The 144,179-nt window shown below is 32.9% G+C and overlaps 9 protein-coding genes and 1 pseudogene across 9 annotated transcripts in view; 8 read left to right on the top strand and 2 right to left on the bottom strand.

Moving 5' to 3' along the window:
* LOC134280587 (mitotic checkpoint serine/threonine-protein kinase BUB1-like) overlaps positions 1-2,214 on the top strand; it is an 8,814-nt gene extending 6,600 nt beyond the window's left edge. Inside the window, exons 2-6 of the mRNA XM_062763036.1 lie at positions 146-235; positions 463-614; positions 888-1,077; positions 1,246-1,352; positions 1,843-2,214. Coding sequence (XP_062619020.1) covers positions 146-235; positions 463-614; positions 888-1,077; positions 1,246-1,352; positions 1,843-2,032 — 729 coding nt within the window. The 3' untranslated portion in view covers positions 2,033-2,214. The remainder of the gene's footprint in view (positions 1-145; positions 236-462; positions 615-887; positions 1,078-1,245; positions 1,353-1,842) is intronic.
* Positions 2,215-20,012: 17,798 nt separating this feature from the next.
* Positions 20,013-23,874, top strand: LOC134280586 (uncharacterized). Its single transcript, XM_062763035.1, has 4 exons — positions 20,013-20,425; positions 21,499-21,541; positions 22,966-23,022; positions 23,322-23,874. Exons 1-4 carry the CDS (start codon positions 20,051-20,053, stop codon positions 23,708-23,710), a joined length of 864 nt encoding a protein of 287 aa, XP_062619019.1. The 5' UTR covers positions 20,013-20,050; the 3' UTR covers positions 23,711-23,874.
* Positions 23,875-27,713: 3,839 nt separating this feature from the next.
* On the top strand, positions 27,714-31,167 carry LOC134280594 (uncharacterized). The gene is made up of 4 exons (XM_062763042.1): positions 27,714-28,410; positions 29,128-29,203; positions 29,399-29,470; positions 30,688-31,167. The coding sequence occupies exons 1-4, from the start codon at positions 27,838-27,840 to the stop codon at positions 31,104-31,106; spliced, it is 1,140 nt and encodes a 379-aa protein (XP_062619026.1). The 5' UTR covers positions 27,714-27,837; the 3' UTR covers positions 31,107-31,167.
* Positions 31,168-38,884: 7,717 nt separating this feature from the next.
* On the top strand, positions 38,885-42,966 carry LOC134280585 (uncharacterized). Its single transcript, XM_062763034.1, has 4 exons — positions 38,885-39,374; positions 39,681-39,717; positions 40,121-40,186; positions 41,984-42,966. The coding sequence occupies exons 1-4, from the start codon at positions 38,916-38,918 to the stop codon at positions 42,367-42,369; spliced, it is 948 nt and encodes a 315-aa protein (XP_062619018.1). The 5' UTR covers positions 38,885-38,915; the 3' UTR covers positions 42,370-42,966.
* Positions 42,967-67,243: 24,277 nt separating this feature from the next.
* On the top strand, positions 67,244-78,925 carry LOC134280584 (uncharacterized). Its single transcript, XM_062763033.1, has 4 exons — positions 67,244-67,549; positions 71,340-71,431; positions 72,241-72,290; positions 78,020-78,925. The coding sequence occupies exons 1-4, from the start codon at positions 67,476-67,478 to the stop codon at positions 78,179-78,181; spliced, it is 378 nt and encodes a 125-aa protein (XP_062619017.1). The 5' UTR covers positions 67,244-67,475; the 3' UTR covers positions 78,182-78,925.
* A 17,241-nt stretch (positions 78,926-96,166) lies between these two features.
* On the bottom strand, positions 96,167-108,673 carry LOC134280595 (histone-lysine N-trimethyltransferase SMYD5-like). Its single transcript, XM_062763043.1, has 12 exons — positions 108,548-108,673; positions 105,625-105,873; positions 104,944-105,065; positions 104,041-104,110; positions 103,331-103,435; positions 103,023-103,085; positions 102,736-102,806; positions 102,236-102,342; positions 101,722-101,778; positions 101,466-101,560; positions 99,344-99,414; positions 96,167-96,357 (listed from the first exon to the last, which is right to left on the bottom strand). Exons 1-12 carry the CDS (start codon positions 108,605-108,607, stop codon positions 96,252-96,254), a joined length of 1,176 nt encoding a protein of 391 aa, XP_062619027.1. The 5' UTR covers positions 108,608-108,673; the 3' UTR covers positions 96,167-96,251.
* A 49-nt stretch (positions 108,674-108,722) lies between these two features.
* LOC134280596 (E3 ubiquitin-protein ligase TM129-like) lies at positions 108,723-113,173 on the top strand. The gene is made up of 4 exons (XM_062763044.1): positions 108,723-108,936; positions 109,484-109,955; positions 111,251-111,410; positions 112,867-113,173. The coding sequence occupies exons 1-4, from the start codon at positions 108,723-108,725 to the stop codon at positions 113,116-113,118; spliced, it is 1,098 nt and encodes a 365-aa protein (XP_062619028.1). The 3' UTR covers positions 113,119-113,173.
* Positions 113,174-138,897: 25,724 nt separating this feature from the next.
* LOC134280591 (uncharacterized) lies at positions 138,898-140,563 on the top strand. The gene is made up of 3 exons (XM_062763039.1): positions 138,898-139,382; positions 139,618-139,757; positions 140,257-140,563. Exons 1-3 carry the CDS (start codon positions 138,921-138,923, stop codon positions 140,561-140,563), a joined length of 909 nt encoding a protein of 302 aa, XP_062619023.1. The 5' UTR covers positions 138,898-138,920.
* A 542-nt stretch (positions 140,564-141,105) lies between these two features.
* On the top strand, positions 141,106-142,630 carry LOC134280593 (uncharacterized; annotated as a pseudogene).
* LOC134280590 (uncharacterized) overlaps positions 142,631-144,179 on the bottom strand; it is a 3,038-nt gene continuing 1,489 nt past the window's right edge. Inside the window, exon 4 of the mRNA XM_062763038.1 lies at positions 142,631-144,091. Within this exon, the coding sequence (XP_062619022.1) occupies positions 143,257-144,091 (835 nt within the window). The 3' untranslated portion in view covers positions 142,631-143,256. The remainder of the gene's footprint in view (positions 144,092-144,179) is intronic.

Raw genomic sequence — 144,179 nt, 5'->3', positions numbered from 1 at the left:
AGCCATTGTTTCCCATTATCAAATATCTATCATATATTAAGCAAGCATAAATTGTTTAAGACATGAATAAAGTAAAGCAAATGTTTATAACCCTAAGACCACCATAATCGATTATTGTGAAGTATTATGTTGGTTTATGTTACAGCGTCCTGCAGTGATGTTCATAGATAAGGGTTACTTCTACACAGACGCCAGCTGTCTGGTCACAGAATACTGTAAACACGGCTCATTATTGGTAAGTTTTACCTGTATCTATGGTATTGTCTGCGTAAATCAGTTTATACCCAGTAGATGGAGCAGTTATAAAAATAACATTACTCTAGGTTTGAATATTACAATTTAAAAAAAGTTACACTCAAACACATTGGCACATAAATTGATATAACCGAGACTCAGGAACATGATCCTCTTAAAGTTTATATTGACTGTTTTGCGACTCTAAAATTCCTTGAATTGTTCCAGGATGTTGTGAATAAGTTTGGGGAGACTAATAAGTCCCAGGAGTTCCTGACCATGTACCTGACTATAGAACTGATGCACATGGTGGAACAGCTCCACGCCTGTCGTATCATCCACGGAGATCTGAAGCCCGACAACCTGCTAGTGAAAGGATTGTGAGTATTTGCAGATTGTAAATTTGAAAAACGTGCAATGCACATTATTTCACCAAATAAAAAAGAAATGGAACTTTCCTGTAAAATTGCTGAAAAGAAAATCACAAAAAGCTGAGCTATTAGTAGACAAGATACAATGAAACAGGTCAGTTAAAATAAAATTAACCTTAAACTGCTATGCAATGTTTGCAGCTGACATTGAGGGGGAGGGGGGGTAACAATTGAGCATTTCACGATATCTACATGTAGCTGACTATCCTGCCTTATTTGTAGCACCCCACTGCCTGATAGCAGTGATCCAGAAGTGGTGTTCCGGGGGAACAAGCGCCCCCTTCTTCTGATTGACTTTGGACAGAGTATTGACATGTCACAATACCCAGCGGGGACCACATTCATGGCCAAAGTCAAAACCTCCAGCTTCATGTGTATAGAAATGCAGACCAACCGACCCTGGACTTATCAGGTATTTGTCTGTTTAACTGGAAGCTTTATAAAATAATAGATATGGCAAAAAAGCATCAGTACCTTATTTATGCACTCTGATTGTCCATAATCTATTTAAACAACAGAATTGAGCATTGTCATGTAAGCTTTACACTTGAACTCAATTCTTTTATAATTTTTTTGACAGACTGATCTGTTTGGCTTGGCGGGGACCATTCACGTCTTACTGTTTGGTCAGTACATGAAAGTTTACCAGGAGAAGGAAGAATGGAAAATTACACAGTCTGTCAACAGGTAAACAGAGATCTCACTGGTCAAGTGGTGAATATCAAAAAATCTGAACAAGGATTTGAACAGCGATTTCACAAGTCATGATATATACGTGAAAATGATTCATGCAGTAAAATTCTGTTTTAGTGAAGTTATATCTTAAGTTTGTTTTAAATTTATTTTGAACAGCTTTAGAGGGGATTTAGTAATGTGCTTGTGTATATGTGTGTTAGTTTGTCCTGTGTGAAAGGGACGTGACATCATTTACATCGGGATTGATGTCAGAGGCTGCCCTGATTTATTGATATGCTCTTTGCAATGGGATGCTCTGCTTTGTAGTGTCCTTATGAAAAGTTGATAATTCAAAATCAGTCAGAACGTTGGGTTGATTGACAATTCTGTATCGATTGGCATCCCTTTTGGGAATGCATTTTCTTTCTGCTTAATTAAATTGATAGAAACAATCATTCAATGATAGTTTTATGATTATAATGTAAAGGTTTATAATTTACAGGAAATTTAACCAGCAGCTGTGGAGGAAGATTTTCTACACTCTGTTGAATATTCCCAGCTGTGAGAAAATCCCTGACCTTTCTGCACTGAGGAGAGAATGTGAGGAGTATTTTGTCAGTGCACTATTACCTACTTACAATAAACAGATCAACAAAGTCATCTGTAAGTTAGACAGTCTGACCAGTAAATAAGGAACCAGCAAACAGCAGTCATCACTCAGCCACTGAAAGGGGGACGGGAGAAAAGAGGACTTCTGTTGACAGTGTTACACCTATTGATTGTGTACAAGTAATGGATATCTTATTAGGTTGTTTCTTTTTGAAGACAAAATTTTGGTAACTGAAAACAAGCTACATGTACAATGATATTTACACGTCATAAAGATAATAAGTACATTTAATATTAACGATTTACTTGAAGAAGTTGAAGTTGAAAATTATTACTGACTTTTTACAAATGAATGTTTGAAGTATGATTCTTTTATCAGCTCTCAAGTTGATTGATTGCTTCTGGGCAAATAAACTGAAAAGGAGTTTAATAAAATCACTATTAATCTCAAGTCTTGGCTAAACCAGACGTGTATTTCCATTTCCTTTGTACGAAACAAGCATCTACCCTAGCATTTCTCAGTAGTTTTGATATTTTCATTTACATCTAATAACCTGTCTGCTAGTGCTTTGCTTTGAGTCAGCTAGGATGTGTAACTAGTAGTGCACTGAAGTTGTATTATATTAAGCTTTGTATAATTGTCCTATACCCTGTGTCCAGTCAGTTTAGTGTTCTTTATTAATTAGCATGGTGTAAGGCCTATTCCAAGAAAGGTTATGCTCTAAATCATTTTTTATTCGCAAGAACTTTATTTTCGCGTAATTACGTGAGACGGAATGCTCGCGAAAATTTCATTCTCGCGTATTATAGAATTCCTTAAGATTATATAGAGCAATGACAACAATTCTTGAAAATTTTGTCTCGCTAAGCAGGGGCGTAGTATCCGGGGGGGGCCTGGCCCCCCCACTTTTTTTCCCAACCTTACTTACACTATAGGAAATGTTAATTGAAAGCCTGGTTGGCCCCACCACCTTTAGAAATGTACCGAAAATGTAGTATAAGAGTAGTTGACACTGAGAAAAAGTTTACCCACCTACCCCGACCACCTTTAGAAATGTACTGAAAATGTAGTATAATAGTAGTTGACACTGAGAAAAAGTTTACCAACCCCCCCACACACAAACACACACACACAAAATAGGATTTTCGACTTTGGGCAACTTTCACCTTTTTTTTTTTTTTTTTTTTTTTTTTTTTTGCTTGTCAACTTTTTCAGGTAAGTAAAAAAAAAAAATTTCTCTGCCTGGCCCCCCCACTTTCAAAAACGATGCTACGCCACTGCTAAGAAAGAATCAATAACTATCTCGCGAATAAGGTGTCGCGAAAATTAAGTGATCTGCAGTATATAAAGAGGGGGAAAAGTGTGTCACAAGCAAATGTAATTATAATCAGCAACAATTATTTAATGTTATATCCCTCTCCCAGACTTTATTTGTGCTGAAAAAAAAAATATATGTGATGGACATATATTGATGTACATGCAGAAATAAAGTTGTATGATAAGGCCATATTAAATTAATCTTTAGATTCTCATCCCCGCCCGCCCCTCTCAAAATGTCCCGCCCCGATGTTTTTTATTTTGATTTTTGGGTATTTTCTTGTATTTTTATTCAGTAAGAATTTGGGTCAAAGTTTAAGAGTTATCTCCCGTCTGTATTAAAATTCGTGTGTCGCTATTTATAGCAATGGAGAAAAATCGGCAATAAAAGCAGTTTAAGGTAGTCCGATCCTCAGGTTTATAAAATTAGCAGTTAAGTAATCAAAAATACTCATAAAAGTATCTATAAATCCATAAAAGTTAGGTACATTTATCCACAGTATTTCTTTTAAGTTAAAGATTAAAGTTAATCATATTATATAGGGGAAAATGTCAAATCTCCAATATTTTTGCAGAAAAAGCGAATTGGAATATCAGCCATGCATTTTCCAATTGCAAATTGATTAACAAATATATTTTAGGTTAAAAAACTATAGGTATCCAGGCATTCAGAAAAATTGTCCTGATTTTTATGCTTATTTGGTATTTTTTGTCTTATATTTCTATCATGTATTCCATAATACATAGTGTAAAAGGCTTTTGCTATCATTGCAAGACACCAAAAACTCTTCTTATTTCATTTCATGCTAATAAGCATTGATATCTAAGGCTGGATTCAAGAAAATCTTATTTCTCTAAAACTGTATTATTATTTTTTCCCTTTTATAGGGTACAAATGTCAACTTTTATAAGACCTTTTCTAAGACTTCCAAAAACCTTGAATCTTATAAAGATAAATAAAATGAAATTGGTTGAAAAATTTTCATTTTCAAGCTTCATTTTGATGCATTTCGAATTAAATATTAATTTTTGGAGTTATCCCTCCTGGCTGAGGATCGGATATCCTTAAATTTGTAAGGAAAAGATAATTTGTCAGTATAGAGAAGGCAGAGAAGAAAAAATAGCATAAACACATATAGATACCATCACTGGCAGGAGCAAGTATGTAGAGAGATTGTAACTAAGTAAAAATAGACGAGGAAAGTCAAGTTATATATAACGATCTCTAGCTGTGTGACTTAGCTTTGAAATAAAAAAAAATCTACAACATCGTAGACAGACTTAAGAGAAGGGCTAGATTTTTCAGTAGAATAATTATTAGAACATTTATATAGAATTTGCAAAGTAAGAAGTCACGCATACACAATTTATTGGTATCCCCACCTCATTTTGTTCAGGGTGTGCCGTATAATGTGTACTTGTTAATTTGTTAATAAACAATAAATATTTAACTTTTAAAGAAAAAAATTTCTTTAAATATTTAAAAGAATATGAAAAGAATTAAATCTATTCATATTTGCATTAAGGTAATGAAAAAAATGTGTACGGGGCGTCCATTGTTTTGTTGATACTTAGGCCTATTTATAAATTAACAATTATAAAATATAAAAAATAAAATCCGCCCACCCGCCCCAATTTTTTTGCAAATTAGGATGAGAATCTAAAGATTAATTTTACCTGGCCTAACAATATTAGGTTTATTATACAGTTTTCTTCAATGTATTCAAAATATATATATTTAGTTATTTACATGTAGTTCATTCTTTTAAATTAACTTTTGGAGTAGGTAAAAATATGGTAAAGATGTTGTTCTACCATTCATTTGCTGCAATTTAGATACAGGCCATTAACATTTTAGAATACATAATTTCTCATTCAAAGTATGAAAGATATATGATATCTTTGCATGTAGTTCTAAATATATGTACATTTATGTTTATACTTATTTTTGTGAAGATAAATTTTTAAAGATGTAACAAGCATTTTAGACTTTTTTCTGCCAAAGAATGTGGGAAGTAAAACAGTGAATTGAAAATGTGTACAGTAAATTACCGGTAGTACAGTATGATTCTTTGTGCATTTTGTCCAATGGGTACTTGTATTTGTTGTACCTTAGCACTATTAGTAAACTATTCAAAAGTTGTGGCCAAGGTTAAAGTTTGTTTAAATTTTGCGAAAATTTGGTCAAACCACAAGGTCAAGAACTCAATATGTTGGTACATGTACTTGAGAAAGATTTTCTTCCAAGGAATACTCAAGTGAAATATGATAGCAACAGTTCCAACAAAATTCGAAGTTAGGGACAATATTAAAACTTTTGTAGGCAAACAGACAAACTGACGGACGGAAGGACATGCAGAAACTATAAACCCTCAAGACTTTGATTGGTGGGGGGGGGATGAAAAAGAAACACCACATCTGAATATGAAATTGAAAAGAAAGATCAGTTTTCTTTTTGTCCTAACCCAATATATGTTAATTTTGCTATTTTTACTTTTTTGTAAACACGGACACCGCAATGCGGAGCATCCCATCATAAAGAGCTTATCTATAAATAGGAAGATATCCTGTAATCAACCATTTGTTTTTCTTATTATCCATATCTATCATAGGTAATCATTATCCCCTCACAACGGAGTTTGAGGGGATGTAGTGACACACGACGTGTGTGTGTGTGTGTGTGTATTCTGTACGAAACGGAAGAAAGGTAATTTGCATGAGATCGATGTCGAATACTGCCTTGATTTAAATGAACTGTCTCTCTCCTCTTTTTTTCTATCAGTGATCATCTAAATCCGAATATCACTGTTTTCCCTGAACCGTTGACAATTTGAAATTTTTTTTTGCTTTTAGTCCAGACAAGGCCAAAAGGGTTTTATTTCAATAAGATTAAGCAATGTGAGCAATTCTCAATGACAAGTTGAATGCAGTTTAATTATTTTCAAAGATGTCGAAATTTTCAAAGTAGTGATTTTGAAATGATAATATGGCCATATTTGAAAAAGATCTTGTCTGATTGAAGATTTGTTTTCAGTTATTAATGAAAATTGGGCTATATTGTAGAAGTTTCTGAAGTACTAAAATAAACAAGTTTAATATACAAGAAGTAAATTACAAGTTCTTTTCGTACATGATGTATATGTGAATCAATCACATTTAGCCATGTTTGAAGAAATAAAAAAAATTCGGAAAACACCAAAATTTTATACGATGGTGTGGAATTTTAAAAAAAGATATTATTATTTCCCCACAATTTAAATTTTTTCATGCAAATTCTGGGAGGGAGAATTGATATAATCATTTTTTTTTTAAATGGGCTCTGAATTTTTTTAAAAAAGATCTCTGAAATTCAACTTCAACAGGTAAGTAAAACGCTCTGACTACCTAGGGGATTTCACAGTCTTTTTATATAGGTCATGTCTGTATGTCCTGCATTCACAATCCTAATTTTTAGGCTATAAAAAGATATGGTAACTTTTTTAATTTCACAAAATGGGTTGATTCTGTAGATATTTAAAATCTGAAGAAATGAGATCCGTAACAAAAACATTAAGAAGGCCGTTGTTCATTTTTGGCAGTGGTTGCTTTTTAGGCTATTTATAGCATCTGTGTCTTGTATAGGGAAATTTTTTTTAAAAAAATCCTACATGTTCCCATAAATATTTTATTTATAGTCTCCTACATGCATGGACGCATATACATATGTACCGGTATATATATAGGTCACAAAGTTATATATTAAATATTAGAAAACATGTAATACATGTAAGAAGCAATAAAATGGTTTATTCCAAAACTTCGGCTTAATCGTGTACATTTATGGTCAAGTTGGATATTTCATTGATATACATGTGTGGTGCACACTATTACAATCTGTGCATCATTAAAAATATATTCTTATGCAGTAAGATTTATCATAAATTATAATGTAAGGAGAATATATATACCCGGTATACATTATTTGTATAATATGCCATTATAAATTTATAATAATCTGTATTTTGTAAATAGCAACCAATTAGATGACCTCAAATGATGTCTAATATAAACATACCAGCATTGTTTTCCTGTCAAACCCGAAGCGAGGGCCAAAGTTAATTAGAAAGTGTTCACTCATTCTTCTGTATTTTATTTATTGTATTTTTTTTTATCAGTACGATCAATTCATAAGTCCCTTTTTGTCTCGCCTGCGACGAATGTCGCGAAGCGAGACATAGCGACCATAGATTCCCTTTTGTCTCGCCTGCGACGAATGTCGCGAAGCGAGACATAGCGACCATAGATTCCGTCGTCGTCGTCGTCGTCGTCGGCGTCCAACTTTTGGTTAACCCAAATGTCAAAGTTTTATAAACTGCAATAACTTTCTCAAATTTTATTCAGTCTTCTTGAAATTTGGACACAATATTCAGTATGGATAAAAATTTATATCCCAAGTATGATTTTGAAAAAAAAAATTCAAATTTTTCCGTATTTTTTCCTTAAGTTGGACTTAGTTTTTTCATGATAATTTATGGTGAAGACCTATATTCCAGCAACTATAAGTTATAGGGATATGATAATTAGTCAGTGGATACATCATGGGTAACCACAAACGTCAGTACCAGAATTAGGTCATCTTGACCTACATTTTTCTGCATGAGTGACTTTGGTTAAATTTTTGGTGGAGGTCCATATCTCAGCATCTATAACTTATAATGGCATGATGATTTGTCATTGTACAGGTTATAAGTAACCAACAACATCAGTACCAGAATTAGGTCATTTTGACCTACATTTTTCTGCATGAATGACTTTGGTTAAATTGATAATGGAGGTTCATATTTCAGCAACTATAACTTATAGTGGCATGATAGTTAGTCAGTGGATACATCATGGGTAACCACAAACGCCTGTACCAGAATTAGGTCATCTTGACCTACATTTTTCCGCATGAGTGACTTTGCATAAATTTATGGTGGAGGTCCATATCTCAGCAACTATAACTTATAGTGGCATGATAATTTGTCAGTGGATACATCATGGGTAACCACAAACGCCTGTACCAGAATTAGGTCATCTTGACCTACATTTTTCCGCATGAGTGACTTTGCATAAATTTATGGTGGAGGTCCATATCTCAGCAACTATAACTTATAGTGGCATGATAATTTGTCAGTCTACACATCATGGGTAACCAACAATATCAGTACCATAATTAGGTAATCTTCACCTACATTTTCTGCATGAATGACTTGATACATATACAGTGGATTTGATTTCAAAATGCAAGTTCAAATTATTGCGACTCATAACACGTTGCAATATTCGCAATAATAAAAACATCACAATAATTTGTGAATTTACAGGGTATATGTATATATATATAAATGCCAATATAATCGCCAAGGGATTAGATATTAAGTCAGCTGTTCCATTTCTTTATTATTGTATTTTTGAGTTATTCCTTCTGAAATGTCAATAAATGCTTCAGTTTATCAGACAATCATTTCTTACTAACCACAGCGACAGCAGGCGAGACACAGGGTTGCGGGCAACCCTTACGTACTTTTTAATGATTGTGAATTAATTATGGAAAATTAATGTGTCGTCTCTTAAAAACCCCAGATTTTTATTCTTTGACAGTCTGTTAATTACCTAGATAAATTTAATTAGAATTTTCTTTGAAAAGGCGTTTATTTTAATAACAAACCACAAATGCATTTTACATTGTATTCTAAACTAACTTCGAGGTCAATTATATGCATATCACATTTAGAGTGATGTTTATATTATCATGGGATTCTTTTTTTTAGGTACTCTCATAAGAAGGATTAGCTGCAGTACTGTAGCTCTCCGAAAAAAATCTATTGACAGACCGGAGAGCTACAGTGCCACCGAAAAAACTGTATATTTATTGCGCACAAAAAGTTGCGCTTGGTTCTGGATTAATACTTCCAAATTCTTACCTAAATTGTAAAAAAAAAAAAGCTAGATTTCTAAAAATTCCTTATTCGTCTATCAAGTACTCTCGTATAGTAATCTCAGCGAGATGGACGTCAGACCATAATTTTTAGTCCCTACGACATCTCGCTGAGATTACTCTCGTAGTTGACATTTGCACGAAGCGCGTTGAACCGAATTATTTTGCAAAACAAAATGGCAGCACAAATAGACGAAAGGATGTATTCACTTTGACAAAAGAATTGACCTATAGGAGAGAACAATTTACCGGAAAAAGTGACACTTAAAAATTAATCTATTTGTTGTTTTCTATCGTATATATGTCTAAATTTTTCAAATTTGTATTTTATACCTAAAATTTATTATTTACAACTTTACAATAAACCTACAAAGTTGGCTGAAACACCATTTTGTCCGTTAAAGCGTTAATTTTTGCATGAATTTTGGCCTTGAAGTCCTTCAGGGCAGGCCTGCCCCTAAATAAAATTGTGATATTTTGATAGGTTTGGATGTAAGGAATAATTTGAGATAGGAATTTTTTAGGGGCACCCCTGCCCTAGGGTCGAAATTCACAAAAAACCTACAAAAAATAAGACCTGATTTTGATAATCTGCTAGAATGTTTTATTATAATCACGGATAAAATAGCCTAGACATAAAGAATAGAATTTCAGAGGCAGTAAACATTACCATTATGCACATTACCATCATGAGAAGTTAAGACAAATATTAGTTATTATATTTTGAGATAACACTCGGGAAATCAATGAAAGGGTTCCTCCTACCTCTACTCGCTGAAAAAAAAAAGATTTAGGAAAAACATTGTTATATGTATTCAGCCTAATGCCATTAATCAGAACGGAAATCGACAAGGTTTTTGTAGAGAACAAGTTTATCTTTTAAAAAAGATAGGTGAGCTAGCGCAGTAGCAATTTTTTTAAAACACAGAAAGGAGGATCCGTGATCAAGTGATTTATTTTGCTGAATTCTTTAATTTTTATCGAGGCTGGAGAGTGATAAAGTTATAATTGTTTTGTGAAGTGTATTTTATAGACACATTGGTACATGTAAAGATCGAAACGAGGGTGTGGGGGGGGGGGTGTTGACCTATTGGAGTTTTTGCGCAACGGAACATTTATGACCTTTACTGGAGAGGGGGAAGACTCTATATATGGAGAAGATGCCGATTGAGGCATTGTATAAGCTGGTTTAAGAATAGAATTTCTTTGCAATACAGGGGAGTTAAAAGGAATATAGAAAATAACTCAAAGTGTATATGTTATATAAAGAAATCCAGAGAGTTCCGAATGTTAGAATTTTTTAAAATGAATAATGGATTTATTCGTTATTTTTAGCTGTAATTTGTAAGATTAGCTGAATTACCCAATCAGAAATTATAGCCTATCTTTGGTTGTGCTTAGACGTAAAAATAACCTCCATTGTCTTTATTTAGAACAATCAGATAATGACTCAAGCTTTTCCGTCAGGAAAAAAACCGGAAAAATTGAGCTACAACATGATACAACAAAATTGTTATCGTACGGTCTATTCTATAGTAGTTTTCAGTTTTCCCAGAATGCACGACCGTGAAGCCGAGCATGCGTATTCAAGGAATTTGGACTAACGTAGTTGCTAGCGCTCGAGAGCGCTAGCAAAAAACCAAGCCCGGTCCTATAGGTCAAATCCCTATTTATAATGAAGTGATCCTTTTCCTTGAACTCAATTACAGGGCCAGGAGAGCTATTGACAACAATTATAAGGAATTTTTTGTTGTGGAAACAGTTGAAGAATATGCTAGGAACACACGGTTATTGATTTTTTGAGATGACAGTTTATTTACAGTTTTTTTCGATGGGTGGCACTGTAGCTCTCCGGTCAATCTATCAATATATTTTTTCGGAGAGCTACAGTTCTGCAGCTATAATAATACTTAACCCCCTCCCCACATACAAACCACAATTTTTCACCTGCTAAATTTAAGGTCGGTACAGTTAACAATTTTTAATTATGTTCAGTGATAAATTATGTATTATAATACCAGCTCTATCTTAGCCTAAAAGTAGAATGCATATGATCAACAGTGCTTAGTGCACGGGCGTCTTCTACCGAAAAAAGATGTTAATTAATCAAAATTAGTAACACCTAACCACAACAGTCTTGGGAGAGAGGTGGTCCTCTTGGATGAATTATTTATTGAGTGTTAAATAATGTCAATGTTATTGAAACGAATAATGATTTTTATACCTTTTAATTTTAATATTAACATTTCTACAAATTACCAATTCGCGCATGTATCTGGTTAACTAGTAGTAACTGATGCCTCTATATGAAAGGTTTTTAGCAAAGGTTTCTCAAATGCAAATAAAATCCATGGTCAAGAGAGTACACCCAAAGAGAGGATTCGTCTTAATGAATGTACTTGTGAAATAAGAATACACAAATGATAGCCATGCATTCAAAAGATATGGCCAAGGTTGAAGAAGATGGGGGGGGGGGGTGGGGGGGGATAAGGCGGGCAGAATGCCTATAGTGCGACAGATAAGAAGTGAAAAATTTTATCTCAATTATATCCAAATTTTATTTCATATTTCACCTAATATTAAAGTATACTTAATGCAAAATCTCTATAATATACAAAAATCTCACAAAGACTGAAAATATTTGCCTATGAAAAAGCATACACAGACTTAAAAGAACAAAAACGATCATTTTTTCATACTTTAACAAAATTTTTCAATATGAGTGGGTCTTCGCTCCATTTTTTTTGAAAGATAATCCTAAAAGTTTGCGATAAAATAAATATTTTTTGGTTTACAAAAAATGGAGCGAAGACCCACTATACCTTAAAAGTACAATTTTATGACAAAACATTCGCATTTTTTAGAGAAATACTTCAAGTCCATTAAGTCAAGGGTCATATCACAAACATGATTTAAATGCCCCTATAATCATCATGTGCCATGTAGCATAGTAATGGTTAGCACGTTAAGGCCGTGTCACACTGTCACGATTTATGCTACGATTACCCACGAATTAAGAAAAGTTGAAAATCGCCGTTCATCGCCAGGTTTGTTTTGCTATTTTTCTACAGCGTGTGGAATATTTTGCTGCTAGAGTGGTGTGTCTGCGATGTCTGTGCGACAAAGTACGAGGTTTCTACGATTTAAGTACGAACTGATGCGACAGCGTTACGAACTGGTTACGATATTTCTACGATTATGAAGGATTAAACGCGGTTACATACGATACTCGTACGAAGAACTACGATATGCCACGTTACATACACGATAATTCCACGACTAATGGCGACTTCTTACGAATATACATGTAATGGAATGCATATATAGAGTAAAGGAAGATTTGTCTGATATCATTCATCATCATAGTTATGTTATTTGATAATGGTAAAAACTACAGTGTGGAACTTTTGATTATGTTCAATCTCTTCATGTGATCATTGTACACGGTGTTTATAGTTTCTGTTACACATGTATATTAAATTTATTTCACTTTTCTAAGCTTCTTTCCTTTTATTTTAGGCAGTATTTTGATTTCGACAGTGTTAACATCAGGCACCGTCTGCCTACGTCGTATTAACTCGTAGTTCAATCGCACAGTGTTCGTACAGCACTTGCCATCAATCGTCCTTTTGCGTATCATATTCGCGGGAAAGTCGTACTATGTTCTTATCAATTCGAAGAACGCTCGCAGTATCTCGTAGGACACTCGCAGTAACTCGAATGACACTCGCACAAACTCGAAGGACACTCGAAATAACTCGTAGGCTCTCGTAGTGTCGCGAGTACTACGAAGTTCCGCGAATGTCGCACGAACTTCGAAGATTTACTACGAATATGAGTACGAGTGCAGTGCGGATGCTGTGCGATTGTCTACGAATAATTAAAAATCGTACTGTGTCCACGATTGTTTTGAACATGCTCAAAACAATCGCCAGGTTTGGCGATTTGCTGCGATCCAACACGACTAAGGAAGATATCCTACGAGTACTTCTGCGATAAATCCCGATTTGCTGCGATTTTTGAATTCGCAATGAATCGTAGCTATAAATCGTGACAGTGTGACACGGGCTTTAGTCTCAAAGCAGTATGATACTTCGGTATTTTATTACAGGGGTTCGAATCCCACGTACGAGGGGTGTTAGAAAAGTTCGCGGACAAGTTCTATTGTGAGCGTGCTATTTCGACGAAACCAGTCAAACTTTCCAGATAAAATATTTACCTTTTTTCCAATAAATATACGAGACTTTGGTGCTCTCCATTGATTATTGAAAAATATACAACTCTTTTATTTTGATAAAACTTGCTTCACGGAGCATGCTACATTTTGGCACGTTTACATCAATTAAAAATTGCACAATTGTAGCGCAAAGAGATTTATGATATTTTACCTTCCGCTACAGTATTCATGAAACGTCATTGGGAGAAATTTTGAACTAAATTGGAGGGTATATGACTGTTTTATAGCCGTTTAAAAATGATCAACGCGTAAAAACTCAGCCAAAAATCGGAAAGTCATTGAGCGTCATGGAGCACTGCACTACTTAAAAATTATGTATGCAGACTGGAAAATGTCTAAAAAGAGATTAAAATGTTCAAGATGCTGCCGGGAATTTCCTACACCTACAACGGACAAGTTTTCAAATGGTTGTAGCTTCATAAGAATGGAAGGATTAACATTTTGAATCATAACCTCCATCGATACTTCAATACCCCCGTACATGTATCGCATGGACGTTGCGTTGCGCCTATATCATGGTTTTGCATTGTTTCCATGCCTGATCGATCAACTGCATGGACTTTTTTAAGATCTCAGTAATATCCGAATCAGTAAATAAGACAATATAGAAGAAAAGTAACATGTCTTGATATAGATGTTCAATTTTAAAGTCGAAAAAGATAAGAAAAATCTGAAGAAATGAAAGATTTATAGAACTGCGACAAAGCTTAACGGGTTGAAATCTGGTTGTCACGTCGCCTAACGTCAAGTGATTGCTCCGTGAATCCCATGACCTCAGAGTAAAAATCGTTGTAAATATTCAAGATTTTATTATATGGACCTGATTTTTTACATACCAGTAAACAAAATGTAGGAATTTATTCAGACATAGGTCATACTTCATAGTACACAATAGATTTTCCGTAATTCAATGTGTCCGCGAACTTTTCTAACGACCCTCGTATACCATCTAATATTTTTATAGATGAAAATTTTAAGAGATTTATTTTCCCTCAGAAAATGTTTTTTTTTCTCATAATTTCATAATTTCCATAAGGCCTAGAAAAAAAATTTGTTTGTTTCCGCTTTCAGGCTGAAAAAATATAGGGTAGATAGGTAGGCAATTTTTTTTTTTTTTGAAAAAAATTTTTTTGCTTCTTTAATCAAAACGTGTATAGAAGTAACATTAATGACAAAAGAAATGGTGTTTTCAAGCATTACTTTGACTTAACTTATAAAAGAAAGGTGACCCAAACCTTCTTTCTGTCTTGAAAAGCTTGCAAAGTTGGAGGCTATAATTCCCTGGTTGAAATCTTGCACATCATGGGACCAAAGCATTAAAAAAATATTTAGGGTCGGCACTATAAATTAGGGTCGGTCGGGAAAGCGGAAACAAACATATTTTTTTTCTAGGCCTAATGAGAAGTAAATTTAAATACTCAAATTACATATCAAATGTGATTTCTTAATATCTGACGCTATCTAGGCATTCTGCCCGCCATGTTCCCCCATCTTCTTTGATAAATGTGAGCCAAACTCAAATGTCAAGGTCAAATTGAAGGAATCTAGGAAAGGCCTTATCATGAGATAAACGTATGAAATTTTAAAGCCCTCGCTCCAACTGCTCAAAAATTACGGCCAAGGTTAAAGTTTTCAAAAGAACGTCAAAATCCAAAGTCAAAATTATTGGTATTGGCCAAGTTTAGACTTTTTAAAAGTAGGTCAAACTAAAAAAAACCCCCGGTCAATCCCAGTTAAAAAAAAAGCAGGTTTAAATCCATGGCATAAGACTTATCACAAATTAATATGGATGATGCTTCTAGGGATGGACACTTTTAACTTTTCAGAAAATGAGGCTAATGTTAAAGTTTGGTAAACTCTTGAAAAAGTTTATCAAACCCCAAGGCCAAGAGATCAAATGTAATGGTAGTATGGTACCCAAAGAAAGGCCTTGTCACAATGAATGCATATTTGAATTATGAATTGCTTCAGATGTCATAAACAATACTACATTTTTGCAATGACCAGGTTAAAGTTTTTGACAGGTTTATTCCCAATATATATAAGTCCTACCTGGATCAAACGATTACATAGATGATGCATCTAGGGATGGACATAAAAATTTGCTTCAGATGCTGGAAAAATCTACATGTACATTTTCCAGTTGAGTGACCAGTTTACGGTCTTTGGAGCAGGTCCATTTTCAAGTAACTATAAGCCCTATCCAGACCAAACTTGCATGGATGATGTATCTGGGGATGGACACTATTAGGTTACGCTTCGGATGCTGATCTGACCTACATTTTCAGATGAGTAACCAGTGTAATGTTTTTGGAGTAGCTATTTAATTTTATGGCCTGTTATGATTTAGCTTGCATGGATGATGCATCTAAGGATGGACAATCAAGACTTGCTTCGGATGCTGGATTTGAGCTACATTATGATTTTGTTGTATTTATTAAGAAAATATGATGTGAGATTTGCATTACTTAAACTGATAACATTCGTCGAAGTGAACTTCATAATCTTTGATTACCTATGTTTAAAAGTAGGTCAAACTAAAAAAATCAAGGTCAAAAGGTAAAAAAAAGTAGTGTAGAATCTAAATTGTTCAATTTACCCCCCCCCCCCCCCCCTCCGATTTGAACAAATTAGAATCTAGGGTAGCGCAAGGCCACGATAGATATTACAAAGGGAAAATCTGGTCAAGAATAGTATGGCCAAAATTACTCAGGAGAGCGATATGTGGCCCAAGGGCCTGTTGCTTTTAATTTTATGTGCAAAATCTTGACGAGAGCCCATTGCAAAGGTGTCTTAGAAACCACTGCTTTGCAAGGTACATTATACCGATACCCACTGTGATACGTAGTCAAAACAGAAAGATATTTTTAAAAAATCACAAAAATCCATCAGGAATGCGAAAAACTTTTCTATAAATGAGAGTATTAAGTTGGGGAATCCATTTTTTTTTCACAAAAAATTAATGTGTTATTTTCTCAACTTTTTTTTATCATTTCCTATTCCTAAAAATTTATTTTTTGAGAAGATAACGACAGAGATTTCATAGGAATACCCCTTGTCTAAAAATAAACAAGATTTTTAAAATACAAAGTATACGATTTTTCCTGACATTTTGTGCATCAGAATTCTGATTCAACTGAATCTGAAATAAATTTTTGAAACAATAAGATACTACTTTATTTAAATTAAGAATCAGAATAGTAAAATTCTTGTTATTTAAGTTTATAAACTTTATATAAAAGATGTTTTGAACATATTTTACTGAATGAATGAAAAGTATTAGAAAAAGTTCTTACATTTGGATCTTATTGGAAAGGGGCGTTTTAAAAAAAAAAAAAAAAAAAAAAAAAATCGCATAAAGTTATAAAATAATATTACTGGATACATGCTTACTTTTTTGGGTCATTTGTGGCAATTTTGAAAAAACTCCATGCATGCATGCACATTATACCATGCCTATTATGATTTAAAGAAAAACATTTTTTTAATACTGTATTCTTCTCGATATCTTATAGTAAAAAACGTAAAATATGATTTATTAAATGTTTATAATGAGTTGCATATTTATATGATTGATCGAATGCTTCTCTATAATAATAATAAACATTACAATGTATTTGTCTATATAAATGTTTTTTCTTCTTATACATAGAACTTGGTTTACGACTTTGAAATAAGATAATATACTAGTATATATCTGTCACATAATCACTAATGCATACAAACAAACACACACACACACACACACACTCACACACAAACAAGCCTTATCTACAGATAGGCCGTTTTTTCAACGTATTATCTCACAGTAGAGTATACAATACTAATTCTGTCTTTACCCGCTTCTTTTGGGACATCTTAACTGAGGGACACGTACCCCCTTCCCAAATAATGACAATGTAACCTCACAAATCATCCTTAAGGTGTGACCAAAACTGTCTCAGACTTCGCTAGAACGACTGAAGTATATGACGTTAGTAAAACGCTAGGCAGAGTCTTGTGTTTCTATTTGTGGTCTATTCGTTTATTTTAACTGACAAAATTTAATGAACCAATTAGCATAATAATAGAGAATGTTTTACTTCATCAGAAGCAACATGTGTGATTCATTTAATTTAAATTAACCAGCACAAAAGTCACGCATATACGCACATCCGCCGAATTTGCTCCCTAAATAAAGTCGATTTCATGAGTTACTTATGCATGGGAACTAAAAAAACAGATAATTATGTTCTCTCATTAAATCACAACTTTTTAAAAAAAAATTAAACTTAAGGTTTTGTGACTGTTTTATTTTCACGAGTTGTAATATTAATGAATAAGTACTACATGTAGGAATATATTTATTTTAATTGACGATGGGTGAATCAAGCGGATGGATTTCATTAAATATATAGATTATATATCTTAATTATTTAACACAAAAATGTTTATTCTTTTGCTCGGGAAGCTTATAAATTCCTTTTAAAGACAGAAGATGCACACACACACACACACACACACACACACACACACACACATATAAGAAATTGTAAATTCTACCTTCTTGCAGCAACCCGTAATAATCTCTACAAAAATTTTTTTTTATATATATTTTTTTTTTAATTTTTAAAGTGCCCATTTTTTTTTTTTTTTGTTTTTTTTCAATTTTTATGACAAGAGTTTGTTTGTAACAAATGGTCTATATAATTAATTTCCAAAATATTAAGAAATTTAGTAAATGAACTAACTCCTGTTTTGCAGCCACCTCTCTCTATATAATCTTTACAAATATTTTTATAGATCTATACTTTGAATCTATTTTTTTGTTGAAACTTTGAAGGAAAAATTTTAAAAAAGTATACGCGGTTAAACTTTTTCATTTTACTCATTGAAACATGACTCAGGTTGGTTATTTTCAATTTTTTGACAAAAGTTTGTTATATATACAAAAATAAAGATTTTATTCCTTGAATGGTCTGTAAAAATAAATGTGAGAATAATTCCCTTAAAAATTTTCGCATAAGTAAAAAATTAGATTCCTTAATCAATTCCGTCTTTTTGAAAATTTCAAGTTTGGTTAAATTTTGTCAAAAATGGAAAAGTTGTATACAAAATACACTGTTTTCATGACGTTACGGCGCAGGAGAGCAGTTCAGTTAGATTATGATGTTTTAATAACACTTTATATATAGATTTCACTGTGTTTGCGTTAATCAAGTCAGCTAATCCACACTACTAAAGCTAATTCCTAGTAATCCGTTATCGTTTTTATCCGTCTTTTTTCAGAAAAAAATGTATATATGATAAAACAATTAAAAAGTACATCATTGAAGGACAGTACATAACATAAAATATCACAATTTGTTCCACATATCTAAAATTTGCTATGTGTATTTATAATATATGTACTAAAAAGTATTGAAACTTTCAGAACGCAGTGATGATTATTTTTCAAACTAGACAATTTGTCCACGATTTAACGGGACAACCCTCGTACGTCCAAGTTGAGGGGAACTGGAGGTGACTTTAACTGTTTTATATCAAAACACAGAGTTTATTAAATAATTATTAATATTTCTGATCTTAAAATGAATTTAAAATTTTCCCTTTATATCTCAAAGACTTACTTAGCTGCAGAACTGTAGCATTATGGTTTTATATATTACGATTTGACCAACTTACTTTGTCTCATTGTTTCCCGACCTCAACTCCAGGGTTCATGATATCAACAAAAATAAATATCTAAATTTTAGGAGCTAGAAATTGTTATGCGTTTTGTCTTCTCTGACAAAGAAGGACTGCATCCATACATTAAAGCTAAGTACATTTTTTATTTCATTTCTTGATTGCAAAAATTTAAAACTCCAGACTTGAATTGAAACATAACAACCAATTTTATTCAATTCTTTTTTTTTTCCACTAAAAGACTATATCTGAAAAAAAAAACATTTTTGATAAAATTGCATATGAGAAAATATTCTTTTGTTAAACGGCGAGCTCATTAATTAATTTTAAAAATATGGCATCAGTTTTAGTTTTTCTTTGGGAAAGCCGAATTAGGCTTTAATTAATTTAAGTAAGATCAACGAATATGTACAATACTGTGATAATTTTTAAAAAATCTGCGTAAAAAAACTGAAGTGTTGGTTCTTACTTATAGGTCAGACAATTTCATCATTACTGTGAAAGATATTATTACATTACTTTAGTTGGAAATTAACAAATAATCACATAATATTATAAATGACATCCTTTTGACTTCTAAGCTGTAACCGATGAATTTGCAATTGATTGATTGATGACTGAGAAAGCATTTTAAATACAATTAAGTATACCATTCTTGGCCACCCATACTTGAGAATGTTGTAAAATCCTAAAAGTATAATCCCCCTTATTTTATATATTTGCGTCACACTTGCAATGAATTTGTGCTTTGACGGATGATAATCATGAAAACGTGTTTTCTGCAAGTTATCTCGCTTGTTCCAATCACCTGGAATCGTCAGCCTATCTGTCAGATTCTTTCGCAATGTCTAAAAATAGCTCGGGTAGTCTTCAATATAAATGTTTGCCTGTCGTAAGGTCGGTGTATATCGTCTTTGAAAATGCCTGAGAGAATAGGTGATATAGAGCTGGTGGAGACGGTTCACCCTATGAACGGAACCCCAATCTGTGACTCAGAAGACACTGCCAAAATGTACTACCAGAAATATACACCGAGCATGATTTCAACAGCAGCTCATCTGGACAAAGACTCATTAAACTATAGAACGATGAGATGTGTATCACCGGACACTCAACTGACCATTGTAGAGGACAAATGCATAAAACGGGAGAAGCCAGGCCGCTGTTCTCTGTGGATGCCGTGGTTGAAGTTTTCGTCTTTTTTGTATTTGATTCTGCTTATTTTGCTCATTTTGTGGGCGTTACATCAGCATAAGGTGTACCAGGAGAGGGGGGCAGGTACCATACCATACCAGGTGAGTCAGTCCGGGGACAGGTCCGAAAACCCGGGGGGGGGGGGGGGGGGGTCTGTCGTCATTGACCTACATCCATAACCTTTTTTAATAATCATATTGATTGTACAAGTCGATGACATTCCATCAATATCCTCTATTGACTTTTAAAAAAAATTTATGAAATATTTGATTCAATGTAGCAATAAGCTTTGTTTAATCTCTATATTTTTTTTTTATAAAGCTACAAATTAATATTTAACCTTTTTATTTTTCAACATGGAACCAGCAAATCCAATTTAATTAGAATATTAACATTCTAAATATTTTATCTGTTTTTAAAATACCATATACATATACCTATAAAATCCACTATAAAACATAGAAAATACATTTATTTATAAATACAACTTGTGCTCAAAGGCAGTATATTAGTACAGTTTCTTACAAGGCTTCCCTCATTTCTTCTTGTGTCACTGCTTCCCTATTAGTCATAGAAAATGTACGTGTAACTTTCTATACTATGTTAGAAATTTGTCGATTGTTTGAAAATTTTGGCGAGTAGAAAATTTTACCCTCTTTCATTGTAATATTTACCATTATTAAAATTAATTATGTTTAAAAAAGAAGTAAACAAATAAATAACAAATAAAAATGAAATCTTTGAAGGTTATGAGTTGATTCGTCGATTACGTAATCTATTCCACATAGTTTAAAGTAGCGTATCCTAAAGTTAATAAAAATAAATCCTTACTCAATGACTAGTTGTTTCACTGCATCCTTAGTGCATTCAAATATTTCTATGAATTTATAATGTGTTCTGTTTCTTGGAATCATTGGATTCTTGATACATCTACATACTTTTAACAACATACTCAGTAATATGCACAGTTCAACCAATATATGCTAGTGTAAAATTCAGGCCCGTAGGAAGCAATTTCAGTTTGGGGAGCACAACCAATCAAAATTTTTCAGCTGAGGGCACTGTCAACTACCAAAATTTCCTTGTCAAGCTATAATAAAAAGATTATCGGACTACCCGGTGCCCACGGTTCCTACGGCCATGAAATTAATATATACGTCTCCTCTCATTTTAGGTTCCTTCCCTTGCATCTGCATTGACTGGTGATAGAGAGACTGGTGAGAACATTTATCTTATATCTAGTCCTTATATATAGTGTCAAAATGTGATCTTAGATCGACTTCTTACATTTAGTGTCAAAATGTGATCTTAGATCGACTCGTTATTATTTAGTGTCAAAATGTGATATCTTATATTAGCTCCTTATTTTTAGTGCCAAAATGTGAAGTCTTAAACTCGACTCCTTTTACATTTAGTGTCAAAATAAATGTAATATCTTATATCGACTCCTTTTACATTTAGTGTCAAAATAAATGTAATATCTTATATGATCGACTCCTTTTACATTTAGTGTCAAAATAAATGTAATATCTTATATGATCGACTCCTTATACATTTAGTATCAAAATAAAATTAATAAATGTGATATCTATATCGACTGCTTACAATTAGTGTCAAAATGTGATATCGTATATCGACTCCTTATATTCCGTATAAATTAATACATCGTGATATCTTATATCGACACTTTAATTATGTGGATTCCTTTTATTACTTGTCAATACGTGATATCTTGTATGGACTCCTAAATACATGATATCTTATGTGGACTTCTTGTAAGTTGTATCTCGTATTAGCACGTGATATATAATGGGGACTCGTTGTCTGCTGTATTGCCACGTGATATCTAATGCGGACTCGTTGTATGCGGTATAAGCACGTGATATCTAATGCAGACTCGTTGTATGCGGTATTAGCACGTGATATCTAATGCGGACTCGTTGTATGCTGCATGTATTAGCACGTGATATCTAATGCGGACTCGTTGTATGCTGTATTGTCACGTGATATCTAATGCGGACTCGTTGTATGCTGTATTGCCACGTGATATCTAATGCGGACTCGTTGTATGCTGTACTACCTCGTGATATCTTTGATCAACTCTTTAATACCATGTCTATACCGATGTCTTATGTAAGACTGTCATTACGTGATATCTAATGCGGACTTCTTGTATGCTACAATCAATAAGTTGATTAAAGAATCAACTTCTTAATTCCGTGTCAATATGTGATATCTCAGATCTACTCCTTTATATTCAGTGTCAGAAGGTAAGCGCAATTGATATCTGAGATCCCGAACATGACAAGGAGCACACGGCGGGTGTGACCGGTCGGCAGGTGATGTCCACTCTTTCGTGGCACCTGATTCCACCTCTGATCCAATTTTGCATTGTTTAATGGACTTTTGAGCTTGAATACTGTTTGCCGTCTTCATACATTTCTTCTAATCATGCCTACACGTGAAAGATTTTGATAACTGAGATCGACTCGTTAGATTTTGTGTCAATACATGAGAACAATTTGGATATTTCAAATCGAACCCAGATATCCACAATATCACATATTTATCATGTTTATATTCATATATACACAAAAAAATTGTCATTTTCCTACATGCATTTTATTTTTAAACTTTTTAGGTACATCAGAAAGATCCAAAGCTTTACTTCATCAGAGTCAGAACATACCGACCCGAGGTAAGTACAGGGTACGGGTGTTCGTAAATCGCCTCATATGATAGAATTTTTATTATATGTTGAGAAAATTCATAAAGAAATCATTTTGATATTGATTCACAAAAGCAAAACCAATGATAAAGTTTAACCAAAACTATAAAAAGAAACAACATTGCCTAGGAGGAGCAAGAACCTCGAACATTGGCGAGATTTTCTCTCGGTCATGGTGACAAGTGTTCAATGTGACATTTTACATTTAAGAGAATCATGCTTGCCTTATCAAATAAGTAACACATTAAAAACCGTTTGTTTAATTTCAGAGCCAGAGATAATGATATGGGAGGAGCTTTCTTCTTCATACATAACCGGAACTGACATAAAGTACAGTAATACTAGTAGACGATATTACGTCAGTTCCGGCGGATATTACGAAGTACAGTGTCGTTTACAGTTTGACACATATTATGATAGTGTACCAGATAATGATACCACGATATACTTTTCCATGATCAGAAGCACGGGGCCTGGTAGCAGTGTAAATCTGATGTCTGAAAAGGCAACATTGAGACCCCGTACTCACCGGGGGATTCAGCTAGGACCCACCGTGTTCTATCTGGAGGCCGGAGATTCGGTATATATTTCTGTGTTGGGACACAAATATGTGTACCATACAAAAGACAGCTATTTCGCGATGAGGAGAATTGAATGAAAAATTCCAGAACTTTTGAATTTAATTTTGAATATGCATGATTTGTGAGGTGCGTATTGCATTTAAATCCATGTAATACTAGTGTATAGTCGTTCAGTGAGTACTAGTTATTTGACATAAAAAATTTCTGATTGCTGCATATTTGTACCGTACTTTATGTATGTCAGTTAGTCATAGATTAGATGATTTTTAAAATTAGTAGTTTTGTATACTGTCACATAGTGTAATAAATAATGTAAAATGACTTGTGGATGCTATTAGATAGTAGATTGCATGTATACTTGTGCTATTTATTATGATGTATATTGTTTAGTAGTATCTTGTACATAGACACACAGAAGGTTGATGTATCATTAACTAATTATTTATTATTTTATATATAGTTAATGCTCAGGGATGAATCGTGTTATGCTCAAAGCAAAACGATTATTAAGAGCGTACATGTAAATTTTCAGTCATGAAATCATATATGATCAATTCACAACATATGTGTAAATAAAACTGTTTTACAAACTTTTACTTCGACATTACTTGTTCTTGCTTATTTTTTAATTGCTCGCCGGAATCAAAGGTTCAAAATTACTGAGTTTTTCATTATTTGTCTGTCGGCTGTGTCGTTGTTTTATAAACTATTATATGGACCAATTGTAATAAAAATTTTCACAATGTATCCTTTTTTGAACACAGACAAAAAAATTTAAGGTTTGAGTCTCCTTTTAAGGGGATTGATAAAGGTAAGGCAAAAGGATCATTTAAAATATTTCCTCAAGAACAGTAAGGTAAAAAAAAAGGAACTTCTGACATAACACTAGTATACTGTTGAAACCAATCAATAAGTCAGTCATCACACCAAGGTAGGATAAGACCATCGCTTGAAACACAAATTCACATTTAGCTTATAATTTAAAAAATCTTTATATATCTACTCACGAATAACATGGTCTGCATTTGTGCAAACAACATGGTTTGATGCCCGGGAAGTGCATATTCAAGATGTGTTCGAATCATGAAACCCATGAAAAATCTCCATTAACAGCATCCCAATATGTTGTGAATTGTTAAATTATGCCCCCTGGACTAAGGCTTAACTTTTATACGAGAGAAATATCAAAACTCGTCATCTGGAAAAACGGGTGAGCGTTATGAACAATGGGCCTCTTAATTTTTGGGGGTGATATGCGGATTGGGTGTTTACGGTATTGTATTACCGTGCATTTATTTAATAACAGTTTATATTATTTTAATCATATATTCCAAGCCCTCTGATTGGCTTTAACTTGGTCACATGATTAAGTATATAACAGCATATAGACTTGAATTACTATTTATAGAATCTGAAATGCATATCGACTTAATGTTTCTTAAAATGGAGGTAATTTTCTGTAAAACAAAAAAATTAATAGTAGTGATTTCACAATTATAGCTAATACAGTATATGACTTGATGTTTCTGAAAAAAAAAAGCTTCAACTCTTATTTAAATGTGTAATGTTCTGTAACTGATAATACGTAACACTGGCCTGCATTAGGATCTACTTAATATTAGAACATATTGAATATCTTTGTCAAAATTGATGCAAAACATAATCAAAAAGATGTATATTTGTAGAATTTTCAATAAGTAAATCCTCTAAATTATTTTTAAGAATGTAAAGGAAACATTTATTTTAAAAAGCTAAATTTATTTTGATTTCTATTCTTTAAGTGTTTAAGAGACAAAACTTGTGGTTTGTTCCAATTTCTCAAATTGTTTTTTTTATCAACCTCTGTAAAAAATAATATAACAAATGTAGCCCTTTAATTCGGTCAATCCATAGATAATTATATCGACTTTACAGAAAAGCATGTTGACCTCGCACTTCGTGCTCGGTCAATATGCTTTTCTGTGAAGTCGATATATCTATGGCTCGACCTCATCAAAGGGCTATATTTATATAGTATATTTTATATATTTATAATACATTTATTTTTTAAAGTTAAATCAAGCTGCGATTCAGGTCAATGTTTTAAAATATTACTCTTTTAAATGTCTAGTAGTACATATTTAAATGTATATGCATACGTATTGCGTACTGTAATAATTGGGGTTTTCCCACGCTGGAGTTTTGAATTTATTTATACTTACTCGAAACTGATGTATAAAGTATCGTGCACTGTTTTGACAGTTTTTGCTTATGTTTTAAACAACATATTTTTTCAAAATTGGGTAAATCTTAAAATTTATCTTATCATTTTAAAGAAAAAGATTACAAAAATTCAATAAAATAGTGAAAATCAAAGTTATATACAGGCATGATAAAATCTCTTTTATGAATGAGGGAGCATAAAATTAATGTTGTTTAAATTAAGATTGTCATGTAAGGTTTGTATACGTTGTAGTTTGTTCAAAAAAACCTTTAACACACCGTGCGTTTAGAATTTTCAAGTTGGTAGAAAATAAAGTTTAAAAAAGAAAACAGATTTTCCCTGTTAATTTTGATAATAAATAAAATATGTGGAAATATGGAACAGTATTCGAGCTCAAAAGTCCATTAAACATTATAAAATAGGAGCAGAGCAAACACGGACCTCCAAAACATCAGAGGTGGGATCAGGTGCAATGGAGGAATGAGCATCCCATGCTGACCGATCACACCCGCCGTGTGCTCCTTGTCATGATCGGGAAATAACGCGAAAATCTGTTGACAATTCAGTGTGTAAAAAAATGGCCTAACAATTCGTATGAAAAAGTCAGCATTTGACTTGACGATAAATTGTATTTGCTGACAAGGTCATTGTATCGATCACAGAACTTACGAAATGATAACTTTAAACGAGACTGGAGATATTCTTGTTTCATCAACTTGTTTGTCATTAGCTTACCTCGTTTTATAAAATTGTTCATACGTAGAACATGCTCTTCCGTATCGAATCAACTGAGAGATATAAACACCGTATGCGGGTGACAAAGGCATATTGCTGCATGAAGTAAGGGAAGTTGACGATTGAAAAGTTAAATTCATCACGTTTATTATAATTTCTTGTTGTTAGATAACCACTAACGTCTTTTTTTTGTAAAATATCCAAATATGAAACAGTTGTGTCAGACTCTGTGGTAAAAAAAAAATGTTGGACATAAAGTTGAAAGATATGACTGTTTAGTTTGTTATTCTGTCAATTTTATTTGGCATTTACTACGAAACAGTTAAGCTGTAAACTTAACCATACATCAAGCAATATTTTTCCATGCACAAAATTAATTTTAGTACAAAAGTATATGATATATAGGCTCTTCTAGGAAACGAACAGGAATATATTATATGCATAGTTGATGGTACGAGGATTGATACAATTGAAACTGAAGTACAATGTCATGACACAGAAATAAGCTGTATGTATAGTTCTGCAGTATAACGGCTCACAAACCTTGTATACTTTGAATTTAAATTTTGGACCCACTGGCTTCTTGTGGAAACAATTTAAAATACTAAATATTAAAACTTTCGGCTAGTTTGAAGCTTTGTATCAATTAAACTTGTTTTTATTTTAAATTTGTGATCAAAATTAAATGTAAATTTGTTAAATAAATATGGATTAAATAGTTAACTTGAAATATTTGTTTTCCATTCACAGAGAAAAAGTTTCAATTAGTGCATATCTGTAATGTTTCAATTAAAAAAAAACATTCATTAAAAAAAATCTAAATTCAGATTAAATACAAGGATTTTTAAAAGTTTAATCTATATATTGCATCTTTTTGTTGTTTCCAGAGTATAGAAGAATATTCGTTTTTTAATGAGGCATTTCCCTTTAGAATAGCTCTTGAAAAAGACTTTCTATCTTATTCTAATTTCATATCTTTATATTTTGTTTCCTCAAATTGCATTCGCGCAGCCAATTTATTTTGTAATTTAGTACTGAACATCCTGTATATATATTCGCTAAATAGACATTGGTTTACGATTTCTATTATCATGATTAAAGCTCTGTACACAGTCCAAATCTATTTAGGTCAACAATTTCCGACATGCGCACTTCGTAGCTATTAATGTTGATAGAAATCGGATTTCCCCTTACAGAACGGGAATTCCATGTCGTTTTTAGGCACCAGCTCGGACTCTTCCCAGGCATTTTGATGTAAACCTGATCATGCCGACAGTTTGTGAGGAGTCGGGGGCCTCAGGCTCGTCCGTTCATTCTACATTGGATCTAAAGAAGAAACTTTTATCACAAGACACCACGTACGAAAAATGCACGTGCCATGTGTTTACCCCCAGTGGAAGACAGTTTGGGAGGACGATATCTTTAGATCCCCAACTTCTGAATCGATGTGCCGAGTGTCACAAGGAGAAAGGTAGACCAAAACTTCTTCATTATAACTATGAGAAAATCACCGAGGAGAATGAAGACTGTGGGATCAGCAAGTCGGGGGATCGGCTGGGGACAGTGGTACTAGAGGATAGGGTGGGGGGAACTAAACTATTCGACGATACGGACGGGGATGTGAAAGAGAAACTAATTAACGCTAACAGTGAACAAAGTGAAAATGACACAAATAATAAACTAGAGATAGAGGACGGGGACCCAGAAAAGGGGCTAGAACCTCCCAGAAGAAAGCCCTGGACTAGGAGAAAATTAGCCCTTAAGATTTCATTATTATTGATTGTAATTGTGTTAGCCATAACCGGGGTGGTTCTGGGAGTTACGAACATGAAATCCAGGGTAAGTTATCTGTTTTTATAGCTGTCATAACAACTCCACTATCGTCATATATTATTTAAGCATTTGTACTTCTGTTGAAGTAACGACTGATAATTTCAAAGTGAAATCGATAGACTTGCAAAGTATTTTAATGCTCTGAGGTAACATTAGGCCCTAATTATTGTCTAATTGAAAAGAATATTATGATTAAATGATATGATTTACGAGGAGTAAGTGGTGTAAACACACCTCCCTCACGGGTTAATAATCAGACCAAGTCGGTTAATGGCCCATTCTGTATTTCGCAATCCATGCACCTGTAAACATTCTAGGCTCTGCTGAATGCATAGGACTATATTTTTTTTTTCTATCATTACAAACATCACGTATGAAAATTATTATTAAGTACATGAATTAAAACCTTTCCTAGTGTTGGTGTAAACAGATAAGGAATTTTTCGGGTATCATAATGGGTATAACCTTAAATCTTTGACAGTTTGTTTGACGCACCATTTAAATGCCTCGTCCAGTGAAGTTAATTTGCTTTAAAAATTTTAATCTGAGGGAGAGATATAGAGATGCTAAAAATATGAATGAAAAATAAATTATAATACTCTAAAAAGTGCAATCCTTTGGCAATATACGATCCTTGAATGTCATTATGCATGTTACATCAGATGTTTGCTGGGCGTTTGTGAAGATGATGAAACATTTACCTGTCTTTTTTTTTCTTTCCAGGACAAGCTACCTCCAGTTGAAATGAGATTAAAACAGCCTCCCACTCCGTCCCCCGTCACTCCGTCCCCCGTCACAGGTAAATCATTACTAGGAAAGGACTTAAGGTGTTACCCTTATATATACTCTCCCCCCACCCGTTGGTGGCTCATTTATAAAATCCATTGCTACTTTTCTGTCGACTTTGTGAAATTCGGTTAGGGATGCTTTTTTTGATATTTTCAGCTTTCTTCATACGGAATATATAGATTATAAAACTCTCCTTTTCTTTCAGGAGTCCATAAAGATCCTCCTATGAACAACTGCTCCTTACGGATGGAGCTAGATAAAGATAGTATGGAGACTGGTAAGAGAATTTTATAAGTTTTTATTGTTGAGGATTTCATTCTTCGTACATGTAGATACGTATATCTGAATTTGTATACTAGTAGAATAAATATTTTAAATCGTTCGCATTCACCATATCTTTAGGTGGTTGGAGTAAACTTGAAGTTAGAACACACGCCTGTCTTGTGTATATACTTGTTTTTAGCACACTTTGATCCCTATGGAAGTGTTTTTCAATGATTCTTGCCCTTTCGTGTTTCCAGCTATCATATAATTGGAGGATTATAAATCACTTAAACATATTGTTGTTTTCTGAGTAGGTAGAGATGCCTCGATTATAACTTCCTCAATGAGAGGCGGCATGCTGTGAATAATCTAGTTACGTGAAGCTTCACATTTATTGAAACGCCCTTCTGTTCTGGTGTATCTCTAAATCAATTCTAAACTTCATCAAAACTTCCTTAAACCAGCTGGAATTAAGTAATATATATATCTTAGTATTCCATAGTATGAAGAAATGGGAGTTTTCGACCTTATATAGGCTATGTACATGTATAGTCAATTCTCATTAGATCGCGGGTTTCATTGTATCGCGGCATATTAAAAAAGTCAGATACATAGCTTATATGCTTTTTGTTGAAAAAACTGTCAGTCTGTCATCTGAATAAAAATTTTTGTGATGATTAAAAAGTATGGAAAATGCGTCTGAAAAAAATTATTCAAATAAAACTTAATTCTACAGAAATCGATCTTCGTTTTTATTATTTTTAGCCCACTGAGTTTATAATCTAGTTAAATCCATATAAAGTTCATGTTTTGAAAGTCATTAGTTTGTATAATTGTTCATTTTCTTATGTAAAATTACATGGTAAAATAAAAAATAAGAATTGAAGTCCATGTCAACCACAAGTTTCAATGTTTTCCCATACCGCGATACTATGAGACTCTCCAATTTAGTAAATGAGACTATATATATCTTTATTTGGAAAATAATTTGATACTAAAAAGTTAGGCCATAGTTTGCTTTATTAATATCATTTGATGAAAGTTAAATTTAAAAAATCAAATTACACTTTTTTATGCAAAAGATTTAAGTACCGCGATATAATGAGACACCTGTATACATACATTTGTAACTAATTTGATAATTTTTTCAGTAGTTTGTGGTTCAAATAATTTGTACTGATTTTATAAACACGACTTAATCCGTAAACCATTTTATTTTTTGTTTACTAGGAACTCCGGACACTTTTCAGTCACACACGCTTCCATGGAGACCGCTGCTGTCGCACTCCGCCAGCAACGCCATATTTTATTCACCGGAAGCTAAGACGTTTAACGTCACAAAATCCGGGCACTTTACAATTCATGCTGATGTTCACATAGACACTCATTTATGGATCAGCAGTGACGATCTTCGGAAGACTTTTTCCTCCATTTTGTGTATCCAGTTTCCTACAAGAACACCAGCAAAGAAATGCAACACGTCTAAATATGTAGCTCGTACGGTGCGTGCACAGTCTGTTCATACAGACATTTATTTACAGAAAGGGGAGACATTTTACGTGACTATTGAAGTGTTATCGTTAAATATGATATACCACCTTCAAAGAGACAGAAATAACATTATAGAAATTACATTTAAAAATTGCTAGTCATGTCTATAGTTGTATATTACTGTATATATTTGAGTTTTATTTATATTTTTTGTTATTTTTTAATATTGAAATAAAAAAATATGTATATAAATTGAATTCCATTTTTTATAATGTTTTTAATACATCATTTTCATCCCAAAACTTGATATATTTGTGTTTTCACTTCATGCGCGGATCAAGTGGGGGATTGGGGTCCCGGGTCCGAACCCCCTGGAATTGGCAGAGTAATTAAATGTATATACTAAACCAAGTAAAAGTGACCTTGGACCCCCCCCCCCCCCCTAAAACGGAGATTCCTTTTATTTATCAATTTAAAGTGTTAATACGTTTTTCAAAGTCTTTAATTAGCAATTTGTCAACACGATTAGTCACTCTTCACTGTACAACAGGCGTTGACAGAGGTGTAAGTGAAGCTTGCGTAGCGTCCTCTGGTGAGAGAATGGATCAGTTGTGGGATCCCAATCCTAATGTATTTTCATAATATTTTAATATCAGTTTGCATGGTTACTGAATATCATACAGTTTCAAAGAACAGTGTTAGATAAGATTTATTAATACCAATTTGGGGCCCATCAGGGCATACAAGTAAAGAGAAAAACATACAAGAATTTATTCAAAAAGGGCTTAGTGATATAAATAATTCATCAAAAGGTCAAATTTACAAAATTTTTAAGAGTGATTTTGGACGTGAAAAATGTCTTAAGTATTTTACCTAGTAAACTTCAAAAAATACTAATAGAATTTAGAACTTCAAACCACCACCTCCCAGTTGAAACTGGTAGATGGTCAAATATTCCATTAGATGAAAGAGTTTGTAAATTTTGTAATACAGGGCAAATAGGAGATGAATTTCATTTCATTTTAGAATGTAAAACATTGAATAGCATCAGAAAGAATCTTTTACATCCCAGATTTTGTAAAACGCCAAATACGCTTAAGGGACCAGGCAAAATTTATCACAATGATGGGACCAGTAGAAAACAAAATTCTCATTTAAAAAAAGTACGTGTCCCATGACATTAGTATTCAAAAAAACATCTGTCCCATGGCTAGAGACGTATAAAAAAGTTTCGGTCCCATGGCTACATCTTGGTGTTAGTGTGATAATTGGAAAAAAAAAAAACTAAGGAGTCTTTCAGACTATGATCACATATTTTAAACATCGAAAAAAAAAATTTTTTTTTTGTTCAATTCATCTGTCGTAATATATTTTCCATTAAAAGATTTATGCTGCAATTTGTATCCTTCACTTCAGTTTCAAAGATATGATTTTTTCTCGATTTTTTTAAAAATAAGATGAATATTTCTCTTGGGTTAAGTACTGCAAGTCATTGAAAAAAAAATTGTGACCCATGTGTACTTAATGCAAGAAATGTTTTTATCCCATGGTTTTATTTGATAAAAAAACTCATTGCCCCATGCCCGTTTGTACCGGTGTCCTTTCTGACATAATTTATTTTGTTCAAATAAAATCTGCAACATGACGACTTTAAGTCGTCATGTTGCAGATTTTATTTGAAAAATAAATTATGTCAGAAAGGACAGTTATAACTAAATGACTACTGACAATAGAAATTATGAGTTTAAAGATTTTTATTTTTCTTATTTCATTAAGTTGTTTTCCACTTCTTTTAGTTTCTGTAATTATTTAATTGTTTTAATTTTCAAACAACCGATCAATTGGAATTAATTCAATGTTTTATAAACAGACGATGTATATCAAAGAAAGACTTTTTAAACATAATGTACATGCATTATTTATTTGTTGACTTCGTTTAAAGAAGACATAAATTGCGTAAAATGTTTAGATCAATAATAATCAACAGTTAAGGATGTAAAAGGATGCCTTTTTCTTTTGGTGTGAATTATTTATGATTATTAGATTTTTTATTATACATGTAGAAATGTAAAATTGTACTTGAGGGTTTCCTTTTATCTGTGTAATTTTTTCAATCAAAGAAGGTGTCAACCATTTGATTTAGTGTTAATTCCTAAGGAGTTATGTTCATAGTTAAAGTATGGTCAATTGGTCAAGTAGATAAATAAATTACATAATAAGGAAGTGAGAAGATTATCCGTAAATTGAATTTTTATGCATGAATATAGATTTTGATTGGTTAATTAATACCTGTGCAGGGAAGCGTGGAGTCTCCGATATAGATTGTTTCCCCTACTGGGATCCATCTGATCGGAGACTGCAATAAAACAAGTTACATTTTATTTACGCTTTCCCTGGTTATATATATTTTACAGGTATGATACTAAATTTAACTAGCAATTATTTTTCTTTGAAAATTACTTAACAAAAAAATTTGAACTTTCGAGATTTATTTAATCTTTCATCTTTCGTTTTTGAGTTTACGAATAAAATTATTTAAAGTTTATAATGTATATATGTTTAACTGTTAAAAGATTTTGGATTTTATTGTTATGACATAATTACAATTTTCTTTGTTTGGGATTATTTTTTCTTTATGAATGAGCCAAAACTCAGGTAAATATTTCAATTGTTTACATTATTGTGATATAGTTTTAAAATTGTTTGATATATGGGTCACCAGGTTAGGTTGATTAGGATCTCTGTAATTTGTAAATGTGTGTGTAAATATATTTTTACTTATTGTAAACTATTTTTTTCTAACAACATCAATAAAACAAGTTTTTTATTTACGCTTTCCCTGGTTATTGCAGCCCGGAGGACCTGTGATATATAAGTTTAAGTGTTGGTTTATTTTGAAAATTGGTTTTCTAAACATTGAAAAGATTTTTAATCAGTCACTTTCAGGTTATAATTTATGATTATATTTTAATTTGTATATATGTTTTTCATTTGTAAAGTTGCTTATCATTTACTATAGCCATTGAGCATAACAGTTCTATATATTTTTACATTTTTAAATATAGTGACTGTGTCTAACTTCAATTTATATTTTATGCAGCCAACATTTACTTGGGAATTGATCAAGTTTAAAATGGTATCGTTTTTGATTGATTTTTATCCGACTAATAAAACAAGTTTGATGATTTTATTGTTTACTTTTATATATTTCCCTTGATGGTTATATATATTTTACAGTCATCCCAAACCGTATTGGACAGGAGACTGGGTCAAAAGGGTCCCTCACTGCAAGCGAGTTCCCCAAGCTTAAATAAACAGTCAAAACTAGACACGACACCGGTCCCATCATTGTGATAAATTTTGCCTGGTCCCTAAGTTTTGTGAAATTATGTCAACGACAAATTTAAAATCTTTAAAAAACCTTTGTATATTTATATCTAAAATAAACGACACCGTCCGTCTGTCCTCCATAATTTAAATGTTACCATACCCTTTTTAGCTCACCTGAGCCGAAGGCTCAAGTGAGCTTCTCTGATCACATTTTGTCCGTCGTCCGTCGGTCCGTCTGTCTAGCTGTCCGTCTGTCTGTCTGTCCGTCTGTAAACTTTTCACATTTTCGACTTCTTCTCAAGAACCACTGGGCCAATTTTGACCAAACTTGGTTCAAAACATTTTGTAAAGGGGAATGTAAATTGTTAAATTAAAGGGCCAAGTCCCCTCACAAGGGGAGATAATCAAGAAAAGACAAAAATAGGGTGGGGTCATTAAAAAATCTTCTTCTCAAGAACCACTGGGTCAGAAAAGCTGAAACATGTGGAAGCATTCTGGTATAGTGTAGATTCTAAATTGTTCAAGTCATGATCCCCCGGGGAAGGGCGGGGCCACAATGGGGAATCAAAGTTTTACATAGAAATATATAGGAAAAATCTTTGAAAATCTTCTTCTCATTGTGGGCCTAAAAGCTGAAACTTTGTGGAAGCATATATAGTGTAGATTCTAAATTGTTCAAATCATGATCCTCGGGGGAAGGGCAACAATGGGGAATCAAAGTTTTACATAAAAATATATAGGAAAAACCTTTGAAAAAGTTCTCAAGAACCACTGGGCCAGAAAAGCTAAACTTATGTGGAAGCATATATAGTGTAGATTCTAAATTTTTACATCATGACCCCTAAAACACACAAAAAATTTTACATAGAAATATATAGGAAAATCTTTGAAAATCTTCTTCTCAAGAACCACTTTGCCAGAAAAGCTGAAACTTATGTGGAAGCATCCTGGGGTAGTGTAGATTCTAAATTGTTCAAATCATGACCCCCGGGGAAGGGCGGGGCAACAATGGGGAATCAAAGTTTTACATAGAAATATATAGGAAAAATCTTTGAAAATCTTCTTCTCAAGAACCACTGGGCCATTCAAACTTAAGTGGAAGCATTTGGGGTAGTGTAGATTCCCTTGTTCAAATCATGACCCCCGGGGGAAGGGCGGGGCAACAATTGGGAATCAAAGTTTTACATAGAAATATATAGGAAAAATCTTTGAAAATCTTCTTCTCAAGAACCACTTGGCCAGAAAAGCTGAAACTTAAGTGGAAGCATCCTGGGGTAGTGTAGATTCTAAATTGTTCAATTCATGATCCACGGGGGAAGGGCGGGGCAACAATGGGGAATCAAAGTTTTACATAAAAATATATAGGAAAAACCTTTGAAAATCTTCTTCACACCACTGGGCTTCAAACTTATGTGGAAATTAACTGTAGCATTCCTTGTTCTCTCTGAAGGGCCGGCCACAATTAGAATTAAAATTTTACATAGTAATATATAGGAAAAATCTTTGAAAATCTTCTTCTCAAGAACCACTTTGCCAAAAAGCATTTCCTATCCTGGTGTGTAGTGTAGATTTTAAATTGTTCAAATCATGACCCCCGGGGAAGGGCGGGGCAACTTTATAATCAAAGTTTTACATAGAAATATATAGGAAAAATCTTTGAAAATCTTCTTCTACCCCACTGGGCCAGAAAAGCAAACTTTTGCACATGGAATATTTGGGGTAGTGTAGATTTCAAAATGTCTAAATTATGATCAGTGGGGTAGGGTGGGGAAAATTTATTACAAGGGGAAATCTTAAAGAATGAATGGTAAAAATTTACTATTTTAGGTGAGCGATGTGGTCCAACACATATTCTTTTTTCATTGTGAGTTTATTGTTATACTTTGCACATATACATGTATGTGTATATGCCTCTCATTTATGCTATTGTATCATAATTATATTTATTATTTTTCTTACAATTATGACGACTAATTTATATATTGCACCTCATGTACCACTGATGTTGGTGTGAGTGAAATAAATGAACTTGAACTTGAGAAGAAATTCAAAATTGATAGTAGCAACTAACAAAAGATTAATGATGAGATTACAACATATATAATCGACATATTGTACATATAAGGCTTTTTTACTAGAGTATAAACATTATTTATTTACTCTTTTGCATTTATTTGGCGCAATTCCGGTGCGGGGTGCTTTTTGATAACCCCTCGTAGAGCCAATTATTATTTTCTCTGTGATTTGAACAATTATGATGAACTTCACTTTATATATAAATGTGATCTATATAAATTCTGATGTTGGACTTTGAGGAAATATTGGAATTTCAAATTTACAATATAATGATTTAAATGTTCTCTTTAAAATTGTTAACTCACTTCCCTCGTAATCTGCAAATTTTACAAAAGATATAATTTAAGATGAAAAATCACACGCATGTAAATTGTAATGTATATAAATTGTTAAAAGTATATAATCGAACATATTATGTTTAATATATAACGAATGTTTTTATATACACATGTCACTATAATAAAATATTTATTCCTCTTTTGCATTTATTTGTTTCTTTTTTTTAACATTGCGTAATTCGCTATTTCTTATTTTAAAGATATTGATTAAAAAATTACCCAGCTTGATAAGCAACATATCATTTTCGTTAGACATAATCCATAAATTTTTTCTTTATTTGTTAAAGTATAGAAATTGTTTATTACTTTTAGCAATAATCTTTAAAAAATCATCAGTATTATGATCTAATAAACATGTATACGAGGGTTGTCCCAAAATTTCGTAGACTGAGCTCATATCTTTTAAAGAAAATTATATATTTTTATAAAATTTTCTGGGTGGATAAAACGTGTTTTTGGCAGAAAAATTACAAAGTTTTATAATGTTTACTTTTTTGAGTATTAACATTTGAAGTGATATCGTTCTCTAACACCCGGAGCAATCTGCAACATCAAATAGACAAATGTCAAAGGCTCAATTTTTTAGGAAGATATTCCAATTACCAGAATCAAATTCTTTAATCAATCAAAAAGATTATAGATATAATGTGAAATATCTTAATTAATATGATATGATCAAACATTAAAATATGTAAACAAAGTGTATGCATGTACAGGTATGAAATAATAATAACGTGAAAAACCTATATTTCTACTAGGCTCTACGGGCTTTTTCGTCTCTCTTCTCAAATGGAGTTACATAGTGGCACTGTTGCTCAATTCTTACGAATGTCTTTTTTTTAGTTTCCATTATTCATTTACATAGAGAAACCATTTCAGTCAAGGACCAGAAAACATTTCCTTGCCTACCAAACATTTATGACTTGTACATTTCTGTAATGCCCTGTTCACACGGAGAGTTCAATTCGCAGTAAATTAATGCAAAGTAAACTAATGCGAATCAAACTAATGCAAATTAAATTGTAACTCTCCGAAAAAATATATTGACAGACCGGAGAGCTACAGTGCCACCCACTGAAAAAACTGTATATTTATTGCGCACAAAAAAGTGCGCTGTTTCTCGATTTATTTCTCCGTGTTTTTCACGTCGTCACATCAAAATATTACTAACCGTGTGATCCTAACATATTCTTTCGCTGTTTCCACAACAAAACGTTTCTTATAATTGTTGTATTTAGTCCTCCTGGCCCTGAAATTGAGATCATCAAAAATTTCGTCTATTTATACTGCCATATTTGTTTGCAAGATAATTCGGTCTAACATGCTTCTTGCAGATGCCAATTACGAGTCTACTTGATATAAAAGTTAGAAGTTTTTGAATTTTAGCTTTTTTTTTCAATTTAGGTAAGAATTTGGTAGAATTAGTACAGAACTATAAGCGCAAATTTTTGTGCGCAATAAATATACAGTTTTTTTCAATGGGTGGCACTGTAGCTCTCCGGTCTGTCAATATATTTTTTCGGAGAGCTACAGTTCTGCAGCTACTCCGCAGGTGACACAAAAATCATATCCAGCCACATACCATCCCAGAATGGTCCAGAATGACCAGCCCATAATGTCCTTGACCCGTCACACAGTGGAACATGTATATTAATTATGTTAATTACATAATCGTGATTCTCTCAAGTATTGTAACAGGAAGTACCAAAATATCCATGTCCGTACAAAGTATTAGAAGCGATTAAAGTATAAACATGCAGCTGTCACGAATTAGGATGAAAATATGTGGACAAGACGTGTGCCATGATCATTATCAACCTACTTCAAGACTCACGTACGTTCCTTAATTTTAGTATTTCATGCCGCCTTGTTTTATCGTAGAAACAGTGGGTTGATATGTTGACACAATTTATACATTTATCATAGTTAGGAGATGAGTAAAACTAATTAACGGAAGCCCAATGCAAGTGGTTATATCATCTTTCAATCATCCATGCAAAGAATAAGCTACAAATAAAAAAAATAATGTACACGTACTTTAAGAAATTTTAAAATATAAAATTTAAGGCGCTAAAAAGAAATCATCAGAAATTTTCAGGGTATTTTTAAAAACAGTGCGTATCGCGTAATTCGCGGATAGACACATAAACAGTAAAACACCCACATTCCTGGAAACCCCAAACGTCTAAAAATAGAATAGAGGAGTGGGCGCCGTGTGTTGATATGGCGGCCGGAGATGTCCCAAAATGTCCGGATTGCCAAAGAAAACAAACCCTGTCTCCGGTACCCGAATCAGGACAACCCCTGATCGAGAGCAAACAATGCCATTCCTGTAGAAAGCTTCAGAAAACATTTGTGGAACTCCCGGTACGGCCGTTATTCGCACGAAGTGTATCTTGCCCCGCCGGCTCTAATGTTGTGTCCTACGAGCAAAACGATGAAGTATTGAGTGCCTTACAGACTGAGGAGGAGGATAAAGACAGTTCTGCAGGTGTCACCAAAGTCGACTTTGGGGCCAATTTCGATAGTGAATCGTTGCCAAGGCAACCTGCTTGGCGAACTGTCGGCAAAAAAATAATTGTTTTTGTACCGATAGGACTGTTTTTGGTGGTAATTGTTTTGATTTGCGTAGTATTTTTGGGACGCAGAACCACTGGCGAGGGACCCACCTATAATATCCTGGTAAGTCAAATTCATAAGAAAACTTCATTTATATGTTTACAGTAAATATGTATATAATTATATTAAACAACAACTTCGAATGGCATCATGCGGTAAATAAATAATTAAAGCGTAAGAATAATTTTTTTTTTATCATTATTCGTTTTTAAAATAAATTTTGTGCAAAGAAAAAATGCCCGGTGATTTCTTACTTGAGTCCCAGCAGTTTATTTATATGTGGCAATTTGTCATTGCTAATTTTAACTTCTTTCACCGAATTTGAGTGCAAAGGTTATCAACAACCAATCAAATCCTTAATATTTTCAGAGCCCTATGAACCATGGCCTCACCAGGAATGTAACAGGTAAGCATTTCATTCATAATTTATCGTAAATACAGGAAGTCGGTCATGACTAATCAGCTTTTCCCAGACCGCAAAACGACCTTGGGGATATATAACATAAAAGTGCAAATGTCATCAAAGGCATTCATCGTTATAATAAATAAAACAATAATAAATTTCCCCATTTGCACAAGTTATTTATAATTTAAGCATTAAAGTAAAAGTGATCTTGACCTTTTTCTAGGAGTATTTTTAAAATTCTAAACTACTTCATATTCCTTCCAAACAAAAAAAGTAATGTGAATTTGCATTAACGGGTATAATCTCATGGATATGGGACACTACGAACTTTTCAATGGCATGCAAAAAGGGGGAAAAGGTTACTATTAAATTAAAAATTAATGTCTATCATTTTCTGTTTCAGATTCTCCCCATCATGTACATTGTACGTCACACAGTTCATTTCTTGTTGACGTCTCCAAACCTGAGGGTAAGAAAATCTAATTATTAAAAAGAAAAGACTGTACAAGTATTATTATACTTTTTTTTACACCTTTAAAAATCGTGAACTATGTAATTCTATATTTTAAAAGATCTCACATTTTCAATGTTTTTCTGAGTGACAATGAAATATTTGACTGCTATAACGTTTTTGTCGTGTCATACTGTAGGCGGGATCAGCCATATTGCATACTTAGAGAAAATAAAATTAAAATAAAAAAAAAGTTTAATAAAACATAATATATTGACTTGCTCTCGTTCAAATTCGCTTTGTCGACCCATCGAACCAAACTGAAAACAGTTTTCATTTTGGGTCCGAAAAACGCATTTTGCCATTGAACCTGGTTATTATTAATGCCCTGTTCACACGGAGAGTTTAATTCGCAGTAAATTAATGCGAAGTAAACTAATGCGAATTAAAATAATGCGAATTAAATTGCGTTCACACGACAGCTAATTCGAAGCAAACTAATGCGAATTAAAATTTTACTTCTGCAGCCCGGCGTCAGCAACTACATGACGTCATTTGCAGATCACGTCACCTTATGCAGAAGCAGATCCATTTATATATATTTTTGATGATTAACAAAATTTTCCTTAGTTTTTCACTCACACACAAGTACCTATAGCTGACCACCGACAAGTGGCATTTGACTAAATTTTGCCATGATGTAAATTTAATTCGAATTAGCTTCGCTTAGCGTTCACATTCCTAATTTAATGCACTGTCGAATTAAACTAATTCGCATTAAAAACGCTAAGCGAAGCTAATTCGCAGTAAACTTACGTTTAATTCGAATTAAACTCTCCGTGTGAACAGGGCATAAATACATTTATTGACTGGATTCGAGGGCAACATGCGTTTTGTCGGAAGCGTTTGCTTGAGGTCATTAACATTTTGTTCATTGACAGAAACAATTTTCCCGAGAACACATTCAATAACATTCTATTTATATACATTTTTTTGGACATGCATTTATCTTGATGTCTTGTAAAACATACTGTCGATATGTTAAGCTTCTTTGTGCGACGTAAGCGGTCCAACATCTCATTGACAGGCCCAATATCTCACTCCGATTTGTAAAACATACGATATGTTAATTCTTTTTATGCGCATGGATCGATAGATCCAATGCGTCTATTGTTTTTGTCCCGTCTCTCTGTCTGTTTGTTTGTTTGTTTGCTAACTTTAACCTTCACCATAACTTTTAAACCATGAAAGATAGAGACTTCATATTTAGTATGCATACTCCACCAATTAAGCTCTTTCAAATGACACCAAGGTCAATGACCTTGTGACCTTGACTATGGCCTAATTATGCTAAAAATAGTTTTTTTTCCTGCTAACTTTAACCTTCGCCATAACTTTTGAACTATGAAAGGTAGAGACTTCAAGTTTAGTATGCCTACTCAACTAATTAAGTTCTTTCAAATGATACCAAGGTCAATGACCTTGTGACCTTGACTGTGGGTTAATTATGCTAAAAATAGTTTTTTGTAACCTCACTTCAAGTTTAGTATGCATACTTCACCAATGAAGCTCTTTCCAATGACACCAAAGTCAATGACCTTGTGACCTTGATTGTGACCTATATGCTAAAAATAGCTTTTTTCGAACTTTGTTGCCGCCGGGCGCATAGTGTTTCACGAACACATCTTGTTTTACTTATAGACTTGTATATAACCAAATTTTTAAAGGTATAGCAAAATATTGTTACTAAGGTTTAGTCTGTAGCACTTTTATTCAATAATATGCAAATAACAGAAGATGATTATTTACTTTCAGTCCCCGACAACCAGCCTACCAATGTATATTTTAGACTTGTGAACTCGTCAGATAACAGCGTTAGTCTTTCCGGGGATGGACAGACCATCCATTTCAACAAACCAGGCCTATACGACATAGATGTAGATTTTATAATGGACACCTACTCCCTTGACAGCGTCTCTATTGAGCGGTCATATCACCAGACTCTCTGTCTGAACATCACCGGAAGACCCCCGGTCTGTCGGCCTCTGATCATGCGCGAGTGGATGAGACTGCCCCTGAGTGTTAATGCTGAAGTTCGCGTGCACAAAGGTCAGAGGGTATCCGTATTTGTGAAGAACCATAAACTCTTGTTTCCGGATCCAAACGAAAACAAGTTGTCAATAGTAAAGAGATATTGTTAAATCAGGAAAGAATCCAACTAAGACTTTGTCAGGGAATATGTTGCAAAGTAAAAAGTTAAGGAACTGAGGTTTTACATGGTATTTCATTGCTCAACAAAAATCCGCCACCCTATTGAATTCTGTGATAACATTAACTAGTGCCGTGACATAGAAGCCATGAAGTGACAGTTTCTGTTCTGTTATACAATAATAATTGTCTTTTTCATTATACAGTGACAGTTTTCTGTTGTGTTGTAAAGTGACATACCTGTTCTGTTGTACAATGACAATTTACTTTCTATTCTGTTGAATAGTGACAACTGTGTGCTGGCACACTAATACGTTTTATTAATGAGTATATTTTTAGCATATTTTTCAGTATTAATGCAGTTGTTGCATTAGATAGCATTAAAATGCTCTCTGGACAGTTAGTCTTTTGTGTGGACAGTAAATGCAGATCACTTTTTAAAAAAACAACCTGATGTAAAGGTGCAAAGACTGTTATAATGGCTCTCTCACAAAAAATTATTCGCGTTAATCTGTTTCAAAGTTTATATTGACATCATGATATTGTTAAAATTGCCAAAGATATTTTAGAGTATTTTTTCAGAAAAAAATGTTTGATGAATTGTATGCATATTTTATTAAAATAAAAGAACATATAAAGTCTTTGTTGTTCTGGAGAACTTACTATTAAGCAATGAAAGGGAAGATATGTTATTGATCCAGCCAGCTAAATAAAAAAACAACAAAAATAAAAACAAGATATGTTTGTGAAAACTCTGATGCCCTCGTATGGCAACTTAGCGAATGTTATACTTTCTCAAATGCAGATCAAATATGATGGTGCCCAAAGTAAGGCGCCGACCTCACACAAGAAATACATTCGTGAAATATGAAACCCGAGCACCACCTGTTCAAAAGTTATGGCCAATGTTAAAGTTTTTAAAAAGAAGGTCAAAGTAAAAAGGGTCAAAGTTTTTGATTTCGAATGGAAGGTCTTGTCTTACAGATTACATATCGTCGCTGTAATATCAAAATGCCGTAAGTCGATTTTTGGCGCCAAATTTTTATTGCTATTTTGGAATCTGCTATATCGAATACAGGTTCTGTCAAAACTTCATGTCTCTAGGCCTATTAGAAAGTGAGATACAGACGTGTGATAAAAGGGCGTATGTCCATTGGATGCATTTTTTTCTGACAAAAGGTCGTATGTCTCTGGGCACTGACAAGGATGTCACTGGCAGTCTGATATCAAGGTAAAAATTAAGATTTAGTTAAATCTTTTATAATTTTTACTAAAAAATGTGTTCAACATACAAAACAAAGTATATTTATTTAATAAACAGAGAAATCAATAGAAAGATTGATGAAAAGTTAGATGTTAGGTTACTTCATGACAAACGGAATTGTTTTCGCAGTTTGTAACTGCAATCAATTTATGAGTATGTTAAGTCATATAATACATTTTAGAGCGTTCTAATATCAGATTCGTACGCTTACAATACATTGCAAGGGTTTGTTTCAATGCTTTTCTGGAGATACGACAATTTGTACTGAAAAAACATCCAGGACAGAAAGGAAACACTAGACATACGACATAAAAATATGTTTTTTGTCTCTCCTGAAAAGTTGGGATTTTTGACTTACGACAATTTGATATTACAGCGACGATATGTGAAATACGAAAGCCATAGCCCTAACGGTTCAAAAGATTTATCCAAGGATAAACCTTTTTAACAGTAGGTCAAACTCAAAGGTCAAGGTTAAAGTCATTGGTTTCTGTAGAAGTTCTTGTCACAATGATTACATGTGTGAAGTATGAAAGCCCTAGCCTGAAACGTTCAAAAGTTATACTCAAGATTAAAAGTTTTTTGAAAGTAGATCAGACTTCAAGGTCAAAGGGTCAAAGTTGTTGATATGCAAAGGAAGGTCTTGTTACAAGGATTACATATATGAAGTATGAAAGCCCTAATCCCCATTGTTCAAAAGTTATGGCCAAGGTTAAAGTTGGTTAATATTTGCAAAGCTGGGTCAGACTCCAAGGTCAAGATCAAGTTTGATCGTGTCACAAGAAATACACATGTGAAATATGAAAGCCATAGTCTCAACCAATCAAAAGTTATGGTCAATGTTAAAGTTTTTGCGGACAAATAGATTAACAAACAGACAGACAGACAGTGCAAAAACTATATATCCCCGAATCTTCGATTACGCGGACATAAATATCAAAGGAATTGCAAAAATATTTATTAAATAAACCCAGAAAATGCAACACCTACTAAGCAGAACTTTCGTAAGCTTTACATGAATTTTTTTTTAAATATTGTTTACATTGTTGTATCTACAACAAAGAAATTAAGCTATGACAATGACCAGGTACAAAGTTTACAAAGAGAAGAAGGCCAAGTTCCAGTCTAACGGATGTACATATTTCTAATGACACTTAGAAACGTCAACAAAGGGTTCTAGATCAGAAGAAGTCGACGTAGTTCCGGTTTACAGTCGGACTGAATGACTCAGTTCTAATAAAATACCAATTTAAACTGTATACCGTAGAAAATTCTCAATGTGTAAAGTGTTTTAGTGGCAAAGATTCCCATTGATTACAATTGAAATGAGTCACTGGGTGAGGAAAGAAGAAGCGGAAAATATGTCCGGTTTGCCTTGAGACTATGACAATTATTTTCTTTTGGACACAAACTAGGTCCTCTTTACATAAAAGAAGAAACCAAAAAAATTTAAAAGTATATTTTTAAGCATAATTTCCCGAAAAGTAAGAGCATATCCTTTCCCTTACTTAAGTTAAATTGCTTGTCTATTTGTAATACTGCAAGGTTGGATTTACTTTATAAGAATTACATCCCTACCCCACCACACTATGAAACATGTTAGTTGTACACGGCTTCACTTTCCATCATTGGTCAATCAACTACCTTTCACTTTTTAATTCTAGACACATTCTTATAAACCAATATATGTATAATTTATACACCATCTAAACCTTTATAGTCGTCTCTAAAAGCGACAAACTAGCTTGATTTGAATTGGTCGTTGGATTGCAGAAAATTCAGATCAAGATAGCTTATTGCCTGTAGAGACGGCTATAAAGGGTTAGGAGGTAGATAATATACAAAATAGTTTTAAAAAATGTGTCTAAAATTAATATAAGTAAAAGGTAATTAATTGACCAGTGGAAAAATTCTTCCCAAAAGTGCACAAAAAATTTTGCGCTGTAAATTACACATTTATGCATTACGGAATCTGTAGCATTATGGTCAAAAACTAATATGTAAAACGATAACGCTGCTGTTCAGGACCAGAAAAGAATTTTATTTTAAAACAGTACAACTACACTACACTAAAAAATACAAGTAGGAGAGGGAAGATCAATTAACCATTTAAAGAAAAAGTTCACTGTAAATTAACAAGGTAAATTTCAAAGAGTGGGGGAGCCCCCTCCCCCTCCCCGATCCCAAGTTCCTGGGTATAACAACAAAAATGGAGGGAGGAACAATTGCAAACAGCCCCCCAAATGACAAATAAATTTATGCTTAAAAAAATGTACTATCAATCATGTTTTCGAAGAAATAACCCCCAACCAACCTTCGAGAAAGGATTTGCGAGGTAATGTACCCCCATCCCCACCCCACGTTGGTACGGACCTGCAGAATTTTTTTTATTACGCAACATATGATCTGATGTTGCAATACATTTTCAATACTGACTGACGTATCATCGGAATTTATTTTTTTTTTGTGCACCATCTTTTTTTTTAAATTGTTGTTCAGATGTTTTAACTTATAGGTAATATTATGAAAAAAAGAGGAAAGCAATATTTTCTTATAATAAATGCAAATTGCCTTTAAAAGCAACAACTCTTTCCAACCCTAAGTAATATTTTTTAATAGATCCCCCTTTCCAATGCAAAAGAAGGCAGCTCGAGTTACCTCTCTTTATGTAACGCTGACTGCCAGTCTAACTTGTCATGTTGCACTCTTCATAAAATATAAGAAAAACATAAATATTCTTTCCACAAAATGGCTATACATTTGATTTCTACATTTTTATTTGCAATCATTTTTGTGCTTTTATAAACATTAACTGCTGTAAATTAGGAACGAATCATATGAAATGTTATTGATTTATGTTTTTTGGTCAGCGACCTATATTGTATTGAAATAGAAAAAAAATGCTTTAAAAGCATTAATAAATTAGTGTATGAGACCTCTGAGGACTTCTAACATACGATGGAAAAATTACATTCTATTTCTTTTGCGTATACTTTTCAAATTGGTTTATTTAACAAAAATCCCGTTTTAAGAGCCTTACAAATCGAATAAGTTATATCTTTATAAGAACATTTTAAGATTAATGTAATGTTTCAAGTACCAAATACAGAATTTTTTTTAGAATAAGTATAATATTTTTTTCCAATGAATAAAAAATATTTAGGTTAAGGTAGTCCGATCCTCAGGTTAATAAAAATTAGCAGCTAAGTAATCAAAAATACTCATAAAAGTATCTCTGAATCCACAAAAATATGTACTTTACAGTGAAAGATTAAAATTAATCATATTGCTGTATATAGGGAAAATTGTCGAATCTCCAATATTTTTGCAGAAAAAGCGAATTAGAATATCAGCAATCATTTTCTAATTGCAAATTGATCAACAAATATATTTTAGATTAAAAAACGATATAGGCATCCAGGCAGTCAGAGAAATTGTCATGATTTTAATACTTTTTTGGTATTCAATGTCTTCTATTTCCTTCATGTATTCTATAATACATGGTGTAAAAGGCTTTTGCTATCATTGCAAGACACCACAAATCACTTCTTATTTCATATCATGCTAATAAGCATTGGTTTCTAAGGCTGGATTTACTAAAATCTTATTTCTCTAAAACTGTATTATTTTTTTCCTTTTATAGGGTAAAAATGTCAACTTTTATAAGACCTTTTCGAGGACTTCCACAAACCCTGACTCTTATAAGGATGAATAAAATGAAAATTGTTGCATGAAAAAAATTTCATTTTCAAGCTTTATTTTGAAGCATTTCAAATTAAATATTAATTTTTGGAGTTATCCTTCCTAGCTGAGGATCATATATCCTTAAATATATTAACTTTTGCCACCAGCTATATTTTTTTCTTTCAACCAAATACAAAATTAAGATAATCTGACTTAGGAAGGAGCGTTTTATTATGTTTTCTTATATGACTTTAATAGGTGAAACGTATGGAGATAACGAACAGTATTCAATGTCAAAATCAATAAAACAATACAAAATAGGAGCAGAGCAAACACGGACTCCCAAAACATCAGAGGTGGAATCAGAGGCCATGGAGAAGTGAGCAGCCTCTGCCAACCGGTCACACCCGCCAATTCAGTGTATAAATAATGGACTAACAATAAGTATGAACAAGATGTGTTTGTGAAACACTATGCGCCCGGCGGCAACAAAGTTCGGAAAAAGCTATTTTTAGCATTAAGGTCACAAGGTCCTTGGTGTCATTTGAAAGAGCTTGATTAGTGGAGAATGCGTACCAAATATGAAAGCTCAATCTCTCATGGTTCAAAAGTTATAGTGAGGGTTCAAAAAAGCTATTTTTAGCATATAGGTCACAGTGAAGGTCGCAAGGTCATTGACCTTGGTGTCATTTGAAAGAACCTGAGTAGTGGAGTATGCATACCAAATATGAAGTCTCTATCCTTCATGGTTCAAAAGTTATGGCAAAGGTTAAAGTTTGCAGAAAAAAGCTATTTTTAGCATATAGGCCACAGTTAAGGTCACAAGGTCATTGACCTTAGTGTCTTTTGAAAGACCTTAAGTAGTGGAGTATGCATACCAAATATGAAGTCTTTATCATTCATGGTTCAAAAGTTACGGTGAAGGTTAATGGTCGAGACAAACAAACAAACAAACAAACAAACAAACAAACAAAAAGACAGACAGACAGGACAAAAATAATATACGCCCTGGATCTATCGATCCTGGCGCATAAAAATGTCAGTCAGCATTTGACTCAATGATAAATTGTATTTGCTGACAAGGTCATGGTATCGACCATAGAACTTACGAAATGATGACTTTAAACAAGACTGCTGATATTCTTGTTTCATCAACTTGTTTGTCAATAATTTACTTCGTTTAGAAATTGTTCATACGTGGAGCATGCTTTTGCGAATCCAATCAACTGAGATATATAAAATCCGTATGTAAATGATCAAGGTATATTGCTGCATAAGTAATCATAGAGCTCTGTTGTTAGATTACCATTAACGTCTTTTTCAAGTAAAATGTCCAAGTATGAAACAGATTTCTCATACTCTGTGGCTTCTTTTGAGATATATAAAATCCGTATGCAAGTGATCAAGGTATATTGCTGCATAAGTAATCATAGAGCTCTGTTGTTAGATTACCATTAACGTCTTTTTCAAGTAAAATGTCCAAGTATGAAACAGATTTCTCATACTCTGTGGCTTCTTTTTAATCTCAAGCTCACCAAGATATATCGTATCAACACAAAAATGGAAACTACAATTGTTTATTGACAATTCGTCGTCAATATACGACATATGAATCCGTATGCAGGTGATGAAGGTATTTTGCTGCATAAGTAAGGGAAGCTGACGATAGAAAAGTTAAAGTCATCACGTTTATCATAGAACGCTGTTGTTAGATTACCATTAACGTCTTTTTCAAGTAAAATGTCCAAGTATGAAACAGATGTCTCATACTCTGTGGCTTCTTTTTAATCTCAAGCTCACCAAGATATATCGTATCAACACAAAAATGGAAACTACAACTGTTTATTGACAATTCGTCGTCAATATACGACATATGAACGGAAATAATAATTTTAATTGACTATACGTCAATCTAAATGTCAAGTTGAAGGCCAGTTGAAGTTAAAGTGTTTTCATCTTTTCACGCAGAAGATTTTGGACAAATTCTGGTTCATATGAATACAAAAATAGGTCTGCTAATAACGGTCAACTTCAGAGTACTTGTGTGTACAATCAGAATGTTTTTTAACAAAATAATTTTAACAAAATGTTCAATGACAAGTTAAATTTACGAGTTCTAGTTTTATTGAAAAACCAGCTGTCAATTATGTCGAAAAGCCCGGACTTTAATTTATCGTGGGGAATGATAGTGTATTAAGTTGAAAAGTCGTAATTTTAAAGCTTTTGATTTTAGTAAAATCCTATGATTTCAAATTGTCCAGAAGTTCCTTGGAATTTTTAAGGATGATACTAAATAAATATGATTTTCATATACACCTCACATTTTTTTATGCTGTTAAAATAAATTGTAACTCTTTCTATTCTCTCTGTTAAAAGCCCTTCATATTGTGATCTGACATAAAAATCATTTCTGAAAAAAAAGCAGCGCTTCATACATATCCCATATATTTTGCATTTGACGCTAATGCTATAGCTCTTGGTGAAAATCAATGCTGGAAAGTTAAAAATAAATATATATGAAATTCAGACCAGAGGGTCAATAGTTCTTAAATGGTCAAATATGATCGACAGAAGTTTTGTAAATCTGTTAAATACTCGCGGAACAACTATCTAGTTATTGTTTTTGTTTTGTGGAGAAAGAAAGTGAAGATAACGAATACTGTTATTGTATTATTGTTCGTGGGGGACCAATGTTCGTAGATTTCGTGGGTTACCCATACCCACGAATTAACATTCCCACGAACGTTTATTTTGTTTACATATTGATTCACTGAACCATCGTATTTACGAGTAACCCACGAAATTACGTCCTCACGAACATGTAAAATTTTGCTTACCCACGAACATTGACCACCACGAATAAAAATGATTCTACAGTAGTCGATCTCAAAAAAATGATAAGCAATACAAATGTGACGAGGGCATTAAACGCAAACCTCTTGAAATCCTAGAGATGAGGCTAGAATCCTAGGAGAAGTAAGCATTCCCTGTCGACAAGTCACATCCACTGTAAACCCTATGTATTGATCAGAGTGATGGAACTTGCCTTTGACAAATCAGTGTACAATTGTACATGTATAAGCACTGGCCTTAAAATTGGTATGAAACATTTCGGCCAAAATACAATCCAATGGAAGGTTATATTGCCAAAAAGCCTCACTATAACGATCATAGTATTTACGAAATGGTAATTTTAAAGCAATATGAGCTGCATTTTGGATGGATTTGTTTTGCTGTTAAAAAATGTTATTATCAATATGATAAATCTGTATGTAATTTTAACTATTAAGTTTGATAAGATTGATATTAAGAATCATTTTTGTTTTCAGAAAAAAGATATCTACAAAGGAATGTACAGTATTATATAAGAAACCAGTATTGTACAGGACAACAATCATGCAATTTTGCTTCAATCAAAGCATATAAATAGTTCCTCTGTCTGAAATATAAAGAATAAAGGTTTATAAATGTTCTTTTTTCTGTCAATTAAATAGTTAATAATAATTTTGCAACAAAAATTTCAGACATCGAACTTGCAGGTCATATTGCTTTTAATAGAATCCCTATAGCATGAGCAGTTATTCATCTGTCAGTAACCTGCCGAGGTTTTCTCAAAGCATGCTCTTGAATGTCGAATAAAAATGTAGACATTATAAGCAGGTGAAAAAAGGATATTAATGCATGAATAAGGAAAGAATGGAACAGTTGAAATCATCTCATTTATCATACAGTTTGGATGTCAGTTGACCCTTATCGTTAATAATCAACTAAACATCAAACTATGATACAGATGTGGCAAACTCTGTCTTGTTCACTAGAATAGGCATATGTCAAATCACAGGAGTTCGCGTACCTATCAATTTAACCTAAATTTTCAGTAAATTAAAATAATACGTAATACCTATATTAATACCACAAGGAGTGCAACCGTTGTCCGCGACGCCACTACATGACGTCACGGGTGGTCCATTTACCCAAAAGCCTAAAGGAACAAAAGATGTGATTAAACAATCATACACAATTAAGCAGAGATAAAGATTTTAGCTTTAGATACGGGTATATGTACTTGAAATATAAGTAAAATATATAAAACATTAGCATGCTAAATAAGCAATGAAATTTAACTGTTTAAATTTGTGGGGCAATAGAGAGAGAGAGAGAAAGGGGTGTTGATAGACAGCTATTAATAGTTTATAAATCTTATTTTTTTTTTTCTATCCCTGGGAGAGTGAGACTCTAACGCAAGTTGATGTATTTTAAATTTTGGCGACGAAATCTTCAACAAGTAAATAACAATATCTAGATCAGCATTTTATTGTTCATTTAAGGCAGTTTTGCTCCTTTTAAGTAATGGACGCACCCGTGACGTCACGTAATAGCGTAGCGGACAACGGATATTTGAGCGAAGAAGTGGAGAAACGTCACCGCTGATGCTGAAAAACATGCGTTTGAAATCATATGCATTGAGATGCATAAAGAATGGTCCCTTCCGAAAAGATTGGTTTGTGTTTTATAATTTTCGATTAAGAATTAATTTTGCTGCGTCCTCGACATTAAGCGAGGGGTTCCCGGCCGGTGACCTAAAGTGCGTTGCACTCCTTGTGTTATTATTATAGGTATTACGTATTATTTTAATTTACTGAAAATTTCGGTAAAATTGATAGGTACGCGAACTCCTGTGGTCGAATCGACATAGGCTTATAAAAGAAAGTAACTATTGTTAATTGATAATACGTCATCAACATATCTTAATGTGGAATTGAAGGCCACAGCAAGTGTTTTTGTTTCTTCTTGACATATAGGAATTTTTTAAAATAAATTTTGTTTTATGGAAATCCAACAACAGGTCAGTTGATAACGGGGCACAATAGGTGATCATCAGAAATCCCACATTTTTTAACAATATTCTCCGGGGACTACATAAATGCTGTCAATCAAGAGCTCAAGCATCTTTTTAATTTCAGAATCAGAGTACTTGTATGTTCAATCTTGGTGATTTTTACAGTAGAAAGTTTGTTGATGACCAATTACAATATAAGAAGACTTCTGACTTCAGTAAGATAAAATTTCAATTATTTTACTGTCAACAAAGTTTCAAATTCAAAGACCTTTAGCCTTAAATTTATTTACCAGAATATTTCCTTCAACATTAAACTAGACATTTGATACGATTATGTTCTTGATCAGTATCATCAATATGTTTTATTACCGCAAATTCGATGAAATTGACAATATCTACTAAAATATGATGAAGGCAGTGTTGAGTTTCTGTCAGCACCATTCTTAAAATAACTAATTATTGAAGTATCTCTAACATCGTACCGAGGATTAGGTATTCAATATGATCGATTTCTGCAGCAAGAGACGAGGATGACGGCTGCATATTTGGATTTCATCTCATTTCATTAGGTAAATGGACTTGCATTTAATCAGAAATTAAATCAAGACTCTCCTTTTTTCTAAAGCATAAATTCTTGAATTAATAATTTTGCAACGTACTATATCAATAATTTTTCAATACTTTATTTCATTATAAATGCAATAAAAATCGTCAAGGGATGCTGCACTATCTTTGACTGAAAATATTTCACAGACTTGTGAAATTTAAATGAAATATACAAAACGTATCAATCAATAACAGATAGTTTAGCTTCCATATGTTTTGTGATGAGGTTGATCTAGTGTCTTTCCTGATATACTTTATTTTATCAAATGAAATCTACATAATTATCTTTGAAATTTGAGCTTTCATTCAAAGTAAAATTCTGTTTTAAATAATCAATTACACAAAAAACCAGTTATTCAGTTTTAAGGTTTTTATTGTTTAAACTTTTTTTATATAAAACTAGTTCTCAGTCAATATTCATCATTATGTATGCAATCCAGTTTAATATTATTTGTTTCAATCATTTTGGATTTTGGGTTTTACTGTTTATCAAACTGGTTTTCACTTTTCTCCCCGTTGAATAAACCACAGGAGTTCGCGTACCTATCAAATTTACCGAAATCTTCAGTAAATTAAAATAATACGTAATACCTATAATAACTAGAGGTACTGTGAGCGATGAGCTCACTGGTTCCATATAGTTATAATTGCAAAGTCCATGTTTTGCTGTGGCCGGGAAACCCAAAATATGTGTCGGATCAAAAAGTAAAATAGGAGGTGCACAATGGCAATATGTAATAAAGATTCTGTGAAAGTTTTATCAAATTTCAATCAGTGGTACGAGAGGAGTTGCGGATAAGAGATGGGTACCCCAAAGCGTAACAGACGGACGGAATTAACGATTACTATATAACCTCCCGCTTTTCAAGCGGGGGGTATAATAACACGAGTGCAACGCACTTTAAGTCACCGGGGAACCCCTCGCTTAATGTCGAGGACGCAGCACAATTAAATCTCAATCGAAAATTACAAAACACAAACCAATCTTTTCGGAAGGGACCATTCTTTATGCATCTCAATGCATATGATTTCAAACGCATGTTTTTCAGCATCAGCAGTGACGTTTCTCCACTTTTTCGATCAAATATCCATCGTCCGCTACGCCATTACGTGACGTCACGGGTGCTCCTAAAAGGAGCAAAACTGCCTTAAATGAGCAATAAAATGCTTATCTAGATATTGTTATTTATTTGTTGAAGATTTTGTCGCCAAAATTGAAAATACATCAACTTGGGTTAGAGTCTCACTCTCCCAAGGATAGAAAAAAAATTTAAGATTTATAAACTATTAATAGCTGTCTATCAACACCCCCCTTTCTCTCTCTCTATTGCCCCACAAATTTAAACAGTTAAATTTCATTGCTTACTTAGCATGCTAATGTTTTATATATTTTACTTATATTTCACTATAGACAAACAAGTACATGTACCCGTATCTAAAGCTAAAATCTTTATCTCTGCTTAATTGTGTATGTTCAATCACGAAATTTTTTGTCCCTTTAGGCTTTTGGGTAAATGGACCACCCGTGACGTCACGTAGTGGCGTCGCGGACAACGGTTGCACTCCTTGTGGTATTAATATAGGTATTACGTATTTTTTTAAATTTACTGAAAATTTAGATTAAATCGATAGGTACGCGAACTCCTGTGAACAAACCAACCATGCGGCGAGTAACTTTTATATTGTAAGTTCTTAAGAAGTATTTCTTTGATTGATCAAGTAGCAGGGAGGTTTTAGATAAAATAATGGTTATTATAATTCTTTTTGTTTTGGGTTAAAGTTATTTATGTAGATATTGTTAACTTAGACTTGTTTACAGAAAATTCTGTCAGCTCGAATTTCCTTAGCCAATGTTTACATTTACTTTTCATTTAGTTAAAGGTACTTTGTTTCGATTTATATATATATATATATATATATATATATATATATATATATATATATATATATATATATATATATATATATATATATATATAGTGGGTATTTTTGTATTGTTTGATCACTCTGTTATTCACCAGAGTTAGGAAAGTAGGGCATCAACCTTTGTTATGCGTTATGCAGTTAGAAATATAATTTTTATTGTACCTGGTGACTACATATAATGTGCATTCTTATCGGAGACCTTAATAAAACACTATCATTTACTGAGCGCTTCTCTGTGTCTAATTTCAGCCTAATCGTCCCAAACCTATTTGGACTGGACATTACGTCATTAAGGGGTCCTCTCACTGCCAGCGAGTTAACTTCCCCAACTACACATATCGTACTAAAAACACGACACGATACTAGTTCAGGTGAGCTATACTGTATAACTTCAAAAATTATTTATAAATACATGTGTTTTGTTTTCATCTAATGCCTCTTGCATTTCCTCTTTCAAAAACACCCTGACACCTAGATTATGAAACATGCATGCTGTAGTAATCTAAAGTCAAAATCTGTATGTTGTAGTTAAATGTAGTAGAATTCAATCACCCATAATCCTAATGTGTCCCAATAGTGTTGTTTTCTAGAGATTAATTCAATATTTGATAACCATTTTACAGGAGATTGAAAGTTTGACTTACGTCTAAGTCTGTTCAATGATCCTGGAGACATGTCTTCTAATTAAATAATGAAGGAGGCTTGTTTCTTCAAATGAAGGACAGTGTCTTCCACATGTACAAATGTTCTTGATTAAATATTTCTTCTCTCTATGTTCAAAGATTTGGATGAAATATGTGGAGATAACGAAGAGTATTCGAGATCAAATGTCAATTAAACATTGCAAAAAAGAAACAGAGCAAACACGGACCTCCAAAAGATAGAGTTGGGATCAGGTGCAATGAAACATACGGAGATAACGAACAGTATTCAAGATCAAAAGTCCATAAACAATACAAAATAGGAGCAGAACAAACATGGACCTCCTAAACATCAGAGGTGGGATCAGGTGCCATGGAGGAGTGATTACTAATTAAGTATTTAGTATTTACGCATGGCATGTTGTAGCTACAGAACTGTAGGTTTCTGCTTAAGAAAATTCGGACTAATAAAGCAGAGAGCTACAGATTCATGAATGCGATGTAAAATCCTTCGATTTACGCCGCCACTGTCAGGTATTATTTCTTGTGGTTTATGCTTTCCTTCGCTCTTAGAATGGTATCCGTTAATTAATCATATATTTCACTCCAATTATTGATACTTCATTTACCTTTCAACGGTCCGAAACAGTCCTCTATGGTTTTGGAATGTCAGTTTGAAAAATTCACATTTCTACGTCCATATCCACAAACGGCCCTTCTTGAACGATTGAAAGGTAAATAAACATATAGGAATAGGAGTGAAATGTATGGTTAATTATTGCATATCATTTAAAAAGCTGGAAAAAATTAGATATAAGAAATAATACCTGAAGTGAGCGACAAAAAGTCAGCGGCGTAAATCGAAGGTTTTTACAACGCATGGATCCGTAGCTCTCTGCTTTATTTTTCCAAATTTTTAGAGCAGATATCTACAGTTCTGCAGCTAGGTATGTTGGTGACATGGTCATGACAAATTCGACAAATTTCATCCATCTTGGCGTACAACAGACATCAAACCTTCAATCTTTACCAAACACAAACCGCTCTCGTGAAAAAGGAAAGGATTCCTACATTTGAATAAAAGAAAATATGCTTAAGAAGCATAACCCTAACGTGAGTTTGTATTTATAAGAAAGCCGTATTACCTTCAGTATTATTTGGCTATGAGTTATGGAACAATTTAAAACAAAAGATTGGAACATTCTGAATAGATTTCAACATTTTATTATTAAAGACATACCAAATTTCCACAAATCAACAAGAACGGTTGTTTGCGAAAGTATGCCCGGATTCTTTGGAAAGCTCTGCTGTATGGATAGTAATCTTCTTCCAAAACAAGTTTTTACTTTATGAATGTTCGAGTATCTCAACCATAACCAAACTTCCAAATTCGGTTTGGTTACATCTTCGCTAGCCAAGGGTTTCTGATACGCTACTCTCCTCGTAAACCCTTGGCATACGGTGAAGTCAAAAGACGGGATTTTTTTCCATCACGTGTCTATCAGGTACGCACAGATTGCGTCATCGCCAGAAATAAAGACTTGTGTTAAAAAAAATTAAATCAAAGTTTTTTCAAGAATAATTAAGAAGCAATAAATGAGTTATGTTTATTCATTATTTATAGAACAAATCTGAAGCTTCAATATAGATTCTTAATCACATATTTAGAAGATTTTGGATGACACCATGGCTATTCATAGAATTGAATGTTATCTTACGGATCGTTGTTTACTTGCGTTTTTCATTTCCGAGATTAAAGAATGAAGATGTATCCCGAACGCAAATATCGTCATTTACAAAAAACAATTGCTGATTGGTCGAACTGGGTGTACTGAAATCCAATCAGAACACTGGAAAAAAATCCTGATTTCTATGAACACCGTAGGCCAAGGGTTTACGAGGAGAGTAGCGTATCAGAAACCCTTGGCTAGCGAAGATGGTTTGGTTAAAGATCTTATCTCTATTATCCAGAAATACTCCCTAGAAAGATTCCTTCATACATATATAGGCAAAACCAGTGTTCCGTCTAAAATATTAGGAAGAATATTGGAATATTGTAAAACAGGCTATTAATTCTTCATGGAAAGATTTACGAGGGCTGTTTAATAAGTAATGTCCTCGGTGCTCGGAAAGCAAGAAAAAACGCTTTTCAAGGATTTAGTCTTAATGATTTTACCTAAATATTTTCTTTTAATTGAAACACATGTCCTTAACATTTTAATCCAATTTCTGATTTTTTTTGAGTATTGCCCCCTTTTTTTTTTACCGGAATATGCCAGATCTTATGATTTCCTTTACTTTTTTTCTTTCTGAATGGTGTATTTTTTTTTTCAAGTTTGGAAAATGAAACAAGTGAAATGATGAAAGATCTAGTGAATACTGTTGCTTTAACAAAACATTAACTTTCTGCTTATCCCCAAAACTACGTTACTCTTCATGGCCTGTGAGTTTGGACTCTGTCATGACGAATTCCCGATTCTGTTTCCATCCTCTCATTAACCTTTTGATTTATTTTGCAAAAATTTGCTTTCTAGACTTCTCCAGATATTAAACTGTCTCCCCAAATAAGAATTTAAATAACAAGACAACTAATATTTAAGAAAATGACATGTAAAACTATTTATGCTTTCGAAATTCGTTGCTTTTTTCTGACCTTGGCTGTTTTTGACAGGTGAATCTTATTGTAAATTTGTTTTGAGGGATTAAATCAATGAAATCAAGCTTCACTATCTGTTTGAATTTTAGACAAACGTGGATAACTTCAATTTTTTGATTTTTTAAAGCAATATGAGCTGCATTTTTGAAAGTTTTATTTTGCCGGTAAAATGTGTTATTATGATTAATTTGTATGTAATTTAAACCCTTATGACCAATAAACCCATACGAATACAATAATGTTTTCCCAGATTTTATCAATTTAAATAAGTACGATTGTTTTCATACAGCGTATACAAGCAAATTGTATATACATTTTCTTTTTTTCAAAATTCTCATTGATGTATATATATGTTGTAATTAATGTGTTGTAATTCAATTCTCCAAATGGAGGAAATAAAGAATGAATGATTGAAAAAAAAATCAGTCTGCATTTGACTCAGTGTATTTGCTGACAAGGTCATTGTATCGACCGTATAATTTACGAATTGATGACTTTAAACGAGACGACTGGTATTCTAGTTTTATCAAAATGTTTGTAAATAATTTACCTCGTTTCAGAAATTGTTCATACGTAGAGCATGTTACTGCGTACTGAATCAACTGAGATATATAAACTATGTCTGCAGGTGATGAAGGTATGTTGTTGCATAAGTAAGGGAACTTGGAGATAGAAAAGTTAAAGTCATCAAGTTTATCATAGAGCTTGGTTGTTATATTACCATTAACGTCTTTTTTCAAGTAAAATACCCAAATATTAAACAGATGTGTCAGACACATCTTTTATCTCAGGCTCACCGGGATATATCGTGTCGATATAAGAATGGAAATTACCATTGTTTATTGATGATACGTCGTTGATAAATCTAAACGTCGAGTTGAAGGCCACAGCAAGTGTTTTCTTCTTTTCATGCATAAGATTTTGCACAAATTCTGCTTCATATGAATACAAGAATAGGTCTACTAATAACAGGGCGCAATTGATACCCATGGGAATTCCAATAGATTGTTGGAAGACCTGGTCTCTAAAAACAAAATATTAGATACGAGGGTTGTCCCAAAATTCCGTAGACAAGCGGCGTTTTTCAGTTATTTGACGTCACTGAGAAATGAAATTTTCCTAAATCAAAGAACACATAATTTTTGATAAGAATATATTAAAATATAAAATATTATCCGAGTTAAATTGATTTAATGGAGATATCTTGTATAAAAAAATCGGGAGGCGGCGCAATGTCAAAAACAACAAAATAGAATAATTATAATGAATTTATGATTGTAAAGTATCCACGTGTCGAAATAAATTTTCGGGGAAAAAAATATATAACAATGCTTAAAATATGTTTCTCTATTTTCCCTCAAAATTTCTTGATTATGACGTAATTTTTGGAGGTTTTATGACGTTTTCTGCGACGGTTTGGTGTGTTCGATTTGACAAGAAATGGCGACGTCAACGTCAGGGGCGGCGCACCGGGAAGTTATAAAATTCTGCTTAGAGCTGGGATTAACGCCTACGGAGACGCATAAAAAGCTTAAGTTAACAGAAACACACAGAAATGTGTCCCGTGCTTTGGTGTTCAAATGGCACAAGAGATACGCAGTCGGATATGAGGATACCAAGACTGTAAAGAGAGGCCGCCCGAAAGAAATTAGTGAAAAAATTGTTGAAAATCTGAACGACATAATTCGTCAGGACAGACGGCGGACCGTTAGAGAGATTGAGGACATGCTTGGAATCAGTAAATCGTCCGTTCATCGAATACTGTCGGAAAAATTAGGGATGCAGAGGGTATGTGCACGCTGGGTACCACGGATCCTGAAATATGAAGAAAAACAAAAGAGAATTTCGTGTTCCCGGGAATTCCTACGGCGACACCGATCTGGTCTACAGAATTTTTTGGATAGAATAATAACAACTGATGAAACATGGCTTCATTACTATGATCCCGAGGGAAAGAGAGATTCTAGTGTATGGAAAACATCTGGAACACCACCACCAAAGAAGGCAAAGGTTTCGAAATCTGCTGGTAAACACATGTTCATCATGTTTATGGACAGACACGGCATGATTCTTACACATGCGGTCCCTACAGGTCAGACGGTAAATGCAGCCTACTATTCCAAGGTTGTGCGACGGGATCTTGTGCATGCATTGAGGAAAAAGAGGCCTGGTTTAGCCCAAAACATGGAAAATATTATTTACCACCAGGATAATGCGCCAAGCCACACAGCTGATCATACAAAACTGGAATTCGACTTGCTTGGATTTGACAGAATCAGTCACCCACCATACAGCCCAGACTTGGCACCGATGGATTTTGCGCTGTTCCCTTACCTAAAAGCTGAGCTGAGAGGCCAACGATTCTCGGACCTGGACGAGCTGATGAAGGAAACCTTAAGGGTCCTCGCTGGACTGGACCAGACATGGTTCAACAATGTGTTTGACAAGTGGATTAACAGGCATAGGAAGTGCATTGAACATAAAGGCGAATATTTCGAGAAAGAATAAGAAATCGACAGTGAGCTCCAGAAAACAATTCTTTTTCATTCCTTTTGTCTTTTTTTTTTTTTTTTTTTTAATATAAAGTAACAGCTTTGTGGTGTAAATCAATCAAAATTTAATGCAAATGCATTTGAAATTAAAAAAAAAATCATATTCCACATGACTTTAAGGATTATCTTACAAGACATGAAGAATTTATAATTACGCATAGTAGCTTGAAAGTCTTTTGACGTCGCATATTCTAATTTCGACGTCGCTGACATTGCTCCGCCTTGCCTCATATTGTGGTGCTAAATTTTAAATTTCTCAAAGAATAATTGCATTACGACTCTAAAATTTTGGAAATCGATCAATAAAAACATTAGAAAGAAAATGTAAAAGTTTAATAAAATTACGCAGAATATTATTAAACTGGTGCGTTTAGTCTACGGAATTTTGGGACAACCCTCGTATTGTCAATCAGAAACTCAAGCATCTTTTTATGTCAACTTCAGAGTACTTATGTGTACAATCAGAATGTTTTTTAACAAAATAAATTTGCTATGACCAATGGCAAGGTAAGTAAATTTACGAGTTCCATTTTTATTGAAAAAGCAGCTGTCAATTATATCAAAAAGCCTTGACTTTAATTTACCGTGGGGGATACATATGTAGATGTGTATAAAGTCGAAATGTCGTAAGTTTTTAAGCTGTTGATTTTGGTAAAATCTTGCGATTTCAGATTGTCCAAAAGTTCCTTGGATTTTGTAAGTATTCACATCTGATTTATTTTTTCTCTCTAGAATATACTGTTGCACAGTACTTTTAAAGTTTCTCCACTACTTTTTATATATTAGTTATTTCTTTCTTTAAAAGGGAACAATGAGTAGTTGGATTACCACTTGTAGAAGTTCTTCTTAAATACAGTCCCGTGGGGATCCGGGTTAGAATAGGTCCTCAGTACCCCTTTGCTTGTCGTAAAAGGCGACTAAATGGGGCGGTCCTTCGGATGAGACCGTATAAACCGAGGCCCCGTGTCACAGCAGGTGTGGCACGATAAAGATCCCTCCCTCGCAGCTCAAAGGCCGTGAGTGCCGAGCATAGGCCTAAATTTGCAGCCCTTCACCGGCAATGGTGACGTCTCCATATCAGTGAAATATTCTTGAGAGGGACGTTGAACAGTATACAATCAATCAATCATCTTCTTAAATACAGTCTATATAATTAGATTAAGGAGTGAGCATCCCCTGCTAACCGGGCTTACCTACCGTGTTATGACTTAAAACGAAATTGCTGATATTTTTGCTTCATCAACTTGTTTATCAATTTCTTACCTCATTTCAGCAATTGTTCACACATAGAACATGCTCTTCCGCATCGAATCAACTAACAGATATAAACTCCGTATGCAGGATTGCTGCATAAGTAACGGAAGTTGACGATTGAAAAGTTAAAGTCATCACGTTTATCATTAAGCATTGTTGTTTCATAACCATTGACGTCTTTTTCTCATAAAAGACCCAAATACGAGGGGCGTTTAATAAATAATGTCATCAGCTCGGTGACATACGACATAGATATCATATGACATTAAGCTCGACTTTCTCTAATAATTGAATCTTTAATGAATTGATAACAGTTTATGTGACCACTTTTCATCGCATAATTTCATTGTGGGAAGCTGGAAAACGAGGGCTACTCAACACACTGCATTAAAAATGAATGTCAAGAATCGGTAAACTAGAGTAAAATTAAATGCATCATTAAAGCTGCTGTAAAACTTGTTAATTTCCAAAAAATCTATGAACTGAAATAAGTGAAATTTACAGCAACTTATGTCTGTTTTATACACACATAAACAGGTGGATATAAATTAACAAAAATTATATAATGGGCATCAATAATGGGTACCGTCCTTGTCAACAAGTACATACAACAACCAATGTATATTAGCGATAATCCCTCAAATTATCACTGATTATGTTTTATTGACGTTAAGTTACATAGCAAATTTGATAGACATCATTTTGGGAGTAGTTTACACTGTTTTAAAGAAACATTTGATTGTAAAAAATTTTAATACTCAAAAATCACCCTATATTTTTAAAAATGAGTGAAACGAGAGCGTGTAGAAAATCTCAACAATTAATTTTAAAAATTCAAAAATTGTTCTTATCCACGTTTTTCTGAAATTCAAACAGATCATGAAACTTGAATCCATTTTGCGTTAAACCCTCAAAACAAATTTAGAATAAAATGTACTTGACAAAACTGCAAAGGCCTAAGAAGAGCAATAATTTGCAAGAACACAAAAACAGTTTTATTCGCTATTTTGTTAAATATTAGCAGTCTTGTTGTTCAAATTCATATATAGGGAGGCAGTTCAATTTCTGGAGGAGTCTAGTAAGCAAAATATTTGCCAAAAAATTGAAATGTTTACGAGAGGAAGGAAACAGAATGAGGAATTCGCTACATTAAATTTCTTCCTTACAGCGTCCAAACCCACAGGCCATGAAGAGTAAAAGAGTTTTGGGATAAAAAGAAATGTAATGTTTTGTCACATCAACAATATTCGCCAGACCTTTCAATCTTTGACTTGTTTCATTTCCCAAACTTAGGAAAACACCTTTCAGAAAGAATAAAACAAGTACAGCAAATCATAGGATCTGCCATTGTCCAGTATATGAAGGGTCATACTCAAAACTGTGTTCTAAAAACAATTAGAAATTGAATAAAAATGTTACGGAGATGTGTTTTAATTAAAAGAGAATATTTTAGTTAAATCATTAAGACAAAATCATAGAAAAGCGTTTTCTGGTTCTTTCCGAGCCCCGATGACATTATTTATTGAACGCCCCTCGTATGAAACAGATGTCGCACCCTATGGTATCTATCTTTTATCTCAAGCTCACTGGGATATATCGTGTCGACATCAGACATAGAAATGAATATTGTTAATTGACAGTACCTCGTCGATATATCTAAATGTCGAGTTGAAGGCCACAGCAAATGTACATGTTTTCTTCTTTTCACGTAAAAGATTTTGAACAAAATTTGCTTGACATGAATCTAGGAATAGGTCAGCTAATAACGGGGCTCAGTTAGTTCAAAATGGAATTCCAATAGATTTTTGGAAGAGCATCCTTTTAATATCAACTTTAGATTGCCTATGTGCACAATCAGATTGTTTTTTAAGAGAATAATTTTACGAATATCCAATGACAATGAAAGTAAATTTAAGTTTTTTTTTTTGAAATTGATAATGCTGTCAATGATAATCTATCATGGGGAATAATTGTATATAAAGTTGAAAAGTCATAAATTTTATGTTGTCGATCTCGGTAAAATTATTGATTTCAATGTTCCAAAAGTTTCTTGGAATTTTTTAGTATCCAAATTTGATTTACACCATTTTTCGAATAAATTGTTGAACTATACTCTTGAAGTTTCCCCTTCACTCTGTTAACATCTTGATGAGGAGTAAAAAAAGAGGTTTGGTTGAACATCTACTGGAACCCGCTATGCACCTTTTGTTGGAAAGATTTTTATGAAGTCTCGGTATCCAATATAGATATGATAATTCAAATTCATTTTGGTTTTTGGGATATTAAAATATTCATAACTGACACATGATTCTGAAGAATTTCTTCCTTAGAATGGGAGAAATGAGTATAAGTTTGGTTTCTACTTGAAGAATAAAATCTACGTTCATGTAAAATACATTTTATACAATGAGCCTTACAAACAAAAACAGTGTTGTTACTTGCTTTGTCAGCATGGACTAGTACGTAAGTTGATCATGTAATCTACCTAATTTATTTAGTTTTGGATTATTGAATACAGTACATAATATCTCAAGTTATAGCTGCAAGTGAGTTAAAAATATAAAAAGTATAAATTGAATACAACAGGGAATATATTGATTTCAAATGCAATAACTATACGATATAATTCAAACAACTGCAGGCAAGTAGTTTTGTTTTTGAAAGAGGCAAACCAAACAATAATTGACACTTTACTTGAGCGAAAAGGTAAAAAAAATTAAATTGTATTTGGTTGATGGAGAGGTGTACATATTCAATACTTTGAAAATGGGGAACGGACTGCCCCTTCCTCCATATATTACACGTATGGTACGTGCACGAACTGATGTGTGCTATCTAGACTAAAAAAGATCTGTTCATCTAATAATTCATGGCCTAGTTCGAAGAGAAATTGAGAATTTAGATACAGCACTGGATCTTATTATCGAATTACTATACCATCCAGAGTATTTCCCATTAACAGCGTCAACACGGTTTTTACATAAATAATGCAACATGAGAAATTCACTTGAGTATGTGTAACTATTGAATATGAAAATTGTCCATCAATTACTGTGAAATATATCAATATTTTTAACCAGGAAAAGTTGAGTGTTTTAAATATAATTGCAATTTTTAAGAACATTGAAACAATCCCAACTTCAATAATAATAAAAGGGTCTCTCATTTAGAACACACGGGCTGGTTCATGTAATAAATATTCATACGCGCTATACAGCTGTAGAATCAATCATTCATTTGTTAAAAACTACTTTCTTCTTTGTATAGACAGTCAATAGGAAAAGTATTAAAATATTTTTTTGTGATCAGTAATCAAATTCAACTCCAGTCTGGAGATAATATTGGTAACTCATTCATAAAAAATCCCAATATAGGACAATAAACCATGATATTAGCCAATGTAATATTTCAGACCAGTAAGCTACTGAGGTGAATTTTATGAAGAAAAGCAAAATGGTAAAAATCGGCCTAGTTGATTTTTCTGATTTCACCATTTTGAATGTCCTCATAAAATTTACCTGGCTTGGTATATTGTTAAAAAGTATATATTTCACTTTTAGCACTAAGCTAACATTCTGAAATTTGTTTTCTTCTGTAAACCTTTCCTAAATATGATTGATCCATATTTGTTCTTTTATTGAAGTATTACCTGATATTTTCCAAATCTATTTCATTTTCCAAGACTAAAGAGAAAAAAAAAATCAAAGAATTATTCCCTTTTCTAAGCCTGTGAGATGATATCAAGTCTCCTCCAAAGAAAAAAAAATACATATCATCTGTCCTTACGATGATTATTTTCAAAGACTCTTACTAATGGGAGCTCGGATCTTTCAAGTGGCGAGAAAACTTCCTGAATTCTGTCGAATATTATGGTAGACGTTAGACCTACTCCTAAATACGAAAAATATGAATTGAACATTGTCAGAATGGATTGTATTTTTAAAGAAATATATTTAAAATCGTAAAAAATGCGAAACAAATATCATTCCATATGGCTAAAACGGTGGTGATCAAAGAATTAAAAAGACTTTAAAACATTGACATGTTTCCAGCCGATGAGGCTTATAAATATCGGCTTTCTTTGCAGGAATCATTATTGCATCTGTCTTTTTTAAAAGAAGATTTTAGATTTAATTTAATCTTTAAAGCATCCAACTTGTACTCGCGTTTCTCTTTCTAAAGATGAAATTCTTCAAAATAACATTGCAGTATATTCCCGTAAACCAGAGTGAGTTCGATCTACCCTACCTACGTTGGGTTCCAAAACGTCAGAAAATCCTTAAAGTCTGAAATATATTGCAGGGTCAAACAATTGCTTAAATTGGCCACTCCCCTCACGAAAAACCCCCCAAAAAACTATTAACTTCTTTTTAGGAGAAACTCCAGACGTACTGTTCGACAAATTCTTAAATAGCGTAAATCAGATGTGGATTTTTCAAAGACCATTAGAATATTTAAAATCGCCAAATCAAAAAGGACAGTAACATCAAAACGTACGACTTTAATACCTTTTATGCATACATTAAGAAAAATTCTGCTAACGGTATCTAAAACTCAATGAATCATTTCAACAAATTGTAATTTTTAAACATGTATTTCAATTGTACACTTATGAGGAAAAGGTATATTTTATGATTTAATAGTTATTTTTAAAAGGAACGATAACGAATACTATTCAAGCTCAAACTCCATTTAAAACAATACAAATCTGGAGCAGAGCAATCAAAATCATCCAAAAACATTGATGGGATCAGGTGCCATGGAGGAGTGAGCACCCTCTTCCGACAGATAACTATGTAGTTTGCTGTATAGTTCCTTGTCATGATCGGAAAATCAATAAAGGAATTAAGTTCTTGAAATGAAGATTCGTAGCTAAGTGTGTACATCTTACTAGATACAATTTACAGAACATTATTCTGACTATTAATATTCAAATGTGTGCGTCATTGTTAAGAGAGATTGAAATGAAGAAACCATGAAGGTAAAGCAGTATTCTTTAACATCAACTTTTATTCATAACTCGGTCAAATTTCAAGTGAAAGATTATATTTTAAAAAAAAAAACCTTTTTAAATAATCATAGTATATTGATCAATTACAAGAGATTAAGAATTAGTTTTTTTTTCTTTGGCGAATTATTCAACTTGCAAGCCGGGATCCACATTGCTTTATATTGGATTGCGATCGATATAACTTCATTGGCGACGAAAAATCCTCGAATGTATTCGAAAGGTAACAAGATATATCTTTTATATTTATCAAATCTCTCAAAAAAAAATTAATCGCGCCATCACTTGCTAATCGACATGTTATGAATTCCAATTTTCTAATAAACTGTAGTGTCAGCGTCGCTTTCACGGGGAGCTCCGATATTGGATAGCGGAGCCACTGTTGAAATTAGCTCATTGTACACCTGGAAATCAATTTTTTTCTACCGGACCGGTTTGCTGAAGTTGAGGATTTGATATTGTTCTAGTAGGCTACCTGGAGAGAACCTATCGTCTCCACTCACGGGCTTTACTTCCTTATAAAACCTTTATTAAATCAAGTGGTTCCCCATCAATAGGGAGACTCGGATGTTAACGCTGTTGATTGGTCTTGGCTATTTTTGAAGTGGTTTTTGATTAAAGCAATCTCGATTTAACTCCGACATTCGGTGTCTTTCTCAGATATCAAAATGTCTGTAATTCTTACGTCTTGTAAGAAGAACATCGCTAATCGGGATATGTCGAAGAAGAAAAAAATCATCAGGTAAGCTTCTTACACTCGATCGAGTTTTACAAAAATAAAGATACAATAGAATTGCAAGTTTTACATCTATTTATACTTCTAAAGACAAAATATAGTAACAGTTTTTAATAGGAAAACAGATAAAAGTGTTCTTATCCACTAAAAATTATAAAGATATACACACTGGCCAGTATTTAGCAATGTATGCCGCAAGTGTCTTTTTCGTATATATTAATTCTAGGAAATTCAAAATTTCCAACATCTCCTTTAAAAGAAAAAGAGAATCATAATATACACAGTTGAGGATGATACTGCAAGAGTAACGCATCTGGATGATAATTTGCCATCATTCTCAATATATGTTTGAATCTGTTACAAAGCAATGTAATTAGGACAAGAATTCATTAACCAGAAAGGAACGTAAATTGATGGTAAATATTTACAAGAGGCGTATGTAAAGTTACTTTTTAATGAGAATTTTATGTGTTCCTTAAAAGCCATGGTAATAATGGTTGAACATTATATATTCATACTCCCAATAGAAATTCACTCTTGAATGGTAAATCAATTTTATCTTCACATCGTAAATAAGATAAAATATATATGTTTAAAGTGAAAGGTTGAAATATTATAACAATCCAACTGTTTTCCAAAAATGAAATGAATGTATTACAATGAATTGTAAGGGTAAAAGAAATGATGGGGATAACATCAACAATACAAGCCTGTGTTAATGAACTGTAAGGCTAAACGAACGATATTTAAGAGGGGGAGGGGGAACCAAAAAAAAAACAACATAATAAATAAATGAATAAATAAATAATAGAATGAAAACAAGAGAAAAACAGGAATTTAAAGACTATTTTTAATCGCAAGAATTAGTTCCATCTTTGGATTATCAGTTAGCGCTTTTTGTGTTTTTGAAAACAATTCGATCAATAAGGAAGATGAGAGACTCAATAATTAAAAAAGATGAGTTGTCGTAGAGAATGATTCAATACATATTCACGACAAAGCCAGCTATCTTTTGAATGCAGACTTCTAATAGAAAGCAATTTCGGTATAAACAATTAAAACATCGACTTACTCCAGTCATAAAATGTTTCCCAGACTCGTCAGTGTACCTATTATCTAAAACTAACATTTGTTTTACCAAAAAAATTGAAGAAACTTTACATTGAAAGCCAAAGCACTTTTCTCTATGCCATTTTTCTTGCTGTGAAACCATTAAAATCAATCCATTTTCAAAAGGATTACTCTCCAATACCACATTCAAACATTCGCGACAAAGCCTCTTGAGACATCGATCTCGTACGGAAAATATTTATAAAGTTTACTTTATTTGTATAAACTAATTACCGTTCTTGAAATTTGAGTGAAGTATTTAATGGATGTTGTGGACAAGTCGTAACCAATGGGTCATTATTACCAGAGATCAATCGATTTGGCTTGTGGAAAGTTAAACTTTATTCTATTGGAAGAAATCAATGATTGAAGTCAAATACAGTATGGTCAGGGTACTTTATCAATATATTTGTGTGTACTTTGTTTTAAAACTACTAAAACTAGATGTGCTGTACTGAATATAACAAATTATGTAATGGATTAAACATTAAACCTGATTAAAAAATCTGAAAACCGATCAAAAAATACAGTAACATTCTTTTTACAATTTTAATCTGATTTTTAAAAGACCCCTTAAAATGGAAATATTTTAAACTACCGAATGATCCGACTATCTGACCAAAGGATAGAACTTACAATGGGCGTGGACGGTAGAAAGGGGATGGTTTCTCATCTTAGGCAGTTTATCCCACCTCTGAAAGTTTCGATGTCCATATTCTATGCTCTATCTAAAGAGATGTGTTGTTTGTGTGTTTTTAGTGGGTTCCAGCTATTGTTCTACCAGTCCTCTTTCTTTACTCTACTGTTAAATGTTAACAGTAGTGAAGGAGAAACTTCAGTCAGGAGTACTGTGCAAAAATATATTTGAGAAGTGGTGTAAATCAGATGTGGATACTTAAAAATCCAAAGGAGCTTTTGGAGAGACTTTAACAAAATCAACATCTTAAAATCTTACAAGTTTTCAACTTCATACACAATCATTCTTCACGACAAATTGAAGTCTAGGCTTTTTGATATTACCGACAGCTGCTTTTTCAATGAAATTTGAACTCGTAAATTTACTCACCTTGTCATTGGTCATTTGCAAAATAACTTTCCAATTGTACATAGAAGTACTCTGAAGTTGATATTAAAAAGATGCACGTGTCTAATTAACAGTATCAATGTGGTTTTTGCAGACGAGGTCTTCCAATAATCTATTGAAATTCCCGTGATTACTCTTATTAGAAGACCTATTTTTGTATTCATGTGAAGGAGAATTTGTGCAAAATCTTATACGTGAAAAGAAGAAAACACTTTCTGCGGCCTTCAACTCAGCAATTAGATAAATCGACGACGTATTGTCAATTAAAATTGTTATTTCCGTTCATATGTTATTACGATACATCCCGGTCAGCTTGAAATAAAAGATACCACAGAGTTTGAAAAATCTGTTTCAAATTTGGAAATTTTACTTGAAATAAAAAAAAGTTAATGGTAATCAATCAACCAAGCTTTATGATAAACGTGATGATTTCAACTTCTCAATCGTCAACTTCCCTTACTAATGCAGCAATATACCTTCATGACCTGCATACAGAGTTTATAGCCCTCAGTTGATTAGATACGAAAGAGCATGCTCTACGTATGTAAAATATCTAAAACGAGGTAAATTATTGACAAAGAAGTTGATGAAACTAAAATTTCAACAGTCTCGTTTAAAGTCACATAAGTTCTATGGTCAAATCAACTACCTTGTCAGCAAATACAATTTATCATTGAGTCAAATGCTGACATGTTGTTTATACTATCCGACTATTTGTTAGGCCATTACGTACATGCATTGGCATACTGAATAGTCGACAGATGACAAACCTCTGATGTTTTGGAGGTCCATGTTTGCTCTGCTTCAATTCTGTATTGTTTAATGGACTTTGGAGCTTTATTACTCTTCGTTATCACCATATACGGATAACTGTTAATTATATTTTTCACTTAGAATTAAAATGTTTGATGCTCTTTGTTAGAAGTTGTTAACTAATATTAACACATTCAAAACTAGAAAAGTGTAAACAGAATTTTACGTTAAAAAAAAATATTGAGATGAGTACTTTAAATAACGAACTATCATGTCACTTTAAAAACGAACCACAGATATTGATTTTTTTAAACGTATTTTTAATTTAACTATTTTTGATTCCTTATAATTAACATTTTCAAATAGATCACATGAAATAAGCAGTGCCCCTTGGAAAAACATTTTTTCGAGAAAATCTAAGCTTGGTTTCCTATAGAAAATATTTCTTATTTATAGCAAATTTGTTTCTTGGATTTTAAAATCTCCTTACAATTATTGCATTCTTTAAATCAACGTTAATAAGACAGGAAAATGTACATTTTAGGCAATGAAGTCTAATCCTTGATACCTTGAAAACTGACATTGATCTTTTAAAGGGACTTGTTTTAATGTTTTTTTGTGTCCTTTACTTCATTGCTAAGGCTTCACTTAAAATAACTGTGTGCAATGACGAATATGATTTGATTTCCTTATTTTCATGTAAAGAAATATCACGACACTTTTTTTAACCATATACTAAACTTGATTATAATTTTTAAAATATCCAGATGATGCTTTTGATTTGTAATTATTTGGAATCTTCTTTGAAATTTTGCATATTAAGAAAGTACTAATAACTTCTACTTACAGAAAAGCCGGAAAGCTTGCACAAGATGGTATCGCTAAGCTGACAACCGGTTGGGAAATAGAAATCGACGGCAAGGAATACAAGATTTCATTTTGTATGTATGGACTCTTTTATTTTCTCTACAAATCTTATTCAATTAGGCGAAACATAAATTATAGTTCAGAGATCACTTGCTCTTCTCAAATAATCATAAATAGTTCTTGGAATGTACGAATTCATTTTCTAGCTAATTGTACGAATTCATTTTCTCGCTAAATGTCCAATTCTTTTTGTGCAAAATGATTTTGAGGTTCATGTTTTTATAGCTGCAGATAGTAGCTCGCTGGTCTGAAAACAACTGGATGGAAGACCAGTACAGTGCCACCTATTAAAAAATTGTATATTTTTTTTGTTTTTCGATTCATCTCTCCAAATATTTAGATTACCATCTCAAAATATTACAAACCGTGTGTCCCGAACATATTTTTTCACTGCCTTTGCAATAAAACATTTCGTAAAACTGTTGTTAATAGCGCTGCTAGGTCTGATATTAAAACCATCGAAAACTTCGCCTACCTATACTGCCATCTTGGGTGGCAAGACAATTCGGTTCATCGTACTTAGTACATAAATTTTACGTACCGTTTTTTGGGGTGGAATTTGTAAAGACTTTGTTAGGAACACACGGGTAGTACATGCAATATTTTGATATACTTGTATTTGGAGAAAAAAAAAATCAAGAAACCGCGTACTTTTTTGTGCGCAATAAATTACACATTTTTCAGTGGGTGGCACTGTAGCTCTATGATCGTCCATTTCAATTTCTTTCAGACCAGCGAACCACTACCAGACTAAAATTGAAATCATATGATTTTATGTGACATAGGTCGCTTCTTATACTTAAATTATATATTTCTTTTTTAGCCCGTGATAACCTGCATGTTTGGATTGATGGCGAACCAGTGGAAACAACAGTAAGTTTTACAAGGCAGTAAATGTTAGAAGTAATCAAAGTACTAAAAGTACTGCTACGAGTTGATGGTATTGTTCGTTTGTTGTTTAACATCCCTCTCGAGAATTTTTACTCATATGACTACGCATCACCACTTGCCAGTGTAGAGCTGCAAATTTTGCCCTATTCTCGGCACTTTACGTCCATTGGTCAGTGATGAATCTTTTTTCGTGCCAGCACATACTGCGACACAGGACCTCGATTTATACGGTCTCATCTGAGGGACCGGTCGCCACGTCCCATAGTGGGATTAGAACGCACGATGTAAGGATCAACTACTTACTTCGCAACTCTAGAGCAGACGCTCTAACTACTGCGCCACACATTATGTTAAAATGAGTTGAGGTCACTGATCCATATTTCGGTTATATGTGTTATGTGCTGTGATGAAAAAATAAATAAAGCAGCTTTTCACACAAATATTTCAAAGTAAAAGGACCAACCTTCAACAATATTAAAATAGGGAATTATAACTTACAAAGAGCGCAAATGAATAAAATCATTAATATGCACATTAATATGCACATCAAATATTTTCACTATTTTCATAAATTGACAAATAATTTGACATTTTCAGTGCACATAAATATGTTTCATTTCCCGTGACTGAGCCACTCTTATATTTCAAATCCTCTATTTTCATTAATATGCATATCACAAAATTCAAAATTCTTGATTTGTTCACTATGGTTGTTGAAATTCAGCTCCACGTCTTTCAAAATTTGCATGTATATTTGATATTTTCTTGCTTTAGCCACTCGTAAAATTCAACTCCTTGTCTTGTATGATCTTTGATATGCAAAATAAATACTCCAGTTCTCCCGATTTAGCTGGTCTTAAAATTCAACGCTTTTTGACTTTTAATTGAAATGAACATTTTAATTTTATGTTCTTTCGTTTGTGTTAGACACTCTTGAAATATATCTACCTGACTTCAATTAATTGATTTGCGCATGTAATATTACATTTCTTTCAATTTAGCTCACTTGAAATTCAACTACATGACTTTCATTGATAAATTTATTTATATTTCAATTCTTTTTGGCTTTTTTGACTGAAGACTAAAACTTTATCACAATGGCATGGTATATTAATCGTTTACATAATCTATTTACTTTTGAATATATTTGATTTTTCAGTCTCTTGATTCACATTTATAAACAAACATTTCTCATTTTATTTATGAATAACACCCGATTTAATCTTTTTGTAATTTTATTTTTGTTATTATTTTTTACTGTCTTCTGTACTTTAAATTCACTGTATCACATTGCCAGCATCTGATAGTAAGACACAGCTGGATATAGATAGTAAAGGCACTCTCTTTCCAGAGTAGTAGAATCGCAGGCGTGTTAAGTGACCTTTACTGTATTTAAAGCTTGCTGTGATACAGATCTAAATTGTGGAAGACAGTGGTTCTTTTATTGTTACAAGAAGTAATGGCATTTACATAAAAAATATTTTATCAACTGGTACAGCTCATTTCTTCCCGTTAAGATTAATATTTGATTTACTTCGACCATCTTTACTAGGTGTTTCTCGCTTTGTTTACAAACATAAGTAGTGTTCTATATATGTAAACACTTCATCACTAGTTATCGCGGGAAAATTGCACTGGTCATTAGCATACTGGATCAGCGCAAGGATTAGTTTATTTATATACCATGCACTAACACGTCAGTCTTGTAAAAATAACCTGGTGTGTACAATATTTAATTTTGTAAATTTTCTTTTAAAATCTATTTTCAAATTACTGACTTATAATAGAAAATATTTATTGATTTAAAAATCAAAACTTTATTTGCACGACATTTAACATTCTCTCGCGGATTGACAAAAATACCAGGAAAATAGATGATAAATATTTAAGTTTATAAACACTTCAAAGCATATCAGGAAAGATATTCTTATTCTGTAAATCATGAATATTGTAAATAAGCCAATATCATACAAGAACCTGTACGCAAAATACTCAAACGAAAATGTGATGGGGAATCCCTAACCAGTAACATAACATGAGTTGATACCATCAACTCGTAAAAATAACGAGCTTAAATCAAATCTCAAAAACCCTGTAGCCTGTAAAAAACCTAAACAAGTCAAAGATACGGACCCCTATAAGCACAAGACGTAGGGTCCGGTGCCAAAGAAGAAAACAGAAAACTACATTACTGAGTATATTACATTTACCTTGCTTTTATCTATTTTGAAATTAGTTTGAAGGATATGAAAACCTGAACACATTGGTCATTTTTTTTTATGTTCGGCTCTTGTGACATTGAAATACTCTATCTAATAACCAATCCACTAAATTGAAGTTTTTTTTCAATAAAAATAGAACTCGTTAATTAACTTTCCTTGTCATTATCAATTGCAAAATTATTTCGTTAAAAACATTCAATTGTTAAACAAAGGTATTCTCAAATTAATATAAAAAAGATGCTTGAGTTTCTGATTGACCATTTATAAATAAATCTTTGTGATCAGGACTTTCAACTATCAGTTGGAATTTTCATGGATACCATTTGCACCCCGTTGTAAACAGACCCATTTTTGTATTCGTATGACGCAGAATGTATTCAAAATCTTATACAAGCGAAGGAAAAAAAACATTTGCTGTGGCCTCCAACTCGATTTTTAAATCTATCAACGACTTATTATCAATGAACAATAGTAAATTTCATTCTCATGTGAACTCGATATATCCCAGTGATCTTGAAATAAAAGATACCACATAGTCTAACAAATCTGTTTGTAGAAAAAGACGCTAATGGTAAACTCTAGCAACCAAGATTTATGATAACCTGATGACTTCAACCTTTCTATCGTCAATTTATTTAGTAGCAATATACCCTGCTATATGACCTCAGCAAATATACCAACCTATCATTGAGTCCATACTTTTTTAATTGTAGAAATATAGAACTGGGAAATTCGAACATCAAACAGAACTGTTTATACCACTGATAACATAATTTGTAAACTACCTAATTTGTTTTGCCTTGACTGAACACAGAACATATCATTTTATGCGTATTGATTAAAAGATAAAAACGCCATATCCAGGTATTCATTGAATATGTCTGCATCCATATGCCTGACACATTTTATACCATTTCTAAAACGAGGTAAATTATTGACAAGCAAGTTGATGAAACAAGAATATCAGCAGTCTCGTTTAAAGTCATTATTTCGTAAGTTCTATGATCGATACATTGTTAGCAAATACAATTTATCATTAAGTCAAATGCTGACTGACGTTTTTCATACTAATTGTTAGTCCATTATTTATACATTGAATTAACGACGGATTTTCCCGTTATTTCCCGATCATGACACGGAGCACACGGCGGGTGTGACCAGTCATCAGGGGATGCTCACTCCTCTATGGCACCTGATCCCACTTCTGATGTTTCGGAGGTCCGTTTTTGCTCTGTTCCTATTTTGTATTGTTTTATGGACTTTGATATACAAGAAGAAAATATTTGTCTACCTGATCAATATATAGGAGTCTCGTCAAGTGTGTCCCGCCAGCAGGGGATGCTTTCTTTTCTAAGGCACTTAGTCTGACCTCTGAAATTTCCAGAGGTATGTGTTTTATACCCTGCCAATTGAATTGTACTATTTGTATTTTGTTTTGGAAATGATTAATCGTTTTGAATTGCAATAAACATCATGTTTAACAATCATTAACATTATGAGGCAGATGTGGCAGACTTTGGGGTATCTCTTATTTAGAATTCACTGTGATATACCGATTTGATATGTGAATACGAATAAATATTTTTTTTAATTTATGAAATATCCTCGATATATTTGTATAATAAATATACCCACGGTAAGCCTCTTTCGAGTATGTTTTGAATTTCACGATTACCGTAACAGTAACCAAAACAGATATCAAATCAGCAGATCTTACAGGAAAGCGAGTCTTCTTATAATGCATATCAGAAGCTTAAATTTTAAGGTCAAGTAAATATTATAGTTTTTTTCGCGTGCTAGGAGAAATTTCACAATCATCAATGGCATTTATTAATTTTTTAAATGTGTTTTATTAACTTGGACTTTGTAAAAGGCAAACGTATTCTTTAAAAAAGGCATTGAAACAATTTATTTATCGAATAACCTGGATATTATTGACTTTTTACTAGTAAGCTGTTGGATTACATTCAAAACAAATAATTTCATCATTTTATTTGGTCGATACCAATTGCATTCTTTAAATTCAAATAGCAGTAATCGTACAAAGTGTGAATATACATGTACATAAAACTGAAGCTTGATTGTAAAGAATTTGATCAATTGAAAGCCAACTGTAGGAATTTGTTGCATAACCAGCTATGGAATCAAAGTTCATCTATAATGCAGTTTGTAAAAAGGACTAGTATTAGTAAAAAGACTTGTAGTAAAATTATTGTTTAAGACTAGTAAATTTATACTGGAAATGAAAACATTTAATTATACAGTTATAATAAGGTCACCTTCATATTGTTTGGTTGTCCTCTCCCGATCGACTGACTAAAATTGTCTTATACTCAAAACGTTATGCTTACATAACGTAAATTTTGAAAATTCAGTATTGATTTGAAATTTTTTTGCCCAAAATTTTACCAACTTACCTACCGAGCCAAAGATTTTATCCTGAGGCGATAGTAGAAAAAAAAAAGTTTAATGTAATAATAATGATTATCATTATAATAATAATTATACATAAAATGATTATGATGATGATGATGATGAGAATGTATGCATCTATGCAATTATATAATGTTGATGTTTTTTTTATTTCTCCCTATTTATCTTTCATTTACAATCCACGTTATTGATTATTAGTTCTTAAAATGCAAAATCAAAGAGATTATTTCTTTTTCCTCTCCTGGAAATAACATTGATTCTCCGATTTCTCTAAATCTCCCTTTAAAATCTGTTTGTGTCTCTATTTTTACTATATGCACTTACCACGCAGATATCTATATCTTTCATTAAATGTAGATTGTAGATGATAGAATGCCACAAAAGTTCATATTTATTTCGAAGGAAATTTAACGGTTGTAAAATTTCATTTCATTAGGCCATTGACTAGTGTATTTTATCTTAACTCTGCATTTGAGGAGAGTGTTAAAGGAAAATCTAAATAATCGATAGAAGCAGCCTACCTAAATAAGTGTTCGAATACCTGAATATTTTTGCTCTAAACTTAAAAATAACTTTATTTGAATAAGCAGTGCTTCAACGTATGCAAAAACAATGGCTTTATAGGAAAGAGAGGATAGCATAGTGCTTAAAATTTTTCCAGTCAAGCAATGCTCCAACGTATGCACAAAAGATCGTTACTTAATTCTTTTTTTTTTAAAATTGATCATGGGAATGCAATTAAAATTTTTTAAGGCCTTTTTTTTTAAATGGAAAGATTGAATAAACTAGTGTCCTTGCATCCTGAGACACCTTTTTTTCTGAGATCGGTTTAAATTAGATCCTCGATTCGTTTCTTTATTTTTACTTTATTGTCTTTACACAACATTAAAAAAATAAAGGAGCGGATCGAGGATCTGATTTAAATCAGATTGTTATTTTCTTTATCATGAATCAGAAATAAACTTATATTGGTAAGAAATCTTAAAAAGGAAAAAAAAAATGATTTTTTACAAATATCAATTTTTTTGGAACTTATTAATATATTTACTTTTGTAGGCCTACATATCGGATAAGGGATATGATGTAGACATGTTTTTCGACATCGAGGGCCATAGTGGACATATTTTCAGTGACGTTGACAACGATAGGGATGAAATGGTCAACTCTCTCAACATCAACGACAACTGTGTGGCCCAGTGTTACCAAAAGGCTCATTAAAAGTCCTTAATTATAAGGGCCGAACAAGCGCAGGCCATTTTGCTTTCTTCCTGCAAAGACTAAATTTGCATAATATTTTGATATCATAGAGAGTCATTTAAAGTTTTTTTTCTGGAAGTATGCTCTCAACTTTTTAATATTTCAAAATCATCTATCGCATACTATTTAACACTTAAAAAAGTAATCATATCAAGCATAATGCTTAAAAGTTCTAAACGCATTAAAAGAAATTATTTTATAACGGCACTGATAGTTAGAATTAACATACTTTTAATGACACTTTCTCTTTGCCTTTTACATGTTGAATATAATGTGATACCAGGTCCCTCATTATCACATCATGTTCACATTACATTCACTTCACATTCAAATTGTACTCACTTATTAAAGTAGACATAAGTACTTGATAAAAACAATTACATTTGAAAAGTTAATCGTAGCTGAAACAGCGGCTTTAATCACCTTCTTCTGCACGATAAATATATCTTAACAAAGCTAATAATTTATGTTTTACAATTTTTTAAATACGTTCATTCCTATGGAAAGTTCTCATTAATTATCGACATATTTTATTGAATCCGATCACTCTTTTAAAACATTTATGATCCAACTCATCTTTAAAAAATATTCATTGAACGTTAAGTGTATAACTTTGATGGCTCATTAAATGTAGAATAATTTGTAATGCTGTTTTTATTTAATTATCAGAACCGTATAGTGCTGAATAAAAATAGAAACCGGCCATCAAGACTTTGTTTCTTTACTTATATACTGAGTATAAAACAAGACAAACGTTTGGTTTTAATAAAAATTAAACGACAAAAGGTTAAAGAAATACCTCAAAACCTGCTGAAAAAAAATTACCTTGGGGCCACATTTTCGTGCTTTGTAGAAAAATATGAGAATTTGATTTCATGGTTTCAGAAAAGACAGGGTACTGTAATTTAAAGTTTTAACTTTTTGTGGAGGATTTGATTCCATGGGGATGTTCATACAAATGTACCACGAAAACAACAGAAGAAGGATATGGAAAAAACAAACAGTATTCAATATCAAAGTCCATAAAACAATACAAAGTAGGAGCAGAGCACACACAGTCCTCTAAAACATCAGAGGTGGGATCAGGTGCCATGGAGGAGTAAGCATCCCCTGCTGACCGGTCACACCCGCCGTATGCTCATTTTCATGATGTGAAATAACGGAAAAATACGTCGTCAATTCAGTGTAAAAATAATGGATTAACAATTGGTATGAAAAACATCAGTCAGCATTTGACTCAATGACAAATAGTATTTGCTGATAAGGTCATTGTATCGACCATAGAAATTAACCATAATTTTTTTTTTTTAGTATTTACTTGATTTTTGTGGGACTTGATGCGTTGGACCACGTAATTGCTTGTAAAATTAAAGTGATTTATTCTTTTCTTTGCTTGACCAATCATAAATTTTTGGGCTCCCTGAATTTCTGAAAATTCAAAACCGCTATTTAGAAAAATTTATCACTTGGACTGTGAAAAAAAATTTCACATCTAGTCAATGCATTATGACGTCATAAAATGTATTTTCCTCATATCCTGTAAATTCCTTTGAAAATGACCTAAACTTGAAGCGTTTTTTCAATATTTCATATAGAGCACAACCTCTGATTATGCCAATACATATTGAAAGGTCTATTTCTGAAGATTAAAAAACATGTCTTATTTTTTGGATCGTGGGCTGTGCTCATATTCTAATTCTTTGTTGAAGGTAGTCAAATAGATTTTCTGCAAATTTCAAAAACATTACAATTTCTCAAAGCCTGTTCTCAAATATTTGAAAATTTCAATAGAACATGAAAGCACCAAGTGTCTACTTTATTTTGATATATGGAAATGGAAAAAGGGTGATAGTTAATTAATTGATATCAGTACAGGGCCATTTTATGCATAAGATGGCTCTTGCTCTTTGTCAATAACATATTGAGAAAAATTAATGTGAAAAAAATCTTAAGTATATTTCTTTGAATCTGAATCTGAGATCTGTATACAGTAAGTATTTTTTCTCATAGATTTTTGACAGAGAAAATTAATAACTCAGTAACTAAAGTTAGCAGGAGTGATGATTTTACATCTTTTTATCTATTTTTCTGACTGATAGCAGTAGTAATTAAGATGAAGCTGCTGCTATGTCTAAATTTCCACCGTCTGTCATTAAGAAATACCAGAAAGGAATGATCGTTAAGAAAGATTTGGACCGCTTCAGGTTGACTCTACGTGCAGTATTTGGGAAAATTTGCCTTACTTTGACACTTTTGTAATCCACAAAAGAAAAGGTAGTTTTCACTCTATATTCAAAGAATTGTGTAAATTATCTGTAAAGAAATATAAAAATTAAATATACATGTAAAAAGTTAAATTGTTAAAATGATCAAGTGTGTTTTGATTTCAGGGTTTACAATAATAAACTTTTTGACGTGAAAATAGCGTAGATTAATAAAACTGTTAGATTTCAAAAATCTATAAACAATTTAAAAGGGTAAGCATCCCTTTTCACACCCGTCGTGTATAGGTCAGACGGACAGAACATTCCGAAGCCAAATTCATTATAAATGAAAACATTAAAAAAGTTGATGGCTAAACAATTTGTATGAGCCAAGTCAGCCAAAAAAAAAAAAAAAAAAAAAAAAAAAAAAAAAAAAAAAAAAAAAAAAAAACAAAAAAAAAAAAAACAAAAAAAAAAAAAAACAAAAACAAAATAAAAAAAAACAAAAAACAAACAATCAAACAAACAAACCCAAACAAACAAACAAAAAAAGAACAAAAACAAAAACAAAAAACACCCGGTGATAGGTTATATGTGCTAAAAAGATCATTATAACGACAGTAGAATTTTCGAAATGCTGACTATAAACGAGATTGTTGAAATCCCTGTAGAAAATCACATATATTTGTCAGTGACTCGCCTCAGTTCAAATTTGATCGTGCGTACTCAGAGCATACTTTTTAAGTATCGCATTAATTTCGCGCTGTGATCTACTTTTATGCAGGTGAAGTGGATACTATTAAATTGTTCAACATTTCTTATTTGTGTAGCTATATACAATCATCAACGGCATGAGTAGTCTTATAGTTGATTTGATATGAAAGAGCATCGTGATGTTTTGCACACTAACAATTTCTAAAATGAGACAAGCTATTGTCAAATAAGTTAATGAGACAAAGATATCAACTGTATCCTTTACAGTCAACATTTTGACAATCCTCTGGTCAACACAATGGCTCTGTTTGAGAATACAATTAATAAAGTTTCCTGATGTTTTTCACACAAAGTATCAGACGGTTATGATTCCGTTCACTCAGTCATGGCAAGAAACACTCAGCAGATTTGACCGGTGGACACAGAATGCTTACTCTTCTAGCACCTTATCCAACCTCTGATGATTTTATAGGTACGTGTTTGCTCTGCCACAGTTTGTATTGTTTTAGTATCTCGTAAGCTTAATATTATTATCTTACAAGGTCATTCGAAGAAGTGCTGAATAAATAAGATATTATACGTAAAGTTCATTACGTTCGTTTACGACATAATTTAATTTTTTTAATTAATTTTAGTCAAAATTGGCGCTATCAAATGTTTCAAACAAGCGTTTTTATCATAGTTCCCAAAGATGAACTAATTTCTGAGGATTTAAAAGTGCTGGGATATCACAGTTGGGTGAAAAGACGAGAAAAATCTATTTAGCATTCACGATATCAGATCTTTTTTGTTTCAAGTCTTTTCATTTTCTTTATTAATGTTGGTTCCAATCTTTGTGTAACTAATTCAAGAATTAATCGTTCTAGAGAAACAAATCCCACAACGTCAAGTACAAAGTGTTTTCTTAATTTTTATTTTGAAGAACTTTTATAATTTACATCAGATATGTTTACTCAAGTTTAAGAAGATAGAAACGAAATTTTTATATAGTACTATATGTTAAATCAGAAATAAATTCTTCTATTATGGATAAAATAACAAGGTTAAGCTCAATATCAATTTAAAATTTTAATAACCTTATAATAACTTTTAGAAAGTTACCCCGGGTCTATTTCAAAGTAATATAAGTCTTGGGTTGGTTGCTAGGAAAACTTAATGATTATTTTTTTTGAAGTCAATTAGAAATTGGTTTACTAGTATAAATTGTATTTGGATTGAAATATTATTTTGCAAGTATTTTAGATTACATAATTAATTCTTACTGTATTTCTTCTTCAACACAACTTATGTTGAATTGAAAATTACTACTGTTGCATTGCTCGTTAATCATACTATGTTTTAATCCAATGCATTTGATTTCCATACGTTATATTATTCTCTAATCACCTTTCTTTGTATTTCTGTTTTGGCCCGTTATAACCTTCATGTTCGGATTGATGGTGAGAAAGTAAAAACTGTGGTAAGTTAAACTATAGGCAGTAAATATAAGAGAAGTGAGTTGAAGACAAAGAACTCTGATCAATCTTATAAATCTATAAACAACACGAAAGGTGAACACCGGGCAAAGACAGGGAGCTCTGGAGACTTCAGAAGTGAGATCTGGTGCCGAGGAGGAATAACACAATGTGTTACATGAGTCCAATCTTTGAAATTTGAATTTAATATTTAATTGTGCACGAAAGATTGAATTACACAGTAACCAAAATGCGTCTGTCAGTCGGCCAATGTTTGGCTCATAGTACCCTGGAGTACTAGAATTATCTATTGACGAAATATCAAATATCAAACTTGTTTTTCTCTCTGGACTTGTAAAGCCTGGACTTTAATTTTTCATGGGGAATGGTTCTGTATAAAGTTTAAAAGTCGTAAGTTTTTAAGCTGTTGGTTTTGGTAAAATCTTGTGATTTCAAATTGTCAAAAAGTTTCTTGGAATTTTTAAGTATCCACATCTGATTTACACCACTTCTTGAATATATTTTTGCACAGTACTCTTGAAGTTTCTCCTTCACTACTGTTAATATCTTAGTGAGGGGTAAAGAAAGAGGCTTGGTTGAACATTTACTGGAACCAGCTATGTATATATTTGTTTGTAAGGATTCTTATGAAATTTCGGAATCCAATATATATATGGTTGTTCAAATTCATTTTGGTTCTTTGGAATATGAAAAATATACTGTATACAGGGAAATTTTTGCCTCTGATTAATTTTCGCCCCTTTAGCCCTACTCTAGCTTGGGCGAACTTAAAACAGGGCGAATTCAAAGTATACTGTATAATTTCTTAAACAAAACTATGACTGGGCGAATTTAAAACGGGGCAAAATAGATCACAAATGCAAAAGGGTGAAACTAACACGGGGCGAAAATAACCCTGTATATAGTATTCAAAACTGACATGATTTTGAAGAATTTCATCTTAAGAAAGGGAACGATGATTGTAAGAAGGATTGCCACTTATAGAATTAAAACCAAGTTTTTCTAAAATACAATTTACATAATAAGCCTTACAAACGAAGACAATGTTGTTACCTGCTTTGTCAGCAGGGAACAGTATGTAGAATCTAAAATCTCTGGATTATTGAATGCAGAAGGATAGATGGTTTGACAATTTTAAAAAGAGAATTAGACTTTTATTTTAGAAACCTGTAAGGTTTTTTAAAAAATCAATATTATCTTTCTGCTTTGAATAGATCGATATGGATCACAATTAATCAATTCAATCACAATGATTATAAAAGAACATGAATTTAAATGAGAACCATTTAATTATTTAGTACATAAAAAGTCATTGTTTCAAAGGGAATTGTAAGTATTGGTTAGATTACTAGATAGGGAATTCATTTCTTCTAAATTGCAGTTATAAAATGAAAAGATTTAAGATTGGTAAAAAGTTATTTATACAATGTAAATGGTAAAAACTACAAAAAAAAACAAACAAACCAAAAAACCGCAAAAAACCCGAAGGCATCTATGTAATTTTACAATGCTGATAAATTTTTCATTCTCCTTCCTATTCACCTGTTCAACGGCTATCAAATTCTTCTAAATTCATTTATAACAAGTATTTGGATTTAAACTTTTACAACAATTTATATAAATACATTGTAAAAAATTAACAAGAACGAAAGCAACCGGGTTTTTATATAATGTATAATACTTGTAAATGAATTTTTCATTCCCAACCCTAGTTGACGATCGTTCCATCCAAGTTATTGATTATTTGTGTTTTGAAATGCAAAATCAAAGAGATTATTTCCATCTCTCATCATCGAAATCAAATTGATTCTGTGTTTTCTGTAAATCTTCTTTCAATATCTGTTTGTGTCGCCATTTCCACTGTATGCATGAACCCACGCAGATGCTTATATCGTTTCATAATATGCAAATTTTAGATTACGAAAAGTTAATTGACTTTCACAAAAGTTCACTGTAATTTTCCGTTTTCCTGATCATGACAAGTAACACACTGTCGGTGTGAGCGGTCAAAAGGGAGTTGTTTCTCCTCAATGACACCTGATCCCACCTCTGAGGCTTTATGAGGTCTGCCCGCTTTCTCTGCTCCCAATTCTTATTCTTTCTATGGACTTTTAATCTATATCACTCTTCATTTTCTCAATTTTTCTTCATAAATGAGTTTCAGTTGGTTCGACATTAAAACTTAGTAATAAATACAGGTTTTTTGCATATGCGATATGCCTGACGTCACAAAAACCATATCAGCCCTGTAGGGCTGATATGGATTTGCAGGGCTGATATGGTTTTGCGGGGCTGATATGGATCAATATCACACCCCTAGAAAATTAAACCTCAAAAACAGTACTTGTGATCATACACATATTTTGGGGGTTACATATTCTCTTAATTTTAACTTTTTGAATGTAAGGATAATCTAATTGACAAATAATAGATTATTTTCAAATTACGGATCGGGCACATTTGAAATAGAAGTACATGTATAGAAACAAACCCAAACCGTATGAGACAATAGACTGTGAGCATGTAAGAAGTCGGTGCATAATTATTTACTTATTTTCTTCTCGACTTAATCACCGTATACAACGGGTAACGCGGGGGAGTCGCTAAAAAGTATGGGGGAGTCGTTTTCAACGTATGGGGAAGTAGATTTTCACCGCTTCGGAGTCAGAAGAGATGTGGGTCACGTCTGTTTTCGGTATATATAAGATGTATTTACAAAAAACAAATATCCCACGGAAAATGGCAATAGTTAAGCTTTATTTTGGTCATTTGTCCGGCTGTCATATACGTCTAGTTTTCTCAAACACTTCGAAACTATTTGACAGTTTTCATATTTACGTTGATCGGATGGTAAAAACATGCATGATTTGGACTATCTGCGGCTTGCGTAGGGATTCTCACTGTTAAAACAGCAAAAGAAATCGTTTATCTTTTAAATGCAACAACTTAAACTTGACTAGACTTTATAAAAATTCATAATTAAGACATTTTCTCCTCAGACAGTAACGGTTACGTAGGGGGGAGTCGTGTATGGGAAAGCACATCGAAGGGGGAGTCGCAAAATAAAGTCAAATGCATACTCGTACTTGGTGTTGTTTTCATCTCTTTTATACTGCCAATACCTTTTTATTTACTCGAAGATATCTATAAATCTATGTTTGATTATTTCCTTTATATTTTGAAGTTACGAAGAGAGATTTTTTTCTGTGGCTTTATCAGTTCTAGAGAAAAATCAGCATTATAGATTACATGAACAATTGGATTACATATCATCGGAGCACATGTGCTTGGGGACAGGACCTTCCCCCTCAATATGTAATTTCCGTACATGAATATCACACAAAATTCAATCCACGAACTCAGGAACCCTAACTCTCCTAAAATAAAAGAACAACCAGATTTATAATTTTAAAATTTCTTGATATCAACCATTTTTTTAATTCGTGAAAGGCAGATCTTTGAAACGGTTGCACGCGCCCCTTGCCTTTTTCTTATGGAAGGGGGTTAAATTTAACTGGTATATTTTCTCGATTAGGTTCACAGATAACATTCATATATTTTTTTAAAATTATTTATCATATAAAATAACACATTTTGAGACACTAACGAATTAGTATGTCAAATTGAGAATATTTTGGATAATCTGAGGTTAATACACATAGGTAAATAAACTAAATATACAGGATGAATGCTGAAGAAGGGACTGAATTGCATATTACCTAAAACGCTGGAAATGTATGTCTATGATAAATAAAACGAGAAGTGTCAATGTAAAAATAATTAATCACAAACTTTGCAGTTGAAAAGAGAAAATACGAAAATATTTCTTTTCTGTATACACTTCATTATTATGATACCCTCTCTTTCCTTGCCCCAGCTATATACAGTTTCTCAGAATATGATACCCCCTTTACCCCTCCCCTATCGCAGTTTCGTGAACACATAGCATGGTGTATTGTTGTAACAGAATCAGTCTGAGGCAACCAGCATTATACATTCATAGACAGGTATCGAGGGCAACATGCATTTTGTCGGACCCAAGAAACAAACTGTTTGCAGGACACTGGTTAGGCCGAATGCAAATAGTTTTGTTCGAGGGGTCGACGAAACACATTTTGCCAGATCTAGAGAACAAATTCGATAAATGTTTTGTTATACAATTTACTGTTTATTATGATATAATCATATGCATGATGAAATTTTCGTTTCACACTTTGACATAAACGGTACTATATCTCATCGAATGGTCCAACATCTCGCTCTCCACGGTCAAACAGCTATTTATTTGAAGAAAACAGTAGAAAGGTTATTCTTTTTAGCATAAATTTATATAAAAAATTTTAAAAGTATAACAAACAAAAATTACATACAACTCACCTGAAAAATTTTGAATTTTGACAAGGAAAAAAAAGGTTGTTGAAAGGAGGTAACATACTTTGACAACCAAATTTTAGCAACACATTAGCAAATAACAGTTACTATCCTGCAACAATAATAATAAAAAAAATAATTTTAAAAAATGTTTGATATTATTAAGAAATTTTCTAAATTAAGTACAGCTATTTGTAAGAACCAGGCAGGGGGTGATTCATGACCATTTAAGATCTTTACAAAATTTTAATATGTTGCTTCATGGACCAAGGGAACATCATTGGACAACATAATTTTTTTGGCCAGCCTTTGTTGCCATGGAAACAATGCACCATGTAAATGCACATGGCAACCAAGCAAAAAATTCAAAAAAATGTGAATTTAGCTATTATTGAACACAGGAACAGAGCTTTTTTGATGATAGTACCATAAATAAATCTTTTTTTCCTGAGAAGTACATACAAAATGATAAATGATTACCATAAGGATAAAATTAAAGGTGCTGAATTTCAATTTAACATAGGTCATTTCATAAAATTCACTTTTCACAATATTTCTTCAAATCCAACATATTTTAGAAGCATATTAAGAAAAAGGCCCGCATGTTAAAGAAATCTGATAACATGGGATTTCTTAATTTTAATAAAATTAAATAAAACCCATGGGTTTTTTAAAAATATTCTGTTACCATGGCAACGAAATGTCACAAAAATTCATTTTTCACAATAATAACCGTTTTTAGGAGCATAGTAAGAAAAAATCCCACATGTTAAAGAAATCTGATCATGTGGAATAGAAAGAGCACTTTCTTAATTTCAATAAAATTAAATAAAACCCATGGGTTTTTAAATAAAATTCTGTTACTATGGCAACAAAATGTCACAAAAATTCATTTTTCACAATAATAACCATTTTTAAGAGCATAGTTAGAAAAAACCCCACATGTTAAAGAAAACTGAAAGCATGGGATAGAAAGACCACAATCCTAATTCTAATAAAACAAAACAAAACCCATTGGTTTTTCAAAAATATTCTGTAACCATGGCAACAGAATATCACAAAAATTCATTTTTCAAGAAAATACCAAAATACATCATTTTCAGAGTATGTTGTGGAAAAAATACCACAAGCACAAAAAAATTGATAATATAAGATTGAAAATGTTCTCCTTAACCTTGCAAATATTAGATAAAACCAGTGTATTTCTCATAAATTTTTGTAACCATGGTAACAAATTGTCCTGGAAATGCTTTTTTAAATAAATTGACTTTACAAAATCTCCATAAAATACAAAATAATTATTGAGCAACATTCCATGTATTATTTTCACAGTTTATTGTAAATGCATGAAAATATATTTTTTTGAATATGCTTTTGTGATTTGTATCTGGTTACCATGACAGCATCTCCAAAAATATTGTATTTGCCTATAAAATTTAGTCAATGTGATTAGCTTGTATGAAGAAAACTGCCATTAGCTAAAATACTGAAAGACACATTTTTTGTACCTAACTTCTTTCAAACAAATATTTGGTTTCTGTGGTAACTGTGATTAACCATTCATGAGACATGATCTAAATATTTGTATTTTTAAAGCAATTTTTGAAAAATCATCTGTAAATGTACTTTTTGCTGAAATAAATAGTTTACAGTAAACAAATCTTGAAAAAATGTCAATATAACATTATAAAGTGTATCAAATGTCAAAAAATCCATGTTCTTGACTAGATAGGCAAACTAAAATTCAAAATTTTATGTTGAAGGGGTGTAATATTAAATATCCTTGGGTGTATCCTGGTCTTGGTTTCAATAAAACCCCTTTTACATTTGGAGGAGCTTAAAAATCAATATCCTTTGTTTCTGGTCCCTAGGATTTCTTTCAAAAAGTTTTAAACTGACAGTGTCTTTATTAGATTTTTTTGGCCATCATTTAGAAATGTGCCGTTGAGATATCTGTATCAACTGTACGGGTACATCTATGTGTCCTGGCTCCAGCTAGATTCCTCTGACATAATGCATGTGGTTCATTCATCAATAAAAAATATAATTCAAAATTTGAACTTTGTTAATGAAAATAGACATTCCGTAAAGCAATTTTTTCTTGTTGCTGTTGAAGGAGGAGAGTAGCTATGGTTCGTTTTCTCTATGATCATGATCATGAATACAAGAAGGCCATGGTCCATAACACTAACCAGAGTAACTGGTCATGCTGTTCTACACCAGATTTTCCTACTTGCAATACCTATTGTGGTTTAGGTCTATTCTTAGGGGGAGGGAGCATGATTTAAACAATTTAAATCTACACTTAATCCCTGGATGCTTTAACACAAGTTTCAGCTTTTCTGACCCAGTGGCTCCCTATTTTTTCTCTTTTCCTGATTATAACCCCTTGTAAGGGGTCATAGCCCTGCTAAGTTTGGTAAAAATTGGCCCTGTGGTTCTTGAGAAAAACCTCAGCTCTACAAATCTTCTCTAAATTTTCAAGTGATGTAACCCCTTCTTTATCCCTCACCCCATCCTTGCCTCAAGTAGTTAGCTGTTTCCTGTATTTGATTCTGAATATTAGTATAACTATTACAGCCTTGCTCATCTGAAAAGGGTTTTTTTTCAACAACAAAAATTCTGTTTAGATATGCTGCATTTTATAAATTTTAATTTCAAACTGATTTTAGTTTCCAATATTCAAAGAAACATTTGTATGGATTGAACAAAATAATGAAGATGACATACAATAATAAATCTTTTACTCCTATTTGGCTTCCACATGCATGTAACTGCAGTAAAACTTGTTTAGTACAAACACGGACATTGTGAATTCAAATATAGTGAAGTCTTCTTGGATCCCCAACTATATAGATATTACAAAATTACAAATATGGATATAACGAATTATATAGCGAAGTACTTTTACAGATCCTAGTTTGTTATAACCGAGTTGTACTGTACATATATGTGTGGATAAATGATTTAACAATAGACCCAGGGCCACATCACTCACCTGGCTTGGATAAAAATCAAAAATCAGCTTTGTATCTTAAAAGCATATGTCATCACCTCTCCCTGTAAGGGAGAGAGAGAGGGGGTATGATTGAACATAACTGAATCTACACTAAGGATGCTTACAGGGTACTTATTTTTGACTAACTGTGAGTTTTTCCCTACAAGTTTGAACACTTTTATTGTAGCCCCACCCTATACCTGGGAGGGGGGGGTCATGATTTGAACAAATCTACACTACAAGAAAATGCTTCCATATGTATATATAACTCACTGGCTTTTCTGTTCTTTGGAAGAATATTTTTAAAGGATTTATCCTCTAATTCTTAGTTAAACTTTGATTGGCCTTTGTGGTCCCACCCTATCATGATTTGATCAAACTTGAATCTACACCACCTGAAAATGCTTTCATATAAATATTACCAATCAAGGCTTGCTGTATCCGATGAAGATTTTAAAATATTTTTTTTTTATATATTCCGATGTTAAACTCTGATCATCCGTTGTGGCCTCGTCCTACACATGGGGTTCATGATTTGAATCTACATTACCCGACAATGGTTCCACAAAGTTTCATATTTCCTGGGCCATTGGTTCTTTAGAAGATATTAGTAATGCTATTAATTTTGTAATATTCTCCCCTTGAAGAATGACAATGACAGACAAAAGACAAAATTTGATCAGAAAAGATCACTTGAGCCTTCAACTCAGGTGAGCTAAAAAATTCAGAGAATCAAGATCAGAAGAAATATATACCTGTTTCAAAGTCTCTGAATGGTAGTGTTCACTATAATTCAACCCTTAGTCAGAAGGCCCTTGATTGCTAAACGAAAAGGAATGTTCTTAATGATAATTTAAAAAACTGCAAGTTGTCAACACAAAATACCGAATTATCTAATGATACATAAATAATATAAAGTATATAAATGTATAACACTAACGTTAGTTGAATTGATAATCTTTTCTTGCATGGTGACGTTTGTCCTCAATTTTTTAGTTTACATTACCTCAGCTGTGCAGGTGTTGTCAAAGGGGATTTTGAAATTCAGAACAACTTCAAGGCTCAGATTGCATCTGAAATGATAACAAATCATGAAATTCATTATATGACAAGAGAATGCATACATTTATATAACAATTTAGCTTTTAAATTATTGATAATAAATATTTATTTACCTCCCCCCCTCCACCATGTACTAGTGATATCATCATGAATTCATACTATTAGTTATAAATTGAAAAAGAGTTCAAGGTTTGTAGGATCAAATTTTATTTTTTAAGTTTTAAACCTAAATTAGACGAAAACATTGGCAGAAACCCATTCATATTGTATGTGCTCTCATATTTATAAATCTCTCTCTTTCTATGTGTGTATATATTAAATATATATATATTTTGCTTGCAGGAATATTTGGGAAGCCCCCCCCCTCTCCCCCATTCAGATAGGGTTATATGGCTTTACACCCCCTCCCACCGTTTCAACTGATGAAACCATAACAGTATTTTATTTGTTGTTTTGCTTGTCAATTAAATTTTGTAGGACTCCCCAACCTTATATATAATTCAAATAAAAGGAAATGCATTTGAAGAATATCATACACATATAAGTTTGGAAATATACAGTTTTAAAGGGCACAATTTAACATTTTGATTAAATGAATAAGAAAAATAGTAATTATGGTTTTGCCATAACATCTGAGTTTTTTCAGGGCTTAATTAAATATTCACTAGTTTAAGAAGGACCCATTGGCCATTCCGAAAACAGTGTTTGAAATAACAGTGCGCCTGACCGCCCGAGACGCACAAATTTTGCTGTGGGCTTACCAATTTGCACATATTGATGCCCAGCTGGACTTGTTTCAAGTTTTCATTAATTAAAATTTAATAATTTGATTTTTAAAATCGCTTCCGAATCAACTAATGGTATCATGAGCAGTACAGGATTTGTGATTAAAAGGGAGGGGGAGGGGGGGCGTGGATAACTTTGTTCAGACAAGGGATCTTGATAGTGATGTTCCAAAGTACAGTCATGAATATGTTTAGACATACCATAGTTTGAATGATGGTTGTCCAGGGGGCAAAGCCCCAGAAGCTCCTGAGATTTCGTGTGTTTAAGAGTAAAATTAGGCAAAAAAATAGTGGTCTTGTACGAAAGTATGGCATTATTAATATATTTTCCTACAGCAAAACATGGTCACTATTATATTCATATGGGAGGCCGGGGGGGGGGGGGGTTTCATTTGCTCATTGCTCACAGTACCTCTAGTTTCAAAAATCAATTTTACAAAAGACAATTATTTTCTCAGCAGCTAGGCTGGTAGATTTTTACCAGGACTGATAACTTTTACTAGCAGTCAGCCTTATGTTTGCTATCAATTTTTCTGACTTTCCCCCTTTTCAATTTGAAAAAAAAATAGTCAATATTGCCTTTGTTTAGACATTTGTCTGTGATATGTATTAAATACCTGATCTAAATATGACATCCATAGAGGCACTGATACATACTAAGAAAAAATTATGCTCCATCCAATCTCTGCTGTGGCTTTCACTGCTTCTTGCCATGGCTTCATGTATGCTGAGGTCGAGGATTTCTTCCAGTCGACTGTGTATATTGCAGTACTAAGGGAGTATCGACGGAAAGGAGAGATATACTCATCATACTCTAATCCCCAGCAGCGAGCTACTGTTCAAATTCCAGTACAAAATTAAATGTTTTCCCCAAAATTAACTGAATTTAAGTAGTTTTGATGATATTGTTGAACAAGTTAGCCCTTTTCAAAACACTCAAACTCTTAGCATGTTTAGGAAATGAAATTTTGTTTTTGTCAGATAAAATTAAGCAAATTGCAGGCAGTTATTTTTTTATCCTAGGAATATATTTTTCTAATAAAAAATTTAGACTTACATGCCCCTTGGATGTATGAAAACTGGCAAAACTTCCAAAATGAAGATGAAATCACACACATTTCTTAATCCTCCCCTTCTAAATTGAAGAGTTAAATACACTCTTTCCAACTCCTTTTACTAAAGAGCGCCAAGGGAGATAACTAGAATTTCATGTTTTTACATAATTTAAAATCACAATATCTATTCGTAATTAAAATAACCCATGGGTTTTTTAATTGTTTTTTACTCTTTGATACTAGATGTTCAATATTTTATAATTCACATTCAAGGAGAGTGCGGGCCTTCAAAAAATCACCTGCACGTACAGACACTTTTCAATGGATACTGTTGACTGTTTTAATATATATTGAATTCATTTTTTAATCAACTATGCATGAAATCCATTTATAACTGTGATCAAGTATTTAGTTTGATGTATCTTAATGTAAATATGATAGTTTTTGAAAAATCTATCACTATCATGAATCACTTATTTTCATTTCTGCCTGGTTCTTATAAATAGCTGTACTTAAAAATCGGGTTGTTCTTTTTTTATGGAGAGACTTTCATTGTCGGAAGTTAGGGTTCCTGAGTTCGTGGATTGAATTTTTGTGATATTCATGTACGGAAATTACATATTAAGGGGGAAGGTCCTGTCCCCAAGCACATGTGCTCCGATGATATGTAATCCAATTGTTCATGTAATCTATAATGCTGATTTTTCTCTAGAACTGATAAAGCCACAGAAAAAAATCTCTTTTCGTAACTTCAAAATATAAAGGAAATAATCAAACATAGATTTATAGATATCTTCGAGTAAATAAAAAGGTATTGGCAGTATAAAAGAGATGAAAACAACACCAAGTACGAGTATGCATTTGACTTTATTTTGCGACTCCCCCTTCGATGTGCTTTCCCATACACGACTCCCCCTACGTAACCGTTACTGTCTGAGAAGAAAATGTCTTAATTATGAATTTTTATAAAGTCTAGTCAAGTTTAAGTTGTTGCATTTAAAAGATAAACGATTTCTTTTGCTGTTTTAACAGTGAGAATCCCTACGCAAGCCGCAGATAGTCCAAATCATGCATGTTTTTACCATCCGATCAACGTAAATATGAAAACTGTCAAATAGTTTCGAAGTGTTTGAGAAAACTAGACGTATATGACAGCCAGACAAATGACCAAAATAAAGCTTAACTATTGCCATCTTCCGTGGGATATTTGTTTTTTGTAAATACATCTTATAAATACCGAAAACAGACGTGACCCACATCTCTTCTGACTCCGAAGCGGTGAAAATCTACTCCCCCATACGTTGAAAACGACTCCCCCATACTTTTTTGCGACTCCCCCGCGTTACCCGTTGTATAGGGTGTTAATGTGTACTGTATTTTATTACTGAGTTTGTAAAAAAACATAATAAAACATATCCTTTTCCACATCACATCCTGTATCAGCCCGAGACTCCAATATCAGCCAGAGGGCCGAAGGCTTTCTGTTTTGGTTTTCTGTTTTTGGCTTTATTTCATGAGTAAAATGTGTATCTTGTTGGCATAAAATAAAAAAAAAGAAGTATTTTCCAACTATGTCTGCAGATGCCCAGGAGTAGAGAATATTATATAAATATTACAAGTTGTTGAGTGTAACATTGAAATTTTCACCCATTGAAAACCACTGTCATGCAATATTTATTACAATGTATATTATATATACAGAATGCTTTTTACAAATACATAATTATGTCAGTGAACCTTGCGAGAATAAATTTTGCGCAATCAACATTTTTTTTTAGTAGTATCCGTCGTTAAGCAATGTTGACTGTTGCTATGCTGAAGGGCGTGGCTTATTTTTAGCGGGTAATAGTGTTTTTTAACAAATGTTTCTAGACGAATCAGATTCAACCACTTCACATGAAAGTATAATATTCTTTAAGAATTTATGCATTTTCCATTTTATGAACAATAGAACCCTGCTGCCCTAACATCTAAAACCCTGGCCTAGAGACTATGAATACTGTGAAATCACTAATTTTCGTTGAGGTTTTATTTTCGTGATTTTCAAGGTATGAAGAGACCCACGAATTAATGTCCACCACGAAATTCAATTTTTCACATATATTACTACAGAACATTTCTTCAACCAAGACATCAAATCCCCATGAAACAATATATTTTACTCAAACCGCGAAAGTTTGACCCCTCGAAAATATGTGATTTTACAGTATCAAACTTTGGCATGAACCAATATATTTTACTCAAACCACGAAAATGTTACCCCTCGAAAATATGAGATTTTACAGTATCAAACTTTGGGCGAATGTCTTTGTAAAGTAATCATCACATTATCATTACTTCTGGAATGTGGAGGATTTAAAATAGCTATAACCATTAGCCTAATTTATTTAAAGTTTATCATTAACTTTAAAGCATATCATTAACTTTACTTCAGTAAAGCAATGCATTTACATTTACACATGTACCACTATTCTTGGGTTTTCAAAACTAAAAATACAAATATTGTGCAATGATACATATGTATATATAATGAACAGTATTCAAGATCAAAAGTCCATAAAACAATACAAAAAGGAGCAGAGCAAACAGGACCTCCAAAACATCAGAGGTGGGATCAGGTGCCATGGAGGAGTGAGCATCCCCTGCTGACCAGTCACACCCGCCGTGTGCTCATTGTCATGATCGGGAAATATCAATTCAGTGAATTCAGTATATGAATAATGGACTAACAATTAGTATGAAAAACTTCAGTCATCATTTGACTCAATGATAAATTGTATTTGCTGACAAGATCATTGTATCGACCATAGAACTTCGAAATGATGACTTTAAACGAAACAGCTGAAATTCTTATTTCGTCAACTTGTTAAAATGTCAATAATTTACCTCATTCTAAAAATTGTTCATACGTAGAGCATGGTCTTGCGTATCGAATCATGTTTATAGAGCAACCGAAATATATAAACTCCGTATGCAGGTATTCATATCGAAAGTATAGTGCTGCATAAGTAAGGGAAGTTGAAAAGCAGAAAAGTAAAAGTCATCATGTTTATAGAGCTTGTTTGTTAGATTAACATGAACATCTTTTTCAAGTCAAATGTCCAAATTTGCATTAGATGTGTAAACTATAGACAAATCTATGGTATCTTTTTTGCATCTCAAGGTCACCAGGATATATCATATCGACATAGGAATGGAAATCAATTGTTAATTGACAATACGTCATACCAAGAAATGCATTCTTCAACTAGCTCTACCATAGAAATTCAATGAAAATCACACTGACTAGATAATGATTTTATTAATAAACATTATTTAAAATTGTCTTTGAAAGTACATTGTATATTTTGACATTTTCTTGCTTCCTTTACTGATCTTCCTCCATGTCTTCTTCGTCTTCTGATGACGTCACATCCGGGTCATCTGCCTCACTTAAACACTTTGGGCATTCACAAATGAAAAGGTAATTTTCTCTGTAAATATTAAATAAAAATTATCTATTAAATTAACCAAAAGAAAACAAACTATTGTCCTCGAAAAACCTTAATTAACATTTTCCATAACTATCCTTGTTTCTTTTCAAAGTTGTGACAATTATAAAAAAAATGGAGAGAGAGAGAGAGAGAGAGAGAGAGAGAGAGAGAGAGAGAGTTTTTGGTAAGTCTTGTGTTGTCCTTCACGGACTTTCCATATATTTCGATGTCGAGACGGTTTCACATGCAATTAAGGATCATATGAATTCTAAGGCATTTTTTCATGAAATATTTTACTACGGATTATCTGTTGGCATGATCAATACAGAGGACACAAGGCATGTGTGAGGTTAGAAAGGAATGCTTACTCCTCCAGGGCTCCTGTCTCTACCTCTGAGGTTTTCAGGTGTCCATGTTTCAGGCCCTGTTTACAGACTGTTCTGTTTGTAGATTTTGAGAAAAAAACTATATATTTATTGTGCACAAAAAAGTGCACTGTTTCTAGATTTATTTCTCCATGTTTTTAAACTGTCATCTCAAAATATCCTGACATATTCTTTTCACTGTTTCCACAACAAAACATTCTTAATAATTGTTGTTAATAGCTTTCCTGACCTTGAAATTGAGATTATCAAAAATATTGTCTATTTATACTGCCATTTTGGTTTGCAAGATAAGTTGGTCCAACACACTTCGTGCAGATGTCAACTACGACATTACTTAATAAAGGAGTAAGGAATTTTGTTTAATCTATCCTTTTTGCGATTGAGGTAAGAATTAATCCAGAACTAAGTGTAATTTTTTTGTGCGCAATGAATATACAGTTTTTACAATGGGTGGCTCTGTAGCTCTCCAGTCTATCAATATATTTTTTTCAGAGAGCTACAGTTCTGCAGCTATGTCTTCAATAAGATTTACTGAAAAGCTTAAAGGTAGTTGTAGTGACTTTTCAATTAACTACAAGAATAATACATGTATTCTAAAATATATTCCACATTTGCAGACAAGGCAGGGCATTAAAAACATTAATGCAGACATTGATTAAACTCGTGTTAATCAATTTGTTTCCACACCTCGTTGCATTTATGAAACTACATCTTTCAAAAAATCATGATAAATTTCTTAAACATGTCAAATATTAATTACAGGTTTAAACTTTTTTGTAAATGGATCAATTATACATGAGATAGGTTAATGCACGAATCCATATCTTAGTTTCTCCTGGCAGCAGTATCCTTGAGGATTTTAAGGTGCTAGAAAGTCACCGTTGAGTAAAAAAATAGGAAAAATCTATCTGGAATTCATGTTATCAGCTACTTTTAGTGTTTCAGTTCTTTTCACTTAATTTCCAAATCGAAAGTGAATTTCAATCTTAAATATTTTGTAAATTATTCAGAAATTTATCACTTTTAGAACAATCATCTCAAAAACGTTAGTTTACATTGATATGTGTTTAAGACCATAATTAACACTTAGCAACCAAAGGACACTAGCGTGTATTCAAAGAAAACAAGAAAGGCCACATCACATGGGCCAAGAAAGGCCCAGAAAAAAGGCCACATCACTCACCTGTTAAGCTTTGACCATGCTCTTCTTAACCAGATTTCCCCCATGTAATACCTATTGTGACCCAACCCAACCCCCGGGGGTCATGGTTTGAACAATTTAAAATCTACACTACCCCAGAATGCTTCCATATAACTTTCAGATTTTCTGGCCAAGTAGTTCTTGAGAAGAAGATTTTTAAAGTTTTTCCCTATATATTTCTATGTAAAACTTTGATTCCCTATTGTGGTCCCACCCAACCCCCAGGGGTCATGATTTGAACAATTTAAAATCTACGCTACCCCAAAATGCTTCCACCTAAGTTTCAGCTTGTTTGGCCCAGTGATTCTGGAGAAGAAGATTTTTAAAGTTTTTTTCCCTATATATTTCAAAATAAAACTGACACTTAAGTAATTAAGGGATTCCATTGAAAAATGCCCTGTATTCTCATTTGTGTAGCTATTTGTATTTTGTGAAGTGGTTCTTGTCTGAGAGATTGTTAGAATCTACACTACCCCAGGATGCTTCCACCTAAGTTTCAGCTTTTCTGGCCCAGCGGTTCTTGAGAAGAAGATTTTTCCTATATATTTCTATGTAAAACTTTGATTCCCTATCGTGGCCCCGCCCTACCCCCAGGGGTCATAATTTGAGCAATTTAGAATTTACACTATCTCAGGATGCTTCCACATAAGTTTCAGCTTTTCTGGGCCATTGGTTCTTGAGAAGAAGCTTTTTCCAGATTTTTCCTATATATTTCTATGTAAAACTTTGATTCCCTATTGTTGCCCCGCCCTACCAGCGGGGGTCATGATTTGAACAAATTAGAATCTACACTACCCCAGGATGCTTCCACATAAGTTTCAGCTTTCCTGGCCCAGTGATTCTTGAGAAGATTTTTTAATAACCCCACCCTATTTTTGTCTTTTCTTAATTATCTCCCCTTATGAGAGGACCTGGCCTTTCATTTCAACAATTTAATTTTTTCTGCATCCAAGGATGCTTTGTATTAAGTTTGGTTAAAACTGGCCCAGTGGTTCTTGAGAAGATGTCGAATATGTGAAAAGTTTACAGACGGACACACAGACGGACAAACAACAGACAAAATGTGATCAGAAAAGCTCACTTGAGCCTTCGCCTCAGATGAGCTAAAAGATACCTGTTCTTGCTTCATAAATAGATATCAGTACACATAGAATATTTTTTAAAGATTCCAAATACATGGGCTTATGGCAATTTTAATGTTCGAATCATAGGCACTTGTCGTTTTTTACCTTCCTTTTACGTTAATATTATAGTTGGGGAAATTTTTATTTATGAAAAGAAAATTGCTAAAAAGAATACACCGCTAAATGTAATACATTTACAGTATTTAAGTTCAATACGACATAGTAAGTTTATAAAAAAAAATGTGTAGATTTTTGTGCATCTTTGAGTGACTTACTTAAGAATTTTCTGTCGACTGTGTCGGCTTCTTGATAAATCACACTCACTCAGATAACCAATACAGATCTCCTTAAAAATACAAAATAATAAAATAAACTGCTACTTACATAGATAGAGCAAACCCATTGATAGATTTTTAATAGATAAGACCCCTTTAACATAAATCTATTTGTCACTGGCCTGCCTCAATTCAAAATTGTATTTAAGCATACCAAATCACATAAAGGACAAAATTATCATATTTCCTTTTAAACACAAATAGGGATTTTAAAAATACAATAGCTGAATTCTTCCTAATTGTCATAAGATTTAAGTTTGCATCTATAATCAGAAAAACATCATGCTATGAAATAGATGTGTCAGTCTCAATGGCGTCTTTCTTTCAAGCCTATCAGGATGTGTCAATAAATAAAAATAAATTTTGTTTTAAAAAGTGTTAAAACATTCAATATACATAAATGTTTAATTTAAGAGAACAGAAAGATCTCCTTTCCACTCATGTAGAAGTTTCTAATAAAATTTTAATTTATTTAACAGGTCACTTCCTAAAAGAACAAAATGGTCATTCTTACAAACGGCTGGATTTTTATAGGTTGGTGGGCCCAAAGCCTGGTCTCAAATTTCTACATATATTATATAATACTGAGAAATGCAAAGTTCAGTTTCAAATGAACTTCTAATCTCTTCTTTAAAACATAAAAACACAAATACTCAATGTAGAAATACTATTTACTTATTCCTAAAATTCACTTCTGAGCACATTTTTAATCCAATTTCTACATCAATTTATTCCTTAATTCATCCATTCCTTTCCAATAGAAGTAAAGAACATATCTGTTAAAGATAAAATGCATTCTGTGAATAAATCATCCATTGCTTAAATATGGCATGCCAAATTCACAAATATGAGCAAATCATAGTTTCACAATTGATAAACTAGGTTTATCGGTTGTAAACTGTAAAACTATAGTTAACAACGTTAATCTATATTTTACATCTGTAAACTATAGTTAACGCGATAATCTATGTTTCACAACGGTAAACTATACTTAACACCGAAAACTATCATTTGCGATTGCAAAACATAGATTATCTGATAAATACAGTTTCATGATTTGTAAACTATAGTTTACAAACTGTTAACTATAGTTAACGATCTGATAAATATAGTTTCACAATTTGTGAAACTATGATTAACAACTCTTAACTATAGTTTACGATTGTAAACTATAGTTTACAAACGTGAATCTATGTTTATCAACAAAATCTATTGTTAACGCTTTATTACAGACAGATAAACTTAAATTAACAATCGTAAACTATAGTTAACAACCGTTAAATATAGTTTTACAGATGAAAACTATACTTAACGAATCGTTAACTATAGTTATAGTTATAACTGTTTGTAAACTATAGTTTACAGTCGATAAACCTAGTTTATCAATTGTGAAACTATGATTATCTCATTTTTGTGAATTTGGCATGCCATACTTAAACTTAAGTTCCAATAATCAGATTAAAGATAAAATCTATTAAAGATTGAATGCATTCTAAAAATTGTTATCTTGTTTGAAATTCTTACACAATTCCCACTCTGATCTGAGGCACATGAGGACTAACCTGGCCAGGGGTAATCCTTTCCTTGGCCACAACTGAAATGATGTTATAATGGTAAGGGAAGCCACCACTGACATGATGTTGTTATTGTAGGGGAGGCCACCACTGACATGATGTTGTTATTGTAAGGGAGGCCACCACTGACATGATGTTATTATTGTAAGGGAGGCCACCACTGACATGATGTTATTATTGTAGGGGAAGCCGCCACTGACTTGATGTTATTATTGTAGGGGAGGCCACCACTGACATGATGTTATTATTATAGGGGAGGGCCACCACTGATATGATGTTATTATTGTAGGGGAGGGCCACCACTGGTATGATGTTATTAATGTAGGGGAGGGTCACCACTGACATGATGTTATTATTGTAGGGGACGGCCACCACTGACATGATGCTATTATTGTACATGAGGCCACCACTGACATGATGTTATTATTGTAGGGGAGGCTACCACTGACATGATGTTATTATTGTAGGGGAGACACCTAAGGACTCACCTGACCTGAGGTAATCCTTTCCTTTGCCACTACTGACATGATGTTGTTATTGTAGGGGAAGGTGATCTCAGCGTTTGGCTGGCAGCTGTGGTTACCTAGAATGATGCAACGATTGTCAGAGTAATTCATATAAAGTACATAAAGTGAAGTCAAATTCTGTACTACTGGTGTAAATTGTGTAGGTTTACTTCTCAGGGTAATTCATATAAAGTACCAGCTTCTCTATTACTGCAGTAAATAGTAATGGGATACTCACAAGTACTCTGTAGAAGGTAAAGTCCTGAACCCTCACAATCCAAGAATGCTCCAGACACTGTAAAGTAGATTTCAGAGAGAAGCTTAAAATTATTCTGTGGCCAAAGTATTATTATAGAAAGTGCTCATAATTTCACAGAAACTACATTGAAGTTGCACTTGGATTTATAAATTTATGCTTTTATGTTCAAATTAGGAAATGACAAGATGTTTTTAATCATGATAGCATGTTGCAGCAGTAATTTGACATGTACACTAGAAGACAGGTGATGAAAGAAAATAAAGGCAAAGTATGAAAACATTTGTGTTCATTTTTTTTCCAAACCTGAGTCTCTTTTTTGAATCGAGTATCGAAATTATTTAAAAATTGAAATCAGATTTAAAGCAAATATAAAAACTTTTTTTGGGAAAATTGTCATAATAATGTATTAAAAGCTATTTTTTCTGAAAGAAAAAAATAAACATTCTTTATGTAATTAACAAATATATAAATAATTCACACTATATGTAAATACCTTTTTCTAATTCTTCATACAGCTTATCAATAAACTCATCCAGTTCTTCTTTCTTTTCCTCAGACATATCCAATTTTTCACAATTTTTTACCCATGAGCTAATTGAACTAATAAGTAAATAATAAAAACATAAGTAATAAAAAATTACAAAAGTAAAGTAAAATAAAGAGCAAGACTGAATTCATGTTTCAAGGATTTTTGTGTGGACCTATATAGTATAAATTAATTTTATATAGGGAATGTTTTGCTCCCATTTGGTACCTTTCACTCATGTAGTCAGTGGGAAAATACACCTCAGGGTTCAAGCTCTCTTTTAACATATATGTGTCCAGGCAAGTTTTAAAACTGGGTAAAATTATTTATGAAAGAGTAAAAATAATCCTGTATGCACATATTAAAATTGTTTTATCTCAAAAATGTACAGTTGCAGATACAAAACAAGTCCTTTTGTAAAGGTGTTGGAAACTGAAAATAAAATTCTGTATAAAATACTTGTATACCTTGATCCTATTCCCTGACCATTCCTGCCAATCAGTGCAAACAAGGACCGAAAACCCTCTGGTGTAAACCACTGTAATCAAAACATGTATTTGTCTTTTAACAAATTTTGAAATAAAATGACTCTTACATTAATAGAATGTGTTTATGTATCAAGATTCCTAATACTATTCAGAATATATACATGTATGGAAACAATTTATATACATACAGTGTATGTAATGCCTACTGCCCAATCTATTTATAAAAATGTGGGAGAAAATGAAATTGATGATATATATAGACTTACATGTTGAAGAGAATCATGAAATAGAATCTCTGTCATCTGTTGTCGCAGCATCTCAAGCGGTTCCTGAATATTGAATAAAAATATATATACGTACATTATGTAAACAATTTTAATAATGCATATAAATGATAAAAGATAGTATGTACATAAATACAACAAAAAAGGCTTACATGAAACACACAAATTTCAAGAAAATATAAACTATTCAACTGTGTTTTAGTTGGTACGTTTTTAACCCCTTGGGCTTCATGTTACATAAAACACACAAACTTAAAGAAAATATAAACTATTCAACTGTTTTTCCTCACTTGAAATTTGTCCCCCATCATTTTATGAACAAGTGCTTCTTCTTCATTCACAGTTGTTTTTACAAAGCGAGAAAACTTCTCCAAAATGTCTGATTTGTCTTCACTCTGCAAAAATGGCAATAATTAATTCAGAGGCATATCACACGGTAATTGACATATTTAACTTCATGATATGTAATATACATTTAACTGACTTATTTTACATAGTGTGTAAAAACATTTAATAGACATATTTTGCAAATGTAAAAATCTTTAAAAAACATTTTGACATTCTATAATCCTATAATCTTACCTGTTTAACCTTGGCTATCCTCTTTGCTATAATCTTACCTGTTTAACCTTGGCTATCTTCTTTGCTATAATCTTACCTGTTTAACCTTGGCTATCCTCTTTGCTATAATCTTACCTGTTTGACTTTGGCTATCATCTTTGCTATAATCTTACCTGTTTGACTTTGGCTATCCTCTTTGCTATAATCTTACCTGTTTGACTTTGGCTATCCTCTTTGCTATAATCTTACCTGTTTGACTTTGGCTATCCTCTTTGCTATAATCTTACCTGTTTGACTTTGGCTATCCTCTTTGCTATAATCTTACCTGTTTGACTTTGGCTATCACCTTTGCTATAATCTTACCTGTTTGACCTTGGCTATCCTCTTTGTTATAATCTTACCTGTTTAACCTTGGCTATCCTCTTTGTTATAATCTTACCTGTTTAACCTTTGCTATCATCTTTGCTATAAGCATTATACTACAGGTCTCTGGTGGGAAGTGAATGTTTCTAAAAAAAACAAATTTACATTTTAAAACAAATACTTCTCTTTTCTTTAGAATGTAGGAATTTTGGCTGGACTGAGGACATCGGCCTGGATAGCTCAGTGGTAGAACACCTGACTAGTGATGCAGGAGTCCCGGGTTCGATTCCCAGTCCAGCCTTATGTTTTCATTCTATACATTTATGTATTAAAGAATTTTCAATGCATGTTTACTCATTCCCCCTTTCCATATTACAAGTCTATACCATGGTCTGACCATCATTAATTAAAAGACATAATGTTCTTGGCTGCATTATTCTTTTTCAATATGAAACATGTACCCATGCATGTATTGACATGTATCAAACCACAGTTTATAAACATCTGTAATTTAAACACACAACATTTTGATGACAAACTTAGCATCTAGTTTAATTTTTTATTTCAGTGGATGGTTTAAGTATGGGGTGCTCTTTTCTAATCAATATAAAATCACTGATGTACAAACACTTGTATACTTTACCTTCACATTTAGAGGGTGGTTCTCATCATCCCTGGATGATCCCATACACAGATGTACAAACACTTGTATACTTTACCTCCACATGTCCTGTAGTTTATTTAGAGGGTGGTTCTTGTCATCCCTTGATGGCTCCATACACAGATGTACAAACACTTGTATACTTTACCTCCACATGTCCTGTAGTTTATTTAGAGGTTGTCCCTGGATGACCCCATACACAGATGTACAAACACTTGTATACTTTACCTCCACATGTCCTGTAGTTTATTTAGAGGGGGGTTCTCGTCGTCCCTGGATGACCCCATACACAGATGTACAAACACTTGTATACTTTACCTCCACATGTCCTGTAGTTTATTTAGAGGGTGGTTCTCGTCATCCCTGGATGATCCCATACACAGGGTCTGGTGGTACTCCTGCCACGCTCTCTTCTGACAATCAGGACAGCAGTAGGTCACCTTCAAATAAACATCAAATGTTGTATTACAGTGTCCTTATATTGTCATTCCCATCACTACGTACTGATACCATACAGCTTTAATCTTTATACATTTCTATCATTTATCTTTTGGATACAAAATCACAAATTCATGTGTATGCTTAGAAGATAGTGACAAGTTAAATTTTGTTTTTGGGAAGGGGAATTAAAAACCTACAGTTTCAGGATTGTATCTTTGAACCATTAAATCTATTCCTCATTTACTATTTTTTTTTTCAAACCACAAAAATTCAACACATCAAAACATGTAATTTTATATTACTATGCTAAAAAAATAAATGTTTACTGATGCTGTATACAGGTATATAAGGAAATATTTGTCTCAATGATATTTTTGCCCTTTCACCCTTGTTGCAAGCAGAAAAAATTAAACAAGAGGAATTCAAGGAAGATAACAATATTTCTTAACCACAATTTGTCATTGCCAAATTTAAAAAGGGCAATATTGTTTGCAAATGTAAAAGGGTGAAAAATAACAAAGGATGAAATAACCCTATATAATGAACTCAGTACACTACCTGACACTGCGGACAAGCAGAATACTGTGAAGGGTCTGTTTCATCACATTCAGGGTAGGGTAATGTCAGTGCTTCGTTTTCTGTCAATCGTTGACTCTGCTTTTCTGCAGTCTCCAGTGAGCGTAGACAGTATTCACATGCCTTGTATTTGTAAAACTCATTCCAGAGAAACTGAGAACTGATAAGAGGTCTCTCTTCAAATAAAACATCTCCTTCTTCAAAATTCTGTTTTGCTATCAAACTTTTGCCCTAGAGAGTGAAAAAAAGCAATTTTCCATCTTTAATAATTTTCTAAAAATGATTAATGAACTTTCAAGTTATTTAATTCCCAGATGAACAGTAAAACAAGAGTAATACAAGCAGTTATAGTAACTAAACTGTCACTCAGTATCTCAAAAATAAGGATATAACTGCTTTAAGGTATGTGGGACATACTTAATTAGAAACATACAAAATATGTAAAAAACAATTAAACAACAAGTATTTTTTCAGCTTAACATCTTAAGGTCCTTCTTCCCCTTAAGCAAAGGGCTATGATTGGAAATGAGGTTTCATGCTCACTTTCACCATGGTCAAAAATATAAAGCTGTAGTATAGAATTTGCAAGGAATGTTATCCACTGACAGTTCCAACACACAGGTACTTGGTTTTATAAGGGTATAAGGGTGCATTGTGTGTATTACGTGTTTCCCAAGGTGTGTTTGAATAATTTCATTGAAATACAAATAAAATATTGCTGAAATCAGCAGAATTCAAAAATATCATATTGCTGTGTAATATGTGATTATGATGATATTATTGAAAAAGTCAAAAAAAAAATTATACAAGAATTGTGGTTTCAATCAGGTTTTGTACATATATTATCTGCGACTATGACGTAATTAAACAGAATCATGTGAACATGTGTTCTTAGTCCCCTTAATTAAGTCTATGTTAAAATTCTAGATCTAACATTAGACTAGCTGCAGATACTGTAGCGTTATGGTTTTATATATTAGTCTTTGACCATAACGCTACAGATCCCGTAATGCAAAAAAGGTGCAATTTATGGCGCAATATTTTTTGCACACTCCTGGTGAGAATTTCTCCACTTTCTAGCATTGGTCAATCAACTACCTTTCACTCCCTAATTCTAGACACATTCTGTAGCCAATATGTATATTTTATCTACCTCCCAACCATTTATAGTTGTCTCTACAGGCAATAAACTCGCTTGAAGTGAATTTTCAGCAATCTAACATATAATCATAAGCGAGTTTATCACTTGTAGAGGCGACGATAAAGGGTAAGTAGATGGATAAAATATACAGATTAGTGAAATAGCGTGCCTAGAATCAGGGAGTGAAAGGTAGTTAATTAACCAATGTTAGAAAGTGGAGAAATTCTCCCCAAAAGTGTGCAAAAAATATTGCGCCATAAATTGCACCTTTTTTGCATTACGGGATCTGTAGCGTTATGGTCAAAGACTAATAGGGAGTGAAGGAACGCTCGTAACGACAACGCCTGAGCGAAGAATAAATTCGGACTGCTGCACATTCATTCCATAGAATTTTTTTCCCGCAATAATTTTGACCCACAATGCATCGCTTCGCACACTAACGTTAAAGCAACGTTCTCGCTAGAATACGACAAAAGTTAAACGAATAATAAACTTGCCTTGGGTTTAATGAAATTATCTGTTTGTTGCAGAAAATAGTATATACTAGCTGATTGAAATCAGCCCTGTTCAGGGTTCGGTTTGGTAAAGCAACGAACGACGTCATGTGACGTGACGTCAGAGTCTTAAACGCATCGAATAAAACCATAACGATACAGATCTGCAGCTAATGGGTGCGTTCAGAGTATTTCCAATGGTACCACCACCTCTTTGCCAATGGTAACAATTTGTACCGTTGGTACCATTGGACCCATATGTACTCTGAACGAGTTTTGGGTAGAGTTGGTAGGAAACTCACCAATGTTAACAATGGCACCATTGGTGTACCATTTGTGACATTGGTATATACCATTGTTAACAATGACAGATTTCTTAGAAGAAAATGTCAAACCAAGATTATTATTCTTGCTTCGTGCATCATTTTGCAGCAAGAGAATGCTTTCAGAAATAATTTTTGGTACAGGTAAGAACTTCTCCACATCAGAATTTTTCTCCAACTTGTCTTCCGGATTGTCAAATGTAAAATAATTAAATTAATAAAATTTTGATTTTACATTAAATACACTTTAAAGTTACTAAAATAAATATTCTGAAACTTTCATTCAAGAAAAACCACATTTAAAAAAGACGTTTCACACATATATACACAGAGTTTATGTAAATAGGTGATTAATAGGTGTAGTAAAAACATTACATGATTTGTTCCTTTTTCAACTTTTTCCCCGATGAAAGACTTTCATAAAATAATCTTGTTAATATTAATTCTATAGATAGAAAACGATTTATAGAGTAAAAATGAACTCAATTATACATAAAATTTATTAGAATTTACCAAATACCGCCCGGTAAACCCAGAGATCTCTCGGGTTCTCTGTTTAGCAGGACAGACTTGATCAGTACCCGCCATTTTGTTTGACGTCATTAAAAAAGTTACCATCGCTAACAGAGCTCTAGTTCGTCTGCAGAAAAATCTACCTATGGTAAATTTTTTCGGCAAACTTTGGTACCATTGGCTTACCAAAGGTAAAAAATTCTACCATTGGTAACTTTTGTCAGCCAACGGTAGTACTCTGAACGCACCCACTGTTAGACATTTTTACTGTTGCAGCTGTAGATGTAATTTTTCGAATTTCCTCGAAAAAAGGATTTCATTTTCAATTGTATTTTATTTGTTTAAAATAACACGTTTGAGTTAATCAAACTAAAAGATGTTCAACAGGAGGATCATGTTTATTGAAATAGCAATATAAGAATCGACGCTGTTACCTTTTTAGTGTTCTCGAAACTAATCTCAACGTTGAGTTCGTGTCCACTGGAAGTCGCCATGTTGTTTACTTTTCTTGACTTCAACGTTAAAGAGTTCCAATGCACCAAAAGTGAAAGTAGGTTTCGTCAGTGTTTACAATTTTTGTCACACGTGGATATATTTTTCCCAGGAACGATGGGCAATGAAGAAACTTTAAATGTCATCTTTACCATAGGATATTCATTTTTTGTGCTTTGTTTTGTTGCACCTCCAACTGAATTTGTTTCAGCAGGTTTGACAATACAGAATGTTTTATCCAACTACCTTGGCAGTGAACAGTTACATTTTATTGAATATCACATGAAGAGGACAGCAATCACATTACTTATTCATTCACTACTGCCGTTAGGTAATTACAATTGGATTTTTACTAGTTTTTTTTTGTTTTTTTTTTTTGAAAGCCTTAGTTAATAGATATTTGCTAAGGGGCTCGCCATTAATTTATTTGTTTTCCTAATCTTTGACCACTTGTACACTATAAATTACATCCTTGCATATTTATGTAGTGTAGATGTGATCAAGAAAAGAATTAAGACAATTACAGTGTGGTGGGCCCTGTGTTTAGTTAATACATTGTAGTTGGTTGTCAGTTGATACTGTAAATCCCACAATACAGTACATTTGTTAATTAGAGAAGTTAGCGGAGAATTAAGCCTTGTCTATCCATTTATCTTAAGTTATTTAGTACTGAGAGTTGAGAGAAGAATGCAGCATTGGTTTACATGTATATGTAACACAAACTGGTTAACATGTTAATGTAAAACAATATACATGTATTTTATCAATCATGCCATAACTACTAAGGGCATCTGATGATGAAAATTACTTTTGATTCTCTATAGACCTATTGAAATACAGAATCTTCTGAAATCTAATGATCTTTTTTTTTATTTCAGGGTACTACATAGGACTGGGGTTGTTCTCACCACACCTTGGTTTGTTTACTCCTTGGAAGCTAGGATTCCTTTGGCAGAGCTATCTAGTCTCCTGTATTCTAATTATTTTGACAACTTCCTTACTCTTCTATCTTTGGACAAGAAATAAATACAACAGCCATCCCATAGCAAAAGAACTGGCATTGCTTGGGAATGGAACCTCCTGGAGGGCTGTTGCTTCTTCCATTAACATAGAATTTAGGAGGGTAGATAAATTTACAACAGGTGCCCCAGGGCGTAGAGTGATAGTGACGGACTCATGGGTGATGAAAACATCCACCTACTATGTGTACATTGCCCATCAGAATGATATACACCTATCCCTATCCAAATCAGAGGAGCATGATATCCATTATGAAAGTATGACATCTGTTCAGTTCCTCAAGTTTAATGTTATAAGCATCAACCCAAAACTCAAGCCGTTTACTATCAGGTGAGTTGGTTTGCAAAAACAGATTGATGTACATGATGTAAGTACATGTATTTAAATATGAAAGAGAAATATGTTCAATTGTAGCAGGTCTGTTGTTCATAAAGGCTGTTCTTCATTTTGTTTTGCTAGAGTTGACCTTCTAACTAAAACCTCAGTCTTTATTAATAATACTTTGAACACATTAATTAATTGAATTAAAGATAAAATGAAAATTTATTAAAAGAAAAACTATGATATCAACACACACAAAATCTGTAACTGATGTAACATCCCCCCTCCACAAACACTACCCAAAATAGCATAAAAATAAGTATAAGGGGAACAATATTGAGAAAATCACAGACATCAGACTCATGAAATACACTTGAGGTGCTACTGGGGAACAAACCCAGTTCCTGACTACCACACTTTTCCCTCCTTTAGGTCTTTACTCCTGTTTACACCATACTTTTTCCTGGCAGATCTTTCACATTTCACCTTTTAGAGTACAACAGTCAGTACCCCCTTGCTTGTCATAAAAGGCGACTAAATGGGGCATCCTTCGGATGAGACCGTATAAACCGAGGCCCCGTGTCACAGCAGGTGTGGCACGATAAAGATCCCTCCCTGCTGAAAGGCCGTAAGTGCCTAGCATAGGCCTAAATTTGCAGCCCTTCACCGGCAATGGTGACGTCTCCATATCAGAGAAATATTCTGGAGAGGGACGTTAAACAGTCTACAATCAATCAATCAATCAGTACCAAGTGTAAGTGGTAGTAAAGAAAAGGGATGGAAAAGGCCAGGATCTCGGCCCTTAACCCTCACCCACCCTCACTAGCAATAAGCTTGTTGTTCCAATTGATCTATGTGGTCACCAGAAACCAAACTTTCCTGACTGTCACATCTGAAATACATGCATTCTAAAAAAATAATTTCCATATTTTCCATACATTGGTATCAGAAGCAAAATGAAAGGGTGGAGGGGGGGGAAGGCTAATTCAAAGAGAAAAAAATTCTAACCTGAAAAAAACTTGACAAGCAAAATAAAAAAACATGACCAGTGTCCAAACCTGAATTGAAAGTCTAATTTCCTTTTTTCAGTACCATTTTTTCCCAAAAATTACAGTACCATTTACCCTTCTCTGACTGCACTGCATTATACCATTTGCCCAAAGTTGGGGGGGGGGCTAAACTTACAGCCCAATCTTCAATGTCTGTAACCTCCCCCACCCCCTTGGGTGCCTATGCCTATAAAGTGCCTTATTTTAAAGATTTTATGATGTTTTCCTTTGATTTATTGATTCATACTTTTTCAGGTTGAATGCCTTAGAGTATAGAGATTTAAAAGACAAGTTGACAACTCCTATTGTCAATGCCAGGAACATAGTGATAAAGCAATCCCTAAGTGACCAATTCCTGGAGGCGTTTAGGCACCAAGTCAGTCTGAACCAAGTCTTTAACATGCCAGAAGGAATGGTAAGTCAGTCTGAACCAAGTCTTTAACTTTCCAGAAGGAATGGCAAGGCAGCAAGTCAGTTTAAACCAAGTCTTTAACTTTCCAGAAGGAATGGTAAGGCAGCAAGTCAGTCTGAACCAAGTCTTCAACATGCCAGAAAGAATGGTAAGGCACCAAGTCTTTAACATGCCAGAAGGAATGGTAAGGCAGGAAGTCAGTCTCAACCAAGTCTTTAACATGCGAGAAGGAATGGTAAGGCACCAAGTCTTTAACATGCCAGAAGGAATGGTAAAGCACTAAGTCAGCCTAATCCAAGTCTTTAAAATGCCAGAAAGTATGGTAAGGCACCAAGTCTTTAACATGCCAGAAGGAATGGTAAGGCAGCAAGTCAGTCTCAACCAAGTCTTTAACATGCCAGAAGGAATGGTAAGGCACCAAGTCTTTAACATGCCAGAGGGAATGGTAAGGCAGGAAGTCAGTCTCAAAAAAGTCTTTAACATGCCAGAAAGAATGGTAAGGCACCAAGTCTTTAACATGCCAGAAGGAATGGTAAGGCAGGAAGTCAGTCTCAACCAAGTCTTTAACATGCCAGAAGGAATGGTAAGGCACCAAGTCTTTAACATGCCAGAGGGAATGGTAAGGCAGGAAGTCAGTCTCAAAAAATTCTTTAACATGCCAGAAAGAATGGTAAGGCACCAAGTCTTTAACATGCCAGAAGGAATGGTAAGGCAGGAAGTCAGTCTCAACCAAGTCTTTAACATGCCAGAAGGAATGGTAAGGCACCAAGTCTTTAACATGCCAGAAGGAATGGTAAGGCAGCAAGTCAGTCTCAAAAAAGTCTTTAACATGCCAGAAAGAATGGTAAGGCACCAAGTCTTTAACATGCCAGAAGGAATGGTAAGGCAGCAAGTCTTTAACATGCCAGAAAGAATGGTAAGGCACCAAGTCTTTAACATGCCAGAAAGAATGGTAAGGCACCAAGTCTTTAACATGCCAGAAAGAATGGTACGGCACCAACTCAGTCTCAACCAAGTCTTTAACATGCCAGAAGGAATGGTAAGGCACCAAGTCTTTAACATGCCAGAAGGAATGGTAAGGCAGCAAGTCTTTAACATGCCAGAAAGAATGGTAAGGCACCAAGTCTTTAACATGCCAGAAGGAATGGTAAGACACCAAGTCTTTAACATGCCAGAAGGAATGGTAAGGCAGCAGTGAAATCATACCAACAATTGTTTTATGTAACATCAGGAATGAGTCAATGTGCTCCATCCATCCACTGTCAGTAAGACTTATTTCTGAGAATAAATTGACTTTTGATTATTTCATTAAGGAGTGTCTTTTTTGTTGTGTATGAGATGAATCTTATGATGTAAGCTGATGTGGAAAAACTGGAAATCACTTCATACATGGCTAAAAGTAGTTTAGAGAAAAGAACAAGAATCAGATTTATCTATTATTCTTTTTTTGATATTCCAGGAGGCAGATACTTGTATTGGGTGTATGCAGAAGGAGTCCGACATTAAGCTAGTGAAGTTGTGTGACAGTGCCGGCCCAGGACAGTGTGTACAGTGTTACTGCCGCCCCATGTGGTGCTTAGAATGCATGGGAAAGTGGTACGCCAGTCGTCAGGACCAACAAAGACCAGAAATCTGGATGTCAGGGACCTCCCCATGTCCAACATGTCGCGCTGTGTTCTGTGTTCTAGATGTTTGTCAGATAGTAAAATGATGATTGGTTTAATTATAAGATAATTTACATTATTGGTAGCGGATTTATTACTAAGTTTTTAATCAGGATGGAATGTCTCATGTACTTTTGAAGATAATCAATTTACAAAAAACAGCATCTTATTTGTAAACTAGTGCTAATTGTAACGGGGACCGTTACAGATGTTCCCCAAACGCTCCCTAGATCCCTTTTTGTGCCTTATTTTGTAAGACTTTTTTTTTTATTTGCTCAGTTTCGACAGATTCCATTTAAGAATATAAAAACTACAATGATATTAACTATATATCATTTAACGTTTCACATGCACGCGCACGCATATGCAAGATAATCATGGCATTTTGGCTAAAGAATTTCTGAGAATCAAAGGAAATAATACAGATATAAATGTTACTATTTTTCAAGTATTTTAGTCATTTTGCACATTGCACATGCGCATGTGCTTGCATGTCCATGCTTTCAATTTTGATAGTAGCATAATGTAGGTATCTAGTATTATACCTATTCATATTCTAAATTTTATCCTGATTTATTGAGAATTAAGAAAGTTATAGGCATTTAAGCCAATCAGATTGCAGCACACATGCATGCACATGCTTTCCTAGAAATTCTTGTACATCATGTTGTATAACCTTCTAATGTATGACTATGTTTAAAATTTCGAAGTATTTTGTCAAAAAACAAGAAAGATATTGAGACTTTAGTTTCAGCCAATCAGAGTGAAGCGCATGTGCATGCACGCGAGTTAATGATAATTTGACCATATCCTGTTGTCTATAGTACTAATATATACTTATATTATTATTTTCAAAACATTTCTTCAAAAAATAGAAAAGTTACGGCTTCATCTATTATATTGGTCATTTCACGTGTTGCACGTGCGCGCTCTTGCAAGCACGTGCGCCCAAAATGACCTTGATTCCGCAAATCTACATAACATGTCTACTTACCCTAAAAAGGTTTTACCTACATCGGATGAACAGTTTACAAGATCATTCGCGGACAAATAAGTGCCCAGGAAGAAGAAAAATAATAATAAGAAACAGAGTGAAAACAATATGTTCCCCAACTTCGTTTGGGGAACATAACAATCATTTACTTTAAATTATTTAAAAGAATAATCTTAAACACATTGTAAATATGTGCAAAAATATCATCGATGAGAATTGGAGTTAAATGAATGGATTCCATAGTGAGTTTCTGCATTCTTCAAGCTTATTTTTGTTGTATATTCATGTAGTCCTTGACCTTAGTTCGTGAGGTTAAGATATGCTATTTTTCAATGGCAGATCCTTTGGACTGTCCATCCTCAATGCTCAGAGGTTTTGTATTCAAAAACTCTTTCTGAAAGTGCAGCATACACGTATGTTTCAGACCAGAAATGAAAACTAGCTGCAATAATCTATAAGGTAGCTCACAGGAGTTCGCGTACCTATCAATTTTATCGAAATTTTCAGTAAATTAAAAAAAATATATAATACCTATAATAATAACACGTTATTATTATAGGTATTACGTGATTTTTTAATTTACTGAAAATTTCGGTAAAATTGATAGGTACGCGAACTCCTGTGGGTAGATAAACTAGAGGGTCCCTTTTTTTTTGCTTTTTGCTTCTTGGGAACATTTTTGTTGTTTTTCTTCAGGTTACATTGTTTAGTTTTGCAAGCAAAAAGAACAATCTGAAAGATTCCCTTACTTATGCAGCTATATCCCTTCATCACCTGCATACAGAGTTTATGAATCTCAGTTGATTCCATACGCAAAAGCATGCTCTACATATGAACAATTTCTAAAACGAGGTACATTAAATTACTGACAGACAAGTTGATGAAATAAGAATATCAGCAGTCTCATTTAAAGTCATAATTTCGTAAGTTCTATGGTTGATACAATGACCTTGTCTGCAAATAGAATTTATCATTGAGTCAAATGCTGACTGATGTTTTTCATACTAATTGTAAGTCCATTATTTAAACACTGAATTGACGACAGATTTTTCCCTTATTTCCCAATCATGACAAGGAACACACGGTGGGTGTGACCAGTTGACAGGAGATGCTCACTCCTCCATGGCACCTGGCCTGGGGGGCATAAAACTTAGACGAGCTCACTTTTGATCTCGGTCTCACTTGTACAGTGCAGGGAACTAATTTTGTTACATAAACCAGCATCAGGATCAGCATAAGTAGGATCAGGATAGAACTAGCATCAGCATCAGCATTTAAAAAAACAGCATTAGGCCATATAAAATTAATCTTTAGATTCTCATCCCCGCCTGCCCCTCTCAAAATGTCCCGCCCGATGTTTTTTTATTTTGATTTTTGGGTATTTTCATGTATTTTTATTCAGTAAGAATTTGGGTCAAAGTTTAAGAGTTATCCCGTCTGTATTAAAAGTCGCTATTTATAGCAAAAACGCCATGTGAAGAATGGAGAAAAATCGGCAATAAAAGCAGTTTAAATGTGTAAGGAAAAGATAATTTGTCAGTATAGAGAAGGCAGAGAAGAAAAAATAGAATAAACACATATAGATACCATCACTGGCAGGAGCAAGTATGTAGAGAGATTGTAACTAAGTAAAAATAGACGAGGAAAATGACACCTGGTCAAGTTATATATAACGATCTCCAGCTGTGTGACTTAGCTTTGAAATAAAAAAAAATCTACAACATCTTAGACAGACTTAAGAGAAGGCCTAGATTTTTCAGTAGAATAATTATTAGAACATTTATATAGATTTTGCAAAATAAGAAGTCACGCATACACAATTTATTGGTATCTCCACCTCATTTTGTTCAGGATGTGCCGTATAATGTGTACTTGATAATTTGTTAATTAACAATAAATATTTAACTTTTAAAGCAAAAATTTTCTTTAAATATTTAAAAGAATATGAAAAGAATTAAATCTATTCATATTTGCATTAGGGTAATAAAAAAATGTGTACGGGGCGTCCATTGTTTTGTTGATACTTAGGCCTATATATAAATTAACAATCATAAAAAATAAAATCCGCCCACCCGCCCCAATTTTTTTGCAAATTAGGATGAGAATCTAAAGATTAATTTTACCTGGCCTTACTTGGATCAGCATCAGCAAGCAAAGGATAGAACTAGCATTGACCAAAGTGAAAACAGATAAAGGAAAGTCATTTAATACAAATTACAAATAAAAATTACCCCAAAAATTATTTTTAATGGCTTAAAATAGCGATGCTGTTTTTGAATTATCCACTTCCGGCAGGATAATCCTACGTCCGTTAGCATTACTAGCATTGACCTAGTTTCAAACCAGCATCAGGATAAGGATCAAACCAGGATCAGGATAAGGATAACTAGCATCAAAATCAGCAAGCAAAGGAAGCATCAAAATCAGCAAGCATAGGAAGCACCAAAATCAGCATTGATGCTGTAACAAAATTATTTCCCTGCACTGTACCAAAGGAATATATAGTAGAAAAGTGAGACTGAGATCAAATGTGAGCTCGTCTAGGTTTTATGGCCCCCAGGCCAGATCCCACCTCTGATGTTTCGGATGTCCGTGTTTGCTCTGCTCCTATTTTGTATTGTTTTATGGACTTTGATATTGAATACTGTTCGTTATCCTCATATCCTTCATATACATGTATGAGTTTTTTCAATGCTCTATTGAAGATGATACATATATAACTGTAAAAAGTGATTTATGAATGAAAAGAGATTCCTAGTACTCCCCTTATACTTAGAAAATAAAACCACAAAAACAATGAAAGGAAATAGATAAAATGAAAAAAAGAAGAAAATAAATACTTGTAGTGATCAATACATTGTATCAGAAATCTTTTTAAATTATTTAAAAGACAATTTAAGCTATGGTGAGAGCCAATTTGGGCCTCTTATTTGATGTAAAACTCCAAAAATAGTGAAAATTGTTATAGTTTGCAGTTGCTAACTTTTAATGAAGCTTTTTAAAACCAGCATTAATTTTGATTCAAAGTGTACACAGAGGCCACAAGAGGGTTATAAGTGACAAGTACACACAGGCCACAAGAGGTTATAAATTGTGACAACTACACAGAGGCCGAAAGAAGGTTACAAAGTGCGACATTTTACCAAATTTCCAGTGGAATTTCATTAAATCTGAGACACTTTTCACTTCAGAAAACATGGGCATAAGCTTGCCAACTGAGATTTTTATATACACACTGCATTTGGTTCAAGTACATGAAATATATAAATTTGGTAGATAGGCAAGCTTGTGCTCTATAATTTCTAAAATAAAATGTGCTTTGAAATCGATGAAAATTGGCATAGAAATAAGAAAATTCTGAATTTGACATATTATATGCGACATTTCTTTGACTTTCGTGTGTCCCATAACTTAGAATCAATATTTATTTTGTAACAGTGATAAATAGTTTCAGTAATGATCCTCTGCATCGCTCTTAGAATCTTTCAAAACCAGAGGTCAGAAAGGGGTCTTAGCCTATCTTGTGATTGTAAGGTGGAATGGATAGCTGAAGAAAGCCTGTCTCGTTAACTCATAAAACAGAATAATTAGTGCATTTTTCATTCTAAACAATGATTAGGCCACTTTCGAAGTACTCTTTTCATTTTCCCCTTCAGACTCATTGAATATTGTACTCATTAAGTCGATAAATAATCGTATTGACCAAAAAATCAGCAATAACTGTTCATATACATGTATACACGTATGTTATTTATTTGAAAATCATACAACGAAGAGGGATTTTGACTTATGGTTTTATAAGACAAAGCCTTTTTGATGTGAATGTTTTGTTCTACCTTCAGTTGACCTATAGAAAAAAATATTTAATTTATGATTTTGAAACCATTGGCAACAATATTGTTCAGGAAAGCGACGTCTTTTCAAACCTAAAACACTCTCCCGTAAACCACATACTCTTCAGAATTGTTCTCTTCATCTCACTGCTTATTCTTTTAGATAACATTTTGCAGATATTTGAATTAAGCACTCCTAGTAACACCTACGGCAAAACACAGTTACACCCCTTGTGGCAATTACTGTTCAAGGATAAGAGTAATTTTACTGTAGTTGAACAAGATCAGTACGCTGTGTTTGAGAAGGTGCTTATTAAAATGGTCAAAAGTTGGGTAAATAGGATCATTACACATATGCTGTTATTGAAAGGAACGATAATGAGCAAACTGTAATGTGTTTCTTTAACAAGTATATACTGACAAAACGCCAGAGATACTCAAGCTGTAGAAAGCCATCTAGGAAGTGTCATTAATATCCTATAATGGTATAAGATGAGGGCTAATGAGTTCAATCTTCTGTTGAATAAAATAACATGTACATGAAACAAAATTCATATATTGAATTTAATAAGAATAAATACAATTAATCGTACTACTTTTTAAGATGAATTTACGTTACTCACTTTTAGGAATATTCTATAGAGCATAGTGGCCTTTTCTTAATTTAATGAAATATTTTTATGGTGATATACTTTAAACTAAATATACGGTTTTTTTAAATTATCATTTTTGCTTAATGAAGTATATCGATCAAAATTTAATATCAATCCAAATAGCTAACTAGTGCTAATTGTAACGGGGACCGTTACAGATGTTCCCCAAACGCTCCCCAACTCTCTTTTGGTGCCATATTCCCTGGAAGCTTCATTAAATAAGACAAACTCGATGCATTTGAGACTTAAAAACGTTTACCCAGAAGTGTACAAAGTTCATTCAAATTTTAGCATTGCACGCGTGCGCATGTGAATGCATGTGCGTAATGACCATGTCATCTTGTCTACACAATCTATATATTTTAATATACTTAATAATAAAGTATTTAAAAAGATACGCTCATTCAAGTTTTTTTTTTATTTTGCTCATTTCACGTGCACGCACGTGCTCACATGAGCATGGTGACCATACCTTCTTGTAGATGTCCGTTACATCTATCTATGTTCTAAATCCCACCCTGTTTGGTTGAAAACCAAGGGAATTATAGCTGTTTAAAGTTTCAGCCAATCAGATTGCAGCGCACATACATGCACGTGTATGCATGTGCATGGTGACCATATTTTCTTGTAGTTCAGTATATCTATCTATGTTCCAGATCCCATCCTGTTTGGTTGAAAATCAAGGGAGTTATAGCTATTTAAACTTTAAGCCAATCAGATTGCAGCGCACGTGCATGCACGTGCATGTTTTCATGATAATTGCTATATATCATGTTGTAGGATATCTTAATGCATGGCTATTTTCAAAATTTCAAAGGATTTCGTCAGAAAACAAGAAAGATATTGAGACTTTAGTTTCAGCCAATCAGAGCAAAGCGCACGTGCATGCGCGTGAGATCTTGCTATTTTGACCATGTCATATTGTCTATGCTACTAATATATCCTTATATTATAAGTTTCAAAGCATTTCATCAAAAATTAAAAAAAGTTACACCTATATCAATTAAATCGGTCATTACACATGTTGCACGTGCACGCTCTTGCAAGCACGTGCGTGCAAAATGACCTTCGTTCCGCAAATCTACATAACATGTCTACTGACCCTAAAAGCATTTCACCTTAGTTGAATGTATAGTTTACGAGATCATTCCCGGACAAAAAAGTACCCAGGAAGAAGAAGAAGAAAAATAATAATAATAATAATAATAATAAGAAACAGAGTAAAAACAATATGTTCCCCAACTTCGTTTGGGGAACATAATTACAAGCCTACAAGTAGAAAAGTTTTTCAAAGTGGGGGGGGGGGGGGTACTACCGAGTCCGGGTTCCAAAAAATCCATGTGATCAAGGCTTCATCTGTGCGACATATCTAATACATATTCCGTACGAATCCAAAAGAAGTTATATAGGTTCCGTTACCAAAGCTGAAGATAACTAGTGCGATATTTTGAAATTAGAGAAAAACGTACGAGGGAGAATTGAACATTAATGTTGTGCTATTACTTTACTGTCACTCAAAGTTCACACACATCGACCCGTGAGAGGCAATTTCAATATGGGGGTTACAACCATACATTTTCTGACCATGCATAGTAGAATTTTTTGACGATGAGGTAACCTGCGTTACCTTTCAGAGTAAACAGTGGACTCGTCCAAAGATGCTTTGTCGGCGTCTGTAAAAGTTACCTGAGATTCCTACGCAAAGGAAAACACGAAATCTCTGTATAGAAACTGTTGCGGCTGCGGAGCTTTACTCATTGTTCATTCGCCATAAAAAAGAATCCGACATTTAACGCTTAATATCTTCGAATATACAGACTTTTTCAAGATAAGCTTCATTTTTGTATCTAGAAATATTTTTATCTACAAAAATAATATCTGTTCGTGTATTTTAACTGAGTAAATCGATGACCTAGCATCGTTTTAGATAACTCAAGCCCCTCTAGGGCTTGAGTAAAAATAACATCGCTTAAATGTTTGATCAGGGGATATCATTAGGGATAGATGAAAAATACATCAATTATGCAACAAGGTGTAATCTTCTCATGCATTGACCTCTTGTTGCATTTTCAGTAGTAATTTTTTTTAAATTCTGGTGACAGAAAAAATACTGTAACCCATTTGTTTAAAATTTTACGGATAATGGTAAAAGGTTAAGCTAAAAGTATCTTTGCCAGTGTACCGTTTTTGAAAGGAACGTAAAAGAGCAATGTGTTTCTTCTAAAATTATATCTCAAATGTTTGACTAAGGCACATCGTTACGAAGCCAATAATTAGATACACGAAGAGTAGATCAATTGCAACAAGGTGTCATTTTCTCATGCATTGACATCTTATTGGATTTTCAGCAGTAATTTGAAATTCTGGTTAAAGAAAGTTCTAAGTAATCAAATTGGTTTACAATATTTCGAGTTAGATAATTTAAATCAAATTTTTTCCCTTAATTCTAACATGTAAACTTAAGGCTTCAGTCCATCAAGTAACATATAGTGTATCTTCAAAGATTACAAAAAATAAGGTCATTTCTGTTTTAGAGACTAACATTTGCTTTCTTGTTTAAAAGAAACTTCAGAATTTAACAGCTGTCATTGCAGAGGATAGGTAAAAATATTTTGTTGAAATGCCTTTGAAATATTAAGTTTCCATTTGAAAAAGGTTATATTTTCTTAAAAAAACCACTTCAGTTTAAAATAATACATTTATTTAAAAAAAATAATATGAATCTTTAAAACAAAGTGTGCATTGCGGTACATCTCCCTATTGAGATCTTTTAAGATCTATTAAGAACAGCTGAAGAAGATCTGTTGGATTTAGTATAGGGTTGTATATCTGTCTTTTACAGATAAGTTCTCTAAGTGCATTTCGACAATACTTATTTGAATTAAGCCCCAAAGCCATAAAAAATCCGTGAGATAATCAGCGAATTCTACTAAGCCTTTTTTAACTCCTTATTAAAATATTAACAGCAGTGAAGGGGGAAACCTTAGGAGTACTGTTCAACAGTGTATTCGACTTAAATCAGATGACATTAAGGTACATGTACTCTGATCCTCACTCAGGAAGGATAACTCTTTAATTTATAATTTAATTTCAGTCTTAAAATGAAGCTTGAAAATTAAATCTTGCAAGAATTTTCATTTTATACCTTTCAATGTGCGTGAAGGATCTTTGAAGTTCTCAAAGAGGTGTTTTAAAAAGTTGAAAGTTTTACCCTATAAAAGTATTTTAAAATTATACATACGTAGAGAAATTAAGGCTCTTTAAATCTAACAATATACTAATGTATATTAACATGATATGAAATTAGTAGTGATTATGTTGTTTTGCAATGCTATCAAAATCTTTATATACTATGCATTATAAAATGATTGATAAATATGGAAGAAACAATTTCTTGGAAAGCATGGATACCTCTTAATTTTATTTCTAAAATGAGTTTGTTGATCAAATTTGAATTGGAAAATGCATAGTAGTTGTTTTATTCACATTTCCAGAAAATTTATTTGAGATCTAATGTTCCCTATATATTATGATTAACTTTAAAGATGAAGTTTAAAGAGTTATCATGGATAAAAAGCACATTACTTATGAGGATTCAGACACATTTTTGTGAGCATTTTCAATTAAGTCAATGCCTGATTTTCAGAACGTGAAAATCCCTTAATAATAATATTTCTTTTGATTAATATGTAAACACAATATTAGTGAACCTTGATCATAGGTATATGTGTCTAAACAGAGTGCCACATCTGTTTCCTACTTGGATATTTTACTAGAAAAGGCGTTAAATAATGGTAATCTAACAATCAAGCTCTATGATTAACGTGATGACTTAAACTTATATGAACCTTGATTTCCCTTATACAGCAATACCTATATGCACATTGTTTTAGGAATTTTTAAAACGAGGTATGTTATTGACAAACAAGTTGATGAAACCAAAAAAAAAAAAATCAGCAGTCTCTTTATAAAATCATCATTTCGTAAGTTCTGTGGTCAATAAAATGACCTCGTCGGCAAATACAATATTTCATTAAGTCACTTGTTGACTGATGTTTTTCATACTAATTGTTAGAGTATTATTTCACAATGAATTATAATTTCTCCTTTATCTCACGATCATGACAAGAAGCACATGGTGGGTGTATAGGTCCACAAGGGAGACATACATATACTCACCATGTCACCTGATCCCATGTCTCATGTTTTGAAGGTATGCGTTTGCCATGGTTCTGATTAGTATTGTTTGAATGGAATTTTGAGTTTGAATACTATTCATTATCTTTATATATTTCATACAGATACTTAAAAAGAAATCTCCACTGAATTTTATGAAAGGAAAGAAGTAAAAATCGCAAAATGTTACCCGACTTTTCAACAGTTTTATTAATCTATTCACCATAAAATATCATCGTCCATCACTGACAACTGCATTTTTAAAAAAATGTAAGTTGTAAATATATTTATCAGGCGCAGATCTAGCATTTTTTTCAAAGGGGGGGGGGAAGTTATTACAAAGTACGTTTTACATATACATGCAGTTTAAAAAATGGCGGTGGAATAGTAATTTATATCTCAAATGATTTATCCTATAAAGGTCGAAAAGATTTAGAAATCAGTAACATTGAGACAATATGGTTAGAAATTAATTTAAAGAACACAAAACCTATACTTATTGTTCTTCATACCGCCCACCATCTGCACCCTCCTGCTGCGCATGGGTGGAGGACCTAGCGAGGGAGATGAATTGTGCCCCCTGATGTGATGACCAAGAAATCATACTTACAGGTGATTTTAATGTAGATTTGCTTAAAGACCCCCCTCAATCTTGGACATCTGCTCTAGAAGATTTTCGACTTACTCAACTAATTACCATACCTACTAGAACAACTAACACCTCATGTACCCTTATTGATCATTTTTACACTACCCAACCTGATAACATCTGCGAAATTCAAGTACCACCCATAGCTATCTCTGACCATTACCCTGTTTGTGCAACCCGTAGATCTAACAGCATGCAGCGTAAGGGAAAACACACTGAAATTCAATACAGAGATTTTAAGAATTTGAATGAGAAAGACTTTCTCTCTGATTTACAAAGTGTCAATTTTAATGTCCTTACAAATTTGCAAAATCCTAATGATATATTGGAAAACTTCTACAGCATGTTTAATACCATTCTCAATAAACATGCTAAGGTAAAAACTAAACCTGTTAAAACCGAGAGTCTCGTCCGAAATGGTTAACGCAAGAAATTAATGATACTAGACAGTTATGAGATTACTATCATCAACATAAAGGCTTTGACTGAAAACCAAATACAAGAGAAAATATTGGGGAGGTTGAGGATGGAGGGATCAAACTATGATTATGCAAGAAGTTGCAAATTTGAACTGTTGGGCCCATTCTATGAAGGAACTTATTTACGAGGGGCATTTCAAAAGTCCTGAGAACTGTTTAATAAAAAATGAACCCTTTTACGGAAATTATGAAGTTTGATATCATTGGAAAGATAAGAAAAATATACACATATTGTGACGTCACTTTATAATTTTTATGACGTAATATCTCCAAAAATGACGTCAGAATATAGAATGTTTAGCATACTGAAAACTCGCGTTTTTATCCACATGTCACAATTTTAAAAGTGCTGCCAAAGGCTTATTTGAAAATATATTTCAAAGAAAATTTCCATTTGCAAAGAAGTAGAGTAGAACTTTGATACTGTTTATCAACAATACTATATTTCATTGTTTGGTTTGTTTACAAGCGCGGTTTATGTCCGGTTATGCTATCATCGACATTCATCCAAGGTTTTAAGTTACATGATACGACTGGATTTTCGGTCTTTTATATACTTCTCTATTGTATGAAATAAAACAATTTCTGTATAAAACTAAAGAATATTAATGCAGTTTTCAACAAATACATTTTGAGTAACAGTACTCTTACCGTTTACATATAAAATGTACAAAAGTCTTGCCCCTGACTTGTTTCTGTGCGTATTTTTTCTCATTAATTCAACTCCGGCGCCCCAAAACTCAATATTGCTGTTTACTTTTGACTCCAAAAAAGGTTTATAAGTTACATAGACATGTAAATTCTTATTTAATTTCCATGAATTAATTTTTGCGAATAAGTGGAGGTACGGCGGGGTTACAACAGCGCCCGCCCCATTTTGGATTTTACGAGAAAATATGGGGCACACTAAACTTAACTTCTCTTGAGCTCTCATCGATCCAACAAATATGGTTAAAACACCTGACGAATTGATGCCATAGAAATTAATATCACGATCGTCTATTTTTCTTTGATTGCCAACTTTGCCTTATTCTCACAGTTGGGTCTGTTTTACGCAATATTTTGAGCAAGATTCGATAAAAACATTCAATGTTTGACAATCGCTTAAACCATCTCAGAACAAGAAAATCTCTGAAATAGACCACCATATGATAGATTGTAGTCTATGTAAAGATTCTGCCAACTGTCATTTACCTCCGATAGCTTGCAACCGAGTAATGAGCAACAGTTGTTTTTAGAATTTTTCATTGATGAAATTGTGTCTTTTGTTACGTCATTTTTATGGCCAGTATTGAAAGTATGCGGAAGTATGACGTGATTTTCAGAGTTATTACGTCATAAAAATTATAAAGTGACGTCACAATTTGTGTGTATTTTTCTGTTCTTTCCAATGATATCAAACTCAATAATTTCCGTAAAAGGGTTGATTTTTTATTAAACAGTTCTCAGGACTTTTGAAATGCCCCTCGTAGTTCTACACTCTCATCACTGATTAATTTTGTGAGATTAATTGCTTTATGAAATTATCTTACTAATTTTTTCATATGAAGTATAAAATAACAATTTAATTAAATGATGTAAAGAATAAATTAAATTGCAAAACACTTAGCTTAAACAGATTTTCATAGAGTTACTGAATAAAGAAATCAACTTGGTTTAGAGATGCTGATAATTAATAAATTCAATATGATCATAAAATTTAGGTGTTATCTATATTATTATTGTATTTATGTATTTATAATCAATGAGTTGAGAGAGAATTGGAGTGGGAAGCTAACTTCCTAACCTTGTTAGACAATAATTTTTATGAGAAGGGGGGTGTCATTCTTTAATTCTGCAAATTTATTGAAAAAATTGCAATTAAAGAGGAATAATGCATTTATTTACAGCAGAACACATGGGCAGATACATGTGGCTTCATACAACATTCAAATCAACTCACATTTACCTGTAAAAACTAATAATACACCTGAGTAACCTCACGACCTAGATTCGAACCTAATGTGATACTTGTTAGACTAAATTCTATACCCTATTGAGCTATCCAGCAAGCTATTGAAAACTTTACCACTATTTCGTAATTCGCTGTAAAACAACACAAGCTATAGCTAAAACGTTGAAGAAACAAAGATAACAATTATACGATCGGTCATGAAAAGAAAAACCTGCCTGTGACAGTATAAAAAAGAAAATTGAAGATGGCAATTATCTAAGAAAAAATATGTCAGGTTACTATGAAAAATACATGTAAAGGTAAACATTTAGTGAAGAAAAAAATTGAATGAAGCATTTGCTTTGGTGCGGGGTGCTGAATTCTATAAGAATGTTTATATAAAAACAAGGCTCATTTTCCTTAAAAGGACATGGACACAGTTTCAGATAAAATTTCAAAATTTACTTTTCCATTTTTAGAAATATTTAAGTAGGGTCTTTCCAATGATCATCAAAAATTTGAACGCCAGCTGTCCAGATACAAATAAAAGTTAATTTTAAATACGATTAGACAGTTACTATTGATTTGTTGAACTTCATTTTGTTAAAAATATTATATTTTCTATATGTAAACAAAAACAAGGCATGAGCCTTGTTTACACAGGTCGAGACCATTACTTTATATGGAAGGCAATTGTCAATACGTGACGAAGTCTTCGTCACACCCGTTCTCCAATCAAGTGAATGAGTCCCAAAGCACGGTCCTACTAAACAGAGTACGCTAGTAGGATAGAGTACTTTCGAGTACGCTAGTAATATTTTATAATTTAATGCAATTAAACTGCTTTTTGTGTGTTTTTCTATTTAAGTTTAACATTTTAAATATATATTTTAAATAAAATTTATATGTTTTTCTTTATTTTAAGAGTTATTTCAATTTTTGATTCCAGGTTACGGTTTATCGTTTGATTCCGATCTAATTTAACTTAGACATGTTGAAATGCCTCATTGTGAATGTGCAAAATATTAATATACACATGCAATTAATTTAATATTTGATAAAATTTAGATACAAGTCTTTAGTAAGTAAATCTGAAACCAAATAGTAATCGAGATGGGGGTATTAGTAATCTTTAATGCGTTGAATTAGGGATGTGATTTTTTTTTTGGTCAAAATATCGCTAAAAACAAATATTTGAAACAGATATTGCAATATAAGTTTATAATAATGTTTAATCAAGTTGTCCATACATAAATAAACAATTTAATTGCATTAAATAACATAATTTTTCTAGCGTACTCTAAAGTACTCTATCGTACTCTAGCGTACTCTGTTTAGTAGAACCCCCCAAAACCATGACAGTCTACTACGTGTTTACGATTCAATGGCGACACGTGGTTTTCGTCGGTTTACTGCACAATATTTAACTCGTCACCGGAAAAACTGCAGAGCTTCTTTATCACTTTATATGACCGAAATTAAAAAAATTATATTCTACAGACATCGCTCCATGCTCAATTTTAATATTTGAGTTGTTTTAGATGATTAATAGTTGCTCCCCATACCGCACAAACGCATTGACGTTTGCATGTACATAAAACACTTTCTGATAACATTGAGGGGTTAAATAATAATTGCACACCTTCTCCTGCTGTCTAAACCCAAGGACCTATATACTATCTGCTAAAACTATGTACACGTATATCACGTGAAAAAAAAAACTCGATTGCACCTACGTCTCTTTGATCAATGGTTTCGGCCGATGTGTTATAAGTTGATATAAGGCTTCATAAAGCAAACTTTGTAAATGTGAGCATAGAAATGAAAGATTATACATCATTTAAAAATTTCTTTCACAAATCTCAAAAAAGAATTGAAAATATATTTCCAAGGGACAATTCAATTTGCCCTTTATTTTCAACACAGCTGGGTACTTGTAGTAGTCCAAAATGCATTGCTGCTCATTCAGCCGTTGGTAAAGTAAACTGATAGTTAATTTAGATGCAAATTTATGCTGACGTCAGAAATCTAGTGGTCTCGACCTGTTACATTATGAAGAACTTTAAGTTCTTTATCTTGTTTGTTAATCAACAAATGATGTTCAAATTTTTGCTAACCAGTAGATGATGCTTTAGGTAGGAATTGTAAACATTAAAATTGGTTTAAAAAAAATCAATTGAAACTGTGTCCAGGCCCCTTTTAAGTTAGTAATTTTCACTTATCAATTCAACAAAATATTTCAAATTGCTGTTTTCGCACTTGTTAGATGACAAACATATATGCTATCTAGCTGTTGAAATGCATGATTGCATAACGTGATATATATCAGTGATTAAACTTGTTCTGGTTAAAAATCTGAGTTTTATAATGCCAATATTTACCATGACTGAGAATTTATCAGTTTTATAATACTCTATGAAAATTTTAACATTAATGAGACCTTTATTTCAGGGTAAGGGTTAAAGAGTAGAGTCATTATAAAAAGCAAAAAAAGCTTAATAGGTGAAGTATGTCAATATGATTTTCCTTGTCCCTATTTTGAATGTAATTATAAATTTAGATTCGTGCATTGCACTCGAATAAATTCAATAGTGGCGTAGAACAACCCATGTTTCTATCAAACAGAATATAAATTAGCTTTTATGGCATTTTATCTTTCATACCCGTAATTATTTATATCATTACACAGCATTTGTCAACAACGATGATTTTAAAACCCGATGATTAAAAATTCGTATAATTATAACATGTGGTATTTTGAATAAAAGAAAACTTTCATTATTTTTTAAAAACATATAAACATTAATCTTGTAATCAAGATTGAAATTATTATTACACTGTAGTTTGTATAAACAACTAAGGAAAAAATCATACATCGATGCGATGATTATCCATGTGATCTTTTAAGTACGAAAGAGAAATAAAACTTCGTGAGATACCTTGGTTTGATCTAAAAATTGCTGGGTGGACACAATGAGGCAGTGGTGTCGAATTCTAACATTAATCATTTTTTTGTTTAATTCTGTTTGATTTGGAGATTCGTGGGATATTCGGATGTTACTCAAGTTATCTTACTGAAAGTAAGAAAAAAGAGAAAATTAATTTAAGTGTCTTTAAAAATAATTATAACCTTTGAACCTATTTTAATTTTCTTGTTTTATTTTCTGTAATTGGACATGCTAATAGATTTTATTTTCACATGCAAATAATATAATTTACTGACCTTCCAATTAACGTTTGCAAAAATACAATATTCTGTAAAAAAAATTATTTTATCTATAAAGAAATAAGATTTTAGAGAAGCAAAAAATATCGCAGAATTGAGAAAGAGATATTTTCTAGGTATTATTTGAAAGTCATGACACACAGAAAAATACGATAATGACCTTTTATTATAAAAACGTGTATATCTGTCCTGAATCAATATCTAATGAAAATCTTTCCCATCATTAAACTTTAAGTCTTTCAACTTTCAACTTTCTTTTTCGCGTACTTTACGGCTCTAATAATTTGATATTATTTAAAAGAAGAGGCCAAAACTATACAAATTACTGTTTTATAAAAGGTTGTAGGCAATCTGGATACATTTTTAATGTCTGATATGGAAAAAAGACTCCCATATTCATGACTGGTTTTTTGTAAATTTTTCACTGAAAATGACAGTTTAAACTATGATTTTTCATCTTATTTAGCTACAAATTATGCCCCGAAACACCTTACATGTATTTGACCAAGCTAAGGTTAAGGAATTTATTTCTCAAATTTGGTAAATCTGTAGGCATCTTTCACTTACTAGATCTTGACCTTAATCCTATGGCTTGTGTAAGTCAAGACTAGGTATACGAAGAAATGGATGCTATCTCTGAAAAATTCTTTTTGATATCTATTTAATTTTTTAGTTCTTCGGAAAAATTGGAGAATACCCCCCCCCCCCCGCAATGTTTTCACTTAGGAATTTAATATGTTACCTATCTTAAATGAAAACTATATTTTCTAAAAAAAAAAATTCCTAAGACTCAAATAAATGTGTAGAGCCACTTATCTTTTGAAATTTTTAACTTCTTAAATGGCACCCGATTTTCCCTTGTAATGAAATTTGGGTAATTATGCTTAGTTCAATTGTTGAGGCATAATCCTAGATATATCATAATTTAGCAGGGCCAAATAAAAATCCTATTCAAAAGTTAAGGAATGTAAGAAATTTGAAAATCAAATGAAATATAAATATACTTAATAATGAGGACCTTAGATCACTTACTTGAAAAGGTCCTAAATATAGGGAACCCCGATCCTTCAACTAGCGTCGGAATTTCATAAATATTATGGATTCTGTTGAAGATTACACCAGGGGATTGGCCAGATATGGAGAAGAAGACGTTGATACTTTGTCAGAATGTATAAAATGTATCAGATTCATGATACAATCGCATAATAAAGATTGAAGGGCAATATGCAAACCATCTATGCTTCTGTATTCAGTAATCTGTTGCCTTCAACTCGATATTTAGATAAATCGACGACGTATTGTCAATCAAAAATTGTAATTTCCATTCTTATGTTGACACGATATATCCTGGTGAGCTTGAGATAAAACATGCAGCAGAGTCTGATTCATACTTGGATATTTTACTTGAAAAAGACGTTAATGGTAATCTAACAATCAAGCTCTAGGATAAACGTGATGACTTTCACTTTTCAATTGTTAACTTCCCTTACTTATGCAGCAATATACTGTTTCGATTACAGGACACATCGTTTGCAGACATCTAGTCGTAAGAATGTGCACTTGTGCAAACGTTACAAATATGCACTTTTATGTGTTCGAAAATAATTAAAATTACAAAGAACGGAAAGATAATTTCTGATAAATAATCGAATTCATCAATCTCATCAACGTCTTAATTAAAATTTTATTCAAGATCTTTAAATCTATTATATTTTTATTTAATGAACGAATTATCAATGCACATCATTCGAATTATTTCTCCTAGATTTTGTGGAAAAAAGACTACATAATTCACGTGAAATGAAAATAAACCCTTGATTTCTTTTCAAAATAGATGAATCAATATGCAGAGCAGAGACTGTTAAGTCTGGTAAGTTACTGACATATTCATTTCTCTCAAGAAATGAGTGGTTATCTTCTTTTAAGGATATGCAACGGATATTCTTGATTTCAGATTATGGTGTCGTCAGATAAACATATACAAAAAATCAGGATGCCTTACCAGAGGCTTTTTTTAAAGATACCAATTGATGAAAAATCTTTGGATGATTTAAAGAACAATAAAATAAAAACACTGAACATATATTCTAGATGTCTCTTTTATCCATTTTTGTTTTAGAAGGAGTGTACAACACCATATATAGACATTTAAATATAGAACACAGTCCCTTCAGGAATTGGAAGTCTTCAACTCCATGGAAAAGGACAAATAAGTTCAAACTACGTTGCGTATCTCCTTATAATAATTTGTTTCATTGCAAAGACGGTTACCTAACTTATATTTTGTTTTCATTATTTTTAAACAATGAAACTTTCAGGAACAATAATTCGTAAAAGGTCTCGATGAAATCTGTACTCTAACCTTATTTTTTTTAATGCAAAAATAAATACAGGGTTTCTTCTTTCTATCACTTTTGCTCGCGCTTCTTAAAGTGCCATTAACCCCCTGTTCCTTTTTACTTTAGCAGACGGCACGAATACTCTAAATTAGTACTTTAAAAAGCTAATTCAGAGTATATTGCCCTCCAAGGAAGAGAATGGGGCGAATGGGGGGAGGCTTTAAAAAGCGCGAGTAAAACTACTTCCAACGCATTTCAAAATCAAAACAGAAAATCTTTTTTTTGTTTTAAGCATTTTGATCTCAGGTATAGACAAAAATCAAACAAAAAAACAGAATTCTATGTGATATTTATTAGAAAGATGGTTAAAATTCAGCGTATTTCTAGTATATAGACGACCTAGTGTCAAAACCAAACTGATTTGAAAACATTAAGGGGGAATATGGACAATGCATATTTACATACCTCAAAGACAATAACTGATATAGTACTTACGACATAAACATCTTAAAGATACATGTAGCAATAATCTACAGGGTAAATTTTCTCTCAAAAATGTCCTTGATACAGTTTATACAGAGTAAATCAAAGCTGAAGCAACAACACTGATGATAGTGAGATTTTACGGGGTAAATCTTCAGCAGTCCTTGTCCTTCTGGATTTATCCGTTGCTTTTTATGTTATTGACCATAAGATACTGTTCTAACGCCTAACTGTGTCTTATGGATTCCGTGATGGTGCTCTTGAGTGGATCAAGTCTTACCTCAAGAACAGAAAACAATGTGTCACAATTGGATCCGTCCGATCAGAGTCTAGACAGCTGCCTTTTGGTGTCCCCCAAGGATCTGTACTCGGACCGAAATTGTATTCCCTCTTCTCCAAACCCATTGGAATCATATGCCATCGACATGGAATGATATATCACTGCTATGCAGATGATACACAAATGTACATGATTATAAGACCACTGGAAAATTGGAACAATTATTTCTCTCGACTTGAAGCGTGTCTTAGTGAAATAGGTTCATGGATGACATCAAACTTACTCAAACTAAACCAAGAAAAGACCGAGTTAATAATCTTTACCACAAAGCAACACCAGAAGTATCTGCCAAAATTACAACTAAAAGTTGGTGAAAATATCATTGAAAGCGTTCCATGTGTAAAAAAAAATCTAGGCGCGTTTTTCGATCAACATCTTACTATGGAAAAACAGGTATCTTCGGTCCTCGAATTATGCTATTTCCAAATAAGCAATATTGGACGTATACGGCGCTTTCTTACAAAAGAAGCCTGCAAGACCATGATGAATGTCGTTATCACTGCCAGATTGGACTATGGGAACTGCCTTCTATATGGAGTGTCAAAGGCCTTACTAGAACGGATTCAAAAAGTCCAGAACACGGCAGCTCGTTTTGTTACAAGATAATCGAAACGGGAGCATATTACACCTATCCTAGCTGATCTTCATTGGCTACCCGTTTCTTTTCGTCCACAATATAAAATTTTGACGTATGTCTACCAGTCCTTACACGGGTTAGCTCCTTCTTACATCAAAGATCTTATAATTGAATACAAGTTCACCAGATCACTACGATCTGAGTCAACATCACGGTTAGTTGTTCCTAAGATCAGGACGAAGACATATGGCGAACGTCGACTTGGTTGGGCAGCAGCATTTTTGTGGAACGACCTTCCTGATGACATAAAGCAGGTCCAGTCCCTGGATATTTTTAAAAGACAATTAAAGACGCATTTTTATAAAATAGCTTTTTAATTATCAGGTGCTCAACTTTTAGCAGCAAATTACAAATGATGTTCCTTTATTGAGTTTTATTAATGGCGTAATTGTATTTTGTATGTAATTTTAGTATTTCAGTGTTATAATTTCGAACACATGAGTATGGGTTAATATTTTTTATATGTTTTCATAGCTTTTAAATTATGTTTACTTGCGTTTTATTGTACAGCGCTTTAGAGTTAAATTATTAATATTTAGCGCTTTATAAATTCATATATTATTATTATTATTAAATTTTCCCCCAAATAAAATTTCTGATACAGTATTAATGACTTGCACCATCTTAAAAACCTACGATCGAGTGTAGTTTCCTCTCAAAAACGGCATCGATACAGTTCATATACAGTAATTCAAAGCTAAAGTAAAAATCCTGATGATGGTAGGACTTTACGGGTTAAATTTCCCGGTAAGAAATTCACTAAACACAGTATTTATGAGTAGCAACATTTTAAGAAAGAACAAATCCACAGAGTAAATTTCCTATCAAAAATAACATTGATACAGTTGGTATACGGTAATTCTACAGCAAAAACTACTATCATGATGACGGCAAGACTTTACAGGGTAAATTTCACTACAAAGAAAACAAATCAAACAATATTCACCACTCTTCGAAAGAGCGAATATTACAATTTGAAACTCTGCCGTACTCTGCAGAGTTAATTTTCTCTCAAAATGACAATGAAGCAAAATGACATTGATACAGTTTATACACAGTAATTTAAATCTAAAGCAAAAGGCTTGATGATTGCAGGACTTTACGGGGTAAATTTCCCTCCAAGAAATTCACTTAACACAGTATTAATACTGTGTCAGAGATTTTATTTGGGGGAAAATTTACACCATAAAATCTACTATCATCAGTGCTGTTGCTTCAGCTTTGATTTACTGTGTGTAAACTGTATCAATGACATTTTTGAGAGGAAATTAACCCTGTAGATTATTGCTACATGTATCTTTAAGATGTTTCAAGTCATAAATACTGTATCAGTTGTTGTCTTTGTTGGGAAATTTATCCCGTAAAGTCTTGCTATCGTTTTATGTGAATATGCATTATCCATATTCCCTCTAAATGTTTTCAAATCAGTTTGGTTTTCACGCTAGATCATCTATATACTAAACACACGCTGAAATTTCACCATCGTTTTAATAAATATTATATAAAATTCCGTATTTTGTTTGATTTTGTCAATACCTGAGGGCAAAATGCTTAAAAGAGAAAAAAAAATTTCTGTTTTGATTTTGGAATGCGTTTTCTTTCAATTTCAGCATGTGTTGCTAAATATTTCAGCTTTTGTCAAGCTATCAAAGATTTAAAGTCTTTCTTTTTATACCAATATCTGCAATTAGGAATTTGCATAATTTTTGCATTGCAATTTGAATTACAATTTGTTGGAGTGCTTGAAATTTCTTAATTTTGGATTTGTGTTTTGCTCTCACTTTTTTGCCTCCTATACACTTTGATTTTTTATTCAATTACTTGCCAGGAAATACGATTCATCATTTGCTAGACTATACACTGAGAACAGACTTAAGTCAAAAATTTCAAATCAATATAATTTTTTATATAATTTTGATAATAAAACAATTTTTTTTACAATATCTTTGTATTGAAATATTATGCAAACTTGCAAAGTTTTGATAACGATAATCATAATTTATTCAAAATCAAAATTTTGACTTAAGTCACTTCTCAGTTCATGATCTCCTGGCTAGATCCCAATTTGAACTTCATTGCTGTAATAATCTTCATTTCCCATCTTATGTCATAATTGGTTCTCATATCTATATCCTTTATATGAATTAGTACAATAATGAGCAGGAATCAAGCAAGAAACAAAAGTTCTCATTGTTTTTTTTTATAGATTATTCTTTGAAACTTCTTTCATTTTTTTTAATGATAATGATAAATCGCACATTTCAATTATGAAAATAAAATGAGTAGAATAAAAGTTTTAAAAATCAAATTTAAACTGATCTAACGCAGTCGTTTAAAAAATCTTCAAAATATTTCCACACCCATGCCTCTTTGTTCAAGGAACAACCATAAAAAGCAGAAATAAAGGATTGATTATTGTAAGATTTAAACATCTGTAAAACATTGTAATGAAAAGCATTTTTAAAAGTAGAATCGTATCTAGTCCAATGTAATTTCAAGAATCGTTATTGCAGCATTAAATATTCTATAAAAAGATCTTAATTCCCTCATCCTACTTACCTTTCAATGTAACATATTTTGCAATAACGTAGATTAAATGGCCTAACAAGGTTCCTATGTGATTATTTTAAACTTGTTTTCATTGACAAGCGTCTTGTTAGGAGGAACAGGCTAAAGATTTCTAAAGATATAAAGAATAAAATTGGCTCATTTTCAAAAAGTTTAATATAGACTTAACAACATCTGTTTGACCAAGTTGTAGTAATTGTTGATGTTAAAAAATGTTGCTCCATGTCAGAAGTGTAACAGAAAAAAAGTAAACATTACATACAATTATACACAGAGTGCAACCAAAAAGAGAAATCTGCGTACAATCTACCACGAGTAAAACATGCCAATTAGCTTTTTCCTGCTTTATCAATACATACAGGTGATGAGTCTATAAAGCAAGTCTTTAATGTAGCTAACTAGGAAGCTTTGATTGATCATAATAAGATCTTTTCTGTATAACATATATATCAAATATTCAGTTTTCAAATCGAAGAAAGAATATGTAAGCATAAATATAGTCAGTCATCACTGCAATAGTAGTTAATACGATATTTATATAATAGTGTTGCATTATGCATGTACTATGCCTAAATAGTAGGCAGGGTTTGACACATGGTGCACGAGCCGGAGGCGAGTGCACTATGTGTCAAACCCTGCCTACTATTTAGGCATAGTACATGCATAATGCAAAACTATTGTTATTATTATGCTGACTGTTGTAATTATTTATGCGGCAATCTATTTAACTTTTTCCTGAAAACATGGGTGCTAACACAGCGCACCTGCAAGAACTGATTCAAAATCTTCATGCTAAAATTGGTTGCATGCTAAGTTATTTTGATTACTAGTATTTTCTCTAAATAAGTCGGGATTTTCCGTCCCAAAGCAACTCATCTTTATTTTCCGTTGTGTAAGTAATACTGATTTGTTTGAAGACGTCGATTCTCATTGATATTTTTCTTTTACATCCTTCAATCAAGCGCTATATAAAAAAGCGTTTTAATGACCCCGTGATATCAGTTCATCTAACGATCTGTATGTAATTAGTTTGAAACTTTGTTGTACACATTTATCTAAGGTTACTTAGAATAATATAACTGTTTTCAAATGATATTTGTCTATTATCTCCTTCTTGTGTCAATTGTGTAAATTAAGTTTATATATTTAATAAAATCCCTCCATTCAGTGATCGTCTCTGTGGCGTAATCGATAAGGCATCGGACTGACAACCGCATGGTCGTGAGTTCGATTCCCGGCGTGTGCATGGAAGAATATTAATCAGTAAATGAAGCCGTGCACTATTTCGGCATAGTATACATATACTATATAAATCCTTAGACCACTATGCGAGAATAGTATGGTATGGGTTATATAGAGACAAACTGACAGGAAGCATAATAATAAACAACAGACCAAGAAAGACTGCAAAGTACGTTTTAACATTTTAGGATACCATGAGGCTTTGGTGTCGATTTCTAATATCAATCAGTACATCAATATCTTGTTTTGTGTTGGGCTTCATGAGATACTATTTCAAGGTTTGTATGTAAATATCTACTACAATGAATTAAAAATTACGCTAACAATATATGTTTTAATTCCACGGTGTGAAAAATTCACGATATCTCAAAAAGTTCCGATTGCGATGGTTTTAATTCACGATCCAAGAAATTAATTCAAAATTTCATATAAACATTTAAACGTTTTGTTTTTAAAACTAATAATAACATTCACGCTGGGTTTAATTTCACGGGAAAATGATGAAAAACGAACATAGCGAAATTAAAACCATCGTAATTATTTGCCAATTTACAGTATCTCAAACTAAGTGGAAGATAAAAGAATGTTTGCAGGTTATTAAGTGTGAGAATTTAACAGCATTTTTCATGGCTCTTGAAAAGCATGCCTTGTTAAGAAAATGATATAGTAACTGAAGGAATTCTACTGTAATACACTTCTAAGCCTTTTGTCAAAATAATAGAGGTTTTAAAAAAGTTCTAATTAAATGAATGCACATTAATCCTCTACATACACTTTAAACTCAATGTTGCAATACTTGACATCTTTATTCCCAATTCAATGTGGAATATGAACATTTAAGGAAATGCTGGCATTTAGGTTCCCAAAATTTATTGGATAATATTTTAAAAATCAAAGGGGGTCATTTAATTTTTTTGTTTACTTGCATGGTTTTAGACTGTATAGGAGATGAACTGAAAGGACTAATTGATGGAAATGGCATACGTTTGTGTATATGCTCCAAGGGAAAGTGGATCTGCCCATTCCATTTAGACAATACAACGGCTACTGATATATGTAAAACGGGTAAGAACATGCTTATTTAACGCCATTATACGAAAAAAATCAAGATGTGTTCGTGAATTACAAATGTCTCCATATACCAGCTTAAAGGTTGTTTAAAGTTTCACAAACTCAAATCATAACCTTTTAAGCACTATGATCCAAATTTAAGTTAAAATTAAATGATCAAACACCAAGGTTGGGGTCAAGTGTATTGTCATCAGAAACAAACAAGGAAAAAATATAAAAGCCCTATGACGAGCTGTTCAAAAGGTATGGCCAAGGTCAAAGGATTTAAAAATACTTCACGTTCCAAGTTCAAAAGTGATGATATCCAAGAGTTGAAGTATAATATTTTAAAATAGAAAAATATATCGTCATACACTTACACACTGTCTTTGCTCTTTTGAATTCAGCACTATTGTTGTTTTACAGAAAATTATTTCCATTGAGCCAATCAGAAAGAAAATTAGAACTGAAAATTTTTTCTTGATTATGAATATATGATTTCTTCCTTATTTCAAAGAACAACCTGATGATGGCAGGTTTATATGTAATGCAGGAGATATCAAACCGGGTGAGTTGCTTCACTTTCAATCTCTCACTCTTTTCTGCTCGAATCTATTATGAAGGATAAAAATTAATCAACAGTCTCGTAAAAAGGCAACATTTCGTAAGTTCTATATACAATGATCTTGTCAACAAATGTAATTTATCGTTAACATCATTTGCTGACTGACGTTTTTCATACTAATTGTTACTAGTCTACACTGAATTGTCGACGTATTTTGTCGTAATTTTCCGCCCATGATAAGGAGAACATGGAGAATGTGACTGGTTTGCAGGGAATGCTCACTCCTCCATGGCACCTGATCCCACCTTTGATGTTTTTGATGTCCTCGTTTGCTCTTTTCCTATATTGTATTGTTTAATGGATTATGTGCTTGAATACTGTTCGTTTTCTTTTCTTTTTAGACAATGGAAACATAGATGCATTTCAAAATAAAGTTATTTTTGGCTTCTTATATTTTTTATTCATCTGTCCTGAATTCTAGGTAATGAAAATTTGAATTAAAAAATTACTTCAAAGTTTAAAGAAGTTACATTATTGTTCCATAATGCGGCTATGTTATCATACTAAATACATGTAACATCCATATCTATGGCTCTTTGGGACAACCCTCTTAGTAGAAAAAAGTTTTCAGACTTCAAATCCTTCTTTTTAAGAATAAGCCTTTTCACGATAAATCTCGCACATGCGCACAAACGCTTCCGGACGGCAAACGAATTTTGTTTACATTGGTGACCTTTATACAACTATGTCAAAGCGGGAGAGTTTAAATAAGTTAAAAGTTAATGTGCTGCGAAAGCTTGCCGAAGAACACGGAATTAACGTTACTAAAAAGAAAAAAGAAGAAATCATACAGGATTTATTAATATGCCAGACGTCACCCTCTGTTCTCACACCGATCGTGCAGCAAGATTCCGCTGGAGGTTCCTTGATAGTACCCTCTCAGGACAGTTTACCACCCTTTAATGCCGTGATTTATGAGTCTCCAGACCATTCTTATATTCCCAAAATAACTTTCACTGATATTTACAACTTTATTATTGAAAGACCTACACCGTGTGGTAGTACAGTGAAAAATTTCAAGGGTCTAGACAGATCTGTCAAGCACTTCGAGGCTGGTGATGTGCAAGACATTAAGGTATCACAGGTATGGGATAAAAATGTCATTTTGTTTTTAAAAATATTATGAACTCTTATAAACTTACATGTCAATTGAATTATTCTATTTTACATTTTTTCAAATGCATGTACAATTTACATGTTTGCAAGAAAAGAACTGTGGAGTCTGGATTATTTACAGGCAGTATTATTTTTAATCAAAACATCTGAAATTATTAATGTGTCAATCATCCATTCAATAAATAAAGTGCATTTTCACATAGATAAACCCATCCGTGATCTATGTGAGAGCAACATGCCAGGCTTCTATGAAAAAGCAGCAGTACCAAGTCTTCCTATGTGTGTCAACATCCAACACAGGCAAACCACATATACAGCATGGATATTGCCAGTGTCCTATAGGGTAAAATATTTAAATAATACAGTACTATTACACTTTGAAATGCTTCTGGACTGGTTTAATGGTTTATATTAGAGTACACTACACAGAATTACAAAGCCATTATTTTTCACTGAATGATATTAGTACATTACTCATTATATTTAATATTTGTTTCACATCATAAATTGTGTCACTTTCCCTAATATGACTTTTAGTTTAAAGTTTATGTATGAAGAATTATGTTGAAATAGTCCCCACCCTCTCTGACTCCCCAAACATGACAACAATGAAGTTGACAGTTTAGGGCTTTAGGCTATTATTTTGTGAATTGGTATTCATTTATTTTAATAGTGGAAATTATATAATTCTAAAAGGATGTGTAAAATAATGAGAAATACCCTTTTCAATAAAAAAAAAAGCAGAAATTTGATACATGTACTTAAAAAGTATATACATGTATATACTGTGTAATTATGTAATTGTTTACATGCATTATTCCTTGAAGCCTTTCTACTTTTAGGTTAGCACAGGCATGTAGCCATATAGGTGCACTTCTCTTTGCACTCAGCCATGCCAAACCTGGTGAGACACAAGGAAGTTGTACATCTCAGCCATGTAAATGGATCATTCCCGGGCGCCAGGTGAAGCCGACTCGGCCCATGAGCTCTTTGCCCAAAAAGTCCAAGCCTCTACATACAGACACTGAAGATGATCCAGTTGCCTCTTTTGATCCTCGCCACTCGGATGACAAAAAGATGGATCTGCATAATACTCTGCAGCAGTTGAAAGACTTAAGAGATACCTTCCCACAAACAGGTAGGAATTAATAAATATTTCTAAATATCAATTCATATTATGATTTATTTGAGGAATTTAAGGATACATGCTTTAATGCACAAAATTTTGATGCATGAATTGGTTATTAGAACCATTTTAAGCTTAGTTTGGACTTTCAGTAAGGCATGACATTCTAGACATTGCATAATTAGCTTCTGAAATGTACACTTCCTTCACAGTTGAAATGTACATTGGATAGAAATTTGGGCAAATGCCAATCAGTGTATAGAATAACCGATATTAATATCTTAACCAATGAGAATCTTTTCGCCATTTGATGACAGGCAGTAAGCATGTAGCGCCAAAAATGTCATGCCTTACTAATAGTCCAAAATAAGTGTGAAATGGTTCTATTCTTGTACCTCAGTTTTTGATATTAATGAAAACTATAAATATTCTGATGTATTAAGAAGTTGTTTATTTTCTATGATTACTTCTTTTTTTTTATTTTATCATTACATTTTAATTAAAAAAATTTGTCTCTTTATTGGGCCTCATTATAAAGAAACTTTATGCATTTGTTGCTTAAGGTATGTCACACATATGGAATATTCCTGATGCTGTCCCAGATGCTATTCAGGAGATGGAGGTCCAGGATTTTGAGGATATCATGATTACCAGGATGAAAAGTCTCATCTTCTGTGAGGGTAATGGTAATGAAATTTGTTAATAATGTTGATTCTAAAAAAAGCATCTTAAAACATTTTTGAACAGTGACATGGTATACATTTGATCTGTACCTTCTTTTAAGTATTACACCTTATTTACATCAAGTTCTTTATTAATTTTCAAATTTCAGCACCTCCATTTGCAATTGACCATGAATTGGTAGAGTTCACTGAGAAGAGTACAAGAGATCAGAGAACATCTGACATGTGGCAGAAACTACACATTGGTCGACTGACTAGTTCTTTGTTCGGTGACGTTTTGAAAGCTGGACCCAATCCAAATTCTTTAATCAAGCAAATTGTGGAGGGTTCCAGTCTTCATAAGTAAGTTGTATTCTCCATGGTAATTCTATACATGTACTAATGTATTCTGAACTTGTGATGTAAGAAATTGTTCATTTGGTTCTGAATATTAATGTTTACCCCAAATGGGACTACAGGGATTATTAGTTAACTTTGTATTTTAATTGTACTGTAAATTTCTACAGGAAAATTACATAATCCTGAAAGCAAAATATCATAATAGTAAACAGGGGGATAATAAACTTTAAAGTAAAATAAAAAAACATAGCAGAATTTAACCAGCTATTTATACATGTAAAATTAATTAGTTTTTAGCATGTGTGTCAGTTTACTGATCTGACACCACACTTTAACATATGTAGAATACTAATCAAATTTTTGCCACTCACAAAATAAATTTGTGATATACATTTGTTTCCCAATGTTTGTATACCCTTTTCAGCTAATTTTTTTAAAAGAAACTAAGTTCTGTTTTATTTCTTTAGGTATGCTGCTCTACCACCAGCTGTTAAATGGGGACAGGAAAAGGAAGCCCAGGCACGATCTGACTATGTTAATCTGAAATCTGCCATTAACAACAACTTTTCCGTCGAAGATACAGGTCTCACTTTGTGTGCAGATCATGCGTTTTTGGGTGCTTCCAGTGATGGGAAGGTTTTGGATGGTGACAACATAGGTCTCTTGGAAATTAAATGCCCCTATTCCATCCAGGGAACCCAAGTAACCAGGAAGGAAGTGGGTGAAATTATTGCCATGGGATACCCCAATTTTTGCCTGGAGGAGAGTCTGGATGGGCCACGTCTCAAAAAGAGCCACAAGTACTATGCACAAGTCCAAGGGGAATTGGCAATTAATTAAAGGATATCCCTGGTGTGACTTTGTCGTTTGGACAGATGCTGCACAAAACAATATTTGTATTGACAGGGTATATTTTGATTCTGAGTTTGTGGCATCTATGATGCCTAGACTTATTGATTTTTATATGCACCACATAGCCAAGAAGTAATTAAAACAAACACTGTATGAAATGATATGAATCATATATTCAAAAAATTTCATTATTTGTTTTCCATGAAATGAGCTAAATGAAATTTTTAATTAACTTTATTTATTTATTGACAAAAAAACCCACATGTGGCAAGAGTCATACATATTCAAATAAAGTATTCAAATCTAGTCACTGTCTTATGTTAGATGCATGACATATGAAGTTACAAATATTTCTTGTTGGTTTAACATCCGTTGGATTAAGAATTTTATAAGATATAAATGCCTTTTCTAAAAAGTTTACAATATTCACTTCACAATTATTTATAAAGAGTTGCAAAAAAATGTTCGTATTCAACATTGGTATGACAGTAAAATGATAAAATATCAAATACCTTGAAATATTAATTTGATCACAATATCAGCCAACCTCTATTTGTTATTTGTAGGTACTAATCTTAATTTTAATTTAATATCTTTTTAATTACTCCTTCATTCTTTAATACACTGTAGAACAGGAATTCACATCAAAGTTCTTCTAGTAAAATTAAATTTTTTTTCCATTCAAATTATAAGACCTCAAATAAGCTGAGAATATGATATCCGGTAATTGCATGTAAGAAAAATATATAGTTTAAACATGTATTGAAATTGATAACTCACAATAATCAATTTTGAAATGAGTGCACTATAATGTATATTTGGAATAAATACATGTACAAATATTAATTATTAACAAGTGGAACATCCAGATTTGTAAGCCAACAAATAACCTGAAAGATCTTGGTGATAAGTGGTTTCAAGGTTAGAGGCATAACACCATCTAAAATGTGAAAATTTTTCACTCTACCTATGCTCCTCTCTACATGAATTCTTAAAGAAGCTATCTCCTGAGTTTCAAATACCTCATCTGGTGAAAACTGTGGACTAACACCTCTAAATGGGGGTATGTTCAATTTACATTTCTTTTTTTCCAACAGATCTCTTATTGTAAAGCCTTTGTCAGCCATGACACTGTCATTTTCATCTAATAAATCTAAGATACCTGAATTCATTGTCAGTTCTCTGTCTGATATCTTACCTGGCCAGCCTACAGAAACAAAAGAAATAACACCTGATGGTGTGATACCAACAAGAAACTTCACAGTTGTATGGTGTTTATAGTTAGAATATGTTAAACTCTGATTTTCAAGATTTGAAGACCTCTGTATAAAAAGCTCTGTACAGTCAAGTATAACTCTAACAGAAGAATACTTAGCTTTGAAAGATAATGGCATAGTTCTATCAATAATATCTCGAGTAGGAAATGGATTGAGAGACTTAAGTTCACAGGAGAGTAAAGAAATCCAGGTGGAAAAGTATTTCGAAAAAGTACTCTCTGAAATACAAAATCTGTAAGCTAAGTCTGATGTGAAGAGGCCGAGTCTTAATCTGATGAGAACAGCAAATAACTGGTCGATCAATCCCAATGAGCCTATTGATACTCTCTGTCTGTCTGAATCCTGGTCTGTGTTGGAACCAACCCAATACCTCATTCTCTCTGCCTTAGGTCTCAGGAAACTATCATTAAAAAAAATTATTATCGTCAGAGTTACAGTATTAAAATAGAATTCATTGTGATGCAGATGTGAGATTTGGAGAAGAGGAA

Source organism: Saccostrea cucullata, unplaced genomic scaffold, assembly GCF_032062105.1.
Source record: "Saccostrea cucullata isolate Sc308-1 unplaced genomic scaffold, CSIRO_AGI_Scuc_v1 ctg1387, whole genome shotgun sequence".
In the NCBI taxonomy this organism is placed as follows: domain Eukaryota; kingdom Metazoa; phylum Mollusca; class Bivalvia; order Ostreida; family Ostreidae; genus Saccostrea; species Saccostrea cuccullata.
Note: the sequence above shows the minus strand (reverse complement) of the source record. Positions and strands in the feature narration are given on the sequence as shown.

Excerpts from the sequence above, each read along its gene's own strand:
- LOC134280586 (XM_062763035.1), top strand. The coding sequence starts at position 20,051 with ATGCCTGAGAGAATAGGTGATATAGAGCTGGTGGAGACGGTTCACCCT. Across the intron at positions 21,542-22,965 it reads GACTGGTGATAGAGAGACTG|GTACATCAGAAAGATCCAAA; the intron begins GTGAGAACATTT and ends TAAACTTTTTAG. Across the intron at positions 23,023-23,321 it reads TCAGAACATACCGACCCGAG|AGCCAGAGATAATGATATGG; the intron begins GTAAGTACAGGG and ends GTTTAATTTCAG.
- LOC134280594 (XM_062763042.1), top strand. The coding sequence starts at position 27,838 with ATGCCGACAGTTTGTGAGGAGTCGGGGGCCTCAGGCTCGTCCGTTCAT. Across the intron at positions 28,411-29,127 it reads TTACGAACATGAAATCCAGG|GACAAGCTACCTCCAGTTGA; the intron begins GTAAGTTATCTG and ends TTTTCTTTCCAG. Across the intron at positions 29,471-30,687 it reads TAAAGATAGTATGGAGACTG|GAACTCCGGACACTTTTCAG; the intron begins GTAAGAGAATTT and ends TTTGTTTACTAG.
- LOC134280585 (XM_062763034.1), top strand. The coding sequence starts at position 38,916 with ATGGCGGCCGGAGATGTCCCAAAATGTCCGGATTGCCAAAGAAAACAA. Across the intron at positions 39,718-40,120 it reads CCTCACCAGGAATGTAACAG|ATTCTCCCCATCATGTACAT; the intron begins GTAAGCATTTCA and ends TTTCTGTTTCAG. Across the intron at positions 40,187-41,983 it reads TGACGTCTCCAAACCTGAGG|TCCCCGACAACCAGCCTACC; the intron begins GTAAGAAAATCT and ends ATTTACTTTCAG.
- LOC134280584 (XM_062763033.1), top strand. The coding sequence starts at position 67,476 with ATGTCTGTAATTCTTACGTCTTGTAAGAAGAACATCGCTAATCGGGAT. Across the intron at positions 67,550-71,339 it reads AAGAAGAAAAAAATCATCAG|AAAAGCCGGAAAGCTTGCAC; the intron begins GTAAGCTTCTTA and ends TTCTACTTACAG. Across the intron at positions 71,432-72,240 it reads GGAATACAAGATTTCATTTT|CCCGTGATAACCTGCATGTT; the intron begins GTATGTATGGAC and ends TTTCTTTTTTAG.
- LOC134280595 (XM_062763043.1), bottom strand. The coding sequence starts at position 108,607 with ATGGCGACTTCCAGTGGACACGAACTCAACGTTGAGATTAGTTTCGAG. Across the intron at positions 101,779-102,235 it reads GTATGAAGAATTAGAAAAAG|TGTCTGGAGCATTCTTGGAT; the intron begins GTATTTACATAT and ends TCTACTTTACAG. Across the intron at positions 96,358-99,343 it reads AGTCGACAGAAAATTCTTAA|AGAAAATTACCTTTTCATTT; the intron begins GTAAGTCACTCA and ends TAATATTTACAG.
- LOC134280596 (XM_062763044.1), top strand. The coding sequence starts at position 108,723 with ATGGGCAATGAAGAAACTTTAAATGTCATCTTTACCATAGGATATTCA. Across the intron at positions 109,956-111,250 it reads CTCAAGCCGTTTACTATCAG|GTTGAATGCCTTAGAGTATA; the intron begins GTGAGTTGGTTT and ends ATACTTTTTCAG. Across the intron at positions 111,411-112,866 it reads TTAACATGCCAGAAGGAATG|GAGGCAGATACTTGTATTGG; the intron begins GTAAGTCAGTCT and ends TTGATATTCCAG.
- LOC134280591 (XM_062763039.1), top strand. The coding sequence starts at position 138,921 with ATGCGCACAAACGCTTCCGGACGGCAAACGAATTTTGTTTACATTGGT. Across the intron at positions 139,383-139,617 it reads AAGACATTAAGGTATCACAG|ATAAACCCATCCGTGATCTA; the intron begins GTATGGGATAAA and ends ATTTTCACATAG. Across the intron at positions 139,758-140,256 it reads TATTGCCAGTGTCCTATAGG|GTTAGCACAGGCATGTAGCC; the intron begins GTAAAATATTTA and ends TTCTACTTTTAG.